The 108789-nt window shown below is 32.3% G+C and overlaps 14 protein-coding genes and 2 pseudogenes across 20 annotated transcripts; 8 read left to right on the top strand and 8 right to left on the bottom strand.

The window, feature by feature from the left end:
- Nucleotides 1–2195: 2195 nt before the first annotated feature.
- On the bottom strand, nt 2196–9024 carry LOC107944027 (ethylene-insensitive protein 2). Of its 2 annotated transcripts, none has more exons than XM_016877842.2 (8): nt 8676–9024; nt 7412–8035; nt 6975–7061; nt 6763–6873; nt 6469–6681; nt 5729–5911; nt 3011–5635; nt 2196–2920 (listed from the first exon to the last, which is right to left on the bottom strand). In XM_016877842.2, exons 2-8 carry the CDS (start codon nt 7658–7660, stop codon nt 2534–2536), a joined length of 3855 nt encoding a protein of 1284 aa, XP_016733331.1. In that variant the 5' UTR covers nt 7661–8035; nt 8676–9024; the 3' UTR covers nt 2196–2533. The 2 variants fall into 2 exon arrangements, with proteins under 2 accessions (XP_016733331.1, XP_016733330.1); XM_016877841.2 differs by having other exon boundaries at nt 5729–5914; nt 8676–8911.
- Nucleotides 9025–19139: 10115 nt separating this feature from the next.
- LOC121210126 (uncharacterized) lies at nt 19140–19610 on the top strand. The gene has a single exon (XM_041082242.1). It carries the CDS (start codon nt 19140–19142, stop codon nt 19608–19610), a length of 471 nt encoding a protein of 156 aa, XP_040938176.1.
- An 11281-nt stretch (nt 19611–30891) lies between these two features.
- On the bottom strand, nt 30892–31878 carry LOC107894944 (protein MAIN-LIKE 2-like). Its single transcript, XM_041082243.1, has 3 exons — nt 31825–31878; nt 31122–31734; nt 30892–30947 (listed from the first exon to the last, which is right to left on the bottom strand). The coding sequence occupies exons 1-3, from the start codon at nt 31876–31878 to the stop codon at nt 30892–30894; spliced, it is 723 nt and encodes a 240-aa protein (XP_040938177.1).
- Nucleotides 31879–38327: 6449 nt separating this feature from the next.
- Nucleotides 38328–41323, top strand: LOC121209543 (probable E3 ubiquitin-protein ligase LOG2). Its single transcript, XM_041080341.1, has 3 exons — nt 38328–39066; nt 40327–40804; nt 40897–41323. Exons 1-3 carry the CDS (start codon nt 38606–38608, stop codon nt 41011–41013), a joined length of 1056 nt encoding a protein of 351 aa, XP_040936275.1. The 5' UTR covers nt 38328–38605; the 3' UTR covers nt 41014–41323.
- Nucleotides 41324–42521: 1198 nt separating this feature from the next.
- On the top strand, nt 42522–43393 carry LOC121209544 (fasciclin-like arabinogalactan protein 11). Its single transcript, XM_041080342.1, has one exon. It carries the CDS (start codon nt 42579–42581, stop codon nt 43302–43304), a length of 726 nt encoding a protein of 241 aa, XP_040936276.1. The 5' UTR covers nt 42522–42578; the 3' UTR covers nt 43305–43393.
- Nucleotides 43394–47069: 3676 nt separating this feature from the next.
- LOC121209545 (cell number regulator 8) lies at nt 47070–48139 on the bottom strand. Its single transcript, XM_041080343.1, has 2 exons — nt 47781–48139; nt 47070–47581 (listed from the first exon to the last, which is right to left on the bottom strand). Exons 1-2 carry the CDS (start codon nt 48073–48075, stop codon nt 47292–47294), a joined length of 585 nt encoding a protein of 194 aa, XP_040936277.1. The 5' UTR covers nt 48076–48139; the 3' UTR covers nt 47070–47291.
- A 2594-nt stretch (nt 48140–50733) lies between these two features.
- LOC121209546 (DEAD-box ATP-dependent RNA helicase 57) lies at nt 50734–54764 on the top strand. The gene is made up of 12 exons (XM_041080344.1): nt 50734–50946; nt 51048–51165; nt 51268–51395; nt 51480–51571; nt 52025–52121; nt 52300–52380; nt 52465–52697; nt 53017–53211; nt 53288–53378; nt 53671–53793; nt 53986–54136; nt 54238–54764. Exons 1-12 carry the CDS (start codon nt 50866–50868, stop codon nt 54444–54446), a joined length of 1599 nt encoding a protein of 532 aa, XP_040936278.1. The 5' UTR covers nt 50734–50865; the 3' UTR covers nt 54447–54764.
- Nucleotides 54765–55775: 1011 nt separating this feature from the next.
- Nucleotides 55776–56712, bottom strand: LOC121210127 (uncharacterized). Its single transcript, XM_041082245.1, has 2 exons — nt 56066–56712; nt 55776–55971 (listed from the first exon to the last, which is right to left on the bottom strand). The coding sequence occupies exons 1-2, from the start codon at nt 56674–56676 to the stop codon at nt 55776–55778; spliced, it is 807 nt and encodes a 268-aa protein (XP_040938179.1). The 5' UTR covers nt 56677–56712.
- A 2237-nt stretch (nt 56713–58949) lies between these two features.
- Nucleotides 58950–59528, top strand: LOC121210128 (40S ribosomal protein S23-like; annotated as a pseudogene).
- Nucleotides 59529–60177: 649 nt separating this feature from the next.
- On the bottom strand, nt 60178–81817 carry LOC121203446 (uncharacterized). The gene is made up of 11 exons (XM_041082246.1): nt 81551–81817; nt 80523–80630; nt 80238–80432; nt 79524–79558; nt 79341–79436; nt 78506–78656; nt 77740–78152; nt 77523–77666; nt 77291–77419; nt 77059–77187; nt 60178–60531 (listed from the first exon to the last, which is right to left on the bottom strand). The coding sequence occupies exons 1-11, from the start codon at nt 81672–81674 to the stop codon at nt 60178–60180; spliced, it is 1878 nt and encodes a 625-aa protein (XP_040938180.1). The 5' UTR covers nt 81675–81817.
- On the top strand, nt 65733–71529 carry LOC121209547 (DEAD-box ATP-dependent RNA helicase 57). 5 transcript variants are annotated; one of them, XM_041080346.1, is made up of 7 exons: nt 65735–68584; nt 69149–69529; nt 69849–70043; nt 70120–70210; nt 70490–70612; nt 70805–70955; nt 71057–71529. In XM_041080346.1, exons 3-7 carry the CDS (start codon nt 70009–70011, stop codon nt 71215–71217), a joined length of 561 nt encoding a protein of 186 aa, XP_040936280.1. In that variant the 5' UTR covers nt 65735–68584; nt 69149–69529; nt 69849–70008; the 3' UTR covers nt 71218–71529. The 5 variants fall into 5 exon arrangements, 3 of the variants coding, with proteins under 3 accessions (XP_040936279.1, XP_040936280.1, XP_040936281.1); XM_041080347.1 differs by lacking the exon at nt 70490–70612 and having other exon boundaries at nt 65738–68584; XR_005904650.1 differs by lacking the exons at nt 69849–70043; nt 70120–70210; nt 70490–70612; nt 70805–70955; nt 71057–71529 and having other exon boundaries at nt 65733–66805; nt 68440–68584; nt 69149–69375.
- Nucleotides 75592–76687, top strand: LOC121209548 (40S ribosomal protein S23-like; annotated as a pseudogene).
- A 1786-nt stretch (nt 81818–83603) lies between the features above and the next one.
- On the bottom strand, nt 83604–88457 carry LOC107898816 (nuclear transcription factor Y subunit B-8). Of its 2 annotated transcripts, none has more exons than XM_016824369.2 (7): nt 88373–88457; nt 87938–88168; nt 86998–87127; nt 86203–86208; nt 86033–86107; nt 85884–85934; nt 83604–84013 (listed from the first exon to the last, which is right to left on the bottom strand). In XM_016824369.2, the coding sequence occupies exons 2-7, from the start codon at nt 88156–88158 to the stop codon at nt 83978–83980; spliced, it is 519 nt and encodes a 172-aa protein (XP_016679858.2). In that variant the 5' UTR covers nt 88159–88168; nt 88373–88457; the 3' UTR covers nt 83604–83977. The 2 variants fall into 2 exon arrangements, with proteins under 2 accessions (XP_016679858.2, XP_016679857.2); XM_016824368.2 differs by having other exon boundaries at nt 88287–88457.
- A 1044-nt stretch (nt 88458–89501) lies between these two features.
- LOC107898817 (60S ribosomal protein L4) lies at nt 89502–92671 on the bottom strand. The gene is made up of 2 exons (XM_016824370.2): nt 91406–92671; nt 89502–89936 (listed from the first exon to the last, which is right to left on the bottom strand). Exons 1-2 carry the CDS (start codon nt 92510–92512, stop codon nt 89823–89825), a joined length of 1221 nt encoding a protein of 406 aa, XP_016679859.2. The 5' UTR covers nt 92513–92671; the 3' UTR covers nt 89502–89822.
- A 4287-nt stretch (nt 92672–96958) lies between these two features.
- Nucleotides 96959–102412, top strand: LOC121210129 (two-component response regulator-like APRR7). The gene is made up of 10 exons (XM_041082247.1): nt 96959–97212; nt 97515–97580; nt 97660–98127; nt 98640–98801; nt 98919–99052; nt 99418–99582; nt 100327–100510; nt 100663–101121; nt 101270–101991; nt 102072–102412. The coding sequence occupies exons 3-10, from the start codon at nt 97848–97850 to the stop codon at nt 102189–102191; spliced, it is 2226 nt and encodes a 741-aa protein (XP_040938181.1). The 5' UTR covers nt 96959–97212; nt 97515–97580; nt 97660–97847; the 3' UTR covers nt 102192–102412.
- Nucleotides 102413–104124: 1712 nt separating this feature from the next.
- Nucleotides 104125–106666, bottom strand: LOC121209549 (ABC transporter G family member 20). The gene has a single exon (XM_041080348.1). It carries the CDS (start codon nt 106495–106497, stop codon nt 104284–104286), a length of 2214 nt encoding a protein of 737 aa, XP_040936282.1. The 5' UTR covers nt 106498–106666; the 3' UTR covers nt 104125–104283.
- Between the last annotated feature and the right edge of the window lie 2123 nt (nt 106667–108789).

Genomic DNA, 108789 nt, shown 5'->3' on the forward strand with positions numbered 1-108789 from the left:
TAATAATAAATGGGATATAATTTAACTCGTGAAGTGAACAAAAATAGAATTTGGTATACTATTTCATATCGAAATCAAGTATTAACTAAACATTGTAAAGCAAGGGACCTACAAAACAATTAATCAATCAATTATTGTGAAGCACAAAAAAAGAGTTAGATAAATACAGGCCGCATATCCCACCAACCTTCGTGTGCGTGTATATACACCTACCAAAAAAAATTCGGATAAATTACACCACAGGTTATTTTAAAATAAAGTTGTTGTTATTTTGGTCACTCTAATTTTTTTTATTAATTTAGTCACTCTAATTAAGACAATTGTTTGAATTGGTCACTACTGCTAAAATTTCGATTAATCCACTAACGTATTGTTGATGTGGTCTTTTTAAACTTTTGACTAAAATTAGGAATCTTTCAATAATTAGTATAAAACTTTTTTTTTAGTTTATTTGCAACATAAGAACTATACGAACCAATATAAAATGTTAGCAAACTAGAATTATTTTTCATAAAAAAAACAGGCCCTCATTAACTTGATACTTTTTTTGAACATTAACCTCGTTATAGGTTATTTATCGTATCTGCTCTTTTTGATACAATGCTTAAAACTACTCATAGCTTCTCCAGCGCACTCGAATCCACGTTCTCCTGCACTGCCAACAATGCCGATATCAATCAAGCTAAAACTCAATCAACCACTAACTTGTATACTTATGAGATGTTTTTTTACCTCAGATTAATTTATATATAATTTCATTCATATAATATTTTCGACTCGTTTTCTAGGCTCAGGCCTGGCTTGGCCTGAAAAATGAGCCTAAATCCAAACCTAACTCAAATTAAAAAAAGCTAAACTCGAGTCCACCCGTATTAATTTCTTTTATATTATTTTTATATAAAAATAAATTTTTAAAAAATATAATACATCAAATATACTAAAAACATTAAAATAAATATTTCCCGATAAATTGCAACTTAGCAAGTAAATGCTTCTAAAATAGTAATATATATATGTAATATCTAAACAATAACAACAAAATAGTAATATAATAACAAAATGACAACAAAACAGTTGATTTGGGTTAGACCGGACTCGAGTCGAAAAATCCTACCTAAGGCCCAACCCATTTAGAAAATGAGTTTTTTTTTTTTGTTCAAGATCATTTTTGAGTTTATATTTTTGCCTAAACTCTCTCACTTTTCAGACGAACCTTCGAGTCTGAGTGGGTGGCCCAACCCATTATCAGGTCTAGGTGGGTATTGGGTAATAATGAGGATTGACAGTTTTTATGATGCAAATAAACAAAAAAAAAAGTGGTTTGGACTAATTATAAAGACAAAGCAAAAATGGTAAGAAACCATGCTAAATAAAAAGAGGAAAAGCTAGAATGGTAATTAATTATAAAAGACTAAACCAAAATACTATTTTTGATGGATACTTTATTCCACGAAAAGATGTTTTAATTAATCAAACTAAACAAGCAAAATATTTCAGTAAATTTGATTGTAAATCAGGATTTTGGCAAATAATGCTAATTGATGAATCTAAACCATTAACAGCCTTTAGTGCACCTAATAGTCATTATCAATGGAGAGTAATGCCATTTGGGTTATGTAATGCACCTCAAATCTTCCAAAGATGGATGGATTCTATATTTAATAAATATAAAAAATTTTGTGTAGTCTATATAGACGATATATTAATATTTTCAGAAACACTGGAAAAACATAAAAAACATTAAATATTATATCTCAAGAATTCATAAAACATGGAATTATTTTGAGTCCTAAGAAAATAGAATTAGAAAAAACAGAAATAGAATTTTTAGGTTTAAATTTATCTGCTGATGGTCTTAAACTACAAGATCATATTATAATAAAAATAAAAAGATTGTTTTCGTCATTTAACTTCAAAAAATTACCACTCAATTATTAAAAAAATTTCATTTAAATCACCAAACTATTAAAAATGTTATATGTTATTGTATGACCTTCTAAATAAAAGAAAAGTCTCAATGACTTAACATATTTTTACCCAAACAAACTTTTGAACAAGGTCAACTTATGATTTTTTTTATTCTTTTATTATACTAAGATTTGGAATTTCATCGCTATAATTTAATTTAATTTAATTTGATCCCTACTTTCATGTAATGTAGATAATTAATCCTATAAAAATATTTGTCCACATGATAAACTGAAATGAGTGTTTTTTAAAAGGGTAAATTACATCTATGCTATTTAGTAAAGGTACCAATGCTATTTAGACCAATTTCTACTTTTTTTCCCTTTCAACCCATTTTCTTTTAGTTCTTCTGCAATTACACACCCAGTTAACAACTCCATTCCTATGTATATATATAAACATACATGGAAATAACATTTTCAGGTCTAACTTTTAATACACATGAGAAAGGGGAAGAGGGGTCGGTTTTGGCAGTCTCATGAGACGTGATTTGGTGCTCGAATTGCCCCTGAAAACCGAACAGCTTGACAACTGTGTATCTCGGTGAGTAGAACTAGAACGGAAGCTATGATCCATAAGAAGCCGACAGAGGTGCTGATGTCGGGACCTTGCGTGAACTGAGGCCTTCATGTGTGCCAACTAGATTGGACAATCTGCGTTTGTAGCGTTTAAGAACAGAAGCCAAGTTCTCTTTTCCCTTCGGGAAAGCTACGTCGCCGGCAGCAGTGCCCGATCGACCTTTCCGGCAAGAAATAGCGATCTCCACATCCTTGATTATATCCAAGAGCGTGGCTGCATTTGTACACTTTCCCCGGCCAGGTTTCGCGGTTGGGGGCAACACTCCGTTTGAAACTGGAGGACTCGATCTTTGCTGGTAGTCCGCCGGGATTTGAAGGCAGAAGCAGGGTAACATTGGGGAACGAGGTTTCGAAAATGCCGGATCTATGATACCCTGTTAATGAAAATGCCATCAACATAAAGGAGAAATAAAAATGATCATACGATCATGATAATACCCCGAGAATTAAAACAACCAATATACCTGGAGACGATTAAGATCATAAGTGTATTTTCCCCACAGCTCGGGTCGGCTTTCCATCAGCGAAAGATCAAGGATCCGATGAATGCACCATACTCCAAAGCTTATTATTAAATCGGCTTTCCAAATGCAGCCCTCGCCACACTGAGGAACAGATGAAATTAAAATGTTGGCGAGACTTGCCTCGTTGCTCTTCAGTGTTGAACCGTACTTCCTTTCTGGAGATGAGTATTGAGATTCACCCGTACAAAGAGCCTGGTTCATCTGTTTAGCTTCAGCATCGTAAAGAAACCTCTCCCTTGCGGCTACACGATCGATTAAATCCTCGTCGGCTCCATCATTTTGTCTAAATAACCAGTCGGACCCGTCTAATTTCAAGAGCTTTACTATACAATGTCGGAAAGATTGAAGAAGCTTGGCCTCTAAATCCATGCCGGAAGCCGTATCCCATGACATCGAGTTCAACCCACTTCCAGGTACTTCACTACCAGCAGTTTGTTTCTTCTCAGCTACACCAAACTGTTCAAAAGGTTGTCGAGACCAAAGGGATCCACTGCCTGGACTTGAACTCAACTGTACCGGAAAAGCATCTCGATAGCCCTTTGGTTGAGAAAGCTCATCAAAGACCAATGGAACTCTGGTCCTTGACCCGGCATTTGAATACATAGTCTGACCAGCAGCCGATCCATATCCAATGGAACTGTCCCATGGAGCATTCTTCTCGGACATGTATAGATCCCGATGAGGAACAGAGAGCCCTGATATGGATGGTAAGCTATGAAACTTCTTCGTATTGACGGATGTCCCAGAATTATCATTAGTTCCAGGCGAGCCAATGTTATAATAATATCCTTCAGATTGTAACGGGCTATTTATAGAAACCGCAACATTCTGAAATCCGGGTTCTTGAGCAGGAGTTATCCTGTTTTGCAATTTTTGCTCTAATGTCAAAGCCATGGAGTTTCGATAATTTGTAGGTCCGAGGGCTCGAGAATTCGGTGCTTGTAACTCCATTTGACCATTAAAGCTATCAGAGTTTCTATCTTTCGCAATTCGATTCAGATAAGATTTCATTTGATATCCGTGTACTGTAGCTGGTTGATAATCCCATTTGTCACCGGACATTGCAGTTCGTAAACTAGAGTGCCTCCTTTCACCAGAATCAACATTACGGCTCGAATTTTGAACATAAGCATCTAATAATTGCATGTGACTTGACCACATCGGAGATGATCCTCTTGAATACCCATACGGACTTGAACCGATAAGTGTATCGGATGTTCTTCCTCCTACTGAAGGGAAATACCCACCATGTTCTTTCCCGGTAGTATCCACTTTTACGAGCTTAGAATCAATACCTAATAATACATCGAGTTTCTTTGCTTTTGCTTCTTGGGTAGGTTGGCCGTGAAGATCGTATAGTTGTCCCCAAAATTCATCAAGAATGGCAGCTAATTGACGCCTTGCAGCACGACCTAATCCAGCTAATCTAGAGAGACTTCCGGTACCACTCCCGCCATCATCGTTTTTCCCACTGAGACTCTGGAATGAAGGAGGGCCGTCCGATGTTAATGACGAGATACTTCCCGAAGGAGGTTTTGATGGCTCTTCGGGCTCCCAAGTTTCTCCAAGGTCATCGATCAGGAGATCTCCCTCTAAACTCACTGTTCTCTCCATGGGATTCATCGATTCAATCTGTGGAGTTTTAGTGCTCGGTAAATCATCATCAGCTGCCTCGTTAACTACAGTTGAAGCTGGCTCAATTATAGATACTGACTCGGTGCTATAAACAGAGGGACTAGGCTGTATAATATTAGAAGAATTCTCGTTAACAGTACTCAAACGTATTTCCTGGTCAGACTCCATGATTGTTTCGGGCAAATCGAGATCATAATCCGAAGAAGATAAATCCAAACTACTCTCGGTAGACTTTTCGGGTATTGATGATCTTTCCCCAATATGAGCAGGTTCATCTCCATGATATCTAGTTTCACTTAAACCATTTTCTTCTCTCTCTATAGCTGCCTCGGGAACAGTTCTATTCAAGTCCCATTTCCATGTTTGAACTTTGTACAAGGAACTAGCGGATTTTAAAGGAGTAGCTGCTAACCAAAGCATCAAAGAAAACGATGCACCAGCAGTTACGAGAAGAACAACGAACGGAACAGACTTGCTAATATCAGCATTCGATCTCAAATTACTGGCCCAATCACTATCCCCAAAAATCATTTCTACCAGGAATATTATCTTTATCCCGAGCATCCCCATGAATGTAGTCAGTGCCAGAAACTCAACAACTGGAGATATCTTATAGACACCCATGATCGGTCTCGACGAAGCAATCCGAAAGAGAGGGATCACTGATGACGGAAGTAAAAGAGCTATCATAACCTGAGTGAAGATAAGCAACTGATATATCCCTTCGACTCCGGAAGTCCAAACACAATAAAGAGCTGGAACAGATGCAATATTTCTGATTGTTGCACGATGAAGCCAACCTGGTATTTCAAGCCCGAGGAAATCGTGCAAAACAACTTGCCCTCCTAGATTCCAGGTTGATGCAGTAATTTGATTCGATAAGAACATAACCAGCATAAAGATTATGGACAGCACTCCATTCCTAAACACCTGTTTCAATCATTTTTAACATCAAGAAATATATAGAAACAACTCAAAAAATGTCAGCATAACCAATAGCTTATCAGAAAAAAAGAGAAAAACCTGTTCGAGTAGTGACATAGCATCTTGAAAAGTGAGCAAGACGAGGCCGGCACTGTGGAAGACAGTTGCGGCCGAGTTCATCAGCAAGTAATTTATGAGAAAAAGGCCACTGAAGACGCATACAATGGCAAAGAAATGGTTGTGGCATAAGATACCCTTGGAAATATTTGACGGTCCTTGATACTGCTGCGTAACATGAGAAGAAAAGTTCAGAAAATTGACAATGATTGAGTCAAAAATTGTAAACTCTAGAAAACCACACTATATTTGCGTGCGGGGAGAAGCCAGAAATTTTTTCTGGGGGGACAAGATTGAGTTACATATTTTTATGAGAGCTAAATGCAATTTCACCATTGTATTGGCATATATCTTTGTAGTTTTAAGGACTAAAATAAAAAATTTATCATTTTTGCGGGACCAAACTATAATTTTACCATTCATTTATTTAAAATTTTATAAAACTTCAAGCTCTAGAAGCACAATTTTTCATTTTAGGAGAGGCCAGGGCCCCTGCTTGCCTTCCCTCCCTTCGCCCCTATACATAACACCTTTGATTCGGAATGTGCAGACTCTGAAAAGGCTTTTTAAACCCAAGTTTTGTCGGGAAAAAGAAAATCGAATTCTTTAGAGAAAGGAAATTTCCGAATGATATAGGATTCCTGATACTGAAGCCCAAAATAAGATACGTATAAACACAAATCACAGACATACGCATATATAAGCAGTCCAATGAGAGATACCTGAACAATAGAAGAATGTAGATAAAAATTGTGGGGCATGATGCTTGCTCCAAGGAGACTCATCAATGCAAATGCACTCTCGCCACTCAACTTAGTTAGCATCCCAGCCATGGTAAGAGAAATTTCGGGTTGACTGATGAGCACTCCGGAAACATAAGAAAGCAATACAAAACCAGCTGCATACATGCATAGTAAACTTGCCCTGCAATGATACTAATTATCGGAAACCGATTAGATTGTTGTTGATGATGTTGCAAAAGAGGTTGTGCAATAAAAGAAGCAGGTTGGCTTTACCAAGAGAGAGGCAAAAACCGGGAATAAAACAGCATCGAGAGCAGCTAAAAAAACACTTGTTGACAAATCAATCCCGAAGAGAAGATTTATCCCGTGTGCAACACCCAAAACCTGGTGAAATAAAAACGGTAGTTCGAGAATAAAAATAAATATCACTCGATACGGTAGCCTTAGGTCATAATAAATTGCAAAAGGCACTTGGAAATTATTACCATAGTAAGGTCTAATACGATCATGGAAAGCTCCGCTTGAACTCCTAAGAAAATTCGAGTCGTTTTCTCGTACTCATCACAGCAAATCTATTATCCAAAGAAGGAAAAAAAATAAAATCATAATAAGAATCACAAAAAGGCATGAAAGTCCAGGGGCAAAACTAGGAATTATGTGATGGAGGCCGAGATAAAACTTAAAAACTTTGGGAGGGCCAAAGCTAAAAATTTTGTATTAAAATGACTAAAACTGTACTGTGTAACTTTGAAAGGGGCTAAAATTACTTCTTCTTCTTTTTTTCTATTTAAAACAAGCTAAAAAGGATTAAATTGAACTTTTTACGTTTAGAAGGTACTAAAATAGCAATTAATCCATTCAGCCAAAGCATGAGAAAGTAACATTGCAATAAGCATAAACCATAAAAACAAACGAACTGTACCTGAGCAAGATCTTTTCCAGTGACTATACTGATTCTAGCCGATAGGTATTGACACAAAATAGCAGCGAAATTGAAAAGAAGCATCGGGATTACCAAATCAAAACCAAAACGGGCACCTCCTTCGATAGTTACAACCCACTTCCCAGGGTCGATGTACCCGATCGCTATTAGAAGAACAGGTAAAACAGCAGGAAGCAACCGATGAACACCACCTGGTTGGAGGTTCACATTCCCTGCCTCGGCTTCCATGCTGCTAAATTACAAATAACACTTCGGAATAGCAAAAAAGAACCGTAAACACTTCCACGAACTACACAATTACATGGTTGTTCATGAAAACTAAACCTCAAGACGATATGCACATCTAGCCCATTTTCTCGAAGCTTAACTAGCAAACGAATGTATATGCAACAGCACGACTAGAAGGGATCTAAATGCACTTTACATTCCAGCACTAGCTGCAATTATGATATCCCGATTTAATGCTTGAAATCCAATTCATTAACGCGCTACTGTCAAGACCTTAGGCAAGAAATTGATTATACGACAACTTGAACCAGCATAAATGAAAGATACTCAGAGTAGTAATCAAGACAATAACAACGAACCGTCCTTCAAATGCACCTGGAAAATTAAAAACCGGATCCAAATCAATCAAACCGGATAAACACAAGCAAAAAATCAAATTATAGTTCTAAAATCAACATCTAAAGATTAATTACAACCAAATTATAGTCTAAAAATGGCAAAAAAGGGATTCGAACCAGAGGCAAAATTCATTAAAGTTCACATACAGTGAACCTCATAAGCTTCTATACTACAAACTAGTTTTATTTCACCAAAACAAAAACAGTGTGAATTAAATTCAACCAAGCAAAGCATTCAAAGCACCATGACCATTTTTTTTTCAGATTTTAAACTCAGTTTCACCATTAATGCTAATCAATAGTAATTGAATCAGTACATAAAAAAAAACCCAAAAATAAACAAGCTCAGATCTTCAATAAACCCCCCAAAAAGAATCCCAAAATTGAACTAAACCCTCAAGAACTAAAATCAAAAGAGAATTCAAGTTTTATGGATCTGATTCAACTCAATAAAATACAGTAAAATAAAATAAAATTGAAAGTGGATGATATACATAAAAGGAAGAAAGCCCAGAAAGCTAAAAAAGAACAACATAACAATTAGAAGCTACAAAGCTAAAAAAAAAGAAGCCAAAATTAGGGATTGTAAAGAAAACTTTTCTTTTAATTTATTTTACCTTTGTGGTGAAGTTCATGAAAGGTTGTTTTCTTAAAGCTTTATTTGCTATCCTTTTCTCTGGCAATCTCTGTCAAAAGTATGGGGGTTTTAACAGAGTAGATCTTGAAGAAGATGCTTTCTTCTTCTTTTTTATGACACCATTTTCTTTATTTTTTTTCCACACAGACAGAGAGAGAGAAAAAGAAAGAAAAAAACAAAGGGAGTTAAATACATAGAGAGATGGATATATATACTGGGATTGCATGATATATATTTCAAAGGTGTGGGCTCCTTTTCAAGCCATGTTGAAGAAAAGCGTTTTCTTTTTTACCATTAACCAAACAGAAGAAAAGAACAAAAAAAAAAAAAAGATAGAAACTTGAAAGGTCTAAAAGACAGTTAACGTTTTCCCCTACTTTTCTTTTTCTCTCCTTTTTTTTTCATGTCTAAAAACATATATGTGGGTTAATTCCACTAGTGATCTCTAAGCTTTCATTCAGATTTTAAATTGGTCCTTAAAATTAGGTCTTTTTGTCATCCTAATTGCGGTAAAAAGACCTTTTCAGTACTTCTCAATTTCAAATTAGAACAAATTAGTCCTTCTGGAAAAATTCAGAACAATTTAATCCCTATCAACTAAAGACAATTATTTATTCATTACACTAATATCTTCTGAAAGTATTTAGCATTCAATGTTTACGTATTTTGTCATTTTGGCCTTAATTGTAAATAATTCAACAAATTTAGCCTCAATAATTACAAAGTCACACTAATGTGTCGAGATAAATTTGTTAAATTAAGACCAAATTGACAGAATGTTTAAACTATGAGGGCTAGATTTACTATTATATCAATCAAATTCATGTGCAATTGATGGAAAATATTAACGTCATGAGTAATTGTTATTTCGTGCTCACTTTCAAAATTGGCAATGATTAAACAGCTTTAATTTTTTTTAAATGAACCAATTTGCTCGATTCAAAAATAGGAGGGACTGTAAAGATCTTTTCAACCCTAATTGTCAATTTAAACGTGAAATGATAGTTTGGATCTTACATGGAGTATGCTTAAAGCATGTATATCAAGTTGCGAAACACTTGTATATTTAATCATGAATATTTTCAATCTTACGTGTTAACAAAAATAAATCTGTTAATAAAACGTGGGGCGACTTTTATTTTAACTTTCAGGTCTAAAATGTCTATGCAATATGTACTAGAATTTTTCAAGGGTCATTATACGCTCAAACGTGAAGGCCTATCTAGAATTTTGAAGGGTTTAGACAAAAATATTAACCTAAAAAATGGGCTTATATAAAAAATTGTACTCGTTTAAAAATGAGTTAGATTTTGGCTGAAACATATGGTCCGATTTGACTTGGTCCTTTTTCTAAGTTTGTAACATATTTATTATATTATATAATTTATAACACATAAACGGATACTGTTAATAAATTTTGGGATGTTTATTTTATTTTAGCATTCGAATTAGTGTTATATAAATCAGACCAATGGATCAAGAACCAATCAGCTGGATTGGTGAATCAAGAACCGATCGAGTGGACTAGCCTAAACATAAGGGTTGAATTGGCCTCCAAGCAAAATGCTTAGAACTAGTAAAAAATCAAATACTAAAATAAAAAATCGATAGTTGAACTGATGTTATAAAATGTTTAATTTATTTTTTAAAATATTATGAATTATTTAATTATTATAGGATTGACACCCAAATCATTTAAACCGGGAATTGATGGTTTGATAAGTTAGATCGCTGGTCTAGTTATTAAAACATTGCTTTAGATCCAATATGTCTACGTAGCATGTATACATATGCATGTTTACAATTTAGTATACATGTTTCACGATAAATTTGAGTTAGACATTTAACACACAAGCTAATAGCTAAACTAATTAAAGGACTTGATTGGTATAATATTAATACTTTAATAATTAAATTAAAATATTCAAAATTCTAAGGACTAATTTAAAATATAGTTCATAGCTTAAGTAAATATCTCAATTTAAAAGTCTTATTTTCAATGATTTTTTATCCAAATATGAAAAACCCAAATATTTATAAAAGATTCGAAAACATTAATGTATTTTCATTTAATCAACTTGAAATTGACAAAAGAAAATTATTTATCATTTTTTATCGAAAATGTTTTATTACGTAATATTTGGAAAATAAAAACAATAATTATGTTATAATTCATTACATTTGCAATTATTGAGCTGTAAAATGTACAATTTTTTTTTAGAGTATAAAATGTACAATAATTGAGGCCAAAACTTTCACCATCTTAATTTAATAAAAATCAAATGCTGAAATTTAAAAATAACAAAACGAAGTTGGTCCGTACTAAATTGTGAATTTTATAAAGGATGTGAAGTTTTTGGAAATAATATATTTCATTGACTTAATATATAGATTAGCCTCTTATTTTGACAATTTTCTCGAATTAATCCCTAAATTTTTTGAATCACTTTGGTCCCTAAAATTGATATTTGTTATACATAGGATGTTCGAAAATAGATTTTGGGTTATAAAATTTTACATTAGGGTATATTTCAAGAATTTTAAATTAGGACTATTAAGTTAGATTTTAGGATTTTTATTATTTTTTATTAAGTTATATTTTCATTTTTATTTATTTAAGATTAGGTCATAAATGAGAATTTTAGAATCATATATAAATTTAGTTAGATTGTAATATTTTTATTTAATATTTTCAGGTTAGCTTAGAGTCACAATTAGTTTTTTTTAGTTAATAAATCCTAATTATCAAACTACTTAAGATTGTGTTTGGACAAACGTCGTAGGGGTGTAAAATCTTCCTTACACATAATCACATTCCTGGACCCGAAATTTAGTGACGAGACCAAGTCTTGATTTTTAAGATTTTTCTTAGGTTTAGTCTTAGAAACTTAAACGATATGTGGCTAACCGACCTATCTTCAATTGGTTAGTTTTAGGATTTTGCCTCGTGTCTAGCACCGCTTAGATCCTTATATCCTACGAGAATTTTATTTTTAGGAATTATGTTTCCTATTTGTCAGTTTTGAAATTTTAAAACTAATTGATAACATCGTTAATAGATTTTTGTTAAAATTAAATATAATTTAGCATTTTAATATTTAAAAGTCCTTATTTAAAAATTAAAATCTAATTGATAACATATATTTTCAAAATTAACAAAAAAAAAACTAGTTAAAAGTGTTATCAAAGGGACTTAATTTTTTTAAATCAGATAAGTAAATAGACTAAATTCTCGAAATTAAAAATAAAAAGGACTAAATTTTAAACATCATAATAATATGAGGTAAAATTAGAACTTTCTATTTTTGGTTGTTTCTTACTAAACACAAAATTCTTTTTCGTCTTTAAAAAATTAAAAAGACAAATTAGCTGAGGAATTATTAAATTATTACGTTGACTTTTAGTAGATAAAAACAATCTTTATTTTGTGATAACAGTAAAAACACGTTTAAATGAAAAATATCCAAAATTAATTAATTAATTAATTAAACCTCCAATTATATCTGATTTTTTACATAATATTTAGAATTATCTATAGTCTATTCTCGAGCCTTAAATAGGAAGATAATACGCTTCAGTGTACTCGAATTCACGTTCTCCTGTATTGATAACAATGTGCATATCAATTGAGTTAAGACTCAATCGGCATATTTAGATTTAAATTTAGGTTTTCAACGTTATTCAACTATGTTTTTTATTTTAAATTTATTTAAATGTCATTTTCATGTTTTTACTTTTAATGCTAGTTGATAAAAATTAAATTATTTTTTATGTGCAAGATGGTTTTTTTACTTTTAATGCTAGTTGATAAAAATTAAATTATTTTTTATGTGCAAGATGGTACGACAATCTTTTTCACATGTGATATTCTTTATATATTAATTTTAACTTTAAAATGCTTTCACATGGAAGTTGAAATAAATATGGTTAAATTTTGCTATTAGCCTTTTTATTTTTACAAAAATTGAGATTTAGTCCCTATATTTTAAATGTTAAAAACCCAATCCTCTTACCTTTTCAATTTAAAAATTGGAGTCTAATCATTATCGTTTTCGGGAGTTTCTGTCAAAATATGTTAATTTAATATATTTATTTTCTGTCAATCATATGTAATGTCATATGAGGGTAACCTAATTAATATGCCAACTTGACAAAATTTGACCAATTTATTTTAACAAACTTATGATTAGACTGAGAATTATAAATTAGAAGAGTGGGAGGACTTAATCTTTAACCTTTTAAATATATCTATTCTTCTGAATTTTGAAATTTAGTCCCTCTATTTTTATTTGAAAGTTAGAGTTCGATTGATGTCTTTGATAATGGATAATTTTCTTAAAGTTGAATACGTAACATTTCAAAATTTAGAAATCTAATTTATAAATCAAAAACAGTCTAATTGATAACATGTGTTTAGATTTAATAGAAGTAAATTAAAAATATTATCAATTGGACCTAAATTTTTAAATAAAATAAGTAGAAAAACTAAAATTTAAAAGTCCAAAAGTATAAGGACTTGAAGTGAAATTTAACTATTTTTATGTAATAATTTCACATGGACCCAAGAAAAAAGGAGGGAAGGAGAGACCACCTTTCCTTGTAGACATTTTTACAAATATTTTATAAGTTGGGTCTATCAAATAATTTAAATATATTTCATAATTATATATATATAAAAAAATTCACATTATTAAATAATAATTTGGGCCAACTCAAGCTTACAAAAAACACTTTATCCAAAACTTGATCTCAAACTTATTTCAAGGACTAAAATAATTTACAATTTATAGGAGGATTGAAAGATTAATTTTTTATTTTTGTAGGGCCAAGGCTTTTGTCCCCCCTTAAATTCGTCTCTCCTATCATTTAAATCAACCTTAGAAAATTCAAAATTCAAAAAGCATGAGAACTAAAGTTGACCAAATTAAAACACATGGATTAAATCACAACTTAGACATAATATAGGGGCTAAAAACAAAATTTGATCTCATTTTTTGCGTACTAAATCCGAATAGATTGGGAGTACACGTATCTCAAATTTTTGTTTTGGTTCATTGTATTAATAAGCTTTTGTCTATTGGGTTCATTGTATCTTTAATTGTCAAATTTAAATAATTTAAGCATAATTAAATTCATTAAATTTTTTTGCCCAATCATGTACTTAATTTTTAATTATCCCATTATAACATGTGATCATGTCTTTAATTTTTTTTTGGCTAAATTTGCCATTGGTACTTAAAAATTCATTTGCTTTGCTTTTTTTTTTTTAATTTAAGATTTCAATCAATTAATCTCGAGAGAGAAAAAAGAAAAAAGAAAAATTAGATTTCTTTAAGTTAATTTTTTTATAAAAAAAATAGACTTTAACTATTTATGGGATTACTTTAGTTGTTAGTCGAAATAAAATATTTTGAAAATAGACTTTAACTATAAAAAAATTATTAATTTAGTTTGCTAATAAGTAGACGAAAATTATTTTTTAGGTATAATAATTTATTTGGTCTTCGAACTTTATAAATTAAATTAATTTTTTTTTGCATTTTTTAGCTCCTTAAATTTTTTTTTGGTCAAATCACCTTAAAATAGATGATAAAGTTAATGTTTTTTAACTTTGATAACGATGTGGATTTCCATGTGGATTCGTTAACATTTAAGTAATTTTTAAAATTAAAAAAGTATAAAAACTATAAAAAATATTTTTAATATTTTTTAAAATTTAAAAATAAAATAAATATTAACATGTCATCCACGTGTCAGTCTACATATATTTTACGTCAGCAAAGTTAACAAACATTAACTTTTCCATCCATTTTGGGTTATTTAACAAAAAAAATATAAATTTAATGGTTAAAAAAGAAAAAAAAATAAAATGAATGGCCAAAAAAGTTATTATGCTTTTTTAATATAATTTAAATATGTGAGTTCAAATTTTCATTCTAATAATAAATCGAATAGATTGAGTTTATCTATTATTAAAAATATTGTTTTAGAAAAAAATCTATTTTTAAAAATATTAAATATGACATAAATGGATATTTTTTTAGATTTGTGAATTAGACTGATTAGATAAATTTTGTTAGAGTAAATTTGAGTTGAAATTGTTCTAAGTTTGAATCAGTTAAGCTTGAGATTTAAGTTTTTCGTATCGTGTCAAATATTTAATTTCACTCGAGGAACAAGCCAGAAGAGGCTTTGGCTTCCAAAATTTTATGAAATTTTCATTTAGCCCTTAAAAATTTTTAAAAATTCTAATTAAGCTCTCAAAAAGCTTTCAAAGTTTTAATTAAACCTTCTAAAATTTTTGGAAATTCTTATCAATCCTCTCAAATTTTTTTGAAAAATTAAACCTCCAAAATTTTAGATATTTTAATTAAACCCTCAAATATTTAAAAATTTTAATTAGACTTCTTAAAACTTAATGGCATATTCCACCACCGAGGATTCGAATAATTTCGAGTTACTTATTCAGTTAGTTTTGGATTTGCGTTGTTTCGAGTTTATGGCCAAGTTAAATACAAACTCAAATTTAATAAATTTAGATTATTAAATTTATATAATCAAATTAGATTAAACCAATTAAATGAATCAAAATTTTGGCTCATCAAAGTTTCATGCTTTTAACAAAAAACCCCATCCTCCTCCCCTTCTTCTGGCTCCAAGTTCATTCGTTAGAAATGCCGTTATTTTTGGTTTATTCTTATGTTTCTTAAGGACTGACTGGTTCACATATAAAATGTATATGTATGTAAGTAGGTATGAATAGAATAATGTATGTAGGTAGGTATGCACGCATGCATGCATGTATGAGTGTGTATGCATAAATGAAACTTCAGATCAGAAATGCTTGTCATTGGGTAGTTTAATTAAGTCATGTACTTGAATTAAAGCAATATGGGCTTCATTGCATAAGCGTTGAGAAAAAGTTTTATCATCAAATGTATGTATGTATGTATGTATGTATGCATGCATGCATGCAACTTCATAGAGGGCATGGTGAATTCTGAACCTCCGCTTCCTCGCAAAGAAATTTCTCGGGTTTTTTTACAAATATGGTATAAAAAAAATTATTATATACGAAAATAAGTTGTCAGATAGATTATTTACGAAAATGAGTTACTTTTTTTAGTCGCGCCTACCCGACAGGCGCGACATATTATTTTATTAATAATTTTTTTTCTAATATTTTATTATTATTATTATATTTTAAAAAAAATTCGGGTTAAAAATGGGTTGCCCGTGACCCGTAGGCGCCACATGTGGCGCCTGATGCAGGGGCGCCACACCCTGCAAACTTCATTGACCGTGCAGTGAAGCAATGAAGAATGTGTAGCAGTGAAGAAAGAAAGAAGAAAAAAATTTAGTAATTTTTTATAATTATTTTAAAATTAGATTGTTAGTAATTTAGAATTATTTGATAAATTTTTGTGTTTGTAATTATTTTAAAATTAATTTATTAATAATTTAAGATTATATATTCTAAATTATTTTGTTTAGTTTAATAATGTTAAATTTATTTTGTTAAATATTTTGCTATAAATAATTTGTAACTGTAAAGAAAATAATTTAGAATTTTTTAGAAGTCAAGAGATTAGAAAATTGAAAGTAAAAGAGATTGAGAATAAAAATTAGAAAAGATGGACGAAATTGAATGGAAAAAGATGATATTGGTGAAAGTAGTATTAGAGTTTGAGGGCAATAAAATTTGTAAATGTTGGTGCAATAAAATTAATTTCTAAAATGGTAATTTTTAGTAGTGTATTATTGTATTATGATTTTTTTGATAATGTATTTTAAAAAAATATTTTTATAGCTATTTTATTAGTAATTTATGATTAGTTTATATAGTGGTTTTATTGGTTTTTTACCTATTTGGTATAAAAAATTTATTATATACAAAAATAGGTTTTAATAAAATACGGGTTGAGCCTCCTGAAAAGACACCACAAGCCTCCTGAAAAGGCATCACATGTTGCGCCTACCTGACAAGCTCAACATGTCGCGCCTATCAGGTAGGGGCAACATGTGGTGCCTCCTCGTTAGGCGCAACCCATTTCCCCTATATATACCCCCTCCTCGGGAAAGCATGAGCAAAAAAACTAGTAAAAAAAATTAGTAGAAGTAAAAAGAGACAAAGAAGAAGGGAAGAAAGGAAAAGAAGAAGAAAAACAAGGTATTTTAATTTATTTATTTTTAAATAGAATGTAGAAATTTGTTAGAACTTTTATTATTTAATGTTATTTTGTTAGATAAATAATTTTGTTTGTTAGGTTTTGAATGAAAAATTTTGCATCAAAAATTTTGAAAATTGTAAGAATTTTGAACTTTTTTTAACAAATCTAGTATTGAAGATGGAGAATAAATTTTTCGTATGCGTTTATTTAAATAGAGAAATTTTGACAACAAGCGTCGGATGTATATTTGAATGCCGCAAACAAGTTGCAATGAGATTTAATAGAAATATCTCGTTTGATGATATGAAGGAAAAAATTAGTGAAAAATTTATAGACGTTGTGGGAGAAGGGTCTCGAAAATTTTCTACAAGTTTCCAGTTTCGATGGATCCCATAAAATTCACCAAAATAGAACTTGTAGACGATGAAGATATGGAGACAATGGTCGCTCTTTACTGCCATAGCAACCAAAATGCACCGATACACTTATTTGCTGAGTTAGCTATTGTGGAGTCAACAGAAGATCCAACTCCATTAGGTGAAGAAGATGGACCTCAAGAGCCGTGTATGGTGGTTCCGATTGGTAGTTAATCAACTACACATGGGATCGACATTGATCTTAATGCTACACCCGAGACTGATGTGGGTGGTGATGATGTATACCGAAATAGTGATCTTTCTGATTATGAAGTCGATATTGATAGTGATCCCGACGTGGATGATGTCCCAGATGATATTGACGATGAAGGCGTGAACGAGGATGGAAACATTAATGCGTCTTTAGTCAGGAACCAGATCCGTCGTATTGTGATACACAATAATCCTGAGGTACACATGTCTCGGATAGACCCCGATGCGGCGCATGCAGCTGAGTTCCCAGAGTACCCTGAGATACTATCTGCTCACCAGATGGCCATATATTCTGATCCTGAGGAGTTGTTCGTGGGCCAGAGATTCGAAAGTAAGGAAGAGTGCGTATTTGCCATTAAATGGTATAGTATGAATATATCAATAGACTACAAAGTCGCCGAGTCTAAATCGACATTATATATTGGAGAGTGTTGGAAGCCGACAGAAGGCTGCAATTGGCGGATACGAGCTGCATTTATCCAGAAGTCTCAGATGTGGGAGATACGAAAATTTGTTGGGCCTCACACATGTACTTCAACATGAATGACAGAAGATCATTGAAAACTTGATTCGAAAACTATCTGTACATGCATCATGCCAATGGTTGAAGACATGCCGACCATTAAAGTTTCGGTATTAATTACCGAAATGCAGGCACGATTCCAGTATCGAGTATCATGCCGAAAGGCATGGATAGCTAAACAGATGGCAATGAAGCAATTGTACAGAAATTTTGATGCATCGTACAATGAGTTGCAGGGATGGATTGCGGCAATGAGGGAGTACGTACCGGGGACTGTCATTGAGTTACAGACACGACCTTATTATGGCCCGGATGAGCAACAACAACCGAGTAAAAGAATTTTCCAACGGATGTTTTGGACATTTGATCCATGTGTGCGTGTATACCCCCACTGTAAGCCATTTATGCAAGTGGATGGGACATGGCTATACAGTACATATACACAAATCTTACTTATTGCGATTGCTCAAGACGGGAACAAGAACGTGCTACCGATTGCGTTTGCCATCGTAGATAAAGAAAACATGGAGTCGTGGGAATTCTTTCTTACAAATCTGCGGAGGTATGTAATTAGTAATGATAAAATTTGCATCATATCCATAGAGAGAAAGGATTAATTGCCGCCATTAGGTGTTCTGGTGTGCCATAGAGATCCGTTTACTGCATACGGTACATTGCGGCTAACTTTCATTGAGATTATAAGAATGCAGATTGGAAGAGACAAGTTGTGAAAATGGGTAAAGAACAACCTTATCATTTCAATATATAACATACATTTTTTTGTGGCGAGACTGTAACTTAACTTATATCATCTTAATACATACATAGCTTACGAGCTAGAACCACACATTTTTCGGCAGAGGATGACTCGGCTTGAGAGTGACATGGAAGGTCAGACGAACACATCTTTCCGACAATGGTTGGGTAGCATGGAGCCATGGCAATGGGCTCAAAGTTTTGACGAGGGCTTTTGCTACGGTTAAATGACGACAAACTTGGTGAAGGGGATTAACGCTGTGTTGTTGAAAATGTGACATCTTCTGATTTCATCTGTCTTCTCAGCTACATTCTATAGGTTGACTACCTTGATACCAAGAATGGGTCAGCAACAAGTCAACTAGATGGAGGCAGGACACGTGTTTGTCGAACTTGTCAGGGATGCAATTGTTGCAAACCGTCGGATGGCAAGGTCAATGAACGTAGAAGTATATTCACGATGTAGTGAAACGTTTCGCATTACAGAGACCATCGGTCGTCGACCCAGTATTCCACCTAGGTCATACGGGGTTGATCTTCGAAATAGACGGTGCGACTGTAGGAGGTTCCAAACACTTCATTATCCTTATGCACATGTTGTGGCAGCTTGTGCTAAGGTCTCGCTCAATGTAGATCAATTTATCGATGAGGTGTACACACTTGAACGCACGTTGCGTGTATGGGAGAATGAGTTTCCCGTGCTTCCTAACCTATCTACTTGGGAGGTTCCTCAGACAACCTTTGAGCTTATCCCAGACAAAGGCTTGCGTAGGAACCCGAGAGGTCGTCCGCAATCATCAAGAATCCGTAACGAAATGGACATTAGAGAGATGTAATGAACTGAAAGTTACAGTATCGGAAATTGAGTCTTAAGTACTGTTTCTGTGAAATTAATTCATGAATATTTATTAGAAATATTTATGAATTATAGTTGAATGGTTATTTAGTGTTTAATTAAGTGAAGTAGCTTGAATTTAGTTTAAAGGACTAAATTGCATACGGTATAAAAGTTTAATTATAGATTAAAGATTAGTAAAGGGACTAATCTAGTAATTAGATCCTAAGTGCCATGTGTGTGAATGTATGATATAACATGTGTAATAGTTGGTAAAGATATTAAATGTGTTAAAGTAGTTTTTCTTATAGATTAAGTTATTTTATTAGAATAATATTATATTATTAATATTATTATATTGAATATAGATTTATGAGTAAGTTAAAAAAGAAAGAAAGAAAGAAAGAAAGATAGAAAGAGTTACAGAGAGCAAACGTGAGAAAGAAAGAAAGAAAGAAAGAGAAAAGGGAAATTTGAGGATTAAGGCCCTAAAGCTTGATTGGTAAGATGTTTTAGCTTATTTTCTTATAATTTTTATGTTTATGGATGCCTAATTCAAAGTTCTACATGTATGAGGTTAAAATGAAGAAAAATAGAAAATTTTTAGATATTGATTTAGTTGAATAAATTGAGGTTTTATGGGTTAAATTGATAGAAATTGAAGTTAGAAGTGAAAATTGAGTGATTTATTAAAAGAATTCTAAGTTAGGTTTAAATAGGGATTAAGTTGAATAGAGTTCAAAATTTATATTTTATAATGAATTTTATAAGTTAGAAATTGTTAATGAGTTGATTAAAAGAGAATATGAAGCTTAAGTTAAAGAAAAAAGATTAGTAATGGAAAAAGGACGAAATTTGAATTTTTGCAAAAGTTTGATAGAAAGTGAAAATGTGTTTTATGAATTAGTATATTGATGATTTTTAATTGTATGATTGTTAGTAGCAAACGTAGCACCGGATACGTCATCAAATAAGGGAAAAGAGAAAGTGAACGAAGATATCAATTAAATTCGATAAATAGTGGTTTGTATTTCTATAAACCGAGTTTAATCGTTATTGTTATATTTGATATTTATATTGTATGAAAATGTGAATGAGGTAAGTATTTTTACCATATTGAAATGAATGTGATTTTGAATACCCTATTAACAGTGTCGGGCTAGTCAGATATAGTTGACATGTCATAGGAATTGGAAGTATTGGGATATTCCGACATTGAGTCGATGAGACACTATGTGTCGACTACTGTTAAAGTTCCGGATTTGTTCCGATGAAGTACTTTGTGTACTATAATGTTAAAGTTCCGGATTTGTTCAGATGAAGCACTATGTGCTTATCCCAGAGTGTGGGTTGGATCCGTGTATCCGTTAGTGTCCGAGTTATGTTAATAAGGGTAAATAAAGTAAAGATTATTAAAGTACTGATTGATATTGAATAATAGCAATAATGTGTTTGAATTACCATGTTTTAAAGTTGATTAAGCTATTGTTTATAGAAATACCACTGAGAGTATTCTCAGCGTACGGTTTGTTTCCGTGCGCAGGCTAGGTACGAAAGTATAAGGACTCAGCATAGAAGCCGATCCCCGAACTCAAATTGGTGAAGTTTCTATCTTTTTGGAAAATGGCATTGTACCTAGGATATCTTTTGGTCATTTTGAAAGTATCTAAGTTGTTAAGTGATATTTTGGTATGTTTTGTAAATGTTACCAAAACCTTAAGTATGGTATGTTTTGATATGTTAGTGAAGAGTAATAAGAGGAAGTGTTGGTAAATATTGTAGAGAGAAGAAATGAAGAAGTTATAAACTTAGTTATCAACATTTTATACTAAAACAGATTTGGACAGTAACAGCAGTCCAAATTTGAAAATATACCAAAAATAGTATAAAGTGAATTAGATGATGAATAAAATATGTAATTGAAGCTTAATGAATCTATTTTTATGTGGAAGAAACAAAATAGGTAAAAGAGTTGTATTTTATGAGATATTTATGTTTTGGTGAAACAGGGTTAGAGTAATTTCTGGATTCCCTGTTTTGACTTTAGAAATTCACCATAAATTGTGTATTAAGAATTAGAACTCAAAATTTATATGTATGGATTCCTTATTGAGTATATTTTTAATTGAAACAAATGGCATAGTTATTGGATTTCTGTACAGGAAGAAATTTGATTCGTAGTTCTCGAGCTGCTACTTTTACCTTCTTCCTTGGGAAGGGTCTGACGCGCATTAGAATGCGAGTTCGGATGCTTGTATAGGTGATTTCCCTTAAATTTTTTTCGTGAGATTAGATGGGGTGGGCTATGGCTTTGGTCTGGATGGATGCGAGTGCCTAAAAGGTGTGGTGCGATCGGCTCATAGGTGGGCTTAAAAGCGCCTTAAATTAGTTCTTTTCCTCTTTCTTTTTCACAAGCATGAGTAGGACTCTAGTCTTGGGAAAGTCACCCGACTAAGCAAAGAAGGAGGACCCAGTTTCGGAGGAATTGACCGAGGTTAGGGGAGACTTTTTCTAATAAACTGTACTAATTGGCCTGACCAAAAATTCTAGAAAAAAATTAGTAAGTAGATATATGAGCCTAGTTTCAGGAAAAATTTACGGAATTGGATTTCGAGTTTTGTAACTCGAGATATGATTTTTTAGCGACCGTGACGCAGATGGATAGTTTACTACGAAAATTGTTTAAGTGCTAAGATAAGTTTTGTAATGTCTCCTGCTTGACTCCGGCAACGGTCTCGGGTAGGGAGACGTTACAATATTGATTGGTATCAGAGCTAATTAGGTTTAGTCAGTTTTAGAACTAAATCGAATGTCAATGTGAATCTAGAGGTACATGCCATTACTGAGTCAAATTTGAGTTAGGATTGGATGCTGATATGTTTGTTGAATATTTTTGTTTTATAGCATTAAGAATGTCTGATAAAAGCATTGAGGATACTGATCAAGAGATGTATAGTGAAGATGATGAACCGTATAATGTGAATGAATCGGAGTCTGCAACTCCAAGTGTGAATCCAGTAGGAAATCAACCGAATGTTGGAAGTGATAATACTGAAGTCTTTAGAATAATCGCCGATGCCCTTCAAAAAGCGGTAGGAACTATGCTTGCTACGTCCTCTATCCCTACTACTCGAAGAGCTCTAATTAAAGAATTGAGAAAATATGGAGCTACAGAATTTTTGGGTGCAAAGGGAATTGATTCGACTACTGCTGAAAATTGGTTAAAGACTACAAAGAGAGTTCTGAAGCAACTTGAATGTACACCACAAGAAAGCTTAGTGTGTGTTGTCTCATTACTGCAAGAGAAAGCTTTAGTATGGTGGGAATCAGTGATTCAGAATGTACTTGAGGAACAGATAAGTTGGGACTTCTTTCAAAAAGAGTTTCAAAATAAGTATTTGGGAGAAATGTACATAGAGGACAAAAGACAAGAGTTCTTAACACTGAAACAAGGTGAGATGCTTATAGTGGATTATGAACGAGAATTTCTGAGATTGAGCAGATATGCCACTGAGTTTGTACCGACTGAAACCGACGGATGTAAAAGTTTTTTAAGAGGATTACGTAATGAATTTAGACTACAGTTGATGCTTCTTAGAATCACTGAGTTTGCGGATTTAATGGAAAGAGCTACGATGATTGAACAAATTCTCGGAAGGGATAAAAAGTCTGAAGTTGCTCGTTCCACTGAAAAACATCCCCGAATGGTTAGTTCAAGTTTGCAGCCTAAGCGGTCAAAAGAATCACGAGGTAATTGGATATTTAGTTCTCGATCGGAAAGAAGTGATCAAGGTCAAAAAAGATAGACTACTGTGTCTACTGGCAGTATCCGAACTCCAGTTTAGAATACTGAAATTCCAATATGTGAGCATTATGGAAACCGACACAAAGAGGAATGTAGAAAGTTGACTGGAGGTTGTTTCCGTTGTGGAGCTACCGATAACTTTATTAAAGATTGCCCAAAGATATCTGGAACAACACCGACAGTAGTGCAAAGATCTGAATTTGCTTCCAGAGGCCGGGGATCAGGCCAAAGTAGTTCGTTTGCTAGAGGTGGTACTAGAAGAACTAGTGAGAGTGCTACACAACAATTTGAAGCTAGAGCTCCAGCTCGAGCGTATGTTGTGAGGACTCGAGAAGAGAAAGATGCTCACGATGTGGTGACAGGTATATTCTTATTGAATTCAGCACCCGTTTATGCTTTAATAGACCCTGGGTCATCACATTCATATGTTAATATGAAAGTAGTTGAGACAAAAAAATTAGAGTCTGAATTGTCTAAAGTTATGATAGAAGTGTCTAGTCCACTGGGACAAACTACTTTAGTGAACCATATATGTCGAAGATGTTCGTTAATGATTCAAGATAGAATATTCCCTGTTGATCTGTTGATTATGCCATTTGGCGACTTTGATGTTATTTTGGGAATGGACTGGTTATCAGAACATGGAGTGATTTTATAATGTTATAAGAAGAAGTTTATTGTTCAGAATGAAAGTGAAGATACGATTGAAGTAAATGGTATTCGAACTAGTGGATCAATTCGTATTGTTTCGGCCATTAAAGCTAGCAAGCTTCTTCATCGAGGTTGTAATGCTTTCTTAGCATATGTGACTAATTCGGATTCAGTTGAAAGTCAGTGTAGTAAAATTCGGACTGTATGTGAATTTTTTGATGTATTCCCTGAGGAATTACCTGGATTACCCCCTGATCGAGAGGTAGAATTTGTGATTGAAGTCTACCCAGGTACAGATCCGGCATCGATACCTCCGTACCGTATGGCACCTACTGAGCTAAATGAATTAAAAGTACAGTTGCAAGACTTATTGGACAGAGGTTTTATACGACCTAGTACATCACCATGGGGAGCTCCAATGTTATTTGTTAAGAAGAAAGATGGGTCGATGCGGTTATGCATTGATTATCGACAACTCAACAAATTGACTGTCAAGAACAAGTATCCACTTCCCCGAATAGATGATTTGTTTGATCAACTGAAAGGAACTTCCGTATTTTCAAAGATTGATCTGAGGTCGGAATACTATCAGTTGAAAGTAAAAGAGTGCGACATATTGAAGACGACATTCCGTACGAGGTATGGGCATTATGAATTCTTAGTAATGCCATTTGGACTGACAAATGCCCCTGCTGCTTTTATGGATCTTATGAATCAAATTTTTCAACCATACTTGGATCAGTTCGTAATAGTTTTTATCGACGATATTTTGGTGTATTCCAAGTCAGAAATAGACCATGAGCAACATCTCCGGATTATTTTGCAAATACTACGAGAAAAGTAATTGTATGGAAAATTGAGCAAGTGTGAATTCTGGTTATCAGAAGTTGTGTTTCTTGGTCATGTCGTATCAGCGGATGGAATTAGAGTGGATCCAAAGAAGATTGAAGCAGTTATTCTGTGGAAAGTTCCTAAGAATGTATCAGAGGTACGAAGTTTTCTCAGATTGGCTGGTTACTATCGAAGATTCGTCAACGGATTTTCAAAGATAGCCTTACCGATGACCAAGCTACTATAGAAGAATATTCCATTTGTTTGGAATGAGCAATGTCAGAAAAGTTTTGAAGCATTAAAACGAATGTTAACAGAGGCACCGATGTTGACTTTACCAGAATCAGAAAGAGATTTTGTAGTGTACAGTGATGCTTCATTGAGTGGACTGGGATGTGTACTGATGCAGAACGGGAAAGTCATTGCTTATGCTTCATGGCAACTGAAACCGCATGAACGCAACTATCCAACTCATGATTTAGAATTAGCAGCTGTAATTTTTGCCTTGAAGATTTGGAGGCACTATCTTTATGGTGAAAAGTGCTATGTTTATACGGATCATAAAAGTTTGAAGTATCTGCTTTCGCAAAAAGAATTGAATCTGGGACAAAGGCGTTGGATAGAGCTTCTGAAAGACTATGATTGTGTCATAGACTATCATCCAGGGAAGGCTAATGTAGTAGCCGACGCATTAAGTAGAAAAGCTGCGATTGAATTACGAGCAATGTTTGCACAACTTAGTATCACTGAAGATAGAAGTCTTTTGACTGAATTAAGAATAAAGCCAGTAATGTTTGATCGAATCAGATCAGCACAGTTAGAAGATGATAAGTTGTTAAAGAAAAGAGAGATGATTCAGAATAGTACAACAGAAAATTTTAGCATTGATGGAAATGGTTGTCTAAGATTTCAGAATCGACTTTGCATTTTGGATAATTCTGAGTTGAAAGAGTTAATTCTTCGAGAAGCTCATAATAGTCCATTTGTATTTCATCCTGGAGGTATGAAAATGTATCGTGATTTGCGTGAATTGTATTGGTGGTCGGGAATGAAAAAGGATATAACTGAACATGTAGCAAAGTGTTTGACTTGTCAACGAGTGAAGACAGAACATCAAGTTCCATCAGGATTACTTCAACCTATCAATATTCCTGAATAGAAATGGGACCGAATAACGATGGACTTTGTGACGGGATTACCGACGTCTACAAGTAAAAGAATGCTATTTGGGTAATAGTTGATCGACTTACGAAGTCAGCTCATTTCTTAGCTGTGAGAACCGATTGGTTGTTAAAGAAACTTGCTGGGGTTTATGTTCGGGAAATCATTAGATTACATGGTATTCCAAAATCAATAATTTCTGACAGAGATCCAAGGTTTACGTCAAGGTTTTGGAAGCAATTACATGAATCTTTCGGTACTCGACTTCACTTTAGTACAGCTTTTCATCTACAGACTGATGGTCAATCTGAACGGGTAATACAAATTTTAGAAGATATGCTTCGAACCTGTATGATTGATTTTGAGTCTAACTGGGAATATTATTTTTCATTAGCTGAATTTGTATATAATAATAGTTTCCAGTCAAGTATACAGATGGCACCGTATGAGGCTTTGTATGGACGAAGATGCCAATCACCCGTATGTTGGACAAAACTAAATGAGAAGAAGATGATTGGACCTGAATTGGTTCAAGAAACGGAAAGTACAGTTAAGAAAATTTGGGAAAGATTGAAAACTACTTTTGATAGACAGAAATCGTATGCAGATTTGAAACGACGGGATATTGAATACTCAGTCGGGGATAAAGTATTTTTAAAGGTTTCACCTTGGAAGAAAATTCTAAGATTTGGTCAAAAAGGAAAATTAAGTCCTCGTTTTATTGGGCCTTACGAAGTTATTGAAAGAATTGGACCAGTAGCGTTTCGATTGGCCTTACCTCCTGAACTACAGAAAATGCACGATGTCTTCCATGTTTCTATGCTAAAAAGATATCGATCAGATCCTTCACATGTTATTACGACCGAGAATGTAGAGATTCAACCTGACTTATCGTATGAAGAAGAACTAGTTTAGATTCTAGCACGAGAGGTAAAAGAATTACGTAATAAACGTATTCCTTTAGTAAAAGTGCTATGGCGAAGTCACAGTGTTGAAGAAGCTACATGGGAACCAGAAGAAACGATGAGATCTCAATACCCCCATATCTTTTTAGGTAAATTTCGAGGACGAAATTTATTAAGGGGGAGAGAATTGTAATGAACCGAAAGTTACGGTATCGAAAATTGAGTCTTGAGTACAGTTTCCGTGAAATTAATTCATGAATATTTATTAGAAATATTTATGAATTATAGTTGAATGGTTATTTAGTGTTTAATTAAGTGAAGTAGCTTGAATTTAGTTTAAAAGACTAAATTGCATACGGTATAAAAGTTTAATTATAGATTAAAGATTAGTAAAGGGACTAATCTAGCAATTAAACCCTAAGTGCCATGTGTGTGAATGTATGATATAACATGTGTAATAGTTGGTAAAGATATTAAATGTGTTAAGTAGTTTTTCTTATAGATTAAGTTATTTTATTAGAATAATATTATATTATTAATATTATTATATTGAGTATAGATTTATGAGTAAGTTAAAAAAGAAAGAAAGAAAGAAAGAAAGAAAGAAAGATAGAAAGAGTTACAGAGAGCAAACGTGAGAAAGAAAGAAAGAAAGAAAGAAAGAAAGAAAGAAATAGAAAAGGGAAATTTGAGGATTAAGGCCCTAAAGCTTGATTGGTAAGATGTTTTAGCTTATTTTCTTATAATTTTTATGTTTATGGATGCCTAATTCAAAGTTCTACATTTATGAGGTTAAAATGAAGAAAATAGAAAATTTTTAGATATTGATTTAGTTGAATAAATTGAGGTTTTATGGGTTAAATTGATAGAAATTGAAGTTAGAAGTGAAAATTGAGTGATTTATTAAAAGAATTCTAAGTTAGGTTTAAATAGGGATTAAGTTGAATAGAGCTCAAAATTTATGTTTTATAATGAATTTTATAAGTTAGAAATTGTTAATGAGTTGATTAAAAGAGAATATGAAGCTTAAGTTAAAGAAAAAAGATTAGTAATGGAAAAAGGACGAAATTGGAATTTTTGCAAAAGTTTGATAGAAAGTGAAAATGTGTTTTATGAATTAGTATATTGATGATTTTTAATTGTATGATTGTTAGTAGCAAACGTAGCATCGGATACGTCATCAAAGAAGGGAAAGAGAAAGTGAACGAAGATATCAATTAAATTCGATAAATAGTGGTTTGTATTTCTATAAACCGAGTTTAATCGTTATTGTTATATTTGATATTTATATTGTATGAAAATGTGAATGAGGTAAGTATTTTTGCCATATTGAAATGAATGTGATTTTGAATACCCTATTAATAGTGTCGGGCTAGTCGGATATAGTTGACATGTCATAGGAATTGGAAGTATTGGGATATTCCGACATTGAGTCGATGAGACACTATGTGTCGACTACTGTTAAAGTTCCGGATTTGTTCCGATGAAGTACTTTGTGTACTATAATGTTAAAGTTCCAGATTTGTTCCGATGAAGCACTATGTGCTTATCCCGAGTGTGGGTTGGATCCGTGTATCCGTTAGTGTCCGAGTTATGTTAATAAGGGTAAATAAAGTAAAGATTATTAAAGTACTGATTGATATTGAATAATAGCAATAATGTGTTTGAATTACCATGTTTTAAAGTTGATTAAGCTATTGTTTATAGAAATACCACTGAGAGTATTCTCAGCGTACGGTTTGTTTCCGTGCGTAAGCTAGGTACGAAAGTATAAGGACTCAGCATAGAAGCCGATCCCCGAACTCAAATTGGTGAAGTTTCTATCTTTTTGGAAATGGCATTGTACCTAGGATATCTTTTGGTCATTTTGAAAGTATCTAAGTTGTTAAGTGATATTTTGGTATGTTTTGTAAATGTTACTAAAACCTTAAGTATGGTATGTTTTGATATGTTAGTGAAGAGTAATAAGAGGAAGTGTTGGTAAATATTGTAGAGAGAAGAAATGAAGATGTTGTAAACTTAGTTATCAACATTTTATACTAAAACAGATTTGGACAGTAACAGTAGTCCAAATTTGGAAATATACCAAAAAGAGTATAAAGTGAATTAGATGATGAATAAAATATGTAATTGAAGCTTAATGAATCTATTTTTATATGGAAGAAACAAAATAGGTAAAAGAGTTGTATTTTATGAGATATTTACGTTTTGGTGAAATAGGGTTAGAGCAATTTCTGGATTCCCTATTTTGAATTTAGAAATTCACCATAAATTGTGTATTAATAATTAGGACCCAAATTTATATGTATGGATTCCTTATTGAGTCTATTTTTAATTGAAACAAATGGCATAGTCATTGGATTTCTGTACAGGAAGAAATTTGATTCGTAGTGCACAAGGGTCAGAGTAGCTGAACCCTAAAACATGGGAGACTTTTTCTAATAAACTGTACTAATTGGCCTGACCAAAAATTCTAGAAAAAATTAGTAAGTATATATATGAGTCTAGTTTCAGGAAAAATTTACGGAATTGGATTTCGAGTTTCGTAACTCGAGATATGATTTTTTTAGAGACCGTGACGCAGATGGATAGTTTACTACGAAAACTATTTAAATGCTAAGATAAGTTTTGTAATGTCTCCTGCTTGATCCGACAACTGTCTCGGGTAGGGGGACGTTACAAGAGAAATCTGAAGGGAAGCTGTGTGGAGTATGAAGATTAACTGGTCACAATCGGAGTAACTGCCCACTCCGAAATTACCAAATTGGACAATCATCGCGATCGGATAGAAATTAAGATGTTATTCATTACATGTTGCTTATTGCATGTTGAAAGAAAAAGTATTGTCTTTTTAATTTTTAAGTACTTCGAAACTACCAAACTGGATAATCATTCTCTTTTTTTATTCGTATTATGTATTTCAACTAAGCAATTCCAAAATTCGCACTCAAATCCGATAATAAAATGCCAAATAAAAAAATTGATAAATATAATGCAAAAAAATAATTTACATAAAAATAAAGTAATTTACATAAAAAATAAAGTAATTTACAATACAAAACCCCTTAAAATTGATGGTTTGATGGTGTGGTTCTAAGGGAATATCTTCGTGGAGCTCGACGTTCACATTGTGGGCGACTACGGTGATCAACGTTCTCCTCATCCATATGTATGGGTGTAGAGAACGACTCAAATGCCACTGATGAACTCGAGCCGGGGGAGTAGAGAACGGCGCTGGATATGGGCCGGGAGGAGAAGAGAATGGCGACGGATACGGCTCTAAAGGAGCAGAGTACGATGGTGGATATGAGCTGCTCCCGGAGTGTAGCTCCGGCTCCGGCTCCGGCTCTGGGTCTACCTCCGGAGCTGGTGCATGATGCGGATTTGGAAGATGTTGCCCAATTCGTGTCATTTGAGGGGGGACTACCATCGACCGCCCACCAAATAAAAATGGTTTCCTCTTCTCATAGTACCACTGTAGGCACTGTGGCGAGGGCTGCAGATCTAAACAACGATTCATCTGAGGTACCCTACTAAACCGGTTGTTCCACATCGTAATATATTTTGAATGCTCATCTCCCCAATCAGTTCCATGCCTCCCCCTCCTATTCATGTCATGTAGCTGTACATCCAATCTTACTGGCTATGTCGGAATATATTGTATACAACTGAACTGCCGGAGTACTCGATCGCCATGATACCACTCCACCGTATGAAAGTGGATAAGGGGTGCGCTAATGCACCATAGGTGTGAGTGGACGTGGGCATACGAAGGAATAACAACTGTAACTTCAGGAACAGAATATGGCATCCAAATGAACTGCACAGTTCATAACATTTTTATATTAACGCGGGTTAAGTGAAATAAAATAATAAAATAAAAATAATATTAAAAAAACTTACTCCCTCTCTAGAATGATTCTCGATCATCAGACGGTATATCGAAACCGTGTATGACCTCCCGTTACCCGGATTCGTGCTCCATCTATGAAAATAAATTGTTAGAACAATATAATCTGAAAAAGAGACAATTAATTGCTATAACGCGTAAAGATTCATCACCTGTTAACGAGTGGAAATATATATGATTGATGACTAATGGATGCCAAGAATGGCATCCGATAAAGCGCCCACGACTGCAACGGTATGAAGCATCCACCTATGTCAACCGCAGAGGGATCTGTCGTCCGACAAAGTTCGCGGTACAAAATGGCTAACACTGCGGACCCCCAACTGTATGAACGCGTGTTATGCAAATTAGATAGCAGCGGTAAGTACATCAAGTGGACTTCACTGCCGTGTGTATCCGTCATGAGTACACCTCCTATAAGGTGCATAATATAAGCTCGCGCTGCCTGCATAACCTCCAATTCAGTGGCAGTACTAGGCAAATATTCAAAATTGGCCTTTAGCCATGAAAACTTCAAGGTTTGAAAATTTCCCTCACTTGGCGAGCGTCCAAGTAAGTCATAGCAAAGGCGAGCAGGCCTGGAGATCAAACTTACGCCCGTGACCGCGTTTCCATCGATGGGGAGCCCCAGTTGTAGTGCAACGTCCTCTAGAGTGATTATGCACTCCCCGCACGGCAAATGAAATGTGTGGGTCTCCGGACGCCATCGCTCGACTAAGGCAGAAATCAAGTCATATCGTAGATTAAAAGTCCGGATCAATGCTGCTGATCCGAACTCGGCTAACTCTAAGAATGGTATTAGGCATTCATCCGGCTGAAACCCTACACTATGAATACGGCTCTTCAATGCGCGGTACTCGACCTGACATTATTATATTAACGAAATAGTTAATACAATATAATTTCATTCAACAAATAATGTAATGTGAATATCAAATAAAAATTTCATTACCATCTCATTAATGCTACTTGATATGTGATTAGTACTATCAATCAATGAATCCATTTGTCACAAATCTGCAATTAAAATTATATAACAACAAATTTAATCAAAATTTTAATCAATCAATAAAATTATCAAATAAATAAATAAATAAATTTATATAACCTAATCATTTTTTAAAATACATTATCAAAAAATCACAATACACTAATACACTACTAAAAAATAATTTTATTGCACAACCATTTTAAAAATTAATTTTATAATTCCCTATCATTTACAAAAACCATTCAATTCCGTCCGTCTTTTCTATTTTTTTCTCAATCTCTTTTACTTTTGATTTTCTAGTCTCTAAACTTCTAAAAATTCTAAATTATTTTCTTTATAGTTACAAATTATTTATAACAAAATATTTAACAAAATAAATTTAACATTATTAAACTAAACAAAATAATTAAAATATAATCTTAAATTACTAATAAATTAATTTTAAAATAATTATTAACACAAAAATTTATCAAATAATTCTAAATTACAAATAATTTAATTTTAAAATAATTATAAAAATTACTAACTTTCTTCTTCTTCTTCTCTTTTTTTTTTCTCTCTTTGCTTCTTTGCTCCTGCTCATGGACGTAACAAACTTTGGGGGGAACCTTATATGGTCCCCTATTATTGTTTTTCTACAATTAAATTTTATCCCTCCCCAATTTGAGATGACAAGTCACTGGGGAGGGTCATGAAATGACTACACGGCTGCAGGGTGTGGTGCCCCTGCATCAGGCGCCACATGTGGCGCCTACGGGTCGCGGGCGACCTGTTTTTAACCCGATTTTTTTTAAAATATAATAATAATAATAAAATATTAGAAAAAAATTATTAATAAAATAATATGTCGCGCCTGTCAGGTAGGCGCGACTAAAAAAAAGTAACCCGTTTTCGTAAATAATCTATCTGACAACCTATTTTCGTATATAATAATTTTTTTTATACCATATTTGTAAAAAACCCAAATTTCTCCTAGAGGGGGAAGAGGTGTTGCAACTACGGGTTCCTTAAATCGCATCTACGTCGGTAACCTTTCGTGGCGTGTTGACGACTTAACACTCAAGGCTTCGTTTGATGAGCAAGACAGGGTTGTGAAAAGCGAACATTGTTTGACATAGAAAGCGGTTGATAGAAGGGCTTCAGGTTTAACTATTAGGAATACATAGCTTTAAAGTTTTGTTTGGTGTAAGATTCAGATGGCTAATCGATCCATGTCTCCATGGCGAAGTCTTGGTGGAGGCGGGAGTGTTAATTACTAGTTGTCAACTCCAGCCTTCTTTGATTCTTTGAAATTCACATACGCCCTATTTGTTCTTTTCAATGTCGGAGATTAAATTAAAAAGAGGAGATAATAAATTGACAATAAACATCAAAATATTTTAATTTTTATATGTTTCGAGTATCATATGATTCAATAACACTAAACATTTAACTTGATATGTTCTATGTATCATAAGATTATATAGCTGATAATACATCTATGATGCCCATGTTCAATATCATCGTGTTTATCGAAGTGTCATAAATTTAGCATGGATTATGAACTAGAGGCGGATGGTAATGTGAGTAGAGACATGGCCCCCAAATTCTCAAATTATCGAAGTAATTAAATTCTCAAAATTTTTGAAATTTCAATTAACCCTTTCAAATTATTATAATTATAAATTTTCATTAAAATCTCGATGTTTTTTTGAAAATTTTAATTAAATCCCTCAAATTTTCTTGAAATTTCATTAAACTCTTAGGATATTTTTTATATATTTCATGTCCGTTTTATGGCTCATATTCGAGATTCGTGATTACTCTTCTCGATAATGTTATCTCCAAAGTTCAAACTTTAAAACGGTAAAATAATGCATGTTTTAAATGATTTGCAATATAATACACACTTTAAAACGCTTATGGAGTAATATACTTAATAAATTCTTTCACATGAAATTTATACTGTTGATACGTTATGGTCATCTGTTGAACAAAGAAACATGTTTTTTTTATTACATTAACCTGAAATTCTGGGCATATGTTTCTCCTCTTTGTAATAACTTTTACTTCTTTGACCTCGAAATTTATGGTGTTGAAATTCCCACATTTCATGTGGAAGGAAAAAAAAAAACAATTGATCTTCACACTAATATATATGTATATATGATTTCACCAATATATATATGATTGTTAAAAAGATATAATTTTACTCAAATTATCTCATTTATTCTAAATTAATTTTTAAATTTTTAAATATTATGATTGAGTCTAATATTAAAAAAGGATTTTTTTTCTTTTAGTTTAACTGTTGATTTTGATATTAAATATCAATTTCAGTATAACATGGAGTACATTTAAAGGGTGAATATTTAATGCATCATCATGCATCGATTTTGAACAACAACACGATAATAGATCATTGATGAAATAAAAACTAGTGATGGGCTTATAAATAAATACTAATGACTTTATTTAAACAAAATATCCTAAACCTAAATCTCGATATAAATATTAGACTCTAATTCTTAAACTTAAACATTAAATCTTAGACCCTAAATTTGAGACTCGATATGAGCCCTAGATCTAAACTATTGATTCTAAACTTGAAACCCACAACAAGCTCGATACTGTTTTCGTGGGAGGTTTTGTCTTTTGACTCTATCGAGACGAGCCTAGTTGCATGCAAACTCTTTAGTTTGCTCGCCATGACTTCATCTTTTTAGGCATCACGAGATACTTCCACTTTATGAATCTATCATCTCTTTAATATCTATAATACTCATCTCGAATAAGATGTTTATAACATTCCTTTCGAATTCGAGTAGTAACGTAGATTAAGAATTACGTTGAACTTTGTTATTTTTGGCAACTAGTTTATTCTCTTTCTCAAATGGTCCTTTTTTTCGTACATTATTTCTGGGATTGACTGACAACCTCAGTCTTAACACTAAACCTTTGATAATGTTTTGCCATCACAAGAATTTCGTTCCATTGACTGCTTAAAGCATAAGATTTACACATATTGGGTTAATATATCGTTCGATACATATGTTTGATTTTGATACTCAATTGGATATTTGTGTTTAGTTTTAATATTCAATTTGGTATCCGGACTAAACATTATCACACAACTAAACAATGTTTGACACATGTGCTCTAGTAAAAAACATAGATACTTATTTGCATTTCATTGACTCCTTAAAACATAAGGGATATATATATAGGGTTATTATATCGTTCGGTATATGTGTTTAGTTTTAATGTTCAATTTAGTACCTATATTAAACAATATTATGTGACTCTATGAATGTTTGACACGTATGCTCTAGTAAATAAATAAATAAAAACCTAGTTACTTAATTGAGACAAATTAAACATTGAAGTAAAACTCAAGTATTAAATAATATATTAATTGTATAAAAAGTTACAAAATGGTGTAAAGTCGCTTAAGTTTACACGAGTGTAGGTGAATCTCTCGTATACCAAATTGAACGTTGAAGTAAAACCAAGTTTCAAATCTATATTAACCCATATATATATATATATGAAAATCTTCAAGAAGAAGATATATGTAATATATATATATATGCGGAGTGAGCTTTTTAATTGCCTTATTCATTCTAACATATATGATAATTGAGAAACTTGAGGATAATGTCCACTGAAGAAGAGCAAAGGCTATACCAGTGTTTAAAGAAGTATCAGACAATTATAAAGCAGGTACTTACAATTTCTTTAATGCCAATATCTTAATCCTTGAATTTGGCTACACTTATATTAAAAGTTTGTATCTTCCAAAAGTACCGACTTTCAAGATTTATATATATATATATACACACATATATGTATGTATATGGGTGTGTTTTGTTTCAGTTCGATGAGCTTGTTGAGTCCATGGATGTTAGAACCAGGCCACCATTGCGACGAAAGGTAAATTTCTTTAGGTCTTTCTAGTTTTCCTCCCTTTTTATAATATATATAAAGGATTACGTAACTTGTAATTTGGGTGTAAATGTCGAATATGTGTATGTATTTGGTATACAGGTATGGCTCTTTTCTAAGTTTCTTTTTTATATATTTGGAGGGTCTAGGGGCGATACCAAGAGAGGCGCCCTGACCCCTTCTCTTAGTTTGTCTAATTATTTGGATTAATTAATGTCATTGCTAATGACAGATCTTGAGAATAAGCTTTAGTATTAGTAAAATTTTAAAAAATTTTAGGAGTTTAATGAGAATTTCTTTTTTTTTTAAAAAATTGAGTATTAAAATTTTTAATATTTCTATGGGATTAATGAGAATTTTTAATTATTTCAAGAGAATTTAATTAAAGTTTTCTAAAATTTCAAAGGAGAAATGAATTTTTTTTTAAATTTTGAGGGTTTGCCCTAGGCCACCGTTAGGGTCCATCTCTAGTCATTGTAAAAGTAAATGACCAAATTATTCCCTCTATGATAGTATATGACATTTTTTAGGTCTAGTATTTAGTTTGCTATCAAATTAAAGTTTTATTCAGTATTTCTATTAAAAAATAATTTAACTATTTTTTAAAATATTTATAATTAAATTTATCTAAAAAATAAAAATAAAATTAATAAAAAATATATAAATATTAAGGACTAAATTTAATATTACCCTATATATATATATTTTTTATAGAGCGGTAGAGGGAGCAATTCCAGTTGCAATGAAGCTGCAACAACGTCAACTGGAATTCAACCACGTGATGATGAGAATAATGGAGGAGCTTTGGTGCATACGATCACAAGATTTCTCCATGAGCTCAAATCTAACCCTACTTCATCCACTGATCCTAACCGTTCATCAACTTAACTTTGGTTATATATATAGGTATATTATTCTGTTTAGGGTTTATGCTAATGAATATGTAAGGTTTTCTTTTCTCCAATTTGAAATATATATATAATTAATGTTATAGAACTTTATTTATGATTAAGTATCCAACATAATCGTGTTTAGTAGTGTTCATATGTCAATACGGATTAAATTTATGTATGTTATTAATATGCTTTATGTTTATTAAAATACATAAATTTAAAATTTTGCTGAAACATTACACATATATGTATAATGTATATGATTATACCAAATTCATTTTAGATCTGTATATATTTTTTATTTTAATATTTTAAATTTTTTTCATTTCATTAAAACTATAAATTTAGACAACTTTAACATATTTTTTTTAATGTTTACATATAATATTATTATATATTATTTTATGTGATATAAATTATATAACATGTAAATTTTATTATATAAATTTAATATTTACATAAAGTTGGCAAAAAAAATTATAATTAATTTTAAATTATATTTAATACATTATTTTTTTTAAAACTCAATAATTTTGTAATTTTTAAATTTTGATTGATAAAAAAAAGAGTTAAATTCAAAAGGTTTGATGCAAAAAAGAAAAAAAAATCTTAATGAAACTATGTTGCAATTAATTTGCCAAAAATTCAGACTAAAATCTATTACGTGCCATCTGCATGGAACGCTGTCTGAATCCGACAAAGATTCGGTATTTTGTCGTAAACTGTAATAATAAAGACGAGATATATTAACGTAAAAGTTATTTTAATTTTAATTTTAATTTTTATATTATATATATATATGCTTCATTCATTACGTACTCAAATTTAAGAGATGTAAGTATAAAAATTCGAACAATTAAATATGTAAATAAAGATTATAATATTAGAAAATTCAGATCAAATCTAAATATTTAGTGGTTTCATTTATTAAATTATAAAAACTGCTAAAACTAATTATTTAAACAGGAATTTAATTTGGTCAAATTCTATATACTCCTTGTATTATGCTTTTCGTGCATATTTAATCCCTTTATTATAATTTAATTATTTTTAGTCCCTTTATTTAATTTGGTCATTTTTTCGCTAATTTTTAAAATAATTTAATGTGGCCTTTTTTAAAACATGTGATGCTACAATTAGATATATTTTATTGCAAAACCTTTGATGGAATTCACGAAAAAATTAATATAAAAAATGAAAATACAAATTTCAAAAAGTGACTTGAAATGATCAAATTATAGCAAGTAGAGTGATTAAATCTGCAAAAAATGCACAATATAGGGACCTTAATAAAAATTTACTATATAAAATTAAAGCTTTATTATAATTTGATCCTTGAATTGGACTCCAATTCTCAAATGGATCCTTAGCCTTTTTAGTCAAATACTTAAACTATCAATTTTATCTCATCTTATTTGTACAATATTCAATAAGAATATGCCACTTGTCATGTTCTTATTGGGTGATATTATTTTTGGTAAACTGGGTCAAAATTGATAGTTTAAATATCACTTCTTACAAAAAACAACTTTAAGAGCTAATTTAGAAATTAAGATATAGTTTAGGGAGCTGTTTAAGAATAAACCTAAAAATAAATAAAAATAACTAAATAATAAAAAGAAAAAAAGCAAAAACGCGGTTTACCGTCTTACTTATCTCTGGCAGAGAAAACTAAAGGAAACTTACATTAAAAACAGAGCAAAATAAACATTCCTATCTAATTCTCTCCCAAACAATTTTTAATTTTTTTTTATAGATTTTCTGTTTGTTTTTAAGGAAAAAGAAGCAAAACCCAGAAATTTTTTTCATGAAATTTGATTCAATTTTGATATAGAAGTCTTCCCCATATATATATATATATATATATATTTGCTTGAATTTTTTTCAATTTTGATTTCCCTTTGATATTCTAACAAAGGTCGAAAATGGGGAATTTCAGTAGCACCGACGTGAACGAGCGACGGAGGAACGCCATCCGGCAGATCTACACTACGCAGCCTCAACACCCGCCACATCCCTCCGCTCAACCGCAAACGGGGTACAACGCCGACCCTTACGCCTACGCCGCATCGACGCCGTACCCGGCGCAATATTACCAATACCCTCATGGCTATTACCCGCCTCAGAACCCGGTGCCGATGCAGTATCAAGCACCGTACGATCATCGAGGTGGGTCATATATGGGGAATGCCAATTGGGGTGGTTATCCGTACGGAGAGATGATGCATCCCGTGCCGGAACCGGTGCCGTACATTGAGCATCAACAGGCGGTTACCGTAAAGAATGACGTTAATTTGAAGAAGGAAACTTTGAAATTGGCAGCTGATGCGTCGAATCCTGGCAAGTTTTCCGTTAATTTCACGTTTGATGCTAACGTTGCTGGAAGGTACCAAAAAAAAAAACTCGATCTTTTTTTTTTTAATAATTTAGAAAGGTAAAATTTACATAGAGAGCCCTGTATTTGGAATAAGATTGCATTTTGCCCATTTACTGAAAGAATGGATAAATTAGTTACTATACTTGAAATTAATGAACAAATTAGTCCTTTTTGTTAAAAATTTCATCAAACCTGCTATTTTACTGTAGAAATGGATGAAGTCATAAGTTTTTATACTTTTCAGATTTTAGAAATTTAGTCCTTCTGCTTTTAGTTCTAGGTAGGGATGGCAAAAGACCAAACTCGACTGGTTTCGACCCCATCTGACATAGAGTCGATTTTTTAAAATCGGGTTTGGAGATGGACGAGTCTAAGATGATAAATTTTTATCTCAATCAGATATAGCTTTAAATTTTTTAATCAAGTTCGGGGTGTGTAAATTAATGTTTGATTCGGGGTGAGTTGGGGTCGAGTTAAGTTAGGTTATATCAGGTTGGTCTTGAAAAATAGTGGCCATATGTGCATAATACAAGCTTTTATTCCAATATGTTATCCCTGGTTGTTTAACCGAACCTTCATCGTTCTTGTTGATATTATCAATGTTGTAATTTGATTCATTATGCTAACGATATATCCTATATGGTACTTTCGTTTCTCTGGCTTGTGTGAAAGAAAAGACTCATTTAGTCCTTAGAATCGATTTTATGCATCAAGTTCTGAGAGTCAAATGCTGCTTCCATCCGTTGTCGATATGCAGGTTATTTTTGTGTGAATCTTGTTGTGTCTGATATTAGTTCTTAACAAGATGTCGTGTTTGCTCCCTCATCGTTAAACCGAACCTTCATCGTACTTATTGTGTATGGTACTTTCGTTTCTCTAGCGTCGTGTGAAAGCAAAGACTCGTTTAGTCCTTAGAATTGATTTTATGCATTGAGGTTCTGAGAGTCAAATGCTGCTTCCATCGGTTGTCAATATGCCGGTTATTTTTGTGTGAATCTTGTGTCTGATATTAGTTCTTAACAAGATGTCTTGTTTGCTCCCTCATCGTTAAACCGAACCTTCATCGTACTTATTGTGTATAGTACTTTCGTTTCTCTAGCGTCGTGTGAAAGAAAAGACTCGTTTAATCCATTTGTTTTTATGCGTCAAGGTTCAGGGTCAAATGTTGCTCCTATCCATTGTTGATATTCCGGTGTCTTTTTGTGTGTGAATATTGTTATGTCTGATATTAGTTCTTAACAATATATTGTGTTTGCTGTTCGGAAATAGGATGACTGTTATTTTCTTTGCGAAAGAAGGTGAAGATTGCAAACTAACACCAATGAAAGAAAATATTCAACCGTCGGTAACCGTGCCTTTCGAACAAGGTACAGGACAGAAATTCCAACAGCCGCCCGGATCGGGGATCAGTTTCTTTATGTTCGAGGAATCGGAATTACTGAACGTGGGTGAGGACGGGATTTATCCCCTGGCAGTGAAAGCAGAGGCATTTCCCGTCAACTCAAATGACGGATCCCGTAATACTCAGATAACTCTAGCCGTGTTCGAGAAAGAGAACGAAGAATACCATGTAAGAGCGGTGAAACAGATTCTGTGGGTAAATGGGATGAGATATGAGCTGCAAGAAATATACGGAATCGGAAATTCAGTCAATAATAATAATGTCGGTACGAGTGATGCCAGAAAAGACTGCGTTATTTGCCTTACTGAGCCTCAGGACACTACCGTTCTTCCTTGCAGACATATGGTAAAACACATCAAAACCATTCAATCTCTTCAGCTTACTTCGTACCGAAAAGAACTAATATCTAATTGTCTGATTTCGTGTTCGTTATGCAGTGCATGTGCAACTCCTGTGCAAAGGTCTTGAGATGCCAGACTAATCGATGCCCGATTTGTAGACAATCGATCGAGAGGCTTTTGGAGATAAAGGTCAACAACAGCACCAACGAATGAGTTAAGAACATGTTCCTTACTCTATTTTCCGGTCTAGTAGGTTGTCGTCAAATCGGTTTCTGATTTATCAGTAATCAGTTGAGTGTCCTCCGGCGATAAAAGCTCGAAAACAGCCCTTATAAATGAGATGACAACATGTTTCTTGTATTACATATCAGGCCCCTCATATGTATATATATACATACATATACATGTATACATACATATATATATGCATGTATGTTTCTCAACATTTTTGTGTTATTACATGTATGCATGTCTTAAAAGTATACATCGAAACCTAATAAAATTCTTTCATTCTGTGTTCTTACATGTTTGCATGTATTTGTCTTAAGCAACAACCTTTTTAAACTTCTAATCAATAATGTAAAATTTTTCATGAAAAAGATTGTAATTTCTACCCCTTTTTAAAATAAAATTGTTAGTATTTATTTATAATTAATATTTCTTTTGTTTATTCAATGATGAGATATTGTGTTATTATTTACTTATGGTATATAAGACTTAAATACATTCAATATTTTCCTCATATAAGAAAGGTTTCTCTTAATTTCAGAGAGCAAATTGGTCCCACTCAAATAAATCATAACAATTTAATTCCTATTGATTTCAAAAGCGAGTGACTAATGACAAATAATGTTTCCATTATTTGTACATAATTTTCATTGATATATTAATAAATTAATCCCTCAGTATTTATATATTTTATCAAATGATCCTGATTTTAAAAAAAATTGTCTTAAAAATGCATAAAATTTTAAAAAAAATCTAAAAAAAGAAAATATATATATAAAATTAGCTTCAAATATATATAGACAGACAAAATGTGTAAAATTTGAAGGCTAAATTTAGTATTAAACTAATCAAAACTATGTAAGATAAATGAAAAAACATTAACATTGTTATTAATTGTCTTTGGATGCTCATTTTCGAAATTGATAAAGATCAAATTACTTTGTTTTTTATGAGGAACAATTTGCTTAATATCGAAACTGTGAGAGTCCAAAAAGGTCATTTTACCACACACATGTTTATATGTTAAAATATGTCATAAGTCTTTGTCCTCTTTGAAAAATTGAAATTTAATCCATGTACTTTTATTTTTAGTCTCTCTACTTTTTAAATTTTAAAATTTAAGTCCAACTATTAATATTGTTTAATCCAAGTTCGTTATAACATCATTTTTTTAATTATATGATTATTTTGTGAGTATATTTTTATTTTAAATTGTCATACTAAAAAAATTAATAAAAAAATTAAATTTAAATTTTAAAATATAAAAAATTGATAATAAAATTATATATTGAGATTAAAATCTCATCCCAATAATCCTATTCTCTTCTTCATTCAAAAGCAATCTCCCCCCACTTTTGATTGAAACATTTTAACCCTAAATAAAACAAACAAAAAAATATGTCCCAACCAAAGCTACCCCTTTTACCTAACATTTATATTAACAATCCATCATACATATATATATATATATGTGAAATTATGAACACAAATCAATAAACAAGAACAAACCATAGTACAGCAAAAAAAAAAAAAAACACCCTAAAGAGACAATGAGAAAGCTGCTAGCCTTTGCCTTTCTTTTCTTCTTCTTTTGGGATAAAACATTAGCTCAAATAGCTCCGGCGCCGCCGATAAAGGTGGACAACATCACTTCCATCCTCGAAAAAGGTGGCCAATTCACCACTTTCATCAAGCTATTGAAAGCCACACAGGTGGCTGATCAACTAAACAACCAGCTAAGCACACCGGACCCTAACGACGGGTTAACGGTGTTTGCGCCGAGTGACAGCGCGTTCTCCGGACTCAAACCCGGGACGTTAAACTCACTTTCCGACAAAGAGAAGCTTCAGTTGGTTCAGTTCCATATACTCCCGACGTTAATGTCGACGTCCCAGTTTCAAACGGCGAGTAACCCTTTGAGAACCCAAGCTGGGGATGTTAAAGGTGGGAAGTTTCCGCTTAATGTAACGGCGGACGGAAACCAAGTGAATGTGACGACCGGAGTGGTGAATGCGACTGTGGAGAATAGTGTGTTTTCTGACCGGAGGATCGCGGTTTATCAGGTGGATAAGGTGCTTTTGCCGTTGGAGATTTTTGGGACAGCGCCTGAGCCGGCTCCGGCGCCGGTTGTCCCGGAGAATGGTGGTTTGGTTTCGAGTCCTAAAGCAGCGGTTAAGGGTACTGATGTAGCTGGTGCGGTGAGCTTGAAATTTCATGCTTTGGCAATGGGTTTTTCGTCATTTGCTGTTTTCTGGGCTGTTTTTGGGGGATTTTGATTTTGGATTTTATTTTTGCATGCGATGCTTGTGTTACTGTTTGTAATTTGTGGTTGTGATTAAAAAATATTTGATTCTTTGTTTGTTAATATTGAAAATTGCAATAAATAATTATTATTTCGATATTAATTTAGGCCTTAAATATTAAAAAATTAAATAATATTTAAAATAAAAAATTTTAAATTTAAATATATTAATCTATGTTCTTAAATTTAAAATTTAATTATTTATTTTTCAAATTTTAAAAATACAAGTTCAATTATTAATACAATTAAAATGTTTTTGTTAAATTTTCTTGTGTAAAATTTTGATTTTTTTTAAATATTCACTTAGTAGTTATGTAACGAAAAAATGAGATTGTAATAAACGAATAATTTTAACATTGTTAACAGTTGAACTTACTTTTTTAAATTCAGAAAGTAGGACTAAAATTTTTAAAATGAAAGTAAAAAGACTAAATTCTAAATTTACGAATAGGAAAATAACTTAAAACATAATACGTGCCAAAGTCAAGTTAAAATTTAATGGGCGAGCTAACTATTAAGGGTGGGTTTTAATGAACGAGTGGATGCAGTGCATTTAGCTTACTTTTTGTTTCACGCTATAATATATAATCTCACCTCCACCACTGTTTTTACACTAACCAGAAGTAAACACATCGGCTATTTAAACCCACTTTAAATCAACTATATTTGATTGATTGGATAATAGTACTTTGAAGATTCAATCAAATTTTGTACGTAATGAAAAGCTTTGTTTGTACACCCCACTCCCTTAGACCAATACACCCTCGGGTCTAAAGGGTTCAAATTCTGATGTTATCATTGCGTACTTCCCTTATTTTTATTATAATTAATATTTTTAAATAAAATCAATAATTAAACTGATCAAGCCATCAGTTTAATTAAAAAACCATTAAAAATTTATTTAATTAATTTATATTAATTCAATATTATTTTTAAAATTGATATTTCAACTAATTTTTTATTTAATCCGATTCAAATATTATTGATTATAATTGTACCAAACAAAGAAAATGTTTGTCCATGCAGTGGCAAGCTGTCACATTGTTAAAAAGAAAAAACAATAAAATGCACATGTCTATATTTAAAAAAAAAAAACAGTCGAGTTTATTAGAGAAAAATGCCAATTGTTTTGGTAGCCACTAATAATTAATGAAGTAAAGCCCACTGAAATTATATATGAAATATTGAACTTCTAAGCTAAGCAATATATTTATTTATTTATTTATTTATTTCACTTTTTAGCTCATATATGAAAGATGAAGAATTCATGAAGAAAGGCTCCACATTTAACCAAGTTGCTCAAATTTTTTTTTATAATATTAATCTTATTATAAGCTGGTATCTATATGTTCTTTTTTATATGATATTTAGAATTACTCATAATCCCTCCTTTAATCCTTAAATAGAAGGATAATGTACTTTTATACATTCGAGTTCACGTCCTCGTGGACTAACAACAATGCTGATGCCAATTGAATCGAGACTCAATCGACTAAATTTCCTCAAGTTAATTGCAACATTCTAGTGGTTGGAATAATAAGGAGTTCTAAGTTAAGGCTATGATCTGAATTTTGTTGATAAAAAGTTGATATAATATTAAATTTAGTCTTTAATATTTATATATTTTGTCATTTGAATTATTGTTCTTTTTCTAACTAAATCTAGTCATTAACTTTTCAAAAAAAGTTACATTGTTTTTTAATAAAAATACGGGTTAGTATATTTTAATATTTTAACTTTTTTTTTGAAAGGTTAAAAGACAAATTTAGCTTAAAAAAATAATATTAGAAAAGTTTTGTCCTCTTGTCTAAAGATCCAATCCAGCTCAATTCCGATATAATCGAAACTCAATGTTATTACGTGTTTATTTTTTAAAACTTATTTAATAATGTATTTATATGTCATGTAATTAAAGTAAAATGTTCATTATTTAAATAGTTAAATATAATTAAAATATATAATTATAAAGCGATGGAAAATATAGTAAATAAATAGATACAATTCATACATGTTAAAAACCATGACAATGCATTACAGATTAATTTAATTATGCATGATTTCTCAGCATTACAGTGTTGGAAAAGACCATTAAAAGACCTAAATTTACACCACTCAAAAAAAATTTTAAATTTATGATTTAATCCTCGATGTGAAATTTCCGAATGAATATTTGTTGATTTCAAATAATAAATTTTACATATTGAGCATTTATTAAAAGTATAATTCAAACATGGATATTAAAAATATATAACATAATAAAAAATATTATTGTAATATCAAATTAGTAATATAAAAAATAACAACAATAATTTTCATTGATTCAAAAGATCTTCCACATATCTACCTATGTGTTATATATATATATACACATATATACATATATCTATAAAACAATACTATCATTGACAAAGCAAGGACATGGTAGTAAATAGTAACAAAGTCAGAAAATTTTATGTTAAGGGCCGAGATTGAATTTTAAAGGATGAAACTGCAATTTTGTCAAATTATATATTCAAGTAGTGTTCGAAGAAATAAGGGGCTAAGGTCCCTACTTATACCTTCGAATCCGTTCGGAGGGGCAGAAGCATGTAATTAGGGTCAACGACCCATAATCTGGTCACGTCGACGGAGCCCGGGATAGGTTGAGAATCGAGCCCGGGATGAGGCAACCTTCGACGGAGCTCGCGGCCTTCTTGGCAAAGAGCACATATATGGCAGAAGAAATGTGTAGCAAAGTCCCAAGCTGATTCACATTGTTCACGTCGCACTTCATTTTCCACACAGCTACCACAGCATCCACATGACCTATTCAGTGCCTCAAAGGTGCCCTTTTTTTTTTTGTTTATCCAAAAAAATCGAAATTAAATCTCGGAAAGCTTTTATGTAATTCAAATTGTAAACTTATCGAATGTTACTTCTTAAAAATGATAACGTGAATTAACAGGACTAAGACGAGGTTTGGTTCATAACAGTAGCGGATCTCGAGACAAAATTTTGGGAGCTTAACTTACATTTTCAAAAATTTTAAGAATTTAATGAGATTTTTTTTTAAATATTGAGGGGTCTAATTAGAATTTTTTAAAGTTTTTTGATATTGATGAAAATTTCAAAAATATTAGAAGAATTTAATTAAATTTTTCAAAAAAAAATAAAAGTTATAATAAAAATTTTCAAAAATGTAAAAGAGCCAAATTAAAATTTTAAACAAATTTCAAAGAAAAAAAATGAAGCTGTTCAAAATTTTGGGGGTCAAGGCACCTCTTAGCCTACATTAAGGCCCACCCCTATTCATAAAACTCCCTCTGTCTGCATGAATAATCTAAAAAATTAAAGAGAATATAAATGTTGAGATTCAAATGCCATGCATAAAATTCTTATAAAATGTTGCAATTATACTTTAAACTTACTCGATGCTATCTCTTAGGGGTTATTACATGAACATACTGAATTGAAACTGGGTTTAGTTCATATTTTTATTTTGGTTCTATGCATGGAAGTCTTAGTTATCTTTACATAAACAATCTGAAAATGTAAGGACTCGAATCCTAAACTTACAAAATCGGATTAAGTGTGGCTCAATTCATATTGTTACTTTGAATACCTATATAAAACTCCCTAGATATTTCTCTTCATGAATAAGCTAATAAATAAGAGAAGAGATTACAAATTATAATATTCAAATCTTAACTCAACTCGATACTATCTCTTAAAGATGTTTAAATAAACCGATCGAATTAAATTTGAGCTCAATTTATATCATTATTTTGATTCCATGCATAAAAATGCAACCATAGGGATCAACTAACAAGATCCCTCGCCCTACAACAACAATGAGCATGAAAATGAGGATACAACATAACAATGGACTTCATCACCACCGAAAAGAACAAGAGAAATTAAATTTATGTAGGATATAGATATCAAACAGGAATAAATTAAAACCGCAATCCCACATTATGCTTTAATAAGCAACTTGATATGATATCAATAACATGAAAAAAAAGAAGCAGCAAAGTTGAAGGAAGATGGAAGAATGAGATTTACTTCCCTCTAGATTAAACTTGCGGCGAACGGCGACACGGTTACGGTGTGAAAACCACGGTGCGAGACAATTCCAGCCGAATAAGGTATTTCCAACCAGATAGAGACCAGAGTAAGTCAAGCAATGATGTGTAAAGGTCCCAGGAGCAGACTCAAGTCTTTCAACATTGCTTCCATAAAGCACACAAGGGACCATGCTTCCAAGTAAACCTGATCCAAAATATAACAATGGTCATTTTTTGCTATTAATCCTATATATTATGCCTAAGTTTACATTCTCCTGACTCAGGCAATAAAAGTTCATAAATTATGTCAATCATTTGCATGTTTGATAAATAAAACATTAAAAAAAACATGATTCAAATTATAATATCAGAATTTAGATCCAATTCTATATATAAAGACTTACAAACTTCAATGTCGCTGCTGCAAAACTTATCGTTACGACCACAACAAGCAAAGAGGAAAGAATTCCATTGGGAGCGGCCCATGGGTTCTCCAACAACGTGCCCCAACGGAAGCCCATTGACGATCCACCCAAATCCATCGCCGGCGCAAACTTCCGGTGAAGCTACCACATCGGCGGTCGCCTCCTTCGATTTTCGTCCATTTAGTTTCTTCTTCACATCTTCTTTGGCAACTTGTTCGCTCAATAGATGAGTCGATTCCTCTGGATCGTTGTTTCTCCCATGGTAAGCCTCCATTTTTTTTTTTTGAAGATTTGAATTTTAAAAAACTGAAAAAAAAAAAAATAAATTTTAAAATAGATTTGGACCTAAAAATTGAAAAGGAAAATGGAAATATTTAGAAAATAAAAGGAACCAAATTAAGAACTTTGGCGCCAGCTTATTCCCTCCAAATTAAATCATGCTATTTTAATCAAATTATCTAAACTTTAATTTTTTTACACATTTTATTTTATATATTTACATGAGTGCAAAAAAAAAATATTTTTTATATAGTGCTTTGTTTTTTTTTTCTAATTTAAAAATAATATATTTTATTTTTATATTATAAAATATTAAATAATATTTAAAATTTAGATAAGACGGTGTTCAAATAAATGGGATAAAAAAATAAACTTTTCAAATATATAAGCGAATTGAATGGGGCTTGATCCCAAAATAGTAAAATTTCTTCTAAGGTGTCCTGGAAAATCATAAAATTATAAATTAGTATGACAGTACAATTATTTTTTGATCCCTCAATAATTTATAATTCAATTTTAACCCTTTAAATTTATTTGGATAAACAACATCAACAGTCACTCAATTATTAATGTATTTTTATTTTGTTCACTTAATTTCAAAAATTTTCAATTTAACCGTTAATGTTATGGCACTTGATATTTTGGCCATTCTTCCATTGCATCCTTAATGGAATGTTGACATGACATTTTTTATTGGCATTATAATAATTTTAACTCTCGATGCTTATAGATCTTATCAATTTTGTCATCATTCTAAAAAATTTCAACAAAATTATTTCTCAATTTTACACATTATACATTCTGTCAAATTAATTATCATTCTAACAAATTAAAAAATATATATAAAAACCAAACAATAAAATAGAAAATCTTTTAAATCTTTTTGATAAAAAATACAAAAATTTGTCCTTCAACTTTACACTTTCTATCAATTTAGTCATTAACCTATCAATTCAATTGAACATGATTAACTGAAATTTCTATACAATGCTTAAACTACCCATAACCCTGAATCTCTAAAGTGGATGATATTATGCGCTCGAACATGTTTTAATTGGCGTTCTCTAAGTTATTGCAACAACAATGATGCTAATTGAATTAAGATCCAATTCACAACTACTACAACTAACAATTTTATCAATTTGGACATACTATAACATTATAAAAAGTGTTAATTTCACCAAACATCCCCAAAATATTATTTTCATTGTAAACTGGTCCTTGAACTTTAAATTATTCTAATTATATCTCTAAACTATCAATGTTATGTCAATTAGGTCCTTTTATCACAAATTGTTAATTTAACTGTTAAATGATATATTAGATATTGTGTGACATAATTTAAAATGAAAAAATTAAGAAAAATAATATTGTAAAAATAGATTTTTAAAAGTTTTACTGAAGCTTTATTGTTCACCCTTTTTTTTAGTTTTAATTTATTTTTAATTTTTACTTTTAAAAGTTATGCGGCAACAATCTATTTCTTTAAGGTTTTCAAATTTAGTTACATAAGATTTGACTTGTCATTTAATGGTTTTAATAATGGAAAGGACCTGGTTAATATAACATCGATAGTTTAAGGTTGCAATTGGAACATTTTAAATTTTGGGGACCAATTTAAAATGAGATTCATCATTTGGAGATATTTGGTGCAATTAGTTATTAAAAAAATACAGCACTAAATTGTGTTAAATTAAAACAAAGGGTTAAACTTTAACATTTAGGGGGACTTAAAACATAATTTAACCTAAATAATACGATAAAAAGTTATTTGTTATTCGCGGGTAAAAAAACCTCTCCGACCCCTTTAAAAATTGAATTTGAGCAAATTAGTCCCTCTAAAAGAATGGAGCTATTTAACCCCTCTCAATTTTGAATATGAGCAATTAAGAACAATTAATCAGAAAGTTAATGTCTTTCGTCAATTGTGCATAACTTTGATTAGTATAATAACAAATTTAGCCATCAATGTTTACATATTTTATTAAATTGGCATTGATTCTAAAAAAAAAAGAGAGATTAATCTCAATATTTACACATTTACAAAAATATTGGGGGCTAAATTTATTAAATCACGATTAAATTGGTAGAACGTGTAAATTGCGAGAGTTGAATTTGTTATTATACGAATTAAAATTATGTAAATTTGATGAAAAATATTAATGTTGTGATTAATTATCATTACTCATTAGTTGTTTACTTTTAAAATAGACATGAATTAAATTACTTCGACTTTTCTAAAATGAATAATTTGATTAATATCAAAATTGAGATGGACGGAAGAGATTTTTTTACTTTTATCCACCATTTTTTATAACTTTGCCAAAAAAAAAACATAAAAGCGACAAGTAGGGATCGGTTTGATTTTGTTCGATTTGAACTAAATTTTTTAAAATTTTTAGAATAGACAATGATATTTCAATTCAATTCAATATTATATATATTATATTTTTACATCATAAAAAATAAAATAAAATAAAAACAATCATAAATTTTTAACATATATTTCAAAAATCATCCAAACACTTCAATTCAAATCGATTTTTGGTTTTTCTTACTCATCTCTAGTTTGATCAAATTGAAGTAAAGGATTAAATCTCAACATTTAGCATAGTATAGGGACTTAAATAAAGTTTAACCTAAATAATATGATAAACGGAGTTTTGTTATTCGACCTTTCGTTTTAATTTTGCCGCAAAAAACACTATAGAGAAAAGCGAGAGAACTGTGTGAATCGAACTGGAAAAACCGAAACCCTCACTTCACCATCGCCGCCGCCGTAACCATGGAAAAAATCGCTTCCTTCTTGTTCGCCGGTACTAGCTTCAACAAAAAGAAGTACGCCGACGAGATCACCCGGTTTAAGGTCCGTTTGTTCTTCTTTTCTCTATCTTTTCTTTTCGCAGTGTTACTATGGAGTTTGGTGTTTAAACGAATATTTATTTTCGTCAATTTTTTTTGGTTTAGGAGAAAAAAGAAACTGAAAATGAAGTGGATTATTTGAGCTCGTTCGAACGTGTAAATCCAGGTTCAGAGGAAGTTACGGCTTCTAAGAAAAAAAGAAAGCGTAAACAAGCAGCTTCAGGTATTATTTCTTTTTCTTCCGTTTTTTTTGAAAAAATAATTGGCCGCTATATTGAATCCTCATGAGAAACTGTTTTCGTGTGTGTGCTTGATTGGAATGTAGAAGCGGTAGAAGGATTTAATGTCTTTAAGAGTTCAAAAAAAGCACTGGTTATAAGTGAAGAGAACAAAACAGACGAGGGAGAAGATAATCTTTCTAAAGAAAAGAAGAAAATAAACCTAAAATTGGAGGTTTGCTTCTGAAATTTCATGCATAATTTGCTTATTTTGTGCACTATATTTGTTGTAATTTTCTTATTTTGTTGATGAGTTTAGGCAGATTCGATTTTGCGGAAACAGTATAATATTCATGTCTCTGGGAATAATGTTGCGTCTCCACTGAAGAGCTTCGCGGACTTAAGCTCAGTGTATGTGTTCCATTGTGAAGTGTTTTTAGCTTAGCTGACATTTGACTTTGCCTTTGGTTGCTATGAGTTAAGCTCTTCCTTAAAGGGATAAATATCAAATTTGTATATGAACATTGCTCCAATATGCTGTTTGATACATGAGTTTTGATTTGGTGCAATTATGCACGTGAAACTTGAATTGTGGTTCATATGTATACATGAAGCTTAGATTTTGATTTAAATGTACATATTTAAAGAAATGAATATTGTTAGTAATTTGTAAAATAGTGTTAATTCGATAATATTGTTAGTGGTTTGTAAAAATTGAATCAAATAAATATTTCTTGTATAAAATTGCACAAAATCAAAGTTCATGCATGGCATTGCACCTTGGATTGAGGTTCATGTATAGTTTTGATATTTATCCCTTTTCTTAAATTTATCCTTTATATCTTAAATTTGGTTTCTCTGCAGATATGGATGTGAGTCTTATTTATTGCACAATTTTTCTGAACTTGGATTTAAAGAGCCAACACCAATTCAACGACAGGCTATTCCGGTTCTTCTATCTGTACGTTCTTTTATTTAACTCCCACTGCTTTCTTTTCTATCATCTTTAATGTTCTTTTATGGGAAATTAGGTTATTAAGTGAAAGGATCAGTATTTGGTTGTTTTTGCTTTATATAGATTTGCTATAGTTTCTCATAAACTGAAAATTGAAATGATGTATTGATGTTGTTTGTGCAAGGGTCGAGAATGCTTTGCTTGTGCCCCAACTGGGTCTGGAAAAACTTTGGCTTTTGTATCGCCTATGCTTATGAAACTCAAGGTATCTTTCTTTTGAATACCTGATAGCCATTTTTTGGCAAAAAAATACTGTCATGTTTCCTGATTAGCTTCCTTCATATATCAGCATGCATCGACTGAAGGTGTGAGAGCTGTTATACTGTGTCCTACTCGTGAGCTAGCTGCTCAGACGACCAGAGAGTGTAAAAAACTTGCAGAAGGAAATAAATTTTATATAAAATTGTTGACTAAAAAGCTCATAAGAAGCACGGATTTGACAAAGCTGCGTTGTGATATACTTATATCCACGCCACTTCGCTTGAGTTCAGCTATCAAGAAAAGGAAACTTGATTTGAGCAGGTTTGGCGCTTATAATTGTCTCTATGGATACAATTAGTTTCTCATCTTAGATTGTAGAGAGACCAATAGGATGAGTATGTAGTTAAGTAGATGCTAAAAGCTCTTTAGACTATTGGATTAGTTCTGGTTTATTATAAGCAATTTATTTGAATGCTTTTAGTGCACTCATGATTTTGAGAAAACTATGATTAGAACATTTTGTTTTAATCCGAATGGTTAGAACAATTTACGAATGTTTCAGGGTTGATATTGTTAAAATGTAAAAAAGGTTCATAGTTGAACATTGCTTTCTTTATACAATTTCTTTTTCTTTCTTCAGGGTTGAATATCTTGTCCTGGATGAGTCCGACAAACTGTTTGAGCTTGGCTTGATAAAGCAGATTGATTCTGTGGTTAAAGCATGTTCTAATCCTTCGATTATACGCTCATTATTTAGTGCTACTTTACCTGATTCTGTTGAGGAACTTGCACGCACCATAATGCATGATGCTGTTCGCGTTATTATTGGCAGAAAGTAAGTATGAGATTATAATTTTTCAGTAGTAAAGATAAATACTTTTTGACACGCTTCTTTTTGTTATCTTATCCAGGAATACGGCTTCTGAATCTGTTAATCAAAAGTTAGTTTTCGCCGGAACTGAAGAAGGGAAACTACTTGCACTTCGGCAAAGTTTTCAAGAGGTATGCTCATTATACGAATGCTAAGAAAGCTTGTTTCTCTTGCAACTATTATTGTTTGAAAAAGAAACATTTTGTGTCATTTTGATGTTATATATCGCATAGACAATCCATCTTATTTACCCTTCGAAATTATGTTTGGTTTTCTAGTTGATAGAGGTTTAGGATATGATTGTAAAGGAATCATGTTCTTTCTCTTGTTATCCATGTAGATTATTATTATTATTATTATTTTTTATCTCGAGTATGTCTTAACCATATTCTTATGTTTATCTTCTAAAATGCTTGACAGTAGAGATTGAATCCTCCGGTTTTGATCTTTGTACAAAGCAAAGAACGTGCAAAGGAACTGTATGAAGAGCTGAAATTCGATAATATTAGAGTTGGTGTCATCCATTCAGACTTATCTGAAACACAGGTAAAGGATTATTTCTATGCTTATTAACGAAGCTGCACCAACAAAAGAATTCCAAGTACAATCGAAGATGTTTCACCTTCACATAATATATGGCTAGGTGCTCGTTGTAGTGCATAATCGAAAAGTATAACCTTATGTTTGCCTTTCTGAATGGTTATTTTCTTCATCCTGATATCTTATAATTGAATGCAGCGTGAAAATGTTGTTAATGACTTCCGAGCTGGCAAAACGTGGGTTTTGATAGCCACTGATGTCATTGCCCGTGGTATGGACTTCAAAGGTGTCAACTGTGTGATTAATTATGATTTTCCTGATTCTGCTGCTGCATACATTCACCGAATCGGTATGTTGCAGAACTTGCTTCTTTTTAAACAGATGGAAGTACCATGTCTTTATTTATTCGTGTGGTTATTGAAACTGAAGTTTAATTAATCTTTCAAATAGGTCGGTCCGGCAGAGCAGGGAGGACTGGAGAAGCTATTACTTTCTACACAGAAGATGATGTTCCGTTTTTGCGTAACATAGCTAATGTGATGGCAGCATCCGGCTGCGAGGTTCCGTCCTGGATCATGGCTTTGCGTAAGCTAAGGTGGAAGAAGCATCGGCCCAAAAGAGAGTCGATTTTAACCATACCAGATGTTGCAGAAGAGTAAACAAATTGCTGGGAACGAATTATTTGAATTATTTGCACCGGATTCTTGTTCTTAAATTTCCTGTAGAGTTTTTTACTTCATAACTTGTCTGATTGGATTTTTATCCTTGAGGTAACAAGTGCAGCGAAGATTAATTATCCTGGCACTGGAGCCTCATTCGGGACCAAAACGGCAGTTGGACTTAGTAAAGTCTTCAAATTTTTGATGAAACAGGAAATTGATAGCTGTAGGTTTTGGGGTCAATGTTCCTATAATTGTTGCTTCCCTTGAAACATTGGTTTATTTAATCTATATTGAAATTAATATAAATTATATGTAGAATTTTGATTTTCTTTTTTCTTTAAATGAAAATTGAAATTTTTTTCTGATGTTAACAATAGATCTATAATTTTAAAAATGATATGTGTACATTTAAAGAATACGAATTTATTACAATTTATATTAAAATAAATAATAAAATTTATATAAATATATAATGTCTTGAATTATGACGTGTGAAAATAGAATATTAGTATTTATAAAGTTTGGAAAGATATAATTATTATTGTTTAAAATGTGGTGATAGAAGTGTTAAAATAAACCCAAATCAAGCACAAATTTTAGTCTCTAGTACGATTTTATTTTTATTTAGATATTATGCGTGGATTAAATATGGATATATTTGGTTTATCAATTTTATCATTATGATTGATTATAATTCTTTACATTGATATTGGTTATCTTTATTTAGGTATATTGATTATAATTGTAGTAGTGATTGGGGTGTAATTGAGTCTGAGTTGTTTGGTAAACTTGAGTTTTAAGTTCTATTTGAAATTGGGGTACGATGTTCTATTCAAGTTCAACTCGTACATCAATTTCTAAGCTTGAGATTAACTTGAGGCATAATCGAACTTATTAAATTCACTTATCAATTTTCATACTCAAGTGTAAGCTTATTTGTAATTAATCTCTTTTTATATGGTAAGAGTAAAAAAATAATTTTATAATATAAAAATATATTAATGAGAAGCTTGATGAAGCTTGCAAGTTATTCCATTTAAGTATTATGATAGTTTAAATTCAATTCGACCAATAGATCAAATTACTTGAGCTTTAATTTAACTTGATAATTATCAAATCGAATCAAATTTTACTTTTTTTCAAGTCAAATTTAAATAGCAACAAGCATAATGTCTTATCTACACCTTCATATAAAATGCATAAAAATTGCACTTCCGTAAATACAAGCTACTTACAATTACAATAAATTAATTAAAAATTTAAAGAATAATATTAATTATTCCAATTAAATAAAAATAAAAATAAAAACAGAGGCATTAAGACATGCTAGACTTTGTAACCTTTCAAGTGTTTAACATTATACACAATCACAAAGCATGGAAGCACAGCTCTTGCATCCAAAACAACAAGTTCTTCCGAACGATCCGTACAAGAACTCACCACCGAATCGAATCCACCTTCTCGTCCTTCCACGAGCCCGACCCCTCGTCCACGACACCGAGCCATCCGTCCCGCAATCACTCTACAAACAACAACCACTTTCCTACCTCGAACCTTATTATCCACACCACATTCCTTCGTAACTTTCCGATGTGCACATCGACTTTCCCTATAACCTTAACCCGATCATCCGGCAAACCCCACAACTTTCCCTATAACAAATCCTCGAGAATTCATCGATACCTAAAGAACAAGTAACAATAGTACCATAAAACTTTAACACTTCATTGCCATCAACAGCTAATCTCTCTATATTTGAACTCTTTGATTTAACAATCTCCCTATATTCTTCAAACCTTTTGAGAACATCAATTGTATGATTGATCTTCAATATTTTCTCGATTTCAAGCTCGGTTTTAACGTCCCAACCCGATTTGAATATCGTCTCAACGACACGAAAAGCCGGATCCTTCTCGAAAAGACTCGAAACCAAATACAAATCCTTACAACTTGTTCTCAATGGAACACGATTCGGAACATGGGATCGTGGGGTCGGTGTTGTGTTCGTGTCGGAAAAAGAAGAACAAGAAGAAGAGGTTTTAGACAATGAAGAATCGGTTTGAATATCAGTATTCTTTTTAGCAGATTTTGATGTTGTTCTTTGTGATGTTTGGGGTTTGGGTTTAAAGCAATTAATGGAGGAACTAGGATGACAAACAAGAGCAGCCATTGAAGCTGCCATTAAGAATTTTTCGGCCATTTCTTTTGTAATTTCTAAGAAAAGCATTGGTTTTTTTACGCTGAAGTGTGTATACAAAGGGAAATATTGAAGGGTTTTTTATTTTTGGAAATTAAATATAAAAAAATCTGCATGAAATTTAATGCAATTTGATGCTGAAAAAAAAATGAAAATTTGTGTTTGATGGAGATTAAAATGGCTTAAATTTCGGTCGGGAGTTAATAGGTTTAAGGTAATCAAAACAGTAATAGAATGAACTCAGTTGAGTAATTATTTTATCAGAATAATTATTAAAAAATAAGTTTTTTATAAAATAAATTATGTAGGTATAAAACTGCAATTTTATGTCATTCCTATCCCTTTCCAACCCGAGAATGACAAATTAAATTTTTTTCATATAAAATTAATAAAAAAAACTCAAAAAATGGTGGGATTTGAAATTAGATCACTCTCTTTTATCATTTTAATTAAAAAATAATTTGGATCATCATATTTTATAAAAATTGAGAAATTAGTCCAATTGTTAGTAAACATAAGAATTTGAATTGCTTATTTTTACTAATTTGTTGCATATAAATTGTTCATGGTTTTTGTTAATTTTGTGCATATAAAAAGTTAAACTGTTAAATTCATGTCAACAATTTGATGACAAGGTTTATTAGTGCTATCCGATTGGAATGATCCAACTAGAATAATTTTTCAATTTTTATGAAGTATGAGGATTAAATTTTGATAAATTAAAGTAAAAGGACCACCTAAGTATAGGAAAAAAAATAGATTTAGACCTTAAATATAGAAAGGTATTCTTGAATGATATTACAATAATACCAAATAGCTTTATAATTTTTCTCACTCATATAATGGGCATGACATAATATAATATTATATAAAGTTAATATACTATTTGGTACATGAGTTTGACTTCAATGTTCAAATGGTACATAAGTATCTTTTTGTCTCAATTTGGTACTTGAATTTAACTTTAACATTCAATTTATTACCCAAACTAAACTAAATCATGTAGCTCAAAGAATATTCAGGTATGCTTCAGTAGAAAAATATAAGTACTTAACTGAGACAAGAAAAAATTTAGGTATCAAATTGAACATTAAAGCCAATTTCAGGTGCTTAATTGATAAAAAAACCTAAGTATCAAATTGGAAAAAAAACTCAATTACCAAATTGAATTTGAAGCCAAACTCAAATACTTAATTGTGCACAAAAACTCAAGTATCAAATTAAAAAAAAAACCTCAGTTACCAATTTGAATATTGAAGCCAAACTCAAGTACTGAATTGGGACAACAAAATTATGGTGCCAAAATGAACATTGAAACTAAACTCAGTACTTAATTGGAAAAAGAAAACTCTGAGTATCAAATTGAAAAAAAAAACTCATTTACCAAATTGAACATTGAAACCAGACTTAGATATAAAATAATATACTAACCTTATTATATAAGAACCAAATTGAATATTGAAACCAAACTCAAGTGTCAAATTGGAACAAAAGTACCACATTGAAATTGAAGCTAAACTTGAGTACTTAATTGGTAAAAAAACTCAAGTATCAAAATGAAAAAAACTCAGGCACCAAATCAAATATTGAAGCCAAACCCAGTTACCAAAATTGGGAAAAAAAATTAAGATATTAAACCGTATGCTTAACTAGAATGAAAAAACACTCATGTACCAAAATGAATATTGAAGCCAAATTCAGGTACCAAATAGTATATTAACCCTATTATATATAAATAAATAAATGTTATATATTTCTACGATCGGAGTAATTAGGGTTTAAAAGATTAAACATAACACCTACCGCACATATCTTACATTCAATCGATAATAGTATCTTTTAGCTAATATCGGGTATGTATTCTTGTACTTAATTCTTGCTCAAATCAATTACTTTACATACATACATACATACATACATACATACATACATACATACATACATTTCTTAGCTTGTCTATTTTAAATATATATATAAATCTAGATTTTTGATCTTTCAGTCTTTTGTTAATTATCTGAAAAAAAGATGATACTATTTTTTTAAGGGTTTAAGTGTATCGCTTCTGCTTTTGCTTTTATAGGACAGAGAATTTTTTTCTACAAGGCGGCATTAAATTATATTTTTTTATAAGTTAAAATGTAATTTCATCTTTATATTGTCATATATATTTTTATACTTGTTTAGGAAGGTTAAATAATATATATTTTTTAAATCAGATTTTGTGATAGCCTAATTCTAAAATTAGACTAGTCAAGTTTAAACCGGATACATTGTGTTGAAAGGTATTATTATTTTAGGAAACACGCTGCATGGGAGCAAGACGTAAGCTGAGGACCCACCGCCGAAGGCAGCGGTGGGCCAACAAGGATTATAAGAAATCGAACCTTGAAAATGAGTGGAAGAAACCATTTGCTGGTTCCTCCATGCCAAAGGCATTGTCCTTGAGAATATGTGAGACTCGTGATTCTTTTTAATTCGTGCTCGTTTTTTGCATTAAACTCTAAACCGATTATTGTACTGAAGGCCCGGTAAACTTGCAGAGGTATCGAGGCTAGGCAACCGAACTCCACTATCAGAAAGTGTGCTAGAGTTCAATTGATCAAAAACGGAAAAAATATTGCAGCTTTCGTTCTGAATGATGGTTGCTTAAACTACATCGAAGAAAATGTTAGTACTCAATTGAATTTGTGTAACCATAATTATGTAGTCGTATTAAGTCTAACGATAATGTATTATTGTAGGATGAGGTCTTGAGTGTCAGATTTGGGCAAAAGGGTCACGCTGTCGGTGATATTCCCGGTGTTAGATTCACAGTCGTGAAAGTCTCCGGTGTTTCACTCTTAGCACTCTTTAAAGAGAAGAAGGAAAAGCTGAGATTGTGAGTTTGCAAGGTGACTTTTCGTAGTTTCATAAAACTGAGAGCATTTTATTGTTTAGACTTCGTTTAGTCCATCTTCGGGTTGTCGTATCGAATTCATGTCATCTTAATCAAAAATGATTTTTCTGATGTTTCGAAAATTGTTCTCACTTCTACATGCTGCATATTAGGACATGGATATAATGATATCTACCCTCTAAATACATGATAAAATCATTAAAAGAAATCGAACATACTTATGCCATCAACATACTAGTATATATATGATATTCACTCTCGAGTTTGAGTGACATATTCCTGGGAATTTACAAGGATTAGTTTTGTAGAGACCACACCTTTGAATTTTTTTGCACAAATGTTAGATGATGTTCTTCGGAAGTAGTAATACGTTCGTCTTGTTCAGACATTGTTGGACCGGCATTGTTAATACAAAAGAAAAAAACCCTCAACTTGTGAATCAAGATTCGGAATTCACTGCAAGACACTAAGATTAGAATCAATAATGGTTTTCGTGTCCAAATTTATATCAGCGAAAGCTTACCGGTCTTATGGAGTTGTATGATGGATGAGTGTTTTGTCTCGTTTTATTATTAACAGCTTCTTTTGATGTGATGTTGTTTTGAACCACTCGGAAGCTAAATCGATAATAGCTGTCAGGTACCACCGAGAGGAACGATCTTGGTATCTTTAATTTGAGCTCCTTTCCCTCCTAGTTTTACAACCAACTTTGGGACATCTGGTCTTGTGATTTTTTCTGCAGAACCAATGCCTTGAGCCTTTGAGTAACTTCTCTTTTTGGGTTTCGGGGAGGATTTATTTTGATGTTTAGGAGATATTATGCCAGTTTTTATTTTCGGGTTTCTCGAAGCATTTAGTACCTTTGTTGTAGTAGTTCTAGCAGGTAGCATGTTTGAGTAAGCGCTCGGACTATTGCTTCTCGGTCCGATTTTAGGCATAATAGGGTAAGAATCCATATTGTGAGTTCGAGTGTGTCCTGGTAATCTTTCCTGCATTTATCGAATGATTTTGTAATAGATGTATACTACTACTTGTATGAGATGTATACCATTACTCCAGTGTTTATTTCAGGTTTCTCGAAGCATTTAGTAACTTTGTTATAGTAGTTCTAGCAGGTATCTTGGTTGAGTAAGCGCTCAGACTATGGCTTCTTGGTCCGATTTTAGGCATAATAGGGTAAGAATCCATACTCTGAGTTTGAGTGTGTCCGGGTAATCTTTCCTGCATTTATCGAACGATTTTGTAATAGATGTATACAACTACTTGTATGAGATGTATACTACTACTTCAGTGTTTATTTTGGGTTTCTTGAAGCATTTAGTACCTTTGTTGTAGTAGTTGTAATACCCCGAAAATTTTTAGACTAAGATACTATCATTGATATAGTAAAATAAGGAAATAAAGTGATAAAAAGGGAAATTTTGAGTGATGTCAATATTCGGAAGTATATTATGATATATTAATTCAAGAAAATGACTAAATTGTAAAAGTGAGAAAAGTTTTGTTGAACAAGAATAAATACTTAAATTTTGAAGGGTTAAAGTGTAAATATGAAACAATTGAAAGACCAATAGTGTAAATATTTTAATGGTGGAATGGTCTAGAAACTAAGGAAAATGGATGAATTATGACCAAATTAAACAGGTGAAGAACTATGAGGGATTAAATTAAAATTTTACCAAATTAAATGATGGCTCAAGGATGGAATTTTTAAAGATAATAAAGGGCAGAATGGTCAATTAGAAGAGAGAGCAATCTAGAAAGTAATGATGATGTTGATGATATGTTATAATTATTTAATTAGATATTTTATTATTTTATTATTATTTATTTAGTATAAAAGGAAGGAAATATGAAGAATTATCATCATCTTTCCCATGCACTAACGTGAGAGAAAGAGAGAAATAAATGAAGTTTTATTTTCTTTACAATTTGGTCTTTCTACAAAAAATTTACCATTTTCACCCAAAAATCAAAAGAATTTCCATAGCTACCAAGAGAGAAAAATGTTAAGAAGACTATGGGAAGTTAGAATATCAAGTTGGATTCAAGAAATGAAAGCTAAAGGAGAGAGAAAATCAAGATGAAGATTGAAATCAATAGAACGAGGTTAGAACATCATGATTTCAATATATTTTTAAGTTCGATATTATTGAAAAAGCATGGGATTGATGTTAATGTAGAGTTTCCTTACATATGGTCTTATGTTCTTGATATGTTGGTGAAGAGAAAATAAGAGAAAGTGATGAGAAATAGTGTAGAGAAAGAAAATAAGGGTGTTATAAACATGGTAATTAATATTTTGCACTAAAACATTTTTGGACAGCAGCAGTGGTCTAACTTTTGAAAAATTACCAAAATTTATGAAAATTTAATTAAAAGTTGAATAAAATATAAAATTAAATTTTATTATATCTAGTTTTTCATAGAAGAAACGGTGTAAGCAATGAAATTGTAAATAGTGAGATATAACAAATTTAGTTAGATAAGGTCAGAACGATTTTGGGTTCCCCTATTTTGACTTTGGAAAATCATCAAAAATTGGAGAAAAATAATTAGGGGCTTAAATTTATATGCTTAAAATTATGAATGAGTCTATTTTTAAGAGAAATAAACGATAACATCATTTGAATCATGTATGATGAGATAATTAACTTTTAATGAAGAAGGGTCAGAACTATCAGACAGCAGAACAAGGGTAATTTTAAAGAATAAATTGTATTTATTGGCTAAATCAAAAATTCTGAAAATTTATGGTAAGAAGATATGTGAGTCTAATTTCATGAAAAATTAGCGTATCTTAATTTCGAGTTCTGTAACTCAAGATATAAATAATTTAGTGACTATGATACAAATGGGCAGTTTTGGATATACATATAAGTAAATAGTGAAATTATTGATAATGTTACTTGTAGCATGTTATATAAATTAAGGATGTGGAATGGAGAGGAGGAGGATGGAAATAAATATATGAATTTTCAACTAGGAAGGGTTTTGTTGGGTTTTTCACATAGGAAGAAAAACAGAACCAAGTTATCCAGATGAAATATGAAGCTCTTGTTGAAGCTAGAGCAATAAAGTAATAATTCTGGGTGAAATATGAAGCTTTTGTTGATACTAGAGCAACAAAGTAATAATTCCGAATGAAGTATGAAGTAAGTTTGAGATTCAAGGACTTGAGAGTTGCAACCAAACGAACAGAAGCAAAAGGGATGAAAAATTGAGAAAAGTATTTCATCCGGGTAACATACATACTGCTATTTGTTGCCATTCTTAATAGGTTTACATTTAAAATGGATAATTTGTATGTTTTAGACTCAGGGACTAAATTGAATAAGAGAATAATTGTATGGGCAATTTAGTAAAAATGCCAAAAATGACCAAAATGAAGGAAATGAGTTGTTTTATTGATTAAATTAATATATTGAATGAAATTATTAATTTGGATCAAGATTGGGTGGAAATCGGGGAAAATGAAAAATTTACCAAAATGCCCCTGAATCTTGATATTTCCGAAATTTCGCAATGTAAGTTCGTGTAACTTGAATTATATTCTTAAATGCTTGAAATGTATGTTATTGATGTGAATACGATTTGAATGTTCATTGTATGAAAATTGATGAAACATTGATATATTTGATAAAAATGGGAAGAAATCTCGGTTGAATGAAAGGAAAATTCGATGGATCTCTGAAAAGGAATTGACGGTAAAAAGGATCTAGCCCAGACGGGTGATACTATTCTGATATAGCTCTCCCAAAGAATATGTGGAAAATAGATTTAGCCCGGACGCGTAATCCGAATTAAGGTCTAAATTTAGCCTGGACTGGTAATCCCGACAATACTCTATGAGTTTATATTACAGGGGATTTAGCCTGGACTGGTAATCCCACTGTAAGGATGAGGTTCGCGGGAGTGTGCTTTCTGAAATGAAATGTGTAAGACAATGATTGAAAGATACCATGACAACATGATATGAAATGTGTAAGACCATGGTTGAAAGATACCATGGCAACATGATATGAAATGTGTAAGACCATGGTTGAAAGATACCATGGCAACATGACATGAAATGAATAAGACCATGGTTGAAAGATACCATGGAAACATGACGGGGAAATGAATAAGACCATGGTTGAAAGATACCATGGCAACATTACAGAAAATGAGTAAAACCATAGTTGAAAGACACTATGGCATCATGTCGAAGATAAATAAGATCGTGGATGAGAGATGCCAAGACATCAGTTGAACAACTAATATTCAGGTAATTTGTACCAGATGACGAATGGTTATATGAATTGGTTATACAAAATGGTTGTGTGAAATGTTTACAAGAATTGGTCATATGGAAATATATGTGCAAAATAATTGTATGAAATAATTAAGAAGATAGATATATGAAATAAGTATAGGTACATGGCATTTAATTTATGTTAAGTTTAACATGAACAATTACCGAAATAAATATACATAAGATTTATGGAAATGATGGTGCATGAAATATTGATATAACGAAATGAGTGATATATGCTTATGAAGAAACGGTAAGAGAATAATATGTTTCGTGACATGTATATATATGATTATCTTTGATAAGTTGATACAAGGAAATTATGTAAATTGAGACTATTATTAAACTCAAGTGTGATATGTCGAGAAAATAGGTATATCAATGTTGAAATTATATGAAATATGTATAAGTATACTAATAATGTTGTTGTTTGATACTTAGACAAGTGTCAAGCTATCGATTAAACGGTAATATGTTTATTTATATGATGCATTGAAACAGTAAGTATTTAATTGAAATTTTTGTTAAATGTTAGGTAAATCCTAATAATGCCCTGAAACCCTGTTCCGGTAACGGATACGGGATAGGGGTGTTACAGTAGTTCTAGTAGGTATCTTGTTCGAGTAAGCACTCGGAGTATTGCTTTTCGGTTCGATTTGAGGCACAATAAGTGACATACTAGGGTAATAATCCATACTCCAAGTTCGAGTGTGTCCAGGTAATATTGCCTGCAATTATCAAACGATTTTGTGATAGATGTATACTACTACTTGTATGAGATGTAAGAACTAACCCCGTTAGAATAGCCAAGTTTTAGTGATGGCGGTCGAAGGCCTGATGGTTTTATCAAAGCCGAATGAACCCCGGTACTTTCATCAAGTGAGCCGGTAACCTCAGAACCAGTACTTGCATCCAAAACTTGTTCAGGATCAGAATTCCGAACAGAGCCTGAACCAACGTAAGAGCATTAAATTATGACAATGATGTGTCCGAGGAGCATTCACCGTAAGAGCTAGCCACAAACATACTCTGGTTGAGATTGGTAGGAGACTTCAAAAAAGTCAACACCTGTGACCGCCCTACTTGACTTTTACATTCGGCTGCAATTTTGGTTGCACCAGTGGACGAAGCAGGCCTACGTGGGGTCTTTAATACAGTGGTTCCTTTACCTATAACCATTAAATTATGTATGGAGAATGCATTAAACATAAAACATGGGCAAAAAATGGTTAAAATTTGTCAAAAGTCCCTGTACTCTTCTTAAATTTGAAAGTTCATCCCTTCTAAATTTAAAATTTAAATCCAATTGTTAACACTAATAAATTTATTTTGCTAAATTTATTTTAGTTAAATTATTACCGAATATTTTTTTATTTCAAAATATTATACCAATAAATTTAACAAACAAAAATGTTAACAATTGGACTTGAATTGTGAAATCTAAGATTAAATTTTAAATTTGTGAAGAATACGGGGACCTATAGAAAAATTTAACCAAAAAACCCTAATATTTTGAATTACCAGTCACACTTTGTATCTTTTTCTATTTTGCAATTCAGACCACCCAAAGAAGCCCTTCTTGTATAAACATGCCAACGATTTTTTGTCTCATTTAAATTAATATACCTATTAACTCTTGATTCAATTGATCAAATGGTTGATAAAATTTCAACAAATCTCTAACATTTAATAGATATAATATTATTTTATATTCATTAAAAATAATCATAATTAATAAATAATTTTAAAATACAAGACAATATCTTTACTTAGGAAATTAACAACTAAAACAAGCAAATTACTATTTAAAAAAAAATTATCAACCTTTTACTTCTTGAAACAGGTAATTGAATAACTTGTCAACAAATTTATTTAACTATAAATTTTTTTTTGTCAATGACTGACTACTAAACCCAAACCAAATTAAAAAAAAAAAAAGAGAGGAAGGAAATAACCCAACCCTAAAACTAAAAGCGATTTTGGATCTGGAAAGGCGAAGCTGAGGGTGAACCATGAGCGGCGATACTAGTGATTCCTCCAGTTACTTTGATGGGCGAGAGCCAGATGAACTGATCAGGGCTCTCGTCGAGAAATCGCCGGGTACCGATGGTAAAATAACGCACGGTTTGCACTATATTGATCTGGAAAGCAATAAAGTCTTTATTAGGGCGATGCCACCTGATGCTCCTTCATGTTCCACTGCCGTTGCCTGTGGCAACCACGTTTACGTTATTGGGGGAATACGCGAAAATGATGCTAATTTTCGTGGTTATGATGGAGTAAACGATGTTTTCCAATTAGATTTGAAGGACCTTGAACGTGGGTGGAGAAAAACTACTTCTATGTTGTTCCCTCGGGCTTTTCCCCTGGTTCTTGCTGCTGAAGGAAAGATTTACGTCTTCGAATATTGGGGTTCTGAATCTTTTGGCGAGGTTTACGATATAAGTGGGGATATTTGGGAACCATTGTCGCCCCCTCCGGAAGATATCGATATATGTGTTCCTGTTCTAGATTCTTCCCGGTCTCGGATTTTGGTGCACTGCCATGCCAGTGATGCTCTTTACGCTTATTACTATGATCGTAAATCATGGGTTTGCCTCGAACAAAAATTTTGTTACTGGTCTGACTCAGCGACAATCGTGGACGATGTGCTGTATACTTTGATTTTTAATTATTCTTGTAAGTTCCGTTCTTTGGAGGCGTATAATTTGCTTGATAAGAAACATTTGCCCGTCAAATGGTCATCAGAATTTTCAGTGGCTCCACCACCGAGTAGCACTCTGTATCGTTTGGGCAATGGCAAGCTTATTTTGGGTTGGGTCAACCATTTCGATAAGCGTTTTGAGTACATAAGATTTAATATTTGGTGCAACGAGCAGGGAGGGATTCATGCAGCTGCAGAGCATCAATCTCCCATCACTGTTCCATATCCCGAAGATATGGAAAATATATGGTTGTTCTGAATGAAGGTTAGATCCCCCTTCATATCACTACTACATCATAATTATTCATTTGCCTATGCTGCTTGCCATTTCATTTGGTTTGCTCTAAATGAAGGTTAGTGCCCCCTTCACTTCACTACCACATCTTAATTATTCCCATCCTTGTAAATTGACGGATTTTTCATTTGCCAATACTGCTTGTCATTGCATTTTGTTTGCTCTTGTTGTCGCTAAGAAGTTGATAGTGAGCCTAGAACTTCCTGTATAAAACTTGAGTAATGCTAAGGTATGGAGTAGACGAATCAGGCGTCGGATTTGCATTGTGTGAAAATGTCTGCTCTATTTGTTGTTTTAAATGGGTACGAGGCTCCTAGCACCTTTAGAGAACTAGGAACTCAAGTTCTGTCTTGCCTTACCCCCAATAGTTGCTTCTAGTTTTTTGTTCCAACAAGAAAATAAAATATCCTGATTTAAACAAAGGCTTAAATTCCTACTTAGGAAGTTGGTAGACCATGACAATGCTTCTGCCTAAAATATCAGAGCTAGGTCATTACCTATAGGCAAGTGAAGATTTAGTAAAATGATCTCCTTTTGTCGGTGATGGATACCACACGTAAAAATGCCAATATTGATAAGGACTATGATAACCTTGAACAACAAGTAAACAAAGTAAAGCTTGACTGCCAGTTAAATAAAATTAGAAAAAGAATTTGGGTGGGTTGTGTTGGGCCAAGCATGGCTCCCTTTTGGTAATTAGGGTTGGGCCTAGTCGAACGATATTGCTCATATTTTGTGCTGGGTCAGGGGCCTAGCCAAACGTGAAAGGTGTTAGTATCCTGTCTAGGCTCGACTTGTGAGCAGGCCTACCTATGAGCTAACTATTACTTAGGTTGTAACTTCTACTCGACTTCCATCCCTCCCCCCCCCAAAATTACTTCTGATAACCTCTGTCTCTCCCACTACTCATGATTGGTGTTACTTTCATATTAGTGCTTTCCTAATAAATTCCCAGCCCTTTTAACTTCACTCGAAGAGGCTATACAGTTGTCCCAGCGAGAAGTTTTGGCTTTCAAGAAATTCTGTACGGTTGGTACGATCATCATGATTTAACTGGCCTCGGGAACGTACAAGCTTCATCACCGCACTTGTTCCTTTTAGTCTTCCTTTTTGTCTTCTTGCAACATCTTGTTTTACTGGTTTACAAGGTTTCCTCATCTTACTGAACAGAAATTTTTGCAACATGCATATGATAAGAAGCAAGGTGAAAGTGCAGAAAATATAACTATTACTAAGTGAGAATAGATTTATTCAATAGGCTGAATTTGATTTGAGATAGTGAATCTTATTACCAAGTGAGCTATTAGCTTGTTGAAATCATTAAGAGAGTGGACAAAATATTACTTAAGAATATAACTCTAATAAATGGGAATTACTTAGTCCTACAACTAGAGAATTTGAAGTAGAGAAAAAGTAATTAGTAGGGGACAAAAATGTTTATTTGGAAATTCTTGTTAAATATTTTGCCATCCTATTTCCGTTTTTGTATATCATATGAATCGTATGTTTTCTTGGAAAGTAAGAAGGTTTGGGAGTGATAATTATATCTGTATTGTTTTTTACTCGTTTCTTTGATTTTGTTCTTGCATGCTTGACTGATGAAGCTCCAACACGTAAGAAGTCAAAAATGAAAATGGAATGAATTACATATGAAGATGAATGCTGCAGACTGCAGATGTATATCTGAAAAACCAGTAATAGATTATGGAGATCGTTTCTCCTGTTGATGTGGTCTGCTGATGGATATGTGTGTGTATATATTTTTAATTATTATTTTTATGGACCAGAATGATTATATTATATATCAATAAAAAATACTTTAATTTTGGCTAAAGGGTACAGAAAAGCCCCCCAAACTTTTTCAAAAAATCAATTAAGCTTGCTGAACTTTTTTGTTTTCACTCAATTTAGCACTTGAACATTTGAATTACAATCAATCAATCAAGCTCTTTGACCGTTAAAGTTAACGGTCAATGTTGAAGCCAAGGGTGCTGGCTTTCTTCAGGCTGTTTTTGCCATGTGGCCATGTGGTAAAAACATGCATTTTATATATAAAATCAATAGAAAATTATAAAAAAATATTATACGATTTTCTATGACTTTTTATAAATGTTTGTTGATTTTTTTAATGTTTTATACATTAAATACTAGTTTTTGCTTAATTTATTATAATTCTAACGTCTAGGGGTTCAATTGATTTTTTGGGAAAAGTGTAGGGGGCCTTTTTTGGTTTTTGTCCCTTAAGCCTTCAATTTTCGCTGCAATGATATAAAATTATATTCCTAATCTCAGATTTTTTTCCCTCCCTTTTAGGCCTCAGCTGGAACGTGTTGGTGCATGGAGTTGAGTCAATACCCATGTTGATGGTGAAGAGAGACTTTGAAGACGTGGTCAATTATTTTTGTTAAAACTTTGAAGTTGTTGATGTAATTGGGTGCTTTCTTTTTTGATACCGAAATATTGACAAAGTTAAAACTATATAGTATTGGGCCATCTCTCTTGCCCTTCAAATAACACCTATTACGTGGCTTGAATTTTTACTTTTTGAATTGAATAATTGTATTTGAAAATTAAATTAAACCTTTGTGGTCAAAGGCGAATTCAGGGGTTGACAAAGCTGCGTTGTGATATACTTATATCCACGCCACTTCGCTTGAGTTCAGCTATCAAGAAAAGGAAACTTGATTTGAGCAGGTTTGGCACTTATAATTGTCTTTATGGATACAATTAGTTTCTCATCTTAGATTGTAGAGAGACCAATAGGATGAGTATGTAGTTAAGTAGATGCTAAAAGCTCTTTCGACTATTGGATTAGTTCTGGTTTATTATAAGCAATTTATTTGAATGCTTTTAGTGCACTCATGATTTTGAGAAAACCATGATTAGAACATTTTGTTTTAATCCGAATGGTTAGAACAATTTACGAATGTTTCAGGGTTGATATTGTTAATATGTAAAAAAGGTTCATAGTTGAACATTGCTTTCTTTATACAATTTCTTTTTCTTTCTTCAGGGTTGAATATCTTATCCTGGATGAGTCCGACAAACTGTTTGAGCTTGGCTTGATAAAGCAGATTGATTCTGTGGTTAAAGCATGTTCTAATCCTTCGATTATACGCTCATTATTTAGTGCTACTTTACCTGATTCTGTTGAGGAACTTGCACGCACCATAATGCATGATGCTGTTCGCGTTATTATTGGCAGAAAGTAAGTATGAGATTATAATTTTTCAGTAGTAAAGATAAATACTTTTTGACACACTTCTTTTTGTTATTTTATCCAGGAATACGGCTTCTGAATCTGTTAATCAAAAGTTAGTTTTTGCCGGAACTGAAGAAGGGAAACTACTTGCACTTGGGCAAAGTTTTCAAGAGGTATGCTCATTATACGAATGCTAAGAAAGCTTGTTTCTCTTGCAACTATTATTGTTTGAGAAAGAAACATTTTGTGTCATTTTGTTGTTATATATCACATAGACAATCCATCTTATTTACCCTTCGAAATTATGTTTGGTTTTCTAGTTGATAGAGGTTTAGGATATGACTGTAAAGGAATTGTGTTCTTTCGCCTGTTATCCATGTAGATTTTTTTTTTTATCTCGAGTATGTCTTAACCATATTCCTGAGTTTATCTTCTAAAATGCTTGACGGTAGAGATTGAATCCTCCGGTTTTGATCTTTCTACAAAGCAAAGAACACGCAAAGGAACTGTATGAAGAGCTGAAATTCGATAATATTAGAGTTGGTGTCATCCATTCAGACTTATCTGAAACTCAGGTAAAGGATTATTTCTATGCTTATTAACGAAGCTGCACCAACAAAAGAATTCCAAGTACAATCGAAGATGTTTCACCTTCACATAATATATGGCTAGGTGCTCGTTGTAGTGCATAATCGAAAAGTGTAACCTTATTTTTGCCTTTCTGAATGGTTATTTTCTTCATCCTGATATCTTATAATTGAATGCAGTGTGAAAATGTTGTTAATGACTTCCGAGCTGGCAAAACGTGGGTTTTGATCGCCACCGATGTCATTGCCCGTGGTATGGACTTCAAAGGTGTCAACTGTGTGATTAATTATGATTTTCCTGATTCTGCTGCTGCATACATTCACCGAATCGGTATGTTGCAGAACTTGCTTCTTTTTAAACAGATGGAAGTACCATGTCTTTATTTATTCGTGTGGTTATTGAAACTGAAGTTTAATTAATCTTTCAAATAGGTCGGTCCGGCAGAGCAGGGAGGACTGGAGAAGCTAATGTGATGGCAGCATCCGGCTGCGAGGTTCCGTCCTGGATCATGGCTTTGCGCAAGCTAAGGTGGAAGAAGCATCGGCCCAAAAGGGAGTCGATTTTAACCATACCAGATGTTGCAGAAGAGTAAAAAAATTGCTGGGAACGAACTATTTGCACCGGATTCTTGTTCTTAAATTTCCTGTAGAGTTTTTCACTTCATAATTTGTCTGATTGGATTTTTATCCTTGAGGTAACAAGTGCAGCAAAGATTAATTATCCCGGCACCGGAGCCTCAATGGGGACCAAAACGGCAGTTAGACTTAGTAAGTCTTCAAATTTTTGATGGAACAGGAAATTGATAGCTGTAGGTTTTGGGGTCAATGTTCCTATAATTGTTAGCTTCCCTTGAAACATTGGTTTATTTAATCTATATTGAAATTAATATATATTATATGTAGAATTTTGATTTTCTTTTTTCTTTAAATGAAAATCGAAATTGTTTTCTGATGTTAACGATAGATCTATAATTTTAGAAATGATATGCGTACATCTGAAGAATATGAATTTATCCCAATTTATATTAAAATGAATAATAAAATTTATATAAATATATAATGTCTTAAATGATGATGTGTGAAAACAGAATATTAGTATTTTTAAAGTTTGGAAAGATATAATTATTATTGTTTAAAATGTGGTGATAGGAGCGTTAAAATAAACCCAAATCATGCACAAATTTTAGTCTCTGGTACGATTTATTTTTATTTAGATATTATGTGTGGATTAAATATGGGTATGTTTGGTTTATCAATTTTATCATGATGATTGATTATAATTCTTTACATTGATATCGGTTATGTTTATTTAGGTATATAATTGAGTCGAGTTCTTTGATAAACTTGAGTTTTAAGTTCTATTTGAAATTTGGTATTTAATTCAAGCTCAACTCGTACATCAATTTCTAAGCTTGAGATTGACTTGAGACATAATCGAACTTATTAAATTCATTTATCAATTTTCATACTCAATTTTCATACTCAAGTGTGAGTTTATTTGTAATTAATTTCTTTTTATATTATAAGAGTAAAAAAGTAATTTCAGAATATAAAAATATATTAATGAGAAGCTTGATGAAGCTTGCAAGTTATTCCATTCAAGTATTCAATTCGACTGGTAAATCAAACTACTCAAGCTTTAATTTAGTTTAATAATTATCGAATCGAATCAAATTTTAATTTTTTCGAGTCAAACTTAAATAGCGAACAAGTATAATATCTTATCTACACTTTCATATAAAATGCACAAAAATTGGACTTCCGTAAATACAAGCTACTTACAATTACAATAAATTAATTAAAAATTTAAAGAATATTATTAATTATTCCAATTAAAAACTATTAAAAATAAAAACAGAAGCATTAAGACATGCTAGACTTTGTAACCTTTCGAGTGTTTAACATTGTACACAATCACAAAGCATGGAAGCACAGCCCTTGCATCCAAAACAAGAAGTTCTTCCGACCGATTCGTACAAGAACTCACCACCGAATCGAAACCACCTTCTCGTCCTTCCACGAGCCCGACCCCTCGTCCACGACACCGAGCCACCTGTCCCGCAATCACTCTACAAACAACAACCACTTTCCTACCTCGAACCTTATTATCCACACCACATTCCTTCGTAACTTTCCGATGTGCACATCGACTATCATCACTCAACCCCACTGATTCTTCAACTTCCGATAACCTTAACCCGATCATCCGGCAAACCCCACAACTTTCCCTATAACAAATCCTCGAGAATTCATCGATACCTAAAGAACAAGTAACAATAGTACCATAAAACTTTAACACTTCATTGCCATCAACAGCTAATCTCTCTATATTTGAACTCTTTGATTTAACAATCTCCCTATATTCTTCAAACCTTTTGAGAACATCGATTGTATGATTGATCTTCAATATTTTCTCGATTTCAAGCCCGGTTTTAACTCCGAACCCGATTTGAATATCGTCTCAACGACACGAAAAGCCGGATCCTTCTCGAAAAGACTCGAAACCAAATACAAATCCTTACAACTTGTTCTCAATGGAACACGATTCGGAACATGGGATCGTGGTGTCGGTGTTGTGTTCGTGTCGGAAAAAGAAGAACAAGAAGAAGAGGTTTTAGACAATGAAGAATCGGTTTGAATATCAGTATTCTTTTTAGCAGATTTTGATGTTGTTCTTTGTGATGTTTGGGGTTTGGGTTTAAAGCAATTAATGGAGGAACTAGGATGACAAACAAGAGCAGCCATTGAAGCTGCCATTAAGAATTTTTCGGCCATTTCTTTTGTAATTTCTAAGAAAAGCATTGGTTTTTTATTTTACGCTGAAGTGTGTATACAAAGGGAAATATTGAAGGGTTTTTTATTTTTGGAAATTACATAAAAAAAATCTGCATGAAATTTAACGCAATTTGATGCTGAAAAGAAAAATGAAAATTTGTGCTTGATGGAGATAAAAATGGCTTAAATTTCGGTCGGGAGTTAATAGGTTTAAGGTAATCAAAACAGTAATAGAATGAACTCAGTTGAGTAATTATTTTATCAGAATAATTATTAAAAAATAAGTTTTTTATAAAATAAATTATGTGAGTACGAAACTGTGATTTTATGTCATTCATATCTCTTCCCAACTGGAGAATGATAAATCAAATTTTTTTATATAAAATTAATAAATAAAACTCAAAAAATTTGGATAATCATATTTTATAAAAATTGAGAAATTAGTCTAATTGTTAGTAAACATGAGAATTTGAATTGCTTATTTTTACTAATTTGTTGCATATAAATTGTTCATGGTTTTTGTTAATTTTGTGCATATAAAAGGTTAAACTGTTAAATTCATGTCAACAATTTGATGACAAGGTTTATTAGTGCTATCCTATTGGAATGATCCAACTAGAATAATTTTTCAATTTTTATGAAGTATGAGGATTAAATTTTGATAAATTAAAGTAAAAGGACCACCTATGTATAGGAAAAAAAATAGATTTAGACCTTAAATATAGAAAGGTATTCTTGAATGATATTACAATAATATCAGATAGCTTTATAATTTTTCTTACTCATATAATGGGCATGACATAATATAATATTATATAAAGTTAATATACCATTTGGTATATGAGTTTGACTTTAATGTTCAAATGATACATAAGTTTCTTTTTGTCTCAATTTGGTACTTGAGTTTAACTTTAACATTCAATTTATTACCCAAACTAAACTAAATCATGTAGCTCAAAGAATATTCAGGTATGCTTCAGTAGAAAAATATAAGAACTTAATTGAGACAATAAAAAATTTAGGTATCAAATTGAACATTAAAGTCAATTTCAGGTGTTTAATTAGTAAAAAAAACCTAAGTATCAAATTGAAAAAAACTCAATTACCAAATTGAATTTGAAGCCAAACTCAAATACTTAATTGTGCACAAAAACTCGAGTATCAAATTAAAAAAAAACCTCAGTTATCAATTTGAATATTGAAACCAAACCCAAGTACTGAATTGGGACAACAAAATTAAGGTATCAAAATGAACATTGAAACTAAACTCAGTACTTAATTGGAAAATGAAAACTCTTAAGTATCAAATTAAAAAAAAAAACTCATTTACCAAATTGAACATTGAAACCAGACTTAGATATAAAATAATATAATAACCCTATTATATAAGTACCAAATTGAATATTGAAACCAAACTCAAGTGTCAAATTGGAACAAAAATATCACATTGAAATTAAAGCTAAACTTAAGTACTTAATTGGTAAAAAAAACTCAAGTATCAAAATGAAAAAAAGTCAGGCAACAAATCGAATATTGAAGCCAAATTCAGGTACCAAATAGTATAGTAACCCTATTATATATAAATAAATAAATGTTATATATTTCTATGATCGGAGTAATTAGGGTTTAAAAGATTAAACTCAACAGCTACCGCTTCTTGTTGTGGTCGCCAAATATCTTACATTCAATCGATAATTGTCTCTTTTAGCTAACATCGGGTATGTTTTCTTGTACTTAATTCTTGCTCAAATCAATTACTTTACATACATACATACGCACATGCATGCATGCATACATACATACATACATACATACATACATACATACATACATTTATTAGCTTGTCTATTTTAAATATATATATAAATCTGGGTTTTTGATCTTTCAGTCTTTTGTTAATTATTTGAAAAAAAGATGATACCATTTTTTTAAAGGTTTAAGTGTATCGCGTCTGCTTTTGTTTTTATAGGACAGAGAATTTTTTCTACAAGGCGGCATTAAATTATATTTTTTTATAAGTTAAAATATAATTTCGTCTTTGTATTGTCATATATATTTTTATAGTTGTTTAGGAAGGTTAAATAATATATATTTTTTGAATCGAATTTTGTAATGGGTCTAATTCTAAAATTAGACGAGTCAAGTTTAAACCGGATACATTATGTTAAAAGATATTATTATTTTACGAAACACGCTGTATGGGAGCAAGACGTAAGCTGACGACCCACCGCCGAAGGCAGCGGTGGGCCAACAAGGATTAAAATCGAACCTTGAAAATGAAGTCGAACCTTGAAAATGAGTGGAAGAAACCATTTGCTGGTTCTTCCTTGCCAAAGGCATTGTCCTTGAGAAGATGTGAGACTAGTGATTCTTTTTAATTCGTGCTCCTTTTTTGCATTAAACTCTAAACCGATTATTGTACTGAAGGCTCGGTAAACTTGCAGAGGTATTGAGGCTAAGCAACCGAACTCCACTATCAGAAAGTGTGCTAGAGTTCAGTTGATCAAAAACTGAAAAAATATTGCAGCTTTCGTTCCGAATGATGGTTGCTTAAACTACATCGAAGAAAATGTTAGTACTCGATCGAATTTGTGTAACCATAATTATGTAGTCGTATTAAGTCTAACGATAATGTATTATTGTAGGATGAGGTATTGATTGTCGGATTTGGGCGAAAGGGTCATGCTGTCGGTGATATTCCCGGTGTTAGATTCACGGTCGTGAAAGTCTCCGGTGTTTCACTCTCAGTACTCTTTAAAGAGAAGAAGGAAAAGCCGAGATTGTGAGTTTGCAAGGTGACTTTTCGTAGTTTCATAAAACCGAGAGCATTTTATTGTTCAGACTTCGTTTAGTCCATCTTCGGGTTATCGTATCAAATTCATGTCATCTTAATCAAAACTGATTTTGCTGCTTTTTCGAAAACTGTTCTCAGTTCTACGTGCTGCATATTAGGACATGGATATAATGATATGTACCCTCTAAATACATGATAAAATCATTAAAAGAAATCGAACATACTCATGCCATCAACGTACTAGTATATATATGATATTCACGCTCGAGTTTGAGTGACATATTCCTGGGAATTTACAAGGATTAGTTTTGTAGAGACCATATCTTTGAATTTTTTTGCACAAATGTTAGATTATGCTCTTCGGAAGTAGTAATACGTTCGTCTTCTCAGACATTGTTGGACCGGCATTGTTGATACGAAAGAAAAAAACCCTCAACTTGTGAATCAAGATTCGGAATTCACTGCAAGACACTGAGATTAGAATCAGTAATGGTTTTCGTGTCCAAATTTATATCAGCAAAAGCTTACCGGTCTTATGGAGTTGTATGATGGATGAGTGTTTTGTCTCGTTTTATTGTTAACAGCTTCTTTTGATGTGATATTGTTTCGTACCTCTCGGAAGCTAAATCGAAAATAGCTATCAGGTACCTCCGAGAGGAACAATCTTGGTATCTTTAATTTGAGCTCCTTTGCCTCCTAGTTTTACAACCAACTTTGGGACATCTGGTCTTGCGATTTTTTCTGCAGAACCAATTCCTTGAGCCTTTGAGTAACTTCCCTTTCTGGGTTTCGGGGAGGATTTATTTTGATGTTTAGGAGATATTATGCCAGTTTTTATTTTTGGGTTTCTCGAAGCATTTAGTACCTTTGTTGTAGTAGTTCTAGCAGGTATCATGTTCGAGTAAGCGCTCGGACTATTGCTTCTCGGTCCGATTTTAGGCATAATAGGGTAAGAATCCATACTCCGAGTTCGAGTGTGTCCTGGTAATCTTTCCTGCATTTATCGAATGATTTTGTAATAGATGTATAGTACTACTTGTATGAGATGTATACCACTACTTCAGTGTTTATTTCAGGTTTCTCGAAGCATTTAGTACCTTTGTTGTAGTAGTTCTAGCAGGTATCTTGTTCGAGTAAGCGCTCGGACTATTGCTTCTTGGTCCGATTTTAGGCATAATAGGGTAAGAATCCATACTCCGAGTTCGAGTGTGTCCGGGTAATCTTTCCTGCATTTATCGAACGATTTTGTGATAGATGTATACTACTACTTGTATGAGATGTATACTACTGCTTCAGTGTTTATTTTGGGTTTCTTGAAGCATTTAGTACCTTTGTTGTAGTAGTAGTTCTAGTAGGTATCTTGTTCGAGTAAGCACTCGGAGTATTGCTTTTTGGTCCGATTTGAGGCACAATAAGTGACATACTAGGGTAAGAATCCATACTCCGAGTTCGAGTGTGGCCGGGTAATCTTGCCTGCATGTATCAAACGATTTTGTAATAGATGTATACTACTGAGATGTAACAATTTTAAGAAATAAGAACTAACCCCGTTAGAATAGCCAAGTTTTGGTGATGGCGGTCGAAGGCCGGATGGTTTTATCGAAGCCGAATGAACCCCAGCACTTTCATCAAGTGAGCCGGTAACCTCAGAACCAGTATTTGCATCTAAAACTTGTTCAGGATCAGAATTCCGAACAGTTACCTTGTGAGAGCCTGAACCAAGGCCGGCTCGTACAATACTAGACCTCTTATTCGAAGTTGATTGTGACAATGATGTGTCCGAGGACCATTCACCGTAAGAGCTAGCCACAGACATACTCTGGTTGAGATTGGTAGGAGACTTCAAAAAAGTTGACACCTGTGACCGCCCTACTCGACTTTTACCTTCGGCTGCAATTTTGGTTGCACCAGTGGACGAAGCAGGCCTACGTGGAGTCTTTAATACTGTGGTTCCTTTACCTATAACCATTAAATTATATATGGAGAATGAATTAAACATAAAACATGGGCAAAAAATGGTTAAAATGTGTCAAAAGTTCCTGTACTCTTCTTAAATTTGAAAGTTCATCCTTTCCAAATTTAAAATTTAAATCCAATTGTTAACACTAATAAATTTATTTTGCTAAATTTATTTTAGTTACATTATTACCGAGTAACTTTTTTTATTTCAAAATGTTATACTAACAAATTTAACAAAAAAAATGTTAACAATTGAACTTGAATTGTGAAATCTAAGATTAAATTTTAAATTTGTGAAGAATATGGGGACCTATAGAAAATTTTAACCAAAAAACCCTAATATTTTGAATTACCAGTCACACTTTTTGTATCTTTTTCTATTTTGCAATTCAGACCACCCAAAGAAGCCCTTCTTGTATGTGTTGCTGAAATTGGACCAACTATGCTTAGTCCCTTTGGTGGTTTATGAAGAGATGAAGTTGTTGATATTTCACTTCTAGAAGACTATACATACAGTCCAGTGTTTGTAAAATGAACAATAAAATTAGAATTTGCAGTAAATACATATTCAACAGTAGCAATTAGTGCACTTTTATAGGCCTATAGCATCCTTTTATTAAATGAATCAAAAATGAATAAAACTTGTTTAATATTCAATTATTACATATTAATAAAATTGTTAAAGTACCTGAGAGATCCCTGTATTAAAGGGACTGGATCAATTTAGTCCTTATACTATTAAAAAGAATCAAATAACTCTAAATTATAACAATGTTAACATTTATTGTATAAAAAATGTCTTGAAACAATAAATGTTAACTCTATTTTAATTTGGCCTTATTTGATTCTTTTTAATAGTACAGAGACTAAATTAATCCATTTAATAGTAGAAGGACTAATTTGATTAGGACCATATAATAGAGGGACCTTTAAGATACATTCACCTTAATAAAATTATTATTGTTTGTGAGCTTATTTTTTAAAATTTATAATGTAATTAATAAAACTTATATTTGATTATTTTATATCTGAAAAGTAATATATATATGTCTGTTTGTTTATTATTCATGAACATTGTTCATTTAACTTAAACAAACAAACATGAACAAAAGTTAGTTTGTTCAAATTTCGGGTCATTTACTGCGCCCTTAGAACACTAATTTGCATGATATGGTGGAATATACTAGCCTGTGAAGTCTGTGGTCGGGCAGGAACCTGCTTCATTGTTTTCACAGGGACTGTTACAGCTAAGTTTGCCTTCTTACGAGCAGCTTTCTGCTTCACCTGTAATAACAAAAACATGTCATTTTAGGAAAACCAAACCAAAGGAACCAAAGTAATGAAACAGTGACAGAACTTTCTTGAATGCACCTTGTCATGATTTGTAAATTCTAACTTCTTCGAAGCTGAAAGAAAAGAAAAAGAAAAAGGGCAGTCAATTTGAGAATGTTTCTGCAATGCACACACATACCTAGCAAGTTAATTTAAACCTTAAACCTCATGTATTTGGACTCAAGTGTGAGTATCAAATTCTAATATATATCAAACAAAAGGTATATTCAATTATTTCTAAGTTTTCTCATGTATTCGGGGAGGTCTTTAAGGGACTTGTAAATGTATTATGGAGGCTCTGGTACTCGGAGTCGAATTGTATTTTACACCCTTAACTTAAAAAATGGGCAAATTAATCCATATACCTTAGAAACTAACATGGTTGACAAAATAACTAGACACTTCGCCACGTGTACCTGATGCTGAAATATAGGGATCAATTTTTAACAGTAGAAATTAATAAAAAAAATTTAATAGAAAGACCAGTTTGCTCTTTGATCTAACATACAGGGACTAATTTGTCCATTTCTTTAGTAGAAAAGGCAAAATGCAATCTAACTCTTAATACAAGGGCCTCCATGGTACTTTTACCGATTTATATCCCATAGTGTTATCCACAAAAGTGTTCGAAACGGGTACTTCATGAATAGGAATCTTTTAAAGTTGTGTTTGTGGCATCAAATCAAACCATGGGGTGCATCAACATAAAACAATGCAAGATTCAAACCAAAAAAACAAACTATATATACTTACATGACACATTCTTAGGATCTTTTGTTTCCAGTTCCTTTTTAACAAAAGAATTTCGCAGTGTTGAAGCTTCACCATCTAACATTGTTGAAGAATCAGAATAGTTGTCCACATCCTCTTGAATCCCAGGCAATGTATGTATTTCACCATTTTCACTGCTTTCCAGCGTGTTAGTGCACTCCTCTGGCTCAAGAAAAGCTTTAAAGAAAACACATCAAAAGGGGAGATTTAGAACCATAATGGGTTTAATTGACTGCAAGTAAAATGGATAAATTCAATTATATATACCTGCACTACTAAAGAAAGCACTATCCCAAGTCAAACTTTTGCGTAAATTATATCTTCCCTTTCCTCTTGTCTCGTCTCCCTCTAACTTTCCATGTTCATCAAAAGAGCCTAATGAGATTTTTCTATACAGTCAGTGTCCATAGCAAACCTAACAAGTTTTCTTATTTCAACTTCCCTCTTTCTCCATGCCAACTATACGAAATTCTATTTTTGCAGGTAAAAAGAAAAAGAAAAAAAAAAGATAAAGAAAAACCCCTAAGTTTGCAAATTTAACATGCAAAAAAGGAATGAGGATCATAATCGTTTATATGTCAAAAAGCACCCCAAATTATATAATGCCAATGAAATAAATAACTAAGGAACACATTATCAATTACTGAAAAGCGGCTAATGCTAGTATAGTTTTAAGATGAGCTTTTTAAAATAAGCTTTTCATCAACTACTATTACACAAATTATTACAATTTACACAAAAAATTACTCAATTAAATAAAATTTTTACAACATTTACAATGATTTGTATAACACGAATTACACAAAATATTTATCTAATTACGCAAACTTTGTAGAATTGGATCTTATAAAAAGCTTAAATTAAAGAGCTCTTTTTTAGAATTTTGAAAACCTCTTTCAGAAAAAGCAATAATATGACCATTATTGATCCATTTGCAGCTTTGTTAGAAAAAAAGAAACTGTATAAAAGAATATCTAGAGAAATCAAGGAAACATGAAAAATTAGCACAATATCTATTTTCTGTGATCTAATTATTGGAATAAACCGATTAATTCCACCAGTAAACCGCAAAAAAAAAATCAAAGCTGTTTATTTCATTAATTCCATTGATGAAATATAGAATGCAACAATCAACAAACAATAAGCAGCTTTAAATTAAAAGATCACACAAATCGAATTACGTACAAGCATTGTAAAAAAACCCAGAAATATTTACAATTTTTACGTTCATATATCCCATGCAAAAACAAGAGCAAATGATAACAAATAATAATAATAGAAATCAATGGAAAAACCTGAGAATTGAGGGGTTGTATCATCGCGAAGAGGCGAATCGATGAGGCAATCGTCTTCGGACGTAACATCGATGAGGCTCAACCCTTTAATATCAAAATCGATTTGTAAATCAAAATCACACATTTTATATTTATTTATTTTATTTCGAAACGGAGATTTTAATAATCAGATCGAATTGATAGGAAAATTGGAGGAGAAACGAGCAAAAGAGAAAAGGGAGAAAAAAATACAAAAGAATTTTTTTTTTTTTTGAATTTTGGAAAAATAGGCGGTTCAAAATTTAATTCACTAATTAAAGGGACAAGAAGAAAGAAGAAATAAAAGCGACTCAGTCACTGTATTTTGTGTAAGTTTTTGGTCAATTTTAGTTTAGAGGTTTTTTGAATTTTGAAATAACGAAATATGTTAAATTTTACTATTAGTTGGTACTATATAGATTTAATTTATGTTTTTTAATTTGGTATTTTATCTTTTAAATTTTTAATATTAACTCAAATGTTAGGGTGAGTTTTTACGAGTATAATGAGAAACTAGGAAGCTGACATGGCTCAAATGGCAACAGTTAAATTTGTTAAGTCAAATCCACTATTAGTCTCGTATTTTAAATAAATTGTGGATTTAATTCACATCATCGAATTTAAATTCATTAACTAAAATAATATGATTTTTTTGTGTGAATTTTATGTAAAAATAACAAGTTAATATGATGTTATACATGCGATAAAATGTTTATTGTATAAGATATTGAAAATAGCATAATTTAAAGGGTTAACGCTAGGGTGAAGAATAAAATTTCAAAATTTGGAAAGTATAGGACTTAAATGGCTGAAGGCTAAATTTAAAATTTAAGCATAGTCTAGGGACTAATAGCAAAATTTGACCAAAAATTAGGGAGAGTTTAATGTATATGGAACGTACACGTAAATGTAACTACGAATACGATGAAGTGAGATTGGATGGTGGACATTGGGTTAATTGCACAGGACATACTCAAATCTAGGTTTTAAATTATGCTCAAAATTTTAGAATATTTTAATTAAGTCCTCAAAATATTAGTATTGTATCAATAAAATCATCAGTTCTCAAAGCATATTTAAAAACATGCTTATACTTATTGCATAGGTAACTCAAATTTAATGTGTTAAAAAGAATATCAATTTTATTTATATTTTTTAATACATCATATTCAAATTGCTTATGCAGTAAATACATATAATTAAAATTTGATCCTATGATTTCTATATTAGGCAGGCAATTTTTGTCCGATGATTAAAATAGAGAAATTATATTTTCATTGCTTCAAAAACTAGTAGTTTAATTTATATTTTTTTATACAAAAGAATTTTATTTTGATCAAATATTTATGTTTTTTTAAAATTTAAGAATTAATTGAAATTTGAGCAATAGATCAAGAATGTATGACGCAATTATATTTAGTTTAATGTTTACTCATTTTGTATTTTGGCCTTACTTAGAAAGTAGAAACATTGTATTATTTACCATTTTGATATAAGAATAAATGTCCAATAGATCATTGTACTATAGGCTCACGATCAATTTAGTCCCTCTCAAAATAAAATAAGAAAAATTAATTCATGCACCATACGAAAATGAGCAAACGAGAATAATTTCAAAAAGAATTAACTATTTATGTTAACAAAAACAAATAAAGACAATTAATGTATTCTATTCTGAGTCCTACATGATTTGAATCCAAATTGTTGACGTCCCATTAAAATCTGAGTTAGCCATGGTCACATTTTTAATTCAATTAGTTCAACTTAATTTTGCCGGTTCAACCGACCCGTCCAATTTGATTAAACAGGTCATTAAAATTTAATTATTAAAAATTATTTTAAAAAACTACAATTCAACGGTTTTTTACCCAGTAAAACTAATTCACACCGGTTCCTAGATTAATCGATTTAATGATTTTCTCAAAACCAATTATCTCAACCAAATCCCGTTCCAACCGATTGGTTTAGTCCGGTTCAAATAACATCAGTCTTAATTAACAGGTAATAAACTTAAATATAGAAATCAACAATCAAATAGATAAAGTCATTTTGACTCAACAATTGGACTTTAAATCGTTCCAAGCCATATAAAAATAGGATGAACATAAGTAGCACAAACAGGTTTACCTAGACGACGTCGTTAAACCTACGATAATAATCTCACAAGATTTACACAATTCTTTGAAAACAAAAAATGAATCTATTCCAAAGAACATCTGATAAAGACAAATATTACTAGAAAATAATAGCTTACAAGATAAAGAGTATGCATACAATCCATGATGTCGGTCCTCCATATCAGATGGATGCCTAGAAACTATTTGTTGTGAGCCGAAACACGATAATTACTGGATATAGATAATGGAATTTGCAGAAGAACGGTGATCAGTGATCAGTGATCAGTGATCACTAATCAGTGCCTTGCATCGGAAGCATCAGATGGGCCTACGATAATAGAAGTATTGGGATATCAGAACCAACAAAAAACATGTGCTGTTTCATATTTAAAGATTACCGAGCAAAAGGATAAATGCAGTATCATCATAGCAACTACGAGCCAGTGGGGAACTCGATAGAGGAAAATGATGGAAGAGGGAAAAAAAGCACAAGCAATAGGAAAGGAGTTCCATCCATATACATAAGCATATTATATATACCAGATTATGTAACACTCATTGTAGGAAAAGAAAAAAATTAGGGTAAATATATATTTTGGTACCTGAACTTGACTTCAAGGTTCAAATTGGTACTTAAAAGGTTTTTTTATTCAAATTAGCAGCTGAACTTGGCTTCATAGTTGAAATTAGTTCAAATAACTAAGTACTAATTTGGACCAAAAAGCCAAATTCAGCTACGAATTTGAACCAAGAAGCCAAGTTTAGGTATCTAATTGGACCAAAATAAACTTTAGGTAACAAATTGAACCTTAAAAACAAATTCAAGTACCTAATTGGAAAAAAAAAAAAACCTTAGATATCAATTTGAACCCCGAAACCAAGTTCAAGTACCAAAATGTATATTTACGCAAAAAATTATATAAAAGATACATAAATCAGCATCAAAGATTAAATCCACACCCAATGAATCTTAAATCTTCAAGCTTAACTACTCTGTCCATTTTGAGATATATTTTAAGGTTGTAGTTTTAGTTATTTAAATTTTTTAAAATTTTCTAAATTTATTAAAAGGTATATACCCTTATAATAAATTTTGCTGTTTTTAAAATTTTTACCTGAGTTGGTGTTTGATTAACTTGTGACACCAACTCAATTTGGTACTTTATATAAGTAGTATATAAGTGTATATATATATGAAACACATACCAACGGTTTTAGAAGATGAATGAAAAAAATTGTAGTTCTTTTTTTTTTCAAATAGAAGAAGAAAAGGAGAAATGGATTTCACATTTTGAGGTCAAGATGCCAAGCACTGAAATTGGTCACTAGGAAACAAGTTGCATGGATCACATATGGGACCATGACTAGCTTAGACTTCATTTCATTTAAGGCTAAAATAGGCCAAATTTGCTACATCCTTTTCATGGTGATTATCACTTTCAAGTAAAACAAAATATTTAACCCCAAGTATACTTTTAAATGTTATTAAAGACGGCATAGGGCATATTCTATCTTCTTTATAAGATAATATAAGATAGTACAGCCCTTTAGACTAACTAGAAGAAAAAATATTGTTGCCAATTAGGGGCGTAATCAAGCCGAGCCAAGCTTGAATATTGTCAAGCTTGACCTCGAACTTCAGAGTTCGATACTCGGCTCGAGCTCAATCAAACATCTATTTTTAAGCTCAAGTTCGGCTCAAGATATAATTGAGCTACTTGAGTTTGAGTTCGATTAAGCCAATTTAATAATTTTTGTACTCAAGCTCGAGCTTAGCTCCATAATTAAGCTTAGGGCAATAATGTAATTAATAATATAAAAATATGGAAAACTCAATAAGGTTTGCAAGCCGTTCGAATCAAGTATTATTAAGCTCGAATTCGGCTCAATCGATAGCTCGAGCTCAACTCGATAATTACCGGATCAAATTCAATTTTTTTTTCAAATCAAACTTAAGTAGCTTGCAAGTACCAATGTCTCATTTACACCCCTAGTGGCAACAGCATGCAAAAAAAGCAGAGAGAAAAATGCAAGGATTCGATGGTGTAACCTTAATTAAAGAGGTAAGGTAACCATAATCAAAGCACCTTATGAAGGCAGAGAAATATTTGCAAGGATTCTTTAGTGTGTTTATGTATTGACAATTTGAAATTTTACATAATGCACAGCAAGAGAGAGAGAAAGAGAGAGAAAATTACTTGAGAATTCCCATAATTAACACCTTGTGAGAATGAACCTTGATGAACAAGCTGCATAAATTATTTAAACGGAAGATCAGAGAATAAGATGAATGCAAGAGAACTAAAACGAAAATGAATTCAAGAGTAATAAAAACAGTATAATCCACCTGGCCATTTGGGCCTGGTTGGACATCCTTCTTAGCAGACGCGTCTCCACCTTTAGCTGAGCCCTTAGCATCACCCTGACATTTGCAAACAAAGCCATATCAAAAAGGTAGCTTGGAGAATACAAGTGAAAGACTAATTGCAACACAAATTGTAGATAGCCTTAACTCACCTCCATCTGCAATGTGCCGGTAGACCCAAAACAAACACCAGGAAGACCAAAAAGAAAACAATCAGTCAGTTTATTAAAAATTGGCAATAAGCATAGAATACCAAAGTATTTAAACCCATTTGTTGCAGAGAAATCACATGTAAAAGAACAACCTTTGACATCTCACATATTTTACCATCCATAAGACAAATTTCTTTACCAATATTTCATATAGGCTATTACCATATAGGACAATAACCCTTTCAGGTCTAAAACAAAGTTCAACGGACAGATGTATTCTGTATCTGATTGTCACATTCAAATGCCCATTAAACTATAAATACGGAAACCCAATCACATTATCCAAGTAACACAATTAGTTAAATAGGCAAGTGGCAAACTCATTTGTGAAGTTATTCAACAGTGTCAGACTCCGGCATATAGGATAATAGCCAGGGGCATCGCCCAACGGGGAGCAGGCAGGGGCCTTGGCCCCGCTTGGCTAAATGCGCAATTTGCTTTTTAGCACCTCCCCAAAATTAAAAGATTCAATTTAGGCATTTTTAACCTTTGATTAGATGAAAAAATGATAATTTTAGTCCTTTTGAAAAATTAATAATTTAATTTAAGCATTTTCAATACAAGATTATTAAATCCCCCCCCCCAATTCTATCTTTTTCATTTGCCTTGGATGAAAGTCACAAAAGGTAAGATCCTGAATTTACCAATCCTTTTTCTTTTTAAGTTCTCTTTGTTAGCAACCAAAGGAAGAACCATAATGAAGAATTGAGAAAGAAAGAGCTTGGAGATATTTACCTCTCTGTATCGGGAAAGGTAAATCTTAAGCGGATCAATGTAATCCTCAAACCCTAAAGTCGCCATAGCCCAGAGCAGATCATCCCCATTAATAGTCTTCCTCTTCTCTCTCTGACACTTATCACTAGCTCTGTAGATCAATTCATGAACAATTCCCCAATTAAACATAAATTTCATATATAGACCTAATAAATTAAGCTAAAACAGTAGATAAAACAAATTGAAAAAAGAATATCAAAATAAGCCATCAGTTCTTTTACTTGAAATTTCGTGCAATGTTTAAAAATTACATTCTCTTACTTTTTTTTCAATTTAAAAATCCTAGTCCAAGCATAGACATGGTTAATATTCACTATCAAATTTTGTCATCAATACAGTCAAGAATTTAGAACAATTTTAGAAGCTTATCATTATAAAATAGTAAGCATATTTGATAGCAAACAAATTTTGACAGTGACAATTATTGAACTAGAATTTTCAAATAAGAGGATTCAATTTGATTTTTTTTTTAATTAAATCTTAAATTTTACGTAAGTTCAAGGACTGGTGCATATTTTTGAATTAAACCTTTACCAATAACCCAATTAGACATAAATTTCGTATATAGACCTCACAGATTCAGCTAAAACAGCAAATGAAACAAATTGAAAATCAGTTACCGTACTTGAATTTAAGTGCAATATTCAAAAATTAAATTTTCTATTTTCAATTCAAAAAACCTAGTCCAAGCATAGACACTGTTAATATATTCTATCAAAATTTGTCATCAACACGTTTAAGCATTCAAGCCAATTTTAAAAGCATATTTGACAGTCACAATGATTGAACTAGAATTTTCAAATAAAAAAAAAGAGGACTCAATTTGAAATTTTACCAAAGTACAAGGACTGATGCATATTTTTAACAAATAAAGAAAAAAAAAGTAAATCAAAAACCGTACTCGCTAGTGATGAAGCTGATAAACTCAGAAACGCACTCTTGTACAGTCTCCTTAGCATCTTTAGCGATCTTGCCGTTAGCAGGAAGAGCCTTCTTCATAATACGGCTGATATTAGCTATAGGTAGAAACCGATCCTGTTCTCGCACATTCGATCTCGGGCTCTGCTCGCCACTCTCGTGGCTTCCTCCGCCGGGACTCGCCGGTGCCGGTGCTTCCGCCATGGACAAAACCCTAACAAAAACAGCAAATCACCGACAATCATGATGAAAAAATAAATTCAAAAATCCTTGAACCCTGAACCCTAAATAGAGATCTAAGGATGAAATGAAACAGGGAAATTCCAAATTACCTTAGTAGAAATGAAAATTGAAATATATATTTTATATAAAAATAAAAAGGAAAAAAAAAGGGCGGGAGAGATGGGGATTGGATTACTTGAGGGGAAGAAAGAGAGGGGATCGAACGCTGGAGAAAAGAGGAAAGAGGAGACGACTGAGATGAGATAATGAGTTTTATCAACACCGTTCGTTGGGTATTCCCCTTTTTATTTGTTTTTCTACTTTGGGTTAATTTCGTTTTTGGTCCTTGAACGTTGGAATTAAATTCATTTTGGCATATGTACTTTTTTTGCCATTTTGGTACTTTAAGTTGGCAGTTTTTCTCGTTTGATTCTTCAACTTTGATTTGACAGTGGAAGATTGTGTCACGTCCACGTCATTGTTTGAGACATTAAAAGTTAAAAAAAAAAATTTAAAATTTAAATAAGATGTAATATAATTTCAAAGTATTATATCACTCTAATTTTACATAATTAAATTTCTCGATTGAAATGAAAATACTTGTTGTCAAATTTTAATACCAAAAAGGATAAAAAATATTGGTATTAAAACAAATCTAATTGTCAAATTTTAAAAATCTAATTGCTTAAACAGATGGGTGGATCGAGGCACCTAAAATGAAATTTTTTTCGTTAAATATAATCTATAAAAGTTTAAATTAATAATGACAGAATTTGACCTTCAAAATGATAAAATTTAATTTAATCCTTTAAAAATTATAAAAATAAAACTATTAAAATGACAAAATGCATAATTTAATTCCGTCCCAAAAAATTTTTTGACTCCACCTACACATAAGTCGTACTTCTGCATCTACCGTTGTGTTTTCTTTGTAATTTTTTTCCTTATAGAAAATAACAAAAAATTATTTGATCAAAATAATACAAAAAACTATTTTAAGTTTTTTTTCAAAACAATAAATTACCAAATTAAATTCATTGTATTATATGTATTATTTTATATGTATGGTCTTGCTCTAACTTCTAAATATGTGTTCTCTAAAATTTATATGTAATTTAATATCAACAAGATTCTAAAGTAGAAATATATAAGAAATTATATTATTATTTATATTTTTATAATTAAATCAAAGAAAAATAAAATTTTATTATTATTTGAATAATGAATCACAACATTTGAACGGGCCTAGACAGCTTGATTCTTTGACCCATAAACATGATCATATTGAATCAAGACCATAACACATGCCTTTCAATCTCAAAATATAAAAAGAAGAAAAAACTTTATTTAGGAAACAGTCCAAGTAATGGATAAAACACTGCAAAGCAACATTTCAATAACATAAATATAATAATCTGACCAACCAGTCTTGTAAACTATTTCAATGCTAGTTCTCATTTTCATTGAAACTATTCCCCTAATCATAAAGAGTGAAAACATGGTGGAGATGGCTAAATGAAAAGAGAAATAGGGTCCATGCCATTCCACTAATTTTACTTCCAAAACTCCAAACATCATCAAATGAAATAAAAATGTCAAAAACACCGAAAACAAAACTGATACAACCACTCCGCAGAAACTAAAATTTACTGCGACACACCCAACCACTTGGAGAAGTTCTCGAACTCTGTGTAATCGCTGTCGGAGATCATAGTTTGATACCATGCTTTGCCAGCTGACTTGATTGCGGTTGCTTCCTCCTGAAACAAGGCAAAAGGAAAGATGAATGGAGTCGATAAACTAACTTAATATATCAATATGTGAGATAGAATTGTTCACAGCAAGTATTTTCTCGAAGATTAACAGAGAACACAATGGTATGCCGAATAAGAGATTGGGAAAACATCAATCCTGCCTGAGAATGCAATTCTGACTTCATAAATTGAATACCACCAAAATGAGTCGAACAGGAGAAAGTAACAAAAGGGTGCCATTGTAATTCACTTTGAACCTTAACTCATGCTCAACGTAAGGTGCAAAAAGGAAATGGCTCGAGTCAAGTAAACGATTAGCACAAACTAAGACTCTTCCCACTTCCATTATCTTGCCAAAATCACATCATATGATAAATATGGAGAAAGAGATGACCGGAGGTCATGAGAATTAAGAGAAAAAGAACCAACAGGTGCCAGAATGATTCATTTCAAGTCCGAAGTAAAAACTGAAGAGAAGGTGGAAAAATCAATGCATGATACTCATCTGGCATTTGACTAAACGAAAAGTCTTAAGTCAAGTGAACAAAAAGTACAATCTAAAGCTCCACCCACTTGAATTATCTTACCAAATTCACAGAAAATGATAAAGACGGAGAAAGAGATGACACAAGGACATATGAATCAATTAAGAGAAAGAGAACCAATGGGTGGCATTATACCTCATTTCGAGGCCAAAGTCAAGCTTAACATAAGGTGTAAAAATCAATGCATACTAATCTAGTATATGACATAAACTATATGCTTGAACAAAAGAAAGAAAACGAAAGGATACCATTGTAATTCATTTAGAACCCTAACTCATGCTCAAGTTAAGGTGGAAAAATCAGTGCATAATACTCATCTAGCATATAACTAAACAAAATGGCTTAAGTAAACCAACAGAACAGACTAAGACTACTCCCACTTATATTGTCTTGCCAAATTCACCTTAAATGATAAAGATGGATAAAGAGATGACACAAGGACATATGAATCAAGTAAGAGAAAGAGAATCAATGGGTACCATTATAACTCATTTCAAGCCCACAGTGAAGCTCAACATAAGTGGGAAAAATCAATGCATAAGCCTCATCTAGCATGAGACTTAAACTAAATGGTTCAAGTCAAATAAGCAAATAGCACAAACATGGAGAAAGAGGCAACTTGATATCATATATAATATAGAATAATCATATAAATACCAACACCCAAATGCATGAAAGATATATTATGTACCATATGACAAGCATAGAAGCATGACACTAAGCCATGTAGCAGTAACAACTAACAACAGCTGCATATTGTATAGTAAAGCAATCAATCAAAGAATTAAGAATCATTAATCATATACATCACAATCAAGTTCAATAAACAAAACATTAACTAAAGCGCACATAAATCCATTGAAATGTACTATAATGCATCAACCTAAACCACAGAAAAGTTGCAAATATCATCATTAGGAGTCTATATACCTTAGATATAGGCTTCCTCTTCTTGTCAAGCTTCTCCTTCTTGGCCTTAACACGCTGTGCCTCAGCCAAAAGAGACATCCTTCTAGCAGTCTTTGCGTAAGGGTTCAACTTCAGCATAGCATTCAAGTTCTTGAGTGGATTCTTCTTCAAAGGTGCCCTCTTGATCTCCTTCTTAATCGGCTTAACAACCGACTGAACCTCGTCGGAGTTAATGATCCTACCAAGATCAGCATTCACCATCTTAGAACGAGGTAAAATGTACCCCTTCTTCTTCTCAGAAGGCTTCTCAAATGACCCATAAATCGAGTCAAGTTTCTCGTAAGCTGATTTGGTCCAAATAATGAACCGTCCAAGGTGTCCACCAGGAGCGAGTTTCAACAGATTGAGCCTCTCCACATTGGCAACCTCGACTCCAGGGATGTTACGGAAGGCTTTAACAAGCTTTGCCCCTTCAGTTCCGTAAACAATCAAAGGACCTTTACGAGAAATGTACCTACGGTTCCTCATTTTCCCTTTTCCGGGTCGGATCCCTTGGCTGTCCTTAGCCTTTTCCACATCCGGATATGCTCCGACCTGTTTCAAAACCTTAATTGCAGCCGAGGTCTTTTCCACACTCTCCGCAGCATCCGATATGACCAGAGGCATCTCCGGAACAGACTCGATACGGTGACCACGTGCCATCACGAGTGAAGGAACAGCAGAAGCGGCGATTGCCGAGGCAACGGCGTACCTCTTCTGGTTAACATTGATCTTCCGGTGCCAACGGCGCCAGATCTTAGTAGGAGCAAACATACGGCCTCCACGACACATGTTCCCAAAAGCACCTTGGCCAGCACGGTGAGTACCACCACCAGGAACACGCGGGATACGGGAGACGGCACGCCCAGTTCCCCACGATTCAGCTGAGGTCTGGTGACCAGCACGCTTGGAGACAGCGTAAGGCTGGCGGCTGTTCTTGGAAATGTTATCGTGGACGAAGATGACAATGTCTGGTCGGATCGAGGCTTTCATGACATCAGCGAGAGGAACAGTAGGTGTAGCGTCGGTAGCCATATCGGACTCTATGGTTTGCACCGAAACCAGAGGACGGGCGGCGGCGGCTGCCATTGTTAGCGTTTTGGGCTTTGAGGGCAGACCAGAAAATTAAATAAAATGCGAGAAAATGTGAGCACTGAGCAGCTAGGGTTTTTGGGAAGTCTGCAGGTGTTAAGTAAATATGGTAGGGTTTCGGGTTGTTTGGATATGTAAATTATTCTCTTCTACAAAGAAATGGGCTTTTCGGAACAGAGTTTAACTTTATGGGTCATGAATATGTCAATATGGGCAGCCTAACCAATATACCCAATGATTGAAGATTCAGCCCATCTAATCTTTTTTTTCCTCTATAATTGAAGTTTAATGATGAAAATAATTTATTTAATTTATCATTCCATATTAAGTAATTTTAAATAGATATTAATTTCGTAATAATTTATATAAAAATATATAAATTATCATATCGGTCTATTTGACATGTGAACACTTAATTTTTGAATATATATGTAAAATTTTAAATAGCGATACTTTTTGGACATTTAATTTGATATCCTTTAAACATGGAAAAAAGTTAAATTATTGTGTTTTTATGTCAATGTTAATGTAGATACAAGTTTTGTCCCTGGAAACAAACATTCATGCTTAGGAGTGATTATTCGAGATAAATAGGGCCAAATCTTAGGTTATTGCTGGAGAAACAACTATTGTATTTGTTCCATCTTTGTGTCAGAGGCATTAAGGTGATGCACGGGCTACAATTTGCTATTAACTTAGGTTTCCGACATGTGATAATAGAAAGTGACTCGTTATCATTTATTTCAAAGCTAAACTCGCAGAAAATAGACTTATCGGAGATAAACTCATTTACTTAGGATGCAAAAAGACTCTCTGAAAGCTTCATTTCATATTGATTTGATTTCACCAACAGCAATAGTAACCAAACCGCACATTCAACGGCATCGAAGGGGATGCTTAGGCAATAGGAGGCTTTCTAGGTAAAAGATGCATTGTCATTAACCTGGAATCGTGTTGCGACCGATCGTCAATGTTTAAACCCACATTGATGATCAGTTGTGCAAGCAAAGTTTTTGGGGAATCATCTTTAATCTATTTTCCCCATTTATTTTATGGTTTTCTTCAATCTTTTATGAATTTTTCCATGGAGATTAATGCTAATTGAGCTCAAATTTTGCTGAAAATAGGAGATAGTTATTTCTCACACATAAAGATTAAGCAAATATGAGTCCAATTGACTCACGAAACCACTTATTATTCCTAAATGCTCTCAGAACATAAGCAGATCAAGAAGCCGGCCAAGAGTCACCATTTAAGTATCAATGACCATTATACTTTCCAAGAGAAATTGTGGGTTGTCAGTGGAGGTTTAGTGACGGTAGGCACCAACATCTATCTATCACAATCCACGAAGACAACATGTATGCCCAGAAAATATATTTACAAACTAAAAAGAAAGAAGGTGCGGTGAATGAATAAGGAGAAAGAAGGAAGAGAGGATTAGTCGGATGAGAGAAAAGGTCGGCAATAACTAACTTGGAAGCCTACACCATCATTGAACACAACAGAGAAAAAGAAGCAAAGGACACAAAGAAAGCTAAAAAGGAAAAGTTTTTAGTGTTTTTTTTTCACTTAAATAGAGTAAGAAAATCAAACAAATTCAATTGTATAAATTTACGAAAATATAAAAAAAACATAAATAAATTTTTTAAAGAAAAACAAAATATTGTGCATAATTTTTACAATTAAAAACTAAAAATAAATTAAAATAGATAAAAAAAGTAAACAATAGTTTTTGTAGAAGCTTTAAAAACCTCAAAGATTAATATTCATATTTTTTAAAAAAATTTGTTTTAAACTATGTCACATAAGATTTAACATTTTATTTAATGGTTAAATTAATGATTTTAGCAACTTAAGGACTTTATTGATATAACATTAATAGATTAAGGATGTAATTAGAATGTTTTAAATTTTAAAAACTAGTTTAAAATAATGGTAATAGTTTAGGGATGTTTAGTGCAATTAACTGTTTATATAATCAAAATTGTTCACCTAAGATATTTTCCCTAATATCAGTCCACGACCATGACAAGTTGCGGATGCTTTCGTCATGTTCCAATACAAGGCTAGTATCGTCATTTCACTTAAGAACTTAACGCCGTGACGAAGGCTTTACAATTGTATAACAACAAATCGGTTTAACTGTGCGAAAGGTCCTTGTACTGTTCTGAAAGTTTAAATTTAGTTCCTATACTTTACTTTTGAGACATTAAGTCCTTAAACTTTTTTCTAATTTGAAAATCTTGGTCCTCCGCCAATTTTGAAGTTAAAATTGGTGACTTGGCTGTTATAAACAAGGCAAAACAACTCTTTTAACCCTTAGTATTTAGGGATTTTTTTTATCAATTTGACCATTATTCTTTAAAATACATAAACAGTTCAAAAAAAGTTTTAAATTTTTGGTTTTCCTATTTTTAATAAAAGATATAAAAATCTGTGAAATTTAAAAAACTCTTAAAAATTTAAAAGGCATAATAATAAATTTAGCTCTTAACATTTACTATTTTTTATCATTTTGACCATTATTCTTTTTTTTTGAGTCATTTTGACACTCAACATTTAAAATCTAGTCAAATTGCTTACTTTTAGATGGAAAAATGACTGAACTATTAAGTTTTGATTTGACCACTCACATGGCAGTCATGAATAATTCATAAAAAAATTAAAATATATATATATTAAAAAATCAACAAGTTTCATAAAATTTCATAAAACTTTTAGAAAATTTATCCATGTTAGCAATGAAATATAATTTATCCATGTTAGCAATAAAATATACGTGAAATGTCACATGAACTACCATGTTAAAACCATTAAAATTTTAACTATTCAGCCAAATTTTCTGTCTAAAAACAAGCAATTTGACTAAAATTTAAAGGTTGTAGGCCAAAATAACCCCCCAAAAAATAAGAACTAAAATAACAAAATGAATAAACCTTAGGGAGTAAATTTATCTTTATACCAATTTTAAAATAAAAATTTTTCCCAAAAATTCATTTTAAATAATTTTTAAAATAAAGTGAAAATAAAAATTTTTAAAAATTTTATTTAATTAATTTAAAATAAAAAACTGTTCAAGTTGAGTAATATAGATCAAACAAATAGCTTAAAAATTAGAGAGAACTTATTACTATTAACACATTTTTTTTAATTTTTGAAAGTTTATATAATTTTATTATATTTTTTAAAATTTAAAATATTTTTTAAAAATATTTTTATTTTAAAAATTTAAATACTTTTTAAATTTTTGCAAATTTTTATATCTTTTATTGAAAATACCAAAAAACTTTTCATTTTTAAAATAATTTTTGTAATTGTTCATGTAGTTGTAAAGAATAAGGACCAAAACCACTCATTCTAAGGGTGTGTTCTCCATTGCTTTTGGGATGAAATTTTTTCTAAAAAAAGTGCTTTTCTCTTAAAAGTAATGAAAAACACATATCATTGGGGCAACTTTTTTAACTTTTGGGATGAGCTTTTTTAGAGATGAAAAAGCAGTAAATTTTAACTTTTTCGGCCAAAAAGCACTTCTGGCTATTATTTTACCTTTTTAACCTTAATTTTTGACTTAAAATGTGTTTGATGCTATTATTTTGTGTTCTCTTTCTTGGTTATTTAATATGAGTTTTACAAATGTGTTAAAAGCATTAATTAAAAATAAAAAATATTTTTAAAATAATACAATTGTGTCAATATCTAATTACAAATATTTAATTATTATATTTAAATATTTAAATATAGTTTATATATTCTAATTAAATTTAATAAATAATTAATATTAATTACTTAGAAATATTTAAAATTAATATTATATATTAAAATATTAACAATAAGTTATAATAAATTATTTTTTTATATTTTTACTAAAATATCATAATATTAACTAATTTGAACATTATTTAAATTCATATTTGTTACTTTATAATATCATGTCTAAAATGGACATTTTACTTTTCAAAAGCACTTTTTGTCAGCAATATCAAACACTTAAAATTTTCCAAAGCACTTCTCAAAAGCACTTTTCTACAGTACTTTTCAAAAGTACTTTTTAAAAGCATTGCCAAACTAGCCCTAACTGAGAGACTAAGATTTTTAAATAAAAAATATAGATAAGGACTAAAATTTAAATTTTAGAAGACTATAGGGACGATTAGCAGATTTAAACCCAACAAATCCAATGTCTCCCTTGACGGACGTTACCCCCACGTGTCGCACACGAGATCTCCAAAGATCGTCGAGAGATACTAAAAACACAGTCGAGCTCCCAGCTTTAGATTTTGTCCAGCTCAGCAATCCCATGCGGCCCAAAATTTGTAGCCACGTGGAAATATCTCAATCCCACGTGGAGTTTCCGGAAAGTTCGGCACCGCCCCTTTATCCACGTCAGCATCTATTGGTCTCATCTTTAATATATATCCAGAATCTCCTAAACAAAAGGTCGGGCAAATTATCCAGTCGCTCTGTTTCTCAGGCTGTCAATTTATTTAAGACAAAATAAATAGCGAATTAATTTTTTTTTTTTGGTATTAACTGAAAATTCTCATTTTAATATAAAAATTATGGTTTAAATTTTTGTTTTTTTGGTTTAATTTTTGTGTAATGTTGAATTTTGTTATCTAAATCTGTGTTCGATCGAGCTTAATAATGGTGGTTAGTGAAGCTTTTGGTGAGGACTATATTTATTTCTAGCACCTGTAAGTTCTTTAGTTTTATATGAGATTTGAATGATTTTGTTTTAGTTGATTCAATATTTGAAGAGCTAAGTAGTGATGCTGTCGAATTATCAAAATTTTCGATTTGGTACTTTACTAATAATTGTTTAGATCTTATTGATTGAGGTCTAGGTTAGTACTGGAAAAGCCTGGATTTAGCTTTAGGTGTTGAATTTAGGTGCTTGATATTAGGATTTTGACCTAGAAATTAAACTTGTTTCGTTTGAATTGTTTGTGGTCAGGTTTTGGTGGATTATTTTGATATGCTCTGTTTTTGTCTACAGGGTGAAAGCAGCTTAGGTAGTATGGAGTTGGTTCCTGAAGATTAGAAGGCGTTATATTTTGCTGTGGTGATTTGTTTAACTTTTACTGTTTGGGAGCTCCCAAGTGATTTGTTTAACTTTTAGATTTAATTGTTTGTATTTGCAGAGGTTTGGCTTCTTGAAGACGAAGCTACGTACTATTTAATTTGCGAATTGAAGAAGGATTTTGATTTATCCTATGTTGTTCTGTCCTTATTGCTATCAGTCTTTTCTAGTCTGGTTTACAGGTAAGTGTCTAGATGATTGTTGATGGCTATTGTGACAAAGGGTTACGAGAGGTAAACCGTCAGCTATATGATGGAAATGAGAAATACAAATGGAGTTGTGGCTGAGGAACTTCGGACGCTAGAAGGAGATGACCTGAAAGTTGAGATTGCGCAAAATGTTAAAGATTGTCATACCGGGGTTGTTCGGACCCCTGCTGTGCTCCAGATACAACAGCAACAGCCTCAAAGTGCATCGGGCTGTTGGGAGAGGTTTCTGCATCAGGCATCAATTAAGGTTCTGCTTGTAGAAAATGATGATTCCACTCGCCATGTTGTTGCTGCACTTTTGCGCAATTGCAGATACGAAGGTTAGTGGCTTGAGGCTTTCTTAGATTGTAACACTGAACAATTTTCTTCTCCTCCTTTATGGCTGAAGAGGTACAAACTGTAAATTTGTGTCTCAGACTTGGAATAAATTTTGAAGCTTTGGAGGTTACTCTCAATAATGATTAAACTTCTCTTACTTTCACCCTTTATGCGGCGAAAGTGATTTGATAATTAGCCTCTCTATGTAGAGTTTAAAATATTTGCTACTTGTTTTTGCCTGTTGAGAAAGCCTAGTCCAACTTGCAATAGCACTTGCAGCCTGACTTTCTCTTATTGTAAATGTTGTCTATTCTTAACATCATTATACTTGGTTTTATTTTCATGGTAAAGTTTTACGATACCTATTCATCTCTTTTTAGTTATTTCATGTTTGATTCCTCTCCTCTTCTTTTCTTTACATATTGAGATATATTTACCCCTGGGTTGGCATGCTATTCTATCATAGAATGCTTTGCTTTTGAATTATCTAGTGAATTACACTCTGTATTCCCAGTTATTGAAGCTGCAAGTGGACTGCAAGCATGGAAAATACTAGAAGACTTGACCAATCATATTGATCTTGTATTGACTGAGGTGTTTATGCCCTGCTTTTCTGGCATTTTTCTTTTGAGCAAGATTATGAGCCACAAAACACATAAAAATGTTCCTGTGATCAGTAAGTTGTCGACTCTCTTCTTCCTTTTTTACTGTTCTAACATTTCTTATTCTTGTTTTCAAAGTTGAGATCTTGAATACATACTTTTAACTACTGTTTTATGAGATCTGTGTGCAGTGATGTCATCTCATGATTCAATTGGTATAGTCTTTAAGTGTTTGTCAAAAGGTGCAGTTGACTTTTTAGTGAAGCCTATTCGAAAGAATGAGCTTAAGAACCTTTGGCAGCATGTTTGGAGGAGATGCCATAGTGTGAGTTGTTAACTTCCTACTTCAGATTTAGATTCCCTATGATAAGCAGAGATTAGAAACCTCTGTAGTAGCAAGCTTTCTTGTTGTTCCTGCTCCATCAGTTTCAAGAAAATAGATAAAACATTTGAAACTAAAAGCATATCCACCAGTTTAATTTTCAGTTGTATGAAGAAGGTAGCGTTATAGGGCCGGTATTGATTAGAGGAAATTCTATACAACTTCGTTATCATGGTATTTTACTTCATCCATTCATTTCCAAAGGGAAAAAAACATAAAAAATAAGATAAGAAAAGAAAAGAATTGGATCACATTTTATGTTTTAATATACGTATATATAGCCAAATGGTTGATTTCTTCTCCTTCAGTCTAGTGGTAGTGGTAGTGGAAGTGAGAGTGGAACGCGAACTCAAAAATCAGAGAAATCAGAAAGTGTTGAGAATTCTGACAACAGTGGCAGCAACGACGAGGAAGATAATGAGAATATCGGTCTAAATGTTGGGGATGGTAGTGATGATGGGAGTGGCACTCAGGTATAAATCTGTTCTTAAGTTGCTGTATTTTTTACGAGGTTAGTATCTAGTAGTGAGGCCTTAAGAGCGTATAAGCTAATTTGCAACTTGATTTCTGAATTTGTTACTTTTGCATTTGATTATGACATACTGCATCGAAAGCATATTATTTTCTCTGTATGCATTGATTTACAATGTTAGAAGTTTTTATTTTTAACCCAGATGGCTTTAACTTAAATTCTAGCATAATCATTAATACCCAATGTAAAAAAGTATAAAATTAGTTCTAATCTGCCAGTATAAATTCTTGACTTACAATCAGCTCTACCTTTGCTTTCATTTGCTTAGGGAATGACGTATAGGCTCGGAACAAAAAGTAACTGTTTAGTCTCTTGTCAAAATATTTGAATATATTTTAACTGTCCTAGAAGGTTTCATATATATATCTGAGTAGTTATGTAGTTCTAATCAAGATTCAGTGGCAGTTTGGCAGAATGCAACCTTGGAATCCATTTAAAAGGTTCCAGAACTGAATTGTTTTGCTCTAGTTCATCAGAGCCTTAATCCAAACATATTATGTCAGTCTGCATGAGTCTATTGTATCCATTTCAAATCATTGGTTACATTATCTGATGGTATTTGCACTTTTACCTCGAATGTTGTCATCTTTGATGGTTGAATTGAATTTCTCTCAGACCATGGGATTAGAAGTTTATGAAAGTTGTTACAAATACTGGAACCTATCAACGGATTCTCCTTTTGCAGAGTTCTTGGACGAAACAAGCAGCAGAAATCGAAAGCCCCCGTCCAGTCTCACCTCAGGATCGAGTTGCTGAGTGCCCTGATAGTACATGTGCTCAAGTTATCCATTCAAATGCAGAAGCATCTGGGAACAAAGGGGTGCCAAAAACTGCAGCTAGAGGGTGCCAAGAATTAGATGAACAGCTTGGTAAACACAAACTTTTAGACGTGTAGCTTAAAGTACAGCTTGCTGATCAATATCTTTCATCTTTTAGTTCCTTTTTTTACTTATCTTCCTTTAACGGTATACTGTAATGCCTGTCAATTCATCTTGTAATCTCTTTTACCTTTTTACTGCAGATAATGTTGCAATGGGTAAAGGCCTGGATATACGCATGGCAGGAAGTGTAGATTTACAACGAGAGCACCCAGTTGAGGTCCCAATCAAAATAATTGGAGCGAAACAAATTAACCTACTTGAGATGAGCTTCAATAAATTGAATGAACCAATTGATAAAAGGCAGCTGGATCTCAATACAAAAAGCTTATCTGGCGAACTAAATTCTGAAGCTGCTCATCAAACCGGCATCACCTCTAAAACTAATGATCTTAAGAAGGAAAGTACAGAGTATGAGGCTTCAAACAGGATTTCCAAGATCTCAGATGGCAATGATAAAACCACTGATGATTCTAAAGAAGTACTGCCTTCTGCTGAACTTGGGTTTAAAAGACTTAGAGGAGCTGAAGACACTGAGGCCATGTTGAGGGATGAGCGAAATGTTTTGAGGCGTTCGAACTCTTCGGCCTTCTCAAGGTATTAACATGGGTTAATGCATAAGAAATCGAGTAATTGAATAGATTTGTGGAATCCTGAATGGTTTTGATTGTAATGTCTATTGCCTGCAGGTAATAGCATCGGATAAGGTTTCGTGTCAATACCGGAAGCTCATCTGCACGTGATAGTAAGTTAGAACTGACAAGAAAGGATCAGTATGCGATGTTCAATCTCCTTTGGTTAATGACCTTCCCAATCAATGCTCAAATGTTGGTAGCAATAACATCGATATGGCCTCTACAACTGATAATGCTTTTGCCAAGCCAGCTGTTTTGAAGAATAAGTCAGCTTCATCATCCGCATTCAGATCGGGACATCCATCGTCTGCCTTCCAGCCTATGAAAAATGACCTTTTAAATGCTGCTCGGAAACCCATATTAGACAAAGCTGATGGTATAACTACTAAAGCTGGACTTAAACAGCCTAGACTGACTCACCAAGAACTTGATATGCAAGACTGCCCACAGCATCAGCAGGCAACTGATCATGACACATTATCTTTGAAAAAAATGGCTGCAGACGCTCCCCATTGCGGGTCATCCAATGTGTTGGGTGGGCCTGTTCCTGTTGAAGGAAATGCTGGCAACTACAGTGTCAATGGAAGTAACTCGGGTAGTAACCACTCAAGCAATGGGCCACATGGAAGTAGCACCATAGCTGATACTGTAGGGACAAACATAGAAAGCGATAATGGAATAGCTGGAAAAAGTGGAAGCGGTGGAAGTGGTGATGCAAGTGGGGCAGGGAGTGGGAGTGGTAGTGGAAGCAACGTAGACCAAAGCAAATCTGCACGTCGGGAAGCTGCATTGACCAAATTTCGACAGAAGCGAAAAGATCGATGCTTCCGGAAGGAGGTATCCAATGTCAACCTGTTGGCATAATTTCTGAGATTCAGAGTAAATTCTTCTCAACATTTTGCCTTTTTTTTTTCCAGGTCCGATATCAAAGCAGGAAAAGGTTAGCACAACAACGACCTCGTATCCGAGGGCAATTCGTACGACAAACTGTGAACACCAATGACCCCTTATCTGAAGCCAATTCATCCGACAAATAGCAAAGAGGAAAACACTAGAAGAGTCCAGCTGATAAGGTAACAAGATTTGATCCACTCCTCTGATAAGATACCTTGTTGTAATATTATTTGGGAATGTTAAAAAGATTTGATGAACTCCATTTTTATTGTTATATTTAGTGTTATAAGCTTTAAAGAACGTGCCTTAAAGGGGAACTGAAAGAAGGTAGAAAAACTTCTATAATAATTATCCATTTTGTGTCCTCTATTGGATTGATGAAACATAATTAAACACTACTGCTTGCTTCGATAACCTTTTTAATCATGTTCTGTTTTGTTGGTTATATTGTATGGAGTTTAAAGTAGTCAGCATCAAACCGGTAGATAGTATCGTTTTTGTTCTAGTATTGTTACGATATTTGTGTGTTTTGGTGTATCATTTCCGATTTATTAATATTTTAAAAATATTTTCATATATGTTACCCATTTCATGTCATCTACTGGATTTAATCTAAACATCATTAGAAACTATAGCATGCTTGATAACCTCTTTAATCATGTTCTGTTCTGTTGGTTCTATCCTATCGAGTTTAAGGTAGTTTGTATCGAACAAGTGGATAATATTGTTTTTGTTCTGGTATTGTTACGTACCAGTATTTGTGTTTCGGTGTATTGTTTTGAGTATATCAATATCTTTCTAAAAGTATTTTCATATATATATCACCCATTTCGTGTCGTCTACTGGATTTGACGAAAACATAGTTAAACACTACAGCTTTGCTTTGATAACCATTTTAATCATGTTCTGTTTTGTTGCTTATATTGTATGGAGTTTAAGGTGGTTGGTATCAAACCAGTAGATAGTATCGTTTTTGTGATGATATTATTACATGCTGATATTTGTGTGTTTTGGTATACCGTTTCAGGTTTATCTATTTTTTTTAAATATTTTCATATATGTTATATATACATGCCAATATATTTCTATTATGTATCTAAATACACTGCAGTTTGCTTTGATAACTTTTTTAATCATCTTCATGTTCTGTTGTGTTGATTATATACTATGAAGTTTAAGGTACTCAGTATCTGTTCTATTATTGCTATGTGCCTATATTTATGTGTTTTGGTGTACTTTTTTTTAAAAAAAAATTTATTTATGTTAATGTTTTTTCTACATACATACAAATATATTTCAATATATGTAAATTTATTTATATTTTAAAATTATTAAATAAAATTTAATAACTTAATTAAATGAATATATATTTTTTTATTTTTAAATGTGATTATAAAAAGTAATTAACATAAAAAATTAATATTTAATTTAAAATATTTTAATTTTCTACCAATCATACAGGTTGGTACGTATCAGTATAAGGTGGTGTTGGTCGAATAAAGCTTAAACATAGACTGAAATGGGATGGACAAGCCGGTATGACTGGTACCGAATAGCCCCGTTTTAGTTTAGTTTTGTTCGATGCATGTATGTAGACATATACGTAATTGATCCGAAGCCTTAAGTTAGAAAAAATAATTTTTTAATTTTTTGGGCTTAGAATTAAGTTATAAATTTTATAAAATTTTTAGAATTTTAAAAGATTAAATTAAAATTTATCACTATTAATTTATAATTTTAACATGTTAAAGGGTAACAATTATATTTTTTCAATTTTTTGGGTCCAGCCCCTCCTGCCTATCTCTTTCTCAGTTTCCAGTTTGATTAAATTTTAATTTTAAAACTCTTTAACTCAGAAATAAAATTCGAGATAATTAATCGACCTTATATGTTAGCCTGATTAAATGTTCTATTTCAAAGTCAATTGCTATTATTTTATTATCAATTTCAAGCACTTACAATAATATATCAAAATTTAAAAAATGTCTTAAAAAAATCATTGAAATTACAAATAATCTAAAATTTAATTGGCGTGCAATATAAATATTTTAGCAAAAATAAAGAACTTGAATAATATAATCCAATATTACTCATGATAATTCATTAGTCAAATATGAAATTCTTCACAAATATTCACTGAAATTAGACAAATATTGATAAACTTTGAGCTCTAAAGAAGCCAACCACAACATTTTCATCTCACTTTTTTTTTTTGAATAATAATAATTTTTAATTTTATTTTCTCTTGTTCTTGCTCCCAAGCAACAAAGTAAAATAAAACAAAATTCTGAAAAGAAATCCCCATGCAATGATGATCCATAAACAATTCCATTTGTTTATATCGGTAATACCTTGTTGTACCAAAAGATCTTTTCCGGTAGTCACGCAGGTCGACCCGGTGATGTTGACGCCCAACACGCCGCTCATGCTTTGCAATAGCTTCAGTTTCACAGACAACGGCACCTCCCCGAGTGGTGTGTTGTCGAACATTTGAACGCCTCGGACGAAGCATTTCATCGGGTCATCGAACTCGTTCTGAAGAACAGCTTCGTAAGGGTATTTAACTAGAGAGATGTAATGGAACCAGATCCAGTATAAGGGTATTCGGTTACGAGAAATGAAGAATCCACTGAATAGGAGGAAGTAGGCTAAGACGGCGACAACAACAGTGAAGCCTAACATGACATGGGAGACGATGCCGGAAAGGAATGTTACGAACGAGCTTCCGGCCCAAAAGGAGGCGAAGATGGTTAGGAAGAAGAAGAAAAACCCGGAAAGGCCACCAGCGAGTCCGACCGCCCAAAAGGTTATTGCGGCGAAGGCCATCGAGAGGATAACTAGAGATGGGATAGAGATTAGCGAGTGAGCTAATACATACGATGATCGACGATAAGCATTGTAAGCTGTTTCTCTCATGAAAATATATCGTTCTTGGAGGAAAACCGGGATTGCTTCGGCGCAAGTGTAGAACGTTGTTGACATGGCAAAAGCGAAGAAACCTAAACGTTCTTGGATGCCTTTCGGTGAATTGTCTAGCTTCCAAAACATGGTGGCTAAGATGATCCCGGTAATGACAACCGCGCCTAATCGAATCCCGAACAATTCAGGCATTCTTCTCGAGTTCTTCATCGATCGTTTGGCAATAACCATCATCTCGATCCAAAGCGGATTTGCGAAAATTGGCACCGAAGCGGTTGGGTTCAAATCGTTGGTTGCACCGGAAACTAACTTTCCTTTCGAAATACTTGCACTTATTGCATCTTTGAGTGAAAGATTTGATCTCATCAAGGATCCATTTCTTTGATTCTTTCTAGCTTGCCATGATTTGTTAAATTCAACTAAGCTTTTAGTTCCACCCGGTGTTTCTTCGAGTTCCCGAATCAAATCGAGAGCAAATTCCGTCTTGTTTTCATTCTCTGGTATCGGATGTCCGAATTCCGCAAAAAATGATGGAAGCATCCCCGGCGAGCCTGCAAAAACCGTGTTCCCATGTGAAAGGAAAATCAACCGATCAAGCAAGCTCAAAATTCGATAACTCGGTTGATGTATTGACATAATCACAATACTCCCACTCTGCGCAATCCGTTGCAAGACCTTAACTACCATGAACGCACTCGTAGAGTCCAAACCCGAAGTTGGTTCATCCAAAAACAAAACAATGGGATCATGGATTATATCGATCCCAATCGAAACCCGACGTCGCTCCCCACCGGAAACACCTCGATGTCCTTCATCTCCGATCACCGTTTTCGCCGCACTTCTCAACCCTAATTGATCAATCAAAGCTTGAACTCTAGCTTTCTTTTTCGATTTCGAAAGCGACCGAGGTAATCGGAACTCGGCTGAAAACATCAACGTCTCTTCGACGGTGAGCATCGGGAAAAGAAGATCATCTTGCATAACATAAGCCGATATAACCCTCAAAAGCTTTGATTCCAATACTTCGCCGTTCAACGTTAATGTCCCTTTTAAGCTATCTTTAGCAATACGATTAGCTAATGCATCAATTAAAGTGGATTTACCAGAGCCACTAGCACCAAGAACTGCCATTATTTCACCTTCATGAGCTTCACCAGAGATTTCATTCAATAAAATCTTGGTATTAATCCCATTAGATTCAGTCTCATCACTGTTTTTCCCACAAAATGGGATCGATCCCAGCTTCTTACGAACTTTAACACTGTAAGTCAAGTTATTGAAACAAAGAAAGAAAGGATTTGACGATGGGAGTGAACTACAGCCGTAACCGATCTCGACAGCTCGATGATCGACGGGAGAATTTTGGGCGTCGTCGACATGCATTAATAGCTCAGCTAACGTCGGAGAAACGGTAGGCTTTTTGGGGTATTTTTGGAGTTCTGTTTGTTTGGAATTGGTGAATAATGGGTGACCGTCGTCGCCGGTAACTGACTTCGCCGGTAACTTCATTGAACCTCCGACGAATGACATAGTAAAGTAAAACTTTCAAGGTTTGGGTTGCTTGGTTCCCTGGAAAATCTCAAATGGGAAGGGTTTATAATAAGAAAAATGAGTGAGGAAGTGCAAGAAAAAAAAAGGGATAATATAATTTTTGGTCCTTGAACTTGGAAACTAGGTTTGTTTTGATACTTATATTTTTATTATCTAATTTGATACTTAAATTTCGTCAAGATTTGATGATGTGATTAGTATTTTTTGAATGACTAGATTGATTGGTCGGACCGATTATATTGAAAACCGTGCAGGTCTAAATAAAGGAGTTAAACTAATTGAATCGAAAATTATTCGAAATTGATAAAAATTAAAAGTTAAGATAAAAACCAATTGTTAAACCGGTTTAATATTTTTTTATTTTTTAAATTTTTATTTATTTATTGCTAGTCTAATAGTTGAATCAATCAAAATGATAGAATTGGGAGCCAATAGTCTAATCAGTTCCACCATTGGTTCAATTATTAGAATACTATATGTGACACTCTAAGATTATATTATTACTTGGAAATTTATATAATTTTTTTAATTTTCAAGTGATGATGTAGCACAAACTCAAACTGCCACATCATCAAAATTTTCTATTTTTCAAATTCAGGGACCAAAAATTCTAATTGCTAACTTAGATACCAAAATAACCTAATTATCAAATTCAAGGACCAAAAATTATATTATCCCAAAAGAATAAAAGGTCAAATATTCAATACGTTTGGTGATTTCCCAGTATCTAACATTTTTTGCGTAATGCGTATATTAGATATTAGGTGAAAGGAGTTGCGCAGCCTTAAGCATCCTATACTTGCTATTTTTGTATTTAAATCGGGTTGGTTGGTGTTTTAAAATTTTCTGAGTTGAATCTGTTTGAGGTTTGAATTTTTTCTGTACTATTTATACGCAATTTTAATAAATTTTTTACCTGAGAACTTTAAACATAGAATTTCAAATTTTTCTATACCATTTATATATAATTTTGGTAATTCGGGTTCAGTGTTTAATGTGTACGGTTTAAGATTTAGGGTTTAAAATTTCAAGTTCAGGGTTAAAGGTTAAAAAAAATTACTGAAATGTCATTAGATAATTAGAAAGAGACTATGGATGATGTAGTAGAAAGAGTTCATCAAATAATTCTTGTTGCATTAATGACTAATTGATTAATAATGTATAATTTCATCAACTAATAACTTAATGACACGTGATTCTAATTTTTTTTAAATAATTTTTTAAAATTTCATTTAAGATAATATATATCATTATTTAATTTGATTGATGATTACACATGGGTGTATCAAAATGCGAACCCTATAAATAAAACCCTTTGCCAATTGTCTTTTTATCTTTTCATGGAAGTTTGAGTTTGTTTACAAGAAAACTAGTGAAAACAAAAGGTAACCCAATGGTCAATCCTTTGTTTTCTTTTCCTTTTATAAAAGTTTAAATTTCACTATTAGTCCTTGTATTATATGTAAATTGTAGATTTAGTTTTTCTATGGTTTTCAATATCTGAAACTCTAGTCTTAAACTAAACAATATTTGTTAAATTTATTAAATAATACTATTTTCGAAATCTCCTTCCTAATCCATAAATAAGAGGATAATGCGTTTCAATACACTCGAATCCACGTCCTCCTGTATTGGCAATAATGCCCATGTCGCCAGTTGAGTTAAGACTGAAACGACTACTGTTTTCGAAATCTTATTTGAAAAATATATTATCATATGTATAATATTATGTTATTTTATTATTTCCACGTATTTTTAAAACAACACAACTAATGAATTTAATTATTGTCGTTTTTTCAAATTTTGAATAGTACAAAAGGTTAAGAATGATCAAATTCGAGAACATAGATTAAATCTACAACTTTATGTATAATACAAGATTAATAGCAAAGTTTAACTAATCAGGTTTAACTACTATCGTTTGGGTCATGACCGTTGTAGTCGGTTCCAACTAGTGCGCATCATTCCAGTAATAAACAAGTGCAACTAACTTCCTTTTTGGCATTGGTTGAATTTTGGTTCGTATCTATTGCACTAGCCCATTCAGCCCAATTCCTGATTGCATTGGCTAGAACATTGTGCAGTGGTTGGTACGTGAATAATATTTAAAATTTTAAAAAAAAGTTACCGTTACGAGAATAAATGATAAAAACTTTTATCGAAACATTATGCTTTATTTAATATAATTCATTTTATATCTGTAATTATTTTTTAAAAATATCAATTAATCCAAAACAACACACAGAAAAATCGGTATCGATACACATCGGT

Source organism: Gossypium hirsutum, chromosome A11, assembly GCF_007990345.1.
Source record: "Gossypium hirsutum isolate 1008001.06 chromosome A11, Gossypium_hirsutum_v2.1, whole genome shotgun sequence".
Classification (NCBI taxonomy): domain Eukaryota; kingdom Viridiplantae; phylum Streptophyta; class Magnoliopsida; order Malvales; family Malvaceae; genus Gossypium; species Gossypium hirsutum.

Excerpts from the sequence above, each read along its gene's own strand:
- LOC121210127 (XM_041082245.1), bottom strand. The coding sequence starts at position 56,676 with ATGCTTTTCTTAGAAATTACAAAAGAAATGGCCGAAAAATTCTTAATG. Across the intron at positions 55,972-56,065 it reads TGCCGGATGATCGGGTTAAG|AGTGATTGCGGGACGGATGG; the intron begins GTTATAGGGAAA and ends TGTTGTTTGTAG.
- LOC121209544 (XM_041080342.1), top strand. The coding sequence starts at position 42,579 with ATGAGAAAGCTGCTAGCCTTTGCCTTTCTTTTCTTCTTCTTTTGGGAT.
- LOC107898816 (XM_016824369.2), bottom strand. The coding sequence starts at position 88,158 with ATGGCGGAAGCACCGGCACCGGCGAGTCCCGGCGGAGGAAGCCACGAG. Across the intron at positions 85,935-86,032 it reads AACCAGGCCCAAATGGCCAG|CTTGTTCATCAAGGTTCATT; the intron begins GTGGATTATACT and ends TAATTTATGCAG. Across the intron at positions 84,014-85,883 it reads TTAATTATGGGAATTCTCAA|GCCCATCTGATGCTTCCGAT; the intron begins GTAATTTTCTCT and ends CTATTATCGTAG.
- LOC121209543 (XM_041080341.1), top strand. The coding sequence starts at position 38,606 with ATGGGGAATTTCAGTAGCACCGACGTGAACGAGCGACGGAGGAACGCC. Across the intron at positions 39,067-40,326 it reads GATGCTAACGTTGCTGGAAG|GATGACTGTTATTTTCTTTG; the intron begins GTACCAAAAAAA and ends GTTCGGAAATAG. Across the intron at positions 40,805-40,896 it reads TTCTTCCTTGCAGACATATG|TGCATGTGCAACTCCTGTGC; the intron begins GTAAAACACATC and ends TTCGTTATGCAG.
- LOC121209549 (XM_041080348.1), bottom strand. The coding sequence starts at position 106,497 with ATGTCATTCGTCGGAGGTTCAATGAAGTTACCGGCGAAGTCAGTTACC.
- LOC107894944 (XM_041082243.1), bottom strand. The coding sequence starts at position 31,878 with ATGGATTCATTGATTGATAGTACTAATCACATATCAAGTAGCATTAAT. Across the intron at positions 31,735-31,824 it reads CAAGTAGCATTAATGAGATG|GTCGAGTACCGCGCATTGAA; the intron begins GTAATGAAATTT and ends TAATAATGTCAG. Across the intron at positions 30,948-31,121 it reads TCCCTCTGCGGTTGACATAG|ATGGAGCACGAATCCGGGTA; the intron begins GTGGATGCTTCA and ends TTATTTTCATAG.
- LOC121210129 (XM_041082247.1), top strand. The coding sequence starts at position 97,848 with ATGATGGAAATGAGAAATACAAATGGAGTTGTGGCTGAGGAACTTCGG. Across the intron at positions 98,128-98,639 it reads GCGCAATTGCAGATACGAAG|TTATTGAAGCTGCAAGTGGA; the intron begins GTTAGTGGCTTG and ends CTGTATTCCCAG. Across the intron at positions 99,583-100,326 it reads ATGATGGGAGTGGCACTCAG|AGTTCTTGGACGAAACAAGC; the intron begins GTATAAATCTGT and ends CTCCTTTTGCAG.
- LOC121209546 (XM_041080344.1), top strand. The coding sequence starts at position 50,866 with ATGGAAAAAATCGCTTCCTTCTTGTTCGCCGGTACTAGCTTCAACAAA. Across the intron at positions 52,698-53,016 it reads AGGAAACTTGATTTGAGCAG|GGTTGAATATCTTGTCCTGG; the intron begins GTTTGGCGCTTA and ends TTCTTTCTTCAG. Across the intron at positions 54,137-54,237 it reads TGCATACATTCACCGAATCG|GTCGGTCCGGCAGAGCAGGG; the intron begins GTATGTTGCAGA and ends TCTTTCAAATAG.
- LOC121209545 (XM_041080343.1), bottom strand. The coding sequence starts at position 48,075 with ATGGAGGCTTACCATGGGAGAAACAACGATCCAGAGGAATCGACTCAT. Across the intron at positions 47,582-47,780 it reads CAGCAGCGACATTGAAGTTT|GTTTACTTGGAAGCATGGTC; the intron begins GTAAGTCTTTAT and ends ATTTTGGATCAG.
- LOC121209547 (XM_041080345.1), top strand. The coding sequence starts at position 65,849 with ATGAGCGGCGATACTAGTGATTCCTCCAGTTACTTTGATGGGCGAGAG.
- LOC107944027 (XM_016877841.2), bottom strand. The coding sequence starts at position 7,660 with ATGGAAGCCGAGGCAGGGAATGTGAACCTCCAACCAGGTGGTGTTCAT. Across the intron at positions 6,874-6,974 it reads TCGTATTAGACCTTACTATG|GTTTTGGGTGTTGCACACGG; the intron begins GTAATAATTTCC and ends TTATTTCACCAG. Across the intron at positions 6,682-6,762 it reads CGGTTTTTGCCTCTCTCTTG|TATCATTGCAGGGCAAGTTT; the intron begins GTAAAGCCAACC and ends TCCGATAATTAG.
- LOC121210126 (XM_041082242.1), top strand. The coding sequence starts at position 19,140 with ATGGAGGCAGGACACGTGTTTGTCGAACTTGTCAGGGATGCAATTGTT.
- LOC121203446 (XM_041082246.1), bottom strand. The coding sequence starts at position 81,674 with ATGTGTGATTTTGATTTACAAATCGATTTTGATATTAAAGGGTTGAGC. Across the intron at positions 79,437-79,523 it reads AATTTACAAATCATGACAAG|GTGAAGCAGAAAGCTGCTCG; the intron begins GTGCATTCAAGA and ends TTGTTATTACAG. Across the intron at positions 78,153-78,505 it reads AGATACAAAAAGTGTGACTG|GTAAAGGAACCACAGTATTA; the intron begins GTAATTCAAAAT and ends TAATGGTTATAG.
- LOC107898817 (XM_016824370.2), bottom strand. The coding sequence starts at position 92,512 with ATGGCAGCCGCCGCCGCCCGTCCTCTGGTTTCGGTGCAAACCATAGAG. Across the intron at positions 89,937-91,405 it reads AGAGGAAGCCTATATCTAAG|GAGGAAGCAACCGCAATCAA; the intron begins GTATATAGACTC and ends GCCTTGTTTCAG.